The 140,314-nt window shown below is 34.0% G+C and overlaps 3 protein-coding genes across 3 annotated transcripts; all 3 read right to left on the bottom strand.

Annotated features, from left to right (window-relative positions):
• Positions 1-28,959: 28,959 nt before the first annotated feature.
• LOC147071286 (uncharacterized) lies at positions 28,960-61,209 on the bottom strand. The gene is made up of 22 exons (XM_085948563.1): positions 61,017-61,209; positions 58,575-58,782; positions 57,878-58,073; positions 55,346-55,465; positions 53,687-53,864; positions 52,311-52,451; positions 50,804-50,926; positions 49,502-49,585; positions 48,754-48,897; positions 46,992-47,157; positions 44,279-44,409; positions 40,653-40,787; positions 38,894-39,101; positions 37,539-37,734; positions 37,299-37,418; positions 36,621-36,798; positions 35,975-36,115; positions 33,544-33,666; positions 33,003-33,086; positions 31,081-31,224; positions 29,821-29,986; positions 28,960-29,216 (listed from the first exon to the last, which is right to left on the bottom strand). Exons 1-22 carry the CDS (start codon positions 61,125-61,127, stop codon positions 29,080-29,082), a joined length of 3,234 nt encoding a protein of 1,077 aa, XP_085804689.1. The 5' UTR covers positions 61,128-61,209; the 3' UTR covers positions 28,960-29,079.
• A 7,337-nt stretch (positions 61,210-68,546) lies between these two features.
• LOC147071285 (luciferin 4-monooxygenase-like) lies at positions 68,547-89,603 on the bottom strand. Its single transcript, XM_085947888.1, has 10 exons — positions 89,365-89,603; positions 87,344-87,551; positions 85,617-85,812; positions 84,306-84,425; positions 82,126-82,303; positions 80,557-80,697; positions 78,876-78,998; positions 78,250-78,333; positions 74,503-74,646; positions 68,547-68,792 (listed from the first exon to the last, which is right to left on the bottom strand). The coding sequence occupies exons 1-10, from the start codon at positions 89,473-89,475 to the stop codon at positions 68,697-68,699; spliced, it is 1,401 nt and encodes a 466-aa protein (XP_085804014.1). The 5' UTR covers positions 89,476-89,603; the 3' UTR covers positions 68,547-68,696.
• An 8,274-nt stretch (positions 89,604-97,877) lies between these two features.
• Positions 97,878-114,072, bottom strand: LOC147071284 (luciferin 4-monooxygenase-like). The gene is made up of 10 exons (XM_085947887.1): positions 113,803-114,072; positions 108,720-108,927; positions 107,660-107,855; positions 107,445-107,564; positions 106,221-106,398; positions 104,146-104,286; positions 102,285-102,497; positions 100,887-101,033; positions 99,841-100,006; positions 97,878-98,153 (listed from the first exon to the last, which is right to left on the bottom strand). The coding sequence occupies exons 1-10, from the start codon at positions 113,917-113,919 to the stop codon at positions 98,026-98,028; spliced, it is 1,614 nt and encodes a 537-aa protein (XP_085804013.1). The 5' UTR covers positions 113,920-114,072; the 3' UTR covers positions 97,878-98,025.
• Between the last annotated feature and the right edge of the window lie 26,242 nt (positions 114,073-140,314).

Here is a 140,314-nt window from a genome sequence, read left to right as displayed (position 1 = left end):
ATTAGAAAAGGCGTATAGCAAAATAAAGTGTCCGTAACGTTATTAAAATGAATAAAAAAATCATGTTTGAAGTTAGTCATAAAACATACAGAATAGCTGCTGTAATGTAAATAAAACGACTTTGCACTCAACTTCCGTTAAAATTATATTTAACTAACAAATGGAACTAGATTTGAGATTTTATGAATACACACACGATGGAAAAGTACTTAATGAATCAGAATCACGAAAAATAACAAAAAAAAATAGTAAAAATGGAGGTAACTGACTATGAAGTTAATCGCGTCAAATGACGTTACATGATTTTTGGTATTTTTGATCGCCCATCCTCAGTGTTGTAGGGGAGGGGAGCATCGAGCCTGGTAGGGACTTTTATCTAGACTGGATCACGTTCCGGCACTTATTCAATTAGTTCTCGTAAATTTTATATTACAATATAATAACTTCTAATTACATGAATATAATATACCTATTATGTTTCTATTCGATTCTTGGCTTTTTCATCATGGGATCTTACGAAGGAGCAACATTATACTGAGTTTCGAGAACACAATATGTTTACGGATACTGGGTGTGCGATGGGGTGGTATGACTTCAGGAGTAACGAGAAGATAAGCGAACGCACCAAGCAGCCTCTCACCATGCTAATAGTGAAGAGGCAACATTAGTCCTGACTCGGCGACGAGCTGCGGATGGCAGAAGAGAACTTCAACCTGGCTTGCATGTTCTTCAACCGGTTTCCGGCGTCCTGGAAGGCCACTAAATTCTATCTAGAGTGTATACGGTGGAGCTACGGGATGCTGGGATGACCTGAAACGATGCAAGAAGACTGGCTAGCGACAAGGATTCTTTGAGGTGTTGTGTGGCATCAATATACTCCAATTAAGGGGCGGATACAGTGCATGGTATATTAAAATTAAAAGAACAGCGAACCGGCACTATTTTATTTAGCACTACATTACTGCTCATCCTACGAATGGCAAACAAAATCAGCTGTCTGAATTACGTTATATTATTGAACTTCAAGATTCGTTAAAAAAATCTTTGAAAGTTATCGATTTATTAAAACACGTTCGTCTCACTGATCATCTTCATAATGTATGGGTTCATAAAGATGGTAGGTATCTGTATCTACTTTTCGATGATGTGGTTGGTTAAAATGGATTTGACGCCGTTTGAAAATAACCTGACTGGATTTCCCCATTATTGAAAATTAGTTTTTTGTTGCATTTGGCGAGTTATAAAAATCACATAATGTCAAGCACTAACAAGAAAGTGATCTAGCATTGCCAGTTGTATTTTTTTGAGTTAAACACTTTTGAAAACTACCTCCTGATATGTGAGTTAATAGGTTGTTAGAAATATACGTTCCATATTATGATTGAATCGGAGTTGTGGGTGCAATAATACACTTAAAAAAATAACATGAAGCTAATAAAAAAAATCGTTTAAAATTTATTCTTTTGATGTGACGGTAAACGGTTTATTTTCAGTGCGGATATATTGAGAGGAAGACTATCTGACCTCTTTTAAAATGAGTGTAATTTAATAGAAAGTGATTCTCAAACTTTAGTATGAAAACAATATCAGTAGATTATTTAGAATGTTTAATTTGTAATAACTTGGCTTGAACTATTTGTATGCACATATTATTATTGCATGATTAAGTAGAGCCCTTAAACAAAAACTATAAATTTACTAAGCCGACCCTAATTAAGCTTTTACTACATCTCGATATTTTTTTTCTTTTCCATAGCAGTAAATTATTGTTTTATTAATCAATCTGTAATTTACAGGTGTAGTACCTGACTGAAATGGACCATTTACGTGTAAATATCATGAGTTATCTAAGGATTTTGGAATATCTTTTAACGTTTAGTTAGTCACAGATCATTAACAACAGTAAACTGAATTTATTAAACTAACAAATCATATCTGGCGATTATTTATTTTTAATTTACCACCCCTATGCGGCGCATAGTATGCCTGCCCCTGTCGGATATCAGTGATTTTAAATGCCGTATCACTAAAGCCCTTACGCACTGTCGATTGGTCTCTGGCAACCATGGTTGCCAGCAACCAGAAAGTATGACTGCTCGCCGCAACCACGTGCGAAAACACCGGTTTCCGTTCTTATGCCTCGTGGTTTATGTTCACTTGGTTGCCGGAGACTGGTGGACAGTGGATAAGGGGACTAATGCAATCCTCATCTACGGCGATGACTTATTTACGATGGGTTTATCATTGTTTTACATTTCAGATGTATGTATCTTTCTCTTGATTTAATTTATTGTGTCAGTTTTAGCGTATCACGTTTAAAATTATACCTACTTCAAGTATTGTGTAGCGCAATAAGGCATGGAAAGATACATGTTGGGCATAACGCGAAAAGGCCACGAAAATGGAGCAGATGAACTAATAATGGACTGGACTTATCGTTCGGCGAGTGGCGGATGCCTTCATATAATAATCACCAAAAACTACATTTACGCTCTAAAATCCTTCAAATAGACGTACTCATAAAGTTCGGTGGGTGTACGAGGCAGCGAATAACTAGTAATCAAGAACAGTGGAAAGAGCTAAGGAAGGCCTTCATCCAAAAGTGGATCGACCCCGGCTGATGATAATGATAGTATAATCCTTTTTATGGAAACCATTGCACATTACAGTGGGTAACAGTTTTGAGATTATTACGTGAATGACAATGACACGAACAAAATTATTAAGATAAAATAAATATTTGATAAATTAACATACATGACTTTCTTGTTTTAAAAATGATAGTCTATATTGAATTAAAATATTAATACTAAGCATGACTTGCCAGAAAAGTACATACTTGTTTATTGTTGAAGTATTAATTATTTATTATCATTTTTTGTTTATAAGCCCCCTTTTTTGCTAGAGACTTGATTAGGATATCTAAGGATACTTACATGCTATAGAGAAAGTTGGATTTATTGCAAGGTTACTACACTTATTGCGTAGGGCTATCAAATGAGAGATATATATTACGAGGGTGGGTCAATAATTCATTAGAAAAAAGCATTAAAACAGTTTTTATTTTTGTATTTTTTTTTTATTTCTCAACATAATCTCCTTGGAGCTCAATACACTTGGTTAGACGTTTCTCAATTTTTTTTAAACCGTCAGAAAAATAAGTTTTCGGAAGGTCCTCAAAATAAGCATTTGTCCGATCGATGACTTCTTCATTTGAAAAAAACGTTGTCCACTTAGCCATTTTTTTAAGCTTGGGAAAAGGAAAAAGTCACTGGGGGCTAAATCTGGCGAATACGGTGGGTGTTCGACCAATTCGAACTTCAATTCTTCAATTTTAGCCATTGATCGTAAACATGTGTGAACACGGGCATCGTCCTGATGAAAGAGGATTTTTTTCCTGTTTAAATGAGGCCGTTTTTCTTCAATTTTGTTTTTTAGCTGGTCCAATAAAGATGCATAATAATCCCCTGTTATTGTTTTTCCTTTTTCCAAATAGTCAACGAAAATAATTTCACGTGCATCCCAAAATACAGTAGCCATAACCTTACCAGCTGATTTTACGGTTTTCGCCTTCTTTGGACATGGTTTGCCTTCGCAATCCACTGCTTTGACTGTTCTTTCGTCTCGGGAGTATAGTGGTGTATCCATGTTTCATCTACAGTCACAAACCGACGAAAAAATTTATCCGGATTGCGTTGCATGAGCGACAACAGGGCTATAGAGGCCACCACTCTATTGCGTTTATTGTCGACTGTGAGCAAACGCGGCACCGATCTTGCAGAAATATTTTTCATGCCCAATTTGTCATGTAAAATAGAAATGACGCTACCTTTTGAGATCCCTGTAACCTCAATTATCTCACTCAACTTTAATCTTCGGTCACTTAACACCATATCGTGGATTTTATTGATCATTTCTGGTGTAGTCACCTCTACAGGACGTCCTGAGCGTGGTTCATCCTTTGTTGATGTACGACCACGTTTAAATTCATTTAACCAGTTATAAATAGTTGCAAGTGAAGGAGCAGATATGCCGTGAACTAAATCCAACTCATTTTTTATTTCCTTTGCTGTTAACCCTTTTATATTAAAATGTTTAATAACAGCTCTAAACTCAATTTTCTCCATTTTCCATTTTTCCATTTTCCACAAGCAAATTTTTTTTTAAATGTACGAGAAACACACAACAACCCGACCAATCTGATTGAAACTTCGCAGCATACTGAATCGGTAGTGCCGCTGCATGAAAACAAACCGCTTACAGTACTAGTCGCGCCACCTGTCGGCTTTTCTAAGGACTTATTGACCCACCCTCGTATATGTATATTAATTTAACTCTTAATAAGTTGATTGTGTCACGAGCTGTATAACATGTTGCGCCATCTTATTGGAACTACATAGTGTCAAGATAAAAATCATCCAATTTATGCCAGTCTTCTGATATCAGTCTAGCTGCTAGGGTATCTGCTTCTAAGACATCGCCTGGCGTAAACAACTGCTGATGCTTCACATCCAAACGTAGAGCCTTATGATACACTCAATTAAGACCGAGTGATATGGAATTTTCGATGAAAGATTTATTTATTAGATGTTTCTGAAGTATGTATTTCATTCATTATTTGCTAAGGTATCGAATCGTAACTTTCTAAAGCTAAACAATTGGGAATAAAACATAAAACATCACTAAAAACTTAGCATTCTCTGCCTATACATATAAATATACATATCTATTATGAACCTAATAGCTATGTTTTAATATAAGCTTTAAGTGCATTCTAAATAATTACATATTACAATATTAATGTCAAACAGTGTTTACATCACTTATCAACGTAAGATAAGATGTCTGAATATTTTTTTTATTAATATTTGTCTGCCTAAAATGATAATTTTATTTTTTGACGAATCATATTATATAATTCCTCAATTATAAGAGTCATTGAGAAAACATCAATAGGTACGTATTTAATTATCTTGTCAGCATTATGATAAATTGTACGTAATGTACTTATGTAAAAATATATTTATTGTTTGAAATATTACAATCAATGCAAACAAATAAATTTAATGATTTTTCTTATCAATCTTAAGAAATATTATAGGTACCTACCTACCTGTGGTTGCATACATCGTTTATAAAAATAGTAATGATTATAAAAATGATGTGTGCTGTAGTGACATCTCTGTAATATTTTCTAAAGCTTTTTGATGAATAAAAATCGACTATAAAGAAATCTACAATTGAAAAAAGTCTAATTATTATCTATAAAAAAGCATTAATTATTTTAAGATCAGAGTTGTTTTGTGGTTCGTGTTTATTCTGCATAAAGAGATGTGGAATATATAATTTTTTCTAATAGATGGATTTTCAGCTCTGCTTTTCTATGTTTTGACACATCCATGGATCCATGACATTGCACTCTTAGCCATGATGTTCCGTTTTCTTCTTCTCATGCTCCATGATTGTTGATGCGAGATTCCAGATATTCATATACACTCAAGGTGTGAGATGTTATTTTGTAATATTATATTGTTTCAGTACATATAAATACTATATATATTTTAAGAAATAAATAAGATAATACAATAAATTAGTTGCTGAGAATATTTATTTATTACAACTTAAAGGAAACTAACATATTGATGTTTATCTATTGATAATACAATATTAAGTACGTATATTGACATTTTATTATGTTATTCTTATGTTGGATTATGACAACGTTTAGTTTATAATTGTGTCTCTTAGTCTTTTAGATGGTTTCTCTGTTGCACTATGTTTTTACATTGCTATACCAAAAATGAATGAACATTATCATGGAGAGCCTTTCTGTTGATTTTACCTGAATGGGTGGCAGGAAATTTGTCCAAAAATTTAACACCTGCTGTTAAATGTTTATGCACTGGCATGTTACCTGAAAGAATAAACAATTAATATTTAAATATGACGTAGTTGAATGAGAAGTAGTTGTTGGCAATGTCCTTCTATGCGGACGAAGCCTTTTTATATCATTATTAAACTGTGTGAATTAAGTACCTGCTTCTTATATGATTACTCTATTTTATGTTATAAATCGTCAGGTTAAGCAACAGCTCTTTTGGCTGAGTCTAACAAAGACAAAAATACGACTGTCTGTCACCTAATTATACCTTTAATAATATTTTGAATATCTTCTTCAGTCAAGTGTGATCCTGGAATACGTTGCACAAAAGCACCGGGATGCTCTCTACCTTCAGGATGTGGTACACCGACGACGCACACAGAATATACTCCAGGAATTTTTACGATCTCTTGCTCTAGTTCGGCTGGTGCCACCTTTAAAACAAAACATAAATAATTATACGTCATCGTCATATGTGATGGCGTTTTCTTTACTCATTGCGATAGTATTGACTTAGTGTGATATTAAGTTTCGACATTTTTGATAAATTCAAAATAAGTCATAATATACCTACTATGCCACATCATAACAAATAATAACCCTTATATATTATGGCGATGACGTATTTAAGATGTATTTATTTTATCGACACGTTTCTTAATCTTGATTTAATGTATTTTAAGAGTAAGAATATCTCTTTGCATTATACACTTTTAACTTTTTTTTAAATTTACGAACATTTTTTGAAAACTTATTTAAAAACAAAAAAATGCTTCCCTGTATGTATACTTAAAAATAATGATTATTGTCAATTGGCTTTGAAACCTCCAAATCTACGAGTATAATGAGAATTACAAGATAATTATTGTCATCGAATTTGTGTTTTTTATTTATCTTTTAGCGTGTAAATAATTCTTATACATATATCAGAGTTTCCAAATCATTTTTGGATTACCATCCTTCTCTATAGCATTTATTTTATGAGCGGCCCACATAAATCCAATCAAAATTTATACACCGAACGTTTTTATTTCAACTAACCAAAAAAAACCACTTTGGTTGCGTAGCGATTTCAAAGTTGACTTGGAAAATTTACAACTATTTTTTACACCAAAGTTACCACCCAAATTGTTTATGACAACTTCCAGCGACTGCCGATCATTGCGACAAAAATCGCTCGTAAATTGTCCGTGTGAAAAGGCTAAGGTTTGCGATTACTAATTTCCGATAAGTAGGGTTTGAAGCTGTATTCTGTATGGGCGACGTTGAAAAGCGATCGCCAAAAGCTACAATGATGTAGGAGCAAAAATTGCCATGATTTGAACGACCAAATAGGGTTTGGCAAGACACGACCCGTTGCATTCCGGTTCTACCACTCCACTGGTTGTGGGTATTGAAGCAGCTACACAACACAATACTAACATGTAGTTTATAATTATTTTATAGAGGTGTTAGTATCTTACCTGTGTGCCATGGTTGTGGATGATTTCTTCAATTCTGTCAACGACGAAGAAGTCCCCTTCGTCATCGTAATATACCATGTCTCCTGTTTTGTACCAATCTCCATCAAATGCCTTCGCTGTTGCTTCATGATTATGGTAATATCCCTTTTAAATTAAAACACACAATTATCGTATTAATGATATAACAGTGTGAGTAAATGAATGAAGTTAAAAGTGGCCAGATTCATAGGTTATGTAATAAAATAATAAATTCATTCTCCAAATAATTTTACATATTAACTTATTGGTCTTTCATCACACGAACTATCTTGTACGGTTGATATGACTACAAAATGCAGTTGTCTTTCGGTGAAGTGCTGGTACTTATTATACAAATATCTCAAAATACTCTTTACGTTCACAACTTACAGCCTTCTATATAGGGACAAAAGTTACGACCCCACTGTGTATTGCAGGGGTTTTCAGATAAATGGTGCAGTGGTTTCCTAAATACAGACATTGTCATTGTTAAATTGACCCTAACCTAACACGAGTGTCAGACTTGAAAAATGCACGCGTCATCTATCAAAATGGCCAAGTAAGTAGATCTACATAGAATTAAAGCAAATAATATAATGTTGTAATTTAAAATTCAAACGAAATATAATAATACATTTGATTGGATTTTCAGTATGATACGTTTGCTTATTTCTCAATTCTGCCACAATTCTGCTGTCTTTAAATAGCCGAATTCGGCCGCCTAGCGTTAAGCGGCAGATAAGTATGAGTAGGCATTTCATCCTTAGTGGACTATATAAGTTTTATTATATAAATTTAACATACTTTAAAAAGTGCCCAAGGGGATTTGATGTAAAGCTCTCCTGCTTTCTTTGGTCCAAGTGACTCTTTTGTTTTTAAATCTACCACCTAGAAAAAAATTTTAAATACAGTCATGAAATAAATATTGTTTTTGTGATATTGCTGTTTTTCAGTAAATATTAAGTCTCATGTACGTTCCTCGCATACATTCCCCATGCATAGACACTTTGCTTTTAACGATGAACACCTAATTTCAGTTACAACCACTGGTAGAATTCTCACTACGTGTCACGCATAAGCGTCAATGACATTGAGCTACTTTACGAGCTGCTTGTTGGCGAATTTACAATCTGCCTGTAAAGTCACCCAGTGTCATCATCGAGCAAGCTAACATGCAGATTGTAAACAATCTACCGAAAAAAGTTGAAAGCCGGTCAACTTTACACGCTACACGCCGGCGTGTGGGCCTACTGCGTCTGCGCAGTAGAGCGTAGTAGCGACCTCCCGGTAAAAAAACGAACTACGTTCTGTCAAAATAGTCGCTAGCTTGTTGGCTTCTCAGCGAATGGAAAGTTTTGTGTGTCATCAATCATCATCACAATCGCAGTAGCTGAATCGCCCACTTTTAAATTCGCCAACAAACAGCTTGTAAAGTAGCTCAATGTCATTGACGCATTACAAGTGGTTAGCGTGTCCGCAATACACGTAAAGTTAATTTTTAACTACATAGACACTTCCTATATTAAGTATGTATTTTTACAATAAGATTTTTGCAGATAACTGTTTTATAACAATGCTGTAAAGTGTAAATACATGAACTCAAATTTGCAATATTGACCATTATAGTATATAATGTATTATAGCTAGAATTCATTTTTCAAGAACTATCTGTATTTTTATATATTTACGAAAAAATAAAAGATCTATGAGCGGATCCTGGTCGACCCAGATTTCCATAAGAAGGGTCACATGCTGCGTTTATCTAATATAAATATTGTATTAATTTGTATTAAGAAAGAAAGTGTTTAATTTACCTTCCATTGAAACCAGGGCATTGGTTGACCACAGGACCCTCTTTTATATTTTATAGGTCTGAAAACAGCACCACCAGCTTCCGTCATTCCATAAAAATTACCAGAGGTTCCATTGGGAAGATATTTCTGTAATAGGTATTACATTTTTTTCAATCAACAACATCTCAATTCGTTGAACAATAAAAATGATGATGTTGAAACTAAGTTATATATTTTGTTAATTCTATTTTAATTATAGTAGTATAAATAAAAATAACTTTGTTTCGAAACCACTCTAGGAGTTCTACTACAACTACATAAGCGCCGGTTCAATTTATGAACAGTAAAATTATTGATTTTCCTCACCAATTAGCGCGAACTGAGGTCGAATTTGATGGGTTAAAATTCGGTGGTCGTCATATTTTAGTGGCATTTTGATTTCTATAGAACAACCGCTATTGGACATTATTTTTGAAATTTAATATAATATAACAATAGAACGAATATATAATTATAATATAAACTATACATCATCATCATCAGCCGGGGTTAATCCGCTGCTGGATGAAGGCCTCCCCAAGCTTTCTCCAACTCTCTTGGTCCTGTGTCGTTCGCTGCCACGTATTTCCGCCGAACTTTACCAGTTCGTCAATCCAGCGGCTTTTAGGGCGACCCTGTGACCGTTTCGTACCCCTTGGGTACCATTGGATGACGGCATTTGTCCAGCGGCCGTCCTTTCGGCGAGCAATGTGCCCCGCCCATCTCCATTTCAGCTGTTTGGCAACGTCTATTACATCACGTACTCTTGTCTGCTTCCTAACCCATTCGTTTCTCTATACTAACTATTAATACTATACTAACTTTACTAACTATTAATACTAAACTATACATACGAATCAACAATGGTAGAATAATTTTTCAATTGTTAATTGGGTAATCGTTTTTAATTTTAATAATGATTTTACTGAAAAAAATAATAGTGCGCACCTTGAAAGTCATATAAATGTGCGACAATTATATCGGGAAGCTGTTGAGCTTATTTTTGATATTATTATCACAGAGAATTTTTTGAATATTTATTATTTCATTGCAGTGCGGTGCTAGTGATTTTTATAAAATTTTAGCAAAAATTGTTTGAAAAAAAAAATATACTTACATACCTTATTACTCTTTAGTATTACAACACTACAATCATTGCTATATTCTCGTGTTGATTTTTCACTTGAAGATGTAAGAATAAAACATTTTACATTATTCGTACACGTTTAAAAATAGTGAATTAAAATTTTAAATTAATATATTTTGAATAATTATATATGATTACATTAAATAGTAATAAGGGTTCTCACTTGGAGTTCTTCCATTTTCTGGTATGTGATGTTGCCCCCGGCACAGGCAAAAATTTTGATACTTGAAAAATCACTCTCGTCGATTTTTGGATTTTCCAATAGTGACAATATTCCAGTGGGCGGTAGAAATACTCTGTGGGGCTAAAAATCAGTAATATAATATTATTATTATATGCATATTATGCAAACGTTATATGAATATTTGTCACAGTCTTCTAAAAGTTACCACAATAATCGTGTCTGTAATATTTGAGAGGGCGTGTTCTTCTAGAAAAATATATCGTATATTTTATGACACTTATCTATAACAATACTAAATAATGCATGAGACTTTCTCTGTAATATGAGCTTTTGTTTATAATGAATATTTTTTTTGTTTTTAAACTGGCAGTCTTTTGCGTGACCTTGGGATCCGCATGAACACTGCGGAGTCTTCAATCAACCAACTCAGAGAACTCATGGAGTTTGCCGCTGTTTTAGTGAAGACCGAAATATGCTAGCTGTTAAACGTTCAATGTTGTTATTATGTTTAATCGGATACTCGAATGAATGCTCGTGGTGCAGTGCGTAATGCGCTGGCCTTCCATCCCGGAGTTCTGGGTTCGATTCCGAGTGAGGTCAAAATATATTTACATAAGATTCGAATATATAAATTCCTCAAGCCTGGGAGTTTTACCACTATTATTGGGCTTCGCGGCCTGTTGTGGTGTTTAATAAAGAAATAAATAAAAAATAAAAATGTAAAAAAGAAAAAAGTTTACAAGCAAGCATTGGAGATAGGTACTGAGACTGGTACTAGTGAGTATGAGTGAGTGTTGAAAATAGTACCCTCCTCGTAGTGAAATCCTTTCAAGATCAATAAACTGTAATGTGATGGTATTGAGTTTGAGTGCGTATTGCCATACATACTACCTGTAATTATATGGCTGTGAGACGAGCATGACCCCACATTCTGGAACGGCCCCCAGTCCAGGATCTTTGGCACTACCTATCGCTAAAGTTAAAGGCAGCATGATGCTACACAGTAGCGTTTCCCAAATTCTATACATGCATTATCAATTAATACACCGATCATCATATCACACCAAAGTCCATCGCACAAACATATATTTAAAATGTTGTTATCACTCGTTAAGTGAAATAGCGCCTTATATTTTTTTTACTATAGAGCAAATTTGTGATGTGTGTTTATCTCCCTTAGTTGGTCGACCCGCCACGCTAGGCACTGACGGTCTATCCCTCGTGGGATGCATAGAGACGAGTATCTGGCCACCGCTCTGGTGTGCACTATAATTACAGTGTCACAGATTAATAAGGTGATACATCACATTGTGCTTGAACGTGACAGGATGTAATAAGTGGTAAGCACCTCAGTACTTTCTTAAAACTAGAAGAAAGTATTTTAGGAATATTTCTATTAAGCGCATAAATAATTTCAAATATTATAATATTATGCAATTATATTTCATCCCCATAGTTAGAAACACCACAGCTGTGCCTTACTCTATAATTAAAAGTCAGAAATTACCCACCCTGTATTTGCGTATGGCGTTGAGGGCTAATTCTGGTGTGAATTGCAGGGGAGTTTGAACTCTGACGCTTCCGAAAAGATCTGATATCACGGTTATCATTATACCAGAGAGCCAAACCAAAGAAGAAAATGACACAACACGGAAGTCAAAGTTCATCGCGAATTTATTTACCAATAATCTGCAACAAATGATACAAAATGTACGCGATTAATTCGTGCAATCTTTCAGTCCAAAATTATATATTCTTGGAGCATCTTTCTCACTAAGTGCCACTTAACTTTGGACGGCCGAAGTGAGACACTACTAATTATTAGTGGCAGAATTGACAAACACAAATGACAATTGGCATAATGACGTACTCAAGTATATCAAACAAAGAATTCAAATACATATTTTATGTATTATATTTTGATTATCTTATTTAATTCTGTTTGCAGTATTTTAGTATATAAAAACGCCATAATTGTTTCTCAAGTTTGCCATTATTTAGTGACGGGGCCGTTTGTGATGGTTAGGTAAAATTAACGGCGACATCTCTATATTAATCATAGTGATATAATCGATATAATTCATCCCTAACAATTGATTTGACAACTAAATTTAAATACATTACATGGAAAGCTTCATTTTTAGTTTTACCGCAGGCACCTTGAAAGCATAAGCCCATAAAAAGAATTATCATATTAATGTTCTTCGTGATATTTTAAACAAATTTGGTCACTTATTTGATTTCATTGCATTAATAATACATTTTGTACATGGTGATGGTTAGTTTTTAAAATATAATTAAACCCTGTCGACAAAAATAGTGCACACTTTCTCAGTCATATTTTTTTTTTGTCGAATTAAGAATATATACTATTAGAGATTGTTTAAAATTCTTTAAGCCCTGACTAACCAAATCGTAATCGATAAAAGATATTCTTCTATCTGTAAAATATCTAAAATTAGGCATGTTTTAATACCATAATTTTAGATGTTTGGCTTGCCTTAGGGAGGGTGTAATTGAATTAAACTAACAAACTCTATATACGCATTATAGTCTTAGTTCACTGAAAACAAATACGTTTGACTGACACATTTTAGAGTGAAAAATTTATGTCGGATCTTAACAGCATACCCTCCACCCTTCGCTACGGGTGTATTATAATATTTCCTTAACGGCCCACATGCTCAGCGTAGGTCAAAATGGAGCTATTATGCTATTTTCAGAGCAAAACCCTGGACATTCCTTAAACGTTGTAGATAATCTGTTTATATAATTTTGAAGCCTTATTATCCTTTATGTTTATTTTAAACAGTTGATGACTGCATAAAGTATTTTTATTACATAAAATAGTATTCGATTAAACCTCTCGCTCTATAGTTTTAGAATATAGTCATATTTCAGTACATCCATGTGCAGTGGTGTTAAGATTTTTTATATTTATTATTTTTTAAAAGCATTTATAAAACCATTAGTAAAATTTATGTCGACTTTATTATAGTGAAATATTTACGATAAAAAATTATATTGATAATCTCTGTGATCCCAAATTTGACAAGAATTAGGCATTTCATTATTCAAAAAATGGGCAAGATTTACAATTTAAAGATAATTCTAACGATACTGATTATAAGCTATGTCTTTGACCATTCAAATGTGATAAACATTCTACGAATAATGTTTGCTTTATAATAATTATTGACCTAAGAATAAGGTAGTATTTTTTTGAAATACGCCATTTCTATTGGCATTTCCCAGTGGCTAAGCTACAACATATGGCCGTAGCACATAACTTGACAAACGATAAATGAAGTAGGGAGAAAGATCATGTTAACGCGCGTGTTTGAACATGTCATCAAATGTTTAAAATAAATATAAAGGACAATAAGGCTTCAAAATTATATAAATAGATTATCTACAACGTTTAAGGAATGTCCAAGGTTATGCTCTGAAAATAGCATAAAAGCTCCATTTTGACCTATGCAGCGCACGTCCCCCTTACGAGAAATCGTTGTTTCATTAGGTTAGGTTAGATTCAAACTTGCGATATACAGTATCAGACGCAAATATTCTGCCACTTATTCGACGTGGGCTTGCGTTATGTTATATTAACAGTAAACAGGTAAGTACTCAAAAGTTTTATCCATTTTTACTAAGTTTAACATAATCGGATATGTTATTTTTTAAATTAATAATACATTAGTACTTACGGTAAGTATAGTGGAACAATTACATTTTGATGGGTAAGACAAACTCCTTTCGATAATCCTGTTGTCCCACTTGTCAGAACTATGAAAGCTGTGGTTGTGGCAGGATCAAAGTCTGTGGCTCTATAAGATTTAAATATCATAATATTATTCTTTAATTCATTTCTACTACCAAATGGAGCATATCACAACTACATAGAATATGCATAGAAATGTAGTGAAGGTTTTTATCATGGTTGATCGATTCAGCCACACAGGAGTACTTGACTGCAATTAAAAGTTGTATATACGGGCTCCCGCTGATGTGATCCGACTGAGCGACGCTGTTTACCTAAGCCGGCTCTCACATCTAAACTCCCCTCACCTGCCACACAACCATAAATCAAACCTTATACGAACTTCGCTCTGATGTTGCATATGAAGACCGAGCACATGTACCTAGCGACAGTTACGCGTAACCTCTCGAAACGTATATATTTGGATGCGGCAATGATCAATTCGTAGGCGTGCGTATGCGTTCTTGCGTCTTCTACTCGCAGCCCGAGACGCATGCGATTTGTTGATAGCAACACTAGATGTTGTTTTCAAACTAAAAGGTTGCTTTCGGCCATGTGCGAAGCTCCTTTTGGTGCAACGTGTGTTTTGTGAACAACGATGACGTCACATCGAGGTATTCGACACGTTGCAGACGAGACGAGTTTTGTTGTGCGAGCCGACTTAAGCTTGTGAAGGGTCACAAGCTTAAGGTGAACGTCAAAAAAGTGGTATCAATACTTTCTTTCGATATGACGTACCTACCTAAACACATGGGCCCAATAATTGGCCACTCCGACTTGATATCAACCAACGGGTATACGTATTTACGTATGCAGTTTATCGTATCACACTTCACCGTGAGATGCTGTATCGGAAATAGATGACCGTATAGTATTCACATCGAATTTAATTTAATTTAATTAATTAATGTCTTAATAAAAGGAAATCCAGAAGAAAATAGGTAGGTAAATAAATTAGAAAATCAATCAAATCATTTAATTCATATCTATAAAAAAATCTGGTAGGACCTTGTAAATATCAAATTAATGTTCATATTGAATCTAATAGAATTGGAACATTACTGATCTCAATGCTATACGGCGATATCTCTCCCGCAAGACAGTGAACTGTGCTAGCGAAACGTAATATGTAAAATTTACATGTAACCGTGGAAACATCGAATAATAAAACTAAGTGTGGTGAACCACTAGCGTGATAGTCAAATGATATCACAAATATATTTGATATCTATAATGAGCAGTGGATGGGAATCATCAGATTAGAAAAGAATTGTCTTACCGAAATTGGTTTTCTTTTCCTGTAGGTTCTAGAAAATCAGAAAACGGGGTGAATTTTCCTTCTGGGACATCTCCAAAAACAACTATTTCCGTTGAAATATCTAGAGCAGCGTTCGCTTTTTGAAAATCTGCAGCTTTTGCTGAGTCACAAAATATTATATCTGGTTTTCCAAGAGTCAACATGTGCATTAGTTCACCTAAAAATATTTAATTGTTATATTAAAAAGAAAAGAAATAATCGAAACACGTAAACCACGAAATGATGAAGCCAGCTATTGTGAATTTGATAATAAAATTAGATTCAATACAGTAGAAAGGCACATAAGGTCGTTCTTTTTCATATGCCATATTTCGTCAAAGATCCGCCACAATTTTTGTTCTTAACTTTATTGTCTGGTCATAGGAACAGTTTTATGGAGCACATACCTACCTACGTAGAGCTCACGTCAAACAAAGAATTTTCGTAAATTCGAGAAATTTTGAGAATGTGAATAAAATGATAAAGGCTTAAGAAATTTACCCATGAATAGTCTCTCAAATAATATTTAGTCATATTGATCTGTTTTCATAGAAAATATTTCAATTTCATTTTTTTTTTAACATATTGTGGAAATTACAAATTATAAGTTTAAGACGTTCACAACATGCCATTTAGAAACAAAGAAATATAAAACAGTATTACATAAAAAAAGAGATAGATCAGTATATAGAGATAGATAGTAAGTTATTAAACAGTAGAAATATGTACATACAAAAATATTAATTAGATAGGTACAAGGAAGTACACCGGATGAGTTAAGCAGACCCTATTTTAAGAATTTATAAAACAACGTCCACCTATACACATCCTCACGTAGGTGGAATATATCGACACCCGAAGCAATTTCGTTGAACATAGTTATCGCCCTCCCAATTGGCATTACCAATGGCAGGTTGGTTCTGCACCTTGGGAGAATAAACAACTGAGGTCCTCTATTTCTAAGATAGTTATCAGGGACACACAGGTCAACACTGCCCATAATGGCAGAGTTCTCATTTATACCTCGTATAAGTCGAAAAAAATACGTAGCTAAATAAAGATTTATTCTAAATTGCAGACTGCAGTATATAAGCATGCCTAAGAGAAAGTCAGTTGGATAGAGCCACGGATAGTATCCGTACAACCTCAAGTAAAGGAGTCTCAAGAATTTCTTCTAAACCCTCTCCACCATAAGGCCATACTTTAACTGTTGCGGTGCTCAAACAATAGACCCACTCTCAAGTCTGCTTCGAACTAAAGAATTAAATAAAAGTTTTAATACCGTAACATCCGAAAAGACCCGGGAAGTACGCATGACGAAGCCCAACATTTTAAGCGCCTTGTTACAAATGGTAACTATATGGCTAATAAATGTCAATTTACTCTCAAACGTAATGCCAAGACCCCTTACAGATGATATTCGTGACAGAACTCTGCCATGCATCGAGTATTGGAAAAACAACACTCTTGAGGCTCTGATAAACGACAAAAGATTGATGCCGATGATGAGATATATAGGTATACCTAATACATTCTCAGTCATTCAAAAATTAAGTTATTGTATATACCAGGAAACACAGAATTAATGGGAACTGAAATACCTTACGGGTGAGGAGTAACAGGCAACCGATCTTGAGTGTGGACTAATATGAGATAAACTTAAACATGTGCCAAGATGACGTCATTCGTTCTGACAACTGCCCTAGGTTTATGCACTGACGCTCATTCAATATTGGTATATTGGAAGATCGCAATGCACACTATAGCACGTCTATAATGTGTATTTAATTTTCGTAGGACACTCACACATTCAAAACCCTACATCAAATCTATCTGAATTCTATTCATTAATCTATTCTGTGGATTATACCTTGTAATAAATCTTAGGTCAATTAATTAATTTTGGACTCTAGTTTGTTGTCTTGCGGTATTATGTGAATATACCTATCGTATATTATATAACATAATATATGAATATGTATATTTATTATGCTGTTTCTGTAATTGAATCAATGTATATTTTAAAGATTAAAATACAATTATGATATAATATATCATTTATTCATTGGCATAGTATTAATTATCTGATGGCATAAATTCAATGATATCATACGTATGATCTTGAGAGAATCGAAAATTCCTGACAATGATACGAATGGGTAACATCAATTAGTCTTGTAAGATGTTAATCAAAAACATGAAAAACTGATAACGAATTTTTTAAATTAAATATTGGTTTCACGAGTATCAATTTGTATGCATTTTTGTAATATAATATTGTTATTGAAGTTATTACAAATTAACTTATAGGTATATCTCACAGCTTACCTCAAATTGATTATTTTATTACAAATGAAATAAAATAATAATTAAGGATCGATTGATATCATTTTTCATTCCTTGTTAGCAACATAATTGTTAAATCTGTAATGGAACAGTGTCATTTTGTATGCATAATATAGCTACACTAGCTGACCCGGCAAACGTTGTTCTGCCATATAAATTATTTCTAGTGAATATTTTGGTTGTTAAATAAAAAATAACGTATGTATCGTAAGTGTGTGGATGGGATATATGACAGAAAGAGGAATAGAGCGCTGTAGACGATGACCGCCGATAAAAACAAAAAAACATCAACCATTCATTTTCTCAATTCAAAATGAGTAATGATGTTCGTAATGAATGAATTACCTGTGACATGATCTCGTTGTTTAATGTTTATGCAATATCCGTCTTGTCCCTTCCAGAAAATTAGCGGATATTGGAGAGCGTCGAATGAACGGTGTATGTCAGCGATGAACTCCAGATTATTGTTTCTTCTTCGAATCACGATTTCTCGCGTCGATGTGCGGTCGCCAACCATGATTCCAGCAATGTCGTCAACAACAGGCGCATTGAATCGAAGCACGTGCTCTCCAGCTGGTGTTTTATCAGGATTTATGACAATAGCGTGATTGTCACTTTGCAATTCGTTCATGTGTGCTTTGAAGAATTTCAATAATTCATTGTGCTCATTCAACAGGGCGTCCAGTTCGCCGACGATGCGCCTGGCATTAGGCGAATTGAGGCTATTGTAGCCGCAACGTGCATCCACATGATTGATGTCCTCACCGCCCATGAAGTAGATTTGTAAAAATTTATGTGGTTCGTTTGGCATTGGCAGCAATGAGCCTACTTTGTGGTATACTTGGCCTTTGATTTTGAACGTAGAATGGAATTGTTGACCATTTGCCGCAGTATTGTGAACTATTTCTGTTGCTCCGAACGAAGTCTTTTGGAAGCATAAATTGAATGTGCGAATGGACTTCAGGAACAGGTTTGAATCTGGAACCGTGCCGATGAGCAAGCCGTTCAATGGTTCTGGTGGTATCTCAATTTCTGGTAGTTGCACTTTTCCTGATGCGCAACACATCCCGGCTGACTCATGTTTGAATTTGAGCGCATGACAATGGGGACATTCTTTGTCCATAGCACCAATCAGTACTTTCGGATGAGCGGAATATTCAATATCTGGCTCGTACTCGAATGCGAGACGAAGGAACGAAGCGGATGTAAATGTTCGATGTACTTGTTGGCGTTGTCGGTCATTTGCTCTGCGTGTGTTAACTACGAACCGGCGCGCTTGGCTCCGTTCCAATTGTCGTTGTTGATTTCGTTCAGCTCGTGCCTCTTGTGATTGGGATGCACGCAATTGCGACATGCTTACACGCACGTTTTTGTTATCTTATTGGATTTGTTCGTCTGTTCTTTCTGCTCTACTATTTTGAATGTTTGTTGCTTTATTCGTTCGACGGCCCAAATGGCCCCCCTTGCGTCTTGATGGCATTGTGCACTGTAATACTCGCACATAAAAATAGATAAACTAAAATAAATCGTACAAAATTTTGCACGCACTGCGTTGTGATATGCCGAATGAAATGTCAAAATGACGCGACGTTTCTCTTGAATTCTTCTCGGACGTAGCGCCATCTGTCATTCAACAACATAAATAATTTCGTTCTGTTTGAAATACGAACGACGGTTAAATTTGTTCATACAAAAATAATAAAATCGCGATTAAAAAATGGGAGGGTGGGGATAGGAGAGTGAAAATTTGGGGTTATAGGTATTTTTTGATGCAAAATAATAAAAAAAAATACAAAAAGAAATTTTCAAAAAAATAAAAGAAAAAATTTTCTGGATAGAGATACCCTAACTACCTAGCGGTATGAAATATACTTGTTGACCTATTCTCATACCTAACAAATATACATAAAAAAAATCATAAAAATCGGTAGTGCCATTTCGGAGGAGTTCGACCACAAACATCGTGACACGAGATTTTTATATATATAGAGATTATCATTTTAAAAACAGAAATCGATTTCATTTATTTCAGTCGCCATTTTAAAAAAGACCGCAGATATTTTTTAAACGTCAAAAATCAGAAGATTGTTTTTCAGCAATAAATAAAATACGCTATTTCATCAGATTTTCTTGTTTTTTTTTTAAAGTAAGCAGATGTCTATATAACATTTCTGAACCAAAGACAATGGAAAAATTTAAAAATCAGTTAAATTACCACAGTAATCAAAATACATATCATGTATTATCGTAAATTAGAAAGAATTACAAGATAAAAAGAACTTTTTAAATACAACGTTTTTAAATTTTCTGTTGAATCATGTAAACTTGACTTTATACTTGATAGATATAATACAGAAATGTCATATTGATTTCCATAGTAATGCACGTATATATTAATAATTTAGTTGCTAGGACCCCAGACCTCAATAATGGTGTCGAAATAACTTTTCATACAAAACAGAATTAACTGAATATAATGAATTCAATTATACTTAAAGATGGCTAAAAGTATTAAAAAAATGCATTAGCACCGTGTTCTGATATATTCTAAAAGTTTCAAATGTCTAGCTAGTCGGGAAGTTAGTTAAAAATCGATTGCAAGATTTGTACTGGACAAAGAACTACCGGACAAATAAGAATACGAGCTAAGAAAAACGTTGTAAATTAACGAATCGAATCGACGCCGATGAATTATTCAACACGCATGCAGACATACATAATAGTTTTTTTTATTTCCATGATGAATAATGATACCGTTTGTCACTTTACCCTACAGATTATTGTGTCTCACAACTTGTCTAGGCATTTCAATACAAAAACACGTACTTGTACCAGTAATTGTACATTGTATAAAAAATAAACTATACGTCAAGTCACTGCCTTTGTAATAGGTCATTCCAACTGTAGCGTTTAAAAAAGTTAACGTATATTATAGCAGTGACGTCCCTAGACAAATTTCCGCCCTGAAGTAGACTTACAATCGTCGTCTTTCATTTTTAGTTTAAAATTGTCTGCAAATTGATTAGGTACTCGTACCTACATACTTATTTATTTATTTATTTAAAACATACACGTTGAGTACATAACAAATTATTGATTCAGGACGTTCACAACATGACATTTAGAATAAAAAGTACAAGTAATCAGTTAGAGAAAAAACTAGGTAGAAAAAAAACAAAGCAAAATAATTACAAGATAAAAAGAACTTTTTATATACAACCTTTTTAAATTTTCTGTTGAATCACATAAACTTGACTTGACTAGCTTAAACGATCAAAAAAATTGTATTTGATAGAAATAAAACTGAAATGTCATTTTGACACTCATATTGATTTCCATAGTAACGCACGTATATATTAATAATTTAGTTGTTAGGACCCTAGCAACCAATAATAGTGGATTGGATTACGGATTTCTTCCGAAATAACTTTTCATACAAAACAGAATTAACTGAAAATGAATTTAATTCTACTTAAACATGGCTAAAAGTATTAAAAAATGCATTGGCATCGTGTTCTGATATATTCTAAAAGTTTCAAATGTCTAGCTAGTCGGGAAGTTAGTTAAAAATCGATTGCAAGATTTGTACCGGACAAATAAGAATACGACCTAATAAAAACGTTTTAAAATAGTTTTATACAAACGAAATAAAATAAAAAAACAACAATAATTCAAAAACAAATACAAATTAAACAATAAAATAGAATTTAAAAAACAGAATATTATATAATGCATCGCTGAAAATATCTATATCTCTAGGGAGTGCATTGACCAGCCGCACAGCCCTCGCTATTGGTTCCTGGTGAGCCTGACACGAGGAAACAGTTTTCACCCAAAATATGTCATGGGCATGTAATTGACGGGTGCATAAAAATTCAAATTTTCTAGAATATCGGGATTGGAAACTATACCACGTGAGAGCAGGGAAAAATGCTTTAAGAGCAGAAGTGACCTACGAGCTTCGAGACAATGAAAGGCGAGCATGCCTTGAAGAAAGTTAGTCGGAAAATACTCGTTTGAGAAGCTGTCAAAAGTAATATAATTATAAACTTTAAAATAAAGATGACGAAGATTTTTTTCTGAGCACGCTACATATTGTAGGTATTATTCATTTTCGGTTCTCTTAAACAGACATAAAAAATCTTAAATTTACATACATTGCATACTGAGAATTAGAGCATTTCCACGAAACCTACTCTCAAGCAGTGGTAGTTTTAGGTATGTGAGATGTTACGCTGACAGGTTTGGAGGCACCCTTATGAAAAATTTGTAAGTGCAATACACTAGTGTCTTTGGTCTGTATTATTTATCTAGTACTATTTTTTGACACATCTACAAAAGCGATTTCGTAAGCACGTCAATTTTAAAGCTTACTGTTATGATTTATCTAATTCTATTTCGACCACTGCAAGTTTTATGGTACCATCTTTGGAAAGTCGACGTTCTATATCTGATCAATAGTTTCTTTTTAAAATTATCAATGGTTTTGTTGACTCGCCAAACCTACTCGAAAGGGTGGGTTTCCATTGTCCATCAAGATTTACATGAAACCAAACTTTGTACCATATCAGTCGTAGCGGTTCTAATTATGCACAAAACTCTTTTATTCGGCGCTCTTGTTTAAATTATAATATGTATTTCTCCACCCTTGATCCTTTTAATAATTCACCTGTTTCATTTAAACGCGCTATCTCCAAAATTTTGTATAAATAGATATATATATATATTTATATTTTTTTATGTGACTTTTTTTGTATATAATTTAATTATTCATTATTCTTCCTCATTTTTCTCATGTAATTTTCTTTTATAATTTCTTTATATTTGTGTTATTCTTACTCTCTATCTTGTTAGGCTTAACTATATTATACTGTATACATGGAAACTTTGCTGGTTGCAATAACTTTTCATTATTATATTTTAAATTTTTGTAATCAATATATTATAACTGTTTGTTTCCTTAATAAATAAAATAATAAAAATAATCTATTTGACAGTATTCTAAATGAGAGTAGAATGTTGAACTCACCGTATGTCATCTCAACTGAAAGTGCCATGATTTTGGTGCCAATATACAACGCCGATGCAAACGGAATTCCGACATCATTATGGTTGGCCCCGCATAATATCAAGACTTTTCCAAGACCGATCCCCCTGGCGGCCAAGGCTTGTGCAACCCTGATACTACGGAGACGCACAGATCCATTGGTCTCCGATTCTTCAGTTGTCATGTTAATCTATGGAAAGTAATATGACTAACTAGCAGCGGCTTAGGGTGGGGGTAGGCTGTTAAGATCCGCCATAAATAGTGCATACTAAACTTTGTCAGTCATACGTATTTTGTTTTCATTTAAATTAAGACTACAATTTACAAGTGGTGTTGGTTAGTTTTTAAAATTCAATAAACCCTGCGAAAACCAAGCCATAATAGATCATATTATTCGTCTATTTATAAAATATCTAAAATTATGCAATTAAATCATACATAACTTTACACCCACGGTGGCCACGCGGCTTGAGCGTTGGACCATAATGCCGCGGGTCCCAGGTTCGAATCCTTGGTCTGACAAGTACACATATTGTTGTTCAATTTGTGTATGAGTCAGCGTATGGACCTAATAGGTTGAACAAGTGGCTGACATCCATTTCTCGTAAAAAACAAAATCTGTTAATACAAACCTCTACTCTGTGGAGGCCCATATGATTCTTTAGGATCGGACATGGTCGAATAATATTAATAAAAATAGCTTTGGATTTTATAGATAGAATAATATTTTTATCTATTATAGTTTGGTTTAGGCAGGGCTTAATGAATTGAAAAAAAATAACCAACAATAGGTATGTGTAATAATAATATGTATCCTTAATCCAACGAAAACAAATACCTAAGTATGAATGAAAAAGTGTGCACAATTTTGTCGTATCGCCCAAAATATACCAAAACTATTATGTTTAAAATATATATATATATGGCTCTTATGGATCTTAACAGCCTACCTCCATCTTTCGCTATTGCTAAGTAGTAATATGAAGTAACTGATCTATTTTATTTTAAATCCTGTAGGGCAGTATTTCTAAAATAAATTTATTCGCTAAATCAATCATAAGGTTGTTTTATCTGAACACACCATTAGCAATTGGTAGGAGGAGCTGCCAAAGATCATGGTCTGAAGGCCGTGTCAGGGTGTTGGGGGCCATGCCTTTCGTAATCGACATAAATCGAAAGACACTGTAGTCAAACATTGTTAAAACATAACATAAACTCAAGAATGTTGCAATCAAAATGTTATGATGAAATGTCAGAAGGAAAATTCAATGCGAGTACCTACTTAACATAATTTAATTATATAAAAATGGTCTTATTTTTTAATTACCTGATTAATTTGATCAGCATTCCTTTTTAAATTCTTCAGTATTTGCCTGCCTAGATGGTTATCAAAGGAATCTACCATGCTTTGTATACTTTCAAAAGATGGCGACATTTCTAAGCCGTTAGTATTTTTCTTTTGTTTTTAAATTCAAATAAAAATAATCGTCATCGAATTTTAAACGGCACTTAAAATTAACACTTATTGAGTAAATAAATAAATGAAGCTATCTTGACCGTTTTACATGTTGATCTTAATACTGTTGATAAAAAAGTGACAATCATGATATTTTTTATATACTATTATCAATTTCTTATAATGTTATTATAATTATCGCATTAATATCGGTCGCTATCAAATATGTCATTGCCAGGGATTAAAGTTTCGAGTTTAAAATGTTTTGAGTATGTTTCCGGGTATCCCGGTATTGAGTTGATCTATGAATTAATAGATTCCCGACATTTTTTTTTAAATATTATTCATAGCGAAACTAAACTAAATATACTTTGTTTTAGTATTTATGAAAAGATTGCTTATAAGACGAATTGCAAGATGCCAATCAGATCATCTGGGAGTGTCCTCATATGTCAGTTGAAGGGGAAGAGCTTCTCAAGTTGGTCCGACCCTCAGTTGGACCGTTTGGCCATTGCGACTTGGGATCTACGAGGGAAAATTCTTTAAGAAGTTTGCGGCATTTTAGGGCGAGCGAGAAGGTTTTTTCTCACCAAGAATTATTGACCGAAATCCATAATATTAAAGTAGGAATCACGCACACTAGTGCACGTCAACCACGGTCTTGGGAAGTGGCTTCTGGGACACTTTCGCCACGACTTTAAAGAGCGCCTGTTACGTCACGGTATATGCCTGCATAACGGATGTGGAAACGTGGCGGGTGGTGGAGGAAAAAGCAAGTTATGAAAAGACATACGACTATAAAAAATCATTATATTTTTGTCCAGTGTGCTTTGTTCGAGTTTAATATTGCGTTTTTGGTATTCCGTGAATTTAATTATCTATGAATTAACTATTCTTTATTTCATTACAAAACTAAACTACATACAAAAACAACTACTAAATAAACTTTGTTTCGTAATTATGACAAGATGTCTATAAAAATCAATAGAGTTGATCCAATGTACTTTGCAACGTGTGCCAAAAATTAAGAGATTTTTTCAAGATGTCAAAATTACTAGTTAATTCAGTCGTAATTATATAGTGTGGGTTAATTGATAAAGCACGTGGCGCAAATCCAGTGTATACAGGACCAAGTCCCGTCGGGTATCGTATTTTTTTCTAGTGGGGATATTAAATCTGAGGTGTTTTTAAATAAATTATGTATGTTCAATATAATCTTGATATCCCGAAATAACGGTATAAAAAACTGAAATCCCGGAATCGCAAACATTAGTACGCATATAATAGAACAGTTTTAATATATTATGCAAGATAAAGATAATATTATTTTTTGGTCTGTTCGGATAAATAAATGTTATTTATCTATGACAGATAATAAATGGAGAAATTTGAGTACAGTGATTTTGAATATTAAGTGCTAGAAGTGGAATACAGTACGAATCGGTAAGATTTTTTTTGGAACGTGATTCTTGAGACCCATTTAGTTGTTCCTCACATATAAATCTCAATATTTAAGTGGAGACATTTGCAAAATATGTCATATAAATTAACAAATCTATCGCCCATGTTGCAAATATTGTTACAATATTTATTAAACATAATATGGGGATACATATAGCTACGTAAACAGTAAAGACGTGAACGCAGATTTGCAACTAGTGGGTCTTAATTCAATAAAGATAAGAGTTCATTTTCGAATAGTACTCATTTATATTTACTCGTAAATCAATGTCTACATTCACAATCGGAATATATGTAGGTATATTTAAAAGCCGAGGTACTTCCAATAGGTTAACCCACCTAAAATTCGAAATATGTGTTAAAATACCTACCTACCAATAATCATTCTGTTCAAACATAATAATATGTTGATGTTGAAAACCTCCTTCTACAGAGATAGAACCAAAATGTATGAAATTGAAGCAAAAAAGGATCACCAGTCCATGTATGAAAATAGCTTCAAGTGAGAAGAAAACTTCACACTTCTACTGTGGCATTTATTTGCCAATTTGCAGAGCGCATAAAAAGACAATCCGCCACGATGAATAGATAAACAGCTGATAATAATACACTTCGTCATTATTATTTAGTTGAAAAATCCTATAAAACACGTGTGAAACTGTTTACAACTGCACTAGAGTAAAAGTAATCACAATGAATATAAAAATATTGCGTAAATCATAAAATCGAAAAGCCAACTGAGCGATGTTAAAATTTATGGAGTTTAACAACTTAACCATGCTTCACACGCTTGCTAAATTATTTAAAATGTCATGGTATAAAATAACGTACATATAAGGTTTCGATTTATGGTCCAAATTCTTTGATATCATAGTCTCGATTTTCTTTGACGCAAATGAGGCAACCGATTTGTCATAAAATTTAAAAGGGGGTCTCCAAACAGATTATTAAATTATTCCAAAATTTATAAAATATCCGTATTTCTCACAAATTGATGATATTATTTTTTGATATCATAGAACAAACGGTCGCGTAAAAGTAGTCGTAGGTCGTGCATTGCTAAGAGATAATAAATTAAAACAAAAATTTAGAATATGAGAAAATTGAGAATAACATGGTGGCCGCGCGGGTAAAGCGTTGGACTATAACGGCGTGGGTCCCAGGTTCGAATCCTGGGTCTGGCAAGTACACATATTGTTTTTCAATTTGTGTGTGAGTCAGGGTGTAGACCTAATAGGTTGAGCAAGTGGCTGACATCCATTTCTAGTAAAAAAACAAAATCTGTTAACACAAACCTATACTCTGTGGAGGTCCATATGATCCTACTAGGATCGGACATGGTCGAAGATATAATCTTTTATAATAGGTAGATTTCGTGACCGTAGAAGATTGTTATTTTTATCGTAGGGCGGCTTCAAAGCGGCCATTGCTTCTGGCCTCTATGTTACTAAATACTTAAAAAAATGAAGTAAGTAAGCATTGAATATTGCTTTTAGATTGTGGAATAAAATCGAAAAATTTTGACTAAGTAAATATTTAATAACATTGTGTTGAAATCACATTTATTTTGTTTGATATTTCAATGTCAGAATAATTGTGTCAACACTGTCAACACTCAGAGGAACCTTCTTATCAAGACCGCTGATATTATGTTGTGCAAACATTATATAAATTATAAACATTGTATGAGAAAACAATGATTTGCATTTTTGATGATAACAATGTGTCAAAATTTATGAACACTGGATTAATTCTTCTTAAAATATTACGATTTATTTTATTTATAATAATATTTAATCCAGAGCTCGAAATGGAAAACGTCAAACTGGAATACTAATTTAAAAATCATGAATGTAACAGTATATTAATTATTTGTAGGATATTAATTGTGAGATACCTGTATCATTTTATATGCATGTGTTATGCTTTTGTTACGTTTAGCGCCTATTTCCTGAACCACGTGTTCGACTTCCACGGCGAGATTTGGAATGTCGATTTTCAATTTCAGTAAAAATTGTGATAGGTTACATTTTAGTGATCATATTAATATTATATTTCCGTAAGCGTCAATAGCATAGAACAGATTAATAAATATAATACAGATAGGCTAAAAATACACTACATTATGAAACAGGGTTTTGTATGAGTGTCCTACGAAAACGAAACATACATTATAGAATTGCAATAGTGTGAGATAGAATCTTCAAATACACCAATATTGAATGAGCGTCAATGCATAAACCGATAGGAGTTGTCAGAACGAAGGACAAGCTTATAATGATGCATTTTTGATACGTGTCAACTATTATAATATTAAAACTACCCGAGATAGCCGCCGATAGCAACCTTGTGTATATAATAGATGCGCTGGGACCCACGAAATTATACGTCGATGCCGCTCGGCCATCATGGGCGTATAGTATTACACTGCGTAAGATATTTTAATCAAAGAATGGACAACGAAAGTATGTTAACTTATACGTTTACGATTCCAGTTTTTTTTTTAATTTCTATTGCTTTGAAATGGTTGTTTTATAGTAAGTACACACACACGTTCTTGCTCGATGGTTTTACGCTGATTCCAACATGTCTCAACGTGTATACCATCTGGCTCGATGGTTTTTTGTTCGACATCGAACAAATTGCGCTATCCGAAAAAGATTGACGGTCTGTAATTCTTGTGCGATGGAATTTGAGTGAAGGAGTGAGGACGCACCGGCAAGGCTAGTATCGCCTCGCTCTCACTCGTGGTCGAAGTCGTGGCGGTGCGACGGTAGCCTCACAGCGCCTTGTGTCAAGTTGCCCGACTGTGTGGACGCAACGACGAGCATGCTTCCAAGTCAACATGCTCGATCGAGCAAAACCGTCGAGCAAGAACGTGCGTGGGTACTAGGCTTTAGATTTTTAAAGGTACAGTGAGACTTTAGAGCAAATTGCTTTAGTCGTACGGGTATAATTTATTTTATGTGTATGACAGCAGTGTACGACAGGCGATGTAGAGGAGACACACGAATGGGTAGTTATGTCATAGTAAAATACCAGGTATTATGTTATATTAAAATAAATATTTGGACTATTCCATACACTATAGCTATATTTAAATAATAATAATCTATATGTATTAGATAGATGGCAGAATATAGTAATATAATAATTATAGTAGTAGTTATGGTATAGTTTACACAATTTACATAAACGTTGGGTTAAAAAAAGACATCTTGATATTGTTAAGAGCTTTTCGATTGATTTTTCCGGAATAAGTTGTAGGGAACTGGTCCAAAAAAGCAACCCCTCCTCGCAGATGTTTATAGTCGGACAAATTTTCTGTAAAAAACAACAAAAACAGATTTATCAAAATCGTTTTTTTTATTTATTTATGTTCATGTAGAGTCGAGGGTCCCAGGTTCGAATCCTGGGTCTGGCAAGTACACATATTGTTTTTCAATTTGTGTATGAGTCAGAGTATGGAAATAATAGGTTGAGCAAGTGGCTGACATACATTTCTCGTAAAAACAAAAATCTGTCAATACAAACCTCCACTATGTGGAGGTCCAAATGATCCTATTAGGATCGGACATGGCAGAAAGAATATTTGGAAGTTATATTATTAAAAAATGTTTTTTTTTATTATGAAAAATAGCTGTTCGCCGTTTGCCTAATTTTTTGAATCGTTATACATTTAAAAAAAAAGTGATTTTTGATAAATGGACTTTTCCTGCCCGCCCCCACGGCTTCAGAGATGCCCATTTTGCACTACTCCGCCGTGGGGTTACACTATTTATAAACAGAGACTAAATTAATATCTCGCTAAAGTTCATAGCACAAGACTGAACAACTTTAAACGTTATGACTGAATAAATAGTATTATAAATGACAGGCGTCTTCTCAGGTATTTTGGAATTATGTATGATCAATGATATTAGCCTACCTTTGACAGCATTCTGGACATCTTCGGCAGTTACATCCGATCCTGGCAATAATTGAACGAACGCAGCTGGGTGGAATCCATCAACTGGGTGTGATAAACCGACTACGCAGACGGTATATACTCCTGGAATCTTGGCTATCTCTTGCTCCAATTCTGCCGGAGGTACCTTTAATAATAATTAAAAAAAACTGTAATTTAGTTGTTGAGGAAGATAATTCGATTGTCATGAGTTTATACGTGGAATAAATCTTTTTGTTAATGAACATCAAATTCTGAGAGCAAAGAAAGTTTTTTATGGACTCGGAAGACTTCGACAATCTTGTCTCTTGTCTCCAATATTACTACTTCATATCCTTCATATCATATACTGAGTATGTAAACAATGAAATTACAAAAAATGTTGTCAAAAAACTCTCTTCTTTTAAAAGTGTAATGGGTATTTTTCGATGTTACCGTTCCGAATTCAAAACGCATCATTCTGATGTCACTTATTTTAAACAAGATTTAAAAAAAAAAAAAAAAAACAAAAGAACATTCCATCTGTCACTTTCATATAATTTACGTTTAAATGACATTTTTTATCGATAATTAGAAAGTGTAATTTTTAAGAGGATTTAAAAAATTGTTATCTATTTATTGCTATGAATTTAAAAACCTATCGATCGTAGATAGTGGTGTTATTGGATCAGCAGAATAATTTTTCTCCATCAGAATTTAAAAACTGTATTTTCTCTGTCGACATTGATACATACGAGATACGAGTATATTATGAATTGCTCATCTAAGAAAATTGCGTGTGAAATGGACAAGGTAAAAAAAAACAAATTATTTACAAATTCATTATTAATAAGTACTGATATAATATATCATATTATGATTATAAAATTCTTCTTTTACGTAGTATTAAAACCAAAATTGTATCCTACACCAATTCTATTTTTCACTATCAAGAAATGGTAAATTAATTATTCGATTTATGATCAATTTTCATTCAGTCTTTTACCGTATTACAGATAATCAATAAATTGTTGATCATCTATCAATATTGTGAGTGAATTCGTTGTGAAAAGTAAAGTGTTATGAATTATTTTTTAATAAATAAATACATATTATTTAATTTTTATGTAATATTAAACTAATGTTATTTATCACTACTAAAGAAAGGAATCCACATCACACCAAATTTATTTTGTTATCATAGGGAGAGGTATTCCAGGCAGCTAGTATCTCTCATACGTGCTGGATTGTGTTTTATTTTACCTGGTAATTGCGGAATTTAATCATTGCTTTGATGCGGTCTACCATGTAGAAATCTCCCTCTTCATCGTAATACAACAAATCTCCAGTTCTACACCAATCTCCGTCAAATATTTTTGCAGTTGCTTCAGGATTATTATAATAGCCCTGGAAGAATAAACGTTTTATAGTTTACACAAGTAACTTGGGAAGAGAAATACTAAAACATTTAAACGTCATTATTATAACCCAAAAGAAGTAAGCACTTTCTTTTTATAGTCAACACTGAATATAAATTATATTTAAGAATGTTGGGATCTATTTATAGGAAAAAAACAATCAGTTAAAATGTAGTTACAAGAAATAATTAGCATGAGTCATGAAGAGAACTCACCGGGAAAATAATGATGTAAGTTCGAATCCCATTCAGTCTATTTATAGGATTTTTTTTTTCTAAAATGTGTTTTAAAAAGTAATTATTTTCATTTCCAAGTTTTCCGACTATATCTATTCGCTTACCCCTAATATAAGGCGATTTTTATAAATATCTGTGTTTCGATGCAGAAAAATATATCGATTAATAACGACGTCATGTTTATTCATTTTCATCTACGCAACTAGATTTGAGACACGGAGATTTGTACCAACAGCGCTTCGCTCTACATTTGGGAAACGGTGGGTGGTTAATTGTTCACCTGATAAATCTTAATTTACTAAGGTTTAATTGCTTCAGCATAAAAAAATTGCCATTTAACGTATATAATTTGAACACAGTGGTGCCAACCGTACTATAATTATAGTACAATACTATAATTTTAATTCTGCGAAATATGTAAAATACTATAATTTTACGCCAAATATACCAAAATACTATAGTTTTAAAGGATTCAAGACGAAAAGTGTTCCTGTACTATATATTTTTTACGCCTTTGTACTATAATCAGCATAGAAAAATATGGCAACACTCTTTGAACACACTACACACAACAGTCAGATGTACCGTGCATAGAATTCTAGTAAATATAGTATTTGATTTCGTTTGAATTTCAATTGAAATTCATGTTCATTTTATATTGCGTACAAATAATATACTTAAATACAATACGGTATTTGTTAATTTGACTATTTTGACAGATACCATCAGGCGCTTTATTATTTTGACACTACTTGCCAACGACACCACGTATGATAGTTATATTAAGAGCATAACTTCAGTGAAACGGCAAATAATTTTCAACAATATGTGGGACGAAATTTCGGACTCATTGCCAATCGGAGAGCGATAGTCGAGCTGTGAGCACGTCAATTTGTTTTGTGATGGCGTCGGAGGAATATATTCTTAAATCGTGTAAAGATGACTAAAAAACGTTACACATCTACTCGAAAAAGAACACATGTCAATGAATATAATATTATTATTACTAATATAACAATAAACATAACATTACATGGACGCATGTTGAATTTTTATGACAAATTATGTTTTGTTCTGCAGGCGTCGTTTGTACAATCTGCGCGTCGCGTAGTCACGATCTTTTTAGACCATGCGTCAGCTGAAGTATAAGCCTTAACGTATCGGAGACATTTTTGCATCTCAGTATTAAAATAGTTTTGAATTAATTTTGTGCTGTGTGTGAAAATGAATAAAATATTAAATTCTTTATTAATCATATTTACGAAAATCAGATACACAATTGTAGAATCATTAGACACACTTTAACAGTGAATTTTATTCATGAAATATTATTATAATGTGTACATATCGATTAAATATTTTTTTTAATACGAATTTTGGCTAACAATGTAAAAACTACGATTTGATTGCCTAGTTAATACATTTTGGAAATCTTTTAGATAAAGAAGTTTTTATATCGTCTGACGTATTTCAATAAAAATGATATCTGGTACGTTCGTGTGTTTGAATTTAGATACAAAATATCACTTACTTTAAAAACAGCCCAAGGGGATTTAACCATCAGCTCACCGACTTTATTAGGGCCTAGTTCTGTTCTAGTTTCCGGATCAACAATCTTTAAAAAAAACATTATAATTATTTGGTTAACATTCTCTTGGAACAGGCGAACACAGAAGGGAGGAGGGTTCGGGTTTTTAGCAACCTGTATTTGTATTATTTTTTATTATAATACTTTCACAAGGGGGCATCCAATCCCGTCAGCGCCTCAGACCTCCAAGTACATTAAAGCACCGCTGTTTGAGAGTATTTTTCGTTGAAATGTTCTAATCATCAGTAGATGATGTGTATGTATTTTAAAAGATTTTTATTGCACTGACCTGCTTAAGACAGCCGAAAATAAATTTAAAAAATAGCTCGGTAGGTACCTAAAAAATTGTATAGAATTTGAGACTGAAAATGAGAGGGAGCGGCATTCTAAGTCTGCCTATGGGAGGCACTTGTATAGGGACGCCACTGCTAATAATGTAGTATTTATACATACGTATATAATAATATGTATACATCGAATTTACCTTCCATTGATACCACGGCCTAGGCTGCCCACATGAACCTCTTTTGTACTTAAAAGTAGAAGTAAAAATGCCTGTTTCTGTCGAACCGTAAAAACTTCCAACGTGCGTATTTACAACATATTTCTGTTTAAAAATAAATGAATATTATTAATATATTAAAAATAGACACACACATATAATAACAAAAATATATATATTTAAATTATAAATATTCTAGTAAATTACCAGGTGGCAGTGCCACCTGTCAATTCTTCGCGTGTGTCTTCTCCCTCTGCACTGTAACGTGTATGTTTTCTCTCAATTTACTCCTTTCATTCTAGTTTTTCAGATTTAAGTCATTATCTGTGAGATGCTGCAGCAGCCTGGCGGAGTCTTTGTAGATATTATATTCTCATGACTTTGCCGAGCACGCCACTAATTAATTGTTAATTTGTCAAGTGGCGGCGCTTAGCTGAAGGTTCTTCCTTCTTCCTCACTCTGTGTTTGGATAACACGATGATTTCTTATCTAAACGCCATTTCGTTGATTTAATACTTCTACTTCCATCTATCCACTCCCGAAATTTCTTAAATTTGAACTGAGCATGTTCTTACAGAAATTGACATTTTCAGACATATTATATAATTTTCAAAATCGTGTTTTCTATCCAACACCATACTACTTTATACTTTTCCGTAAATCTGTCACAAATCAATTAAAATATCATTTAATACTTTATATATTATATGTATCTATTTAATTAAAAAATATATTTTGGACGTAATAAATCAGAATTCACGACGTTCACAACATGATTGAGATAATATACTCGATATGCTATAGTACCTACTGCATTGTAAGCATCTGTCAAACATATCATTAGTTTTCTTTCACGGTCCGATTAATATAAACGATTCCTTTATTTTCGTGTCAGTTTATTTTTCAAATTTTCCCCATTTAATACCACTTTTCCCTGCCTCGCTCTCTCTTACAAATTCTCATTTTTTTGTCTCAGACATTACAGAAAAATTGAGACAAATATATCGATGGTAATTTGAAATCAATAATATCTTGCGTGTGTAAATGTATTATTTCCACAATTAATAATCAATTAATGAAGTCATCAGAATGGTCTGAATGTGTTAAACCTAAAATCTTTGCAAAATATTCCCTATTATTTTAAGGAACCACCCATTGACATACTAACCACCACAATATAATGTATAATAATAATATGCACATTTAATTATCAACTATTTCTTCGGTGCATAATGCGAATGACTGAAACGTTATTTTTATTTATTTTATTCTATCATTATATGCCATCGACTTTAAAATTACATTTTGAAAATTGCACATTTCAGGTTCAATTTTTTTGAAAATGTAAAATTATATCTAGGTCATTGGTTCCCAAAGTTGACTGGGCTCCGACCCATCTAACAAAAATTTCCAATCTTGGGACCCACCTATTAGCTGTCTTCCCTAGTGGCGAGTCGTGGAACTATTTAATACTGTCTTATTTGTTCTAATTGAAATAAAAAAAATATTTTTTATAAGTGTCACCAATATGAATGAAAAACTGTTGAAATAAGAAACACAACTTAAATAAAAAAAATTATTACTTAAATACCTACACCTGCAAGGTTTTTTTACAAAGTTATTTCAATGGGAAAGGATGTATTTGTTTCTTATTTTTCTTCATTACAGTTTTAGCATCAACTTCAACTTTAGTTACTTTTAATCGCAGTGTGTTTGATATATCCAATTTATTTCGGTATTTAGTCTTAATGTTAACCATAGCCGAAAATCCGACCCCACATAGATATGAGGTAGTAAAGAGGAGGAGGACTTTCATAGCTTCATCGAACAGGCAAGGATAATTATCAGCAACTGAGAGCCAGAATTTCGTTAACTGTTTACGATTGAAACTATTTTTCAGTGACGTATCTTCTGATAAATCAATGAGTTCTTCACTTGCTTTTGTTGACATACTAGTTGGTAAGTCGGCTTGAAATGGGTTACAAATCCAACGCAACGAATCAAACTTTTTCATCTCTTCCCCAAAATAGTCGTCAAAGTTATTTATAAACAGTGATAAATGACTGGAAATTTCAGACAGTATGTTCATCTTAGGCTGCATTTGGTTTTCAATAATAAAAGTATTATTTTTTTATTATTATTTTTTATAATTCATGTATACAGTGGCGAGGGCCTACTCAATATTTGCTCGTGACCCACTGGTGGGTCGCGACCCATAGTTTGGGAAACCATGATCTAGGTATATAAATAAGTCTTAAATAAAGACAGAGAAATGTGCATTATTTTTTCGGGTCCCCATGACATACCTCCTGTCAATCCAAATCACTCTTTCATCTTTGACACTGACCTACATCACTGAAATTTGGCCGCTTGGCCTATTGTAGTAGTAAATAATTAATATAAATAAAAATACCTGCATTTCTTCAACTTTTTCATACGTAGAACTGCTACCTCCATAAAAGAAGTTGTGGAAACATGAAAAATCGCAATCCTTAATTTTCGGACTCTTTAATATTTCTGCCATTATGGTAGGAGTTACAAACGTTGAATATGGCTGCAACATACGGGAAAAAAATAACTATTTTACTAAGTCTTGTTAATAAATAATTCCAGATACTCTCGTGGCGATGGTTTGAAGATCTGTACCGCCCCTAGGTCAGTGTTTCTTTTGTGGAACAAACATAAATAAAATGGTTATCGATCGGGTTAACCTTCTACAAGCAGCAAGAATACTTCAAAACCTAGCAGCACTGGACGAGTTAGTATATTATATGGAATCGACCATTAGTGAAAAAGGCGGATGTGAAGCATAGATACGAAGGCGCACACAGATTGCAAAGAATGCGATGACACGTTTAATTTCCAGAACAGAAACAGAGAGAAAAAATATGGACAACATTATCGCCGACGTTTTAAATACAGAAAATATGGAATCAATGTTTATATATTATAAAAAACCCCAATATTATTGATATATAAGAAAGAGGAAGGATAGCCAAAATCAAGATCTGTAATGGTTCTTTTTACAGAACGGAATTCATTTATCTCAAAAAAAATACCTTGTATTTATTGATGGCATCGATCGCTATCTCAGCTGTAAACGGAAGATGCGTTTGGATACGAGTGGTTCCAAGTATTGTAGAAATGAGACACATTAATATGCCAGATAACCAAACATATGAAGAAAATGTCAATAATGTGTCGTCCAAATTCAAAGAGTACTTTCCCAAAATCTTCCTGAAAAAAAAACTTTATTAATGATTATCCATCGAATTGATATTTATGTGGTAAAACATTACTATAATAGTAAGAAATAAACATAATATATTCCTTTACAGTTGGTAGCGTTTAGAACCCTTACAAACTAGACCAATTCGTTAATTCATTCCATGATTTTTATTTAAATTTACAAAGTTGGTTGTATTGCAATCAATAATTTGCACAAACAGATCGACGTACGTATATCGTACTGTTTCGTGTCATATTTTATGGAGGAATTTTTTCAAATATAGAGTTGTGGTTAACTTTCATTCATACGCCATGGAGGTTTACGGTAAAAAGTTTTGATATGTAGGGATACGTGCTATTGCTACGGAAGATTTACATGTGTTATATTTTATATTTTTAGGGATACGAGTGATGTGACGCATTCGCAGCATCTATAGACCGCCTGTCGTTGCATGCGACTAGACGACTATACATGTAGAATAAGCCTTAGGAAGTATAACCATACTTACGGTAGTAACAATGGAATCGCCAAATTTTGATGAGTCAGACAAACCCCCTTTGACATACCAGTCGTTCCACTTGACATAATTATAAAAGCGATGAATGTTTTTGTATCTAAATCAGTAACCCTATTGAAAAAAAATGAATATATTAGAGTCTAATATAATTAGACACGTTAACTGTAAATAATTGAAATATTATCATAGATAAGAGGAAGAATTCTGATGGTAAGTAATTTTGAAACATACCGAAATTTCGCTTCAGTTCCAGTTGGCTTCAGAAACTCTTCGAATGGCGTAAAAGAATCGTCTGGGACTTTACCAAATACCACAATTTCTGGTGAAATTTTCAATTCTGTTATTACTTTTTGAAACTTTAATGCTACTTCTGCGTCGCAAAAGATTATGTCTGGTTTAGCCAATTCGACGTTGAATTTTATTTCCACTGAAACATCATACCAACACAAATATGCACATACTCATGAACTTTTTTTCATTCTATTATAAATATACGCAAATTGACACACGTACATTTTGATTGTAACATTCTCTATTTAAAATGCATAATTTAGGTAACCTCAAAATTTAAGTAGATACATATTATTATAATAAAAATTCGGTTCTTGTCGGTTTACGGGGAGCCAGCGGCAAACAAATTTTGAACATAGCTGATGTACTAGAAGCCCAAACTTTTTCTGCCATGGAACACTGCGCAAACCCAGAAATTTTACACTTAGCTTATTTTCTAGGTTGGATTATTCCTACTAGTAAAATTTAAAAAAAAATGTTAATAAAACATATTGTTTATTTAGTAATTATTTTAAAATATAAAACTATAATATAATATAAACATAAAAATATTAATAGGTAAATAAAGCACTTGTGTAATGACTTTAATGATTTTGTGTCGTTGAATTGCATATCTTCTTGATATCAGGCACAATATTGGTAAGTTGCATTCTAATATCTGGTGTGGCGTCGAGCCTGTTTCTGCACATTGACTTCGTTGCAGCATGCGCACGCTGTGAGAGAAGATGGTCCTCCGCCTGTACCTAGATACTTGACATCATAAACATCAGTGGAGATATATCATCACTAGCCTTTCAATATGAAGTAGATTCTTTACTTATTTTAGTTTAACTTTTTTTACTTCTACTTAGTAGAAGATCTTTAAATATGTTGCATTGTATAAAACCTTTCCAAATTGTTGCGGAACACCTATTCAGGTTCGGCGGAACATAGTTTGGGAAATCTAGTAACTAGATTATTAATTGTTAGGTTAGGTTAGGTTTTCATTCTTGAATAATTCATGAATTTTGCCAAAATCGTTTATGAAAATTAGCGTGGTCCCGCCTGGCTTCCCGTAAACCGACATGTACCATTTTTTTATCATACACTAGTGCGATCTCTGCGCTGTGTGATGGCGAGAAATGCAGAACACGATGCTGGACATAAGAAAATGGCGCGGTCTTGTGCTTGGCTTAAGTTTAAGTTTTGAGACAGGAGTGTGACTCGATTAAGTACGTAGCACCGTTGGAAAATCATAATGTCAAAATACTACAAAGCTTTCAGTAGGCACATCGCTGATGAAAGATATCACTTACTGTGTGTCATGTTTACTGAAAGTGGCAGAACCGATGTTCCGATATAGAGTGAAGATATTACAGGAATCGTCAGATCGTTGTGATTGGTTCCGCATAGCATCAGGACATTTTCCAAACCAATTCCTCGAGAGGTTAAGGCTTGGGCGACTCTTATACTGCGCAGTCTTACAGATCCATGGCTCTCTGATTCTCCAGTAGTCATGTTTATCTAGAAATGTGGGATACAATTATCAAGAATAAACTGATTGATCAGGTAAAAGTATGCAAATTGAGAAAACAATGGCTGGCAAATCTTTGTATAAACAATGCCCATCCATGACCAAGGTTGGTTATATCTTCTCCGATAGTTTTTAAAGTGAGAAAGGGGCGAGACATAGGTACAGCTAAGACCTTCATATCGAAAGAAAGTGTGTCTATACTAAGGTAACGAAACTTTTATTATTGCAAATATGCAGTTTTTTTTTGGAAAATAATAACCTAATAGTATCTACTAAATTTATCTACGTAGTCATGACTATTTAATAAATTTTGAGGCTTACGACATTAATTTGGTACAAAAAGTTTTGACAATAGCATTATTTGGTGTAATCTCACCCCATTTTACGGTATACGTATATTTATTTCGTTATGCATTAAAAATAGTTCGTGTTGCCGATCACCTTGCGGGGTTGGTTGTTTTTGACTCGTCGACTCATAACAACGTCAATTAAATAACTTAAAAAACAGTGGATTATTAATCTATATAATGTAATTTTCCTTAATATACCTAATGCATATTGGTGAACAACAACAAAAGAATATTTTCACTACCAAGCAAATTTTTCTACGTGGATACTTGTAGGCAGTGGCGAAGGGTGGAGGTAGGCTATTAAGTACCTTTATAAATAGTGTACATTAAATCTAGTCAGTCGTACGTATATGTTTTCATTGAACTAAGCATACAAATTGCAGATGGTGTTGGTTAGTTTTTTGTTAAGTTTGTGTACACTATTTATGTCGTATCTTAAGAGCCTACATCCACCGTTCGCCACTTCCTGTACTAAGGTCAGCTTGTTTTGGAATATAATAAATAACTTTAAATTACATATGAAAAACGCATGTTTTCAGTGAACAGTTTCCAACTAAAATTATAAAATATTGTTAATTTAGTCAGCATTTATATAATATTGTCTTGAAAATATTCTTAAATAGACAGAAAGTGATGGCCCGCCGATGTATAGATGGAAAAATATTTCAGAACTAATACAGAATAAAATAGATATTGATTTAGTTTTCATTGCGATTCTGGGCATTACGTGATAAGGAAAAGAAAATCCTCAACATATTCAAGACGTGATGCTGGCGACGACTGCTGAAGGTGTCTTGGATGGAACACAAAACCAATGCTTCAATAAGAGTTGAGAATCAGCAGAAGATTGTCCTCTGTGTTCATGTATTGTATTATATGAGTATGTCATTATTCATTGCGGTCCGGAAACCCTTGGAAAGTTAATTGTTTTGGGCAGTGTGCTAAGTAGGAAGACTAGAGGGCGAAAGCAGATAATGTGGAGTAACCTGGTGAATAAATTCACTGGGAAACTAATGGCATCTACCACAAAGCTTATATAAGATAACATAATAGAGAGAGCTAATCCAGAAGTCAGCATTATCTATTAAATCATGAGGGTCACATAGAGGTGTGTTATTATTTATAATTGTTATGTATTATTATGTAGCTATTAAGGGAATATAGTTGATTTAATAAAAATAGGTACTTCACCTGATTAATTTTCTCTGAGTTTTTCTTCAAATTAATCAAAATTTGTCGACCCAAATGTGTGTCCATAGATTTAATGATTTCTCCGATTTCATCAAAGGATATTTTAGACATTTTGATACTGTTGGAAACACAGGTCTAGATTTTAAATAATATATTGGAACACTAAAAAGATTTTTTAAGAATTTAAAGGGACACTTTTCAATGTTTCAAGTCAATGTTTTATGTAAGAATAAACAAGCTGAAAGTTAGTAGCTAAATACTATCAACGATCACATGAGAAATTTGATTTTAGCAAACATTGTAAATCATATGTAGAAGTACACATGACGAAAGTTAAGATAGTTTCACGATATAGGTATTCGTAAATATAAGAAGATTTAGTATCCAGTGCTAGAAATGAAAAATTAAATTGCGAAAGGTTTCTATGCTGTAATGTTTTTTATTACAAACATATAGTTTTGTGTTATACATGTTAATCCAACATTTCTCATTTTGTATATTTAAAGAATCAGTAATCGTATTTGACATTAAATAAAAATAAATCGTTGTTTAATATATGGGTACACAAAATCAGTAACTGATCATTATCCAGGATTCGTGAGTAGGTACAACTTGAAAAAAGGTTTAACATTATTTTTAATAGATATTATGGTTTAGCGTATTCCTTTTATATGAGTTCCTTTTTTTTTACTTTTTTTTTTTGACCATGTCCGATCCTCATAAGATCATATTATGGGCCTCTTCAGAGTGGAGGTTTGTACTAACATTTTTTTTTGTCTTTACGAGAAGTTAGGAGGATGTTAGCCGCTTGCTCACCTATTAGGTCAATACTCTGACTCCAAAAACAAATTGAAATTCAATGTGTATTTGACAGACCCAGGATTAAAACCCGTGACCACGACGTTATAAGCTGACGCTTAAGCCGCACGGCCATAGTGGGCGTAGTTTACTGTCACAAAATAGTGTTTTTGTCCTGCTAATATTACACAAAAATCTTTCATAAGAGTTACGGTTAAACTACCGTTAAATTTTCGGGGATATCACACATGGAAAGCAGCATAGGACCGGGAGATATATAGAATACACGGAAAGCGGAAGGTATAGTTATCCAAAAGAAAAAACCAGATTAAAATATTCTTTTTTATTATTTTTTAAAAACACTAAACATTGTGGACATAACAAATCAAAATTCAAGATGTTCACAACATGAGATTTACATTATAATACATATTGGTACCTACCCTGATGAGAGAAAAGAAGAAAAAATAAAAATAAAATAAAACATAATATATTTACAATTTTATACAGTAAAATAAAATTTCGAAAACAAAATACACATCACGTGTCTGAAAATGTCTATGTGATTGGGGATCGCATTGACTAGTCTTGCAGCCTTCGCTAATGGTGCCTGATAGGCTTGGCACGAGGAAACGGTTCCTACCCAGAATACATCATGGCTGCGCTGCGACCACGTAGGTAATTGACAGGCGCATGTAAATTCAAATTTTTAAGGACCCGATTATTAAGGATAATTGGAAACAGTTCCCCGCGATAACAGGCGAAAATGTCTCAACAGCAGAAGTGATCTACGAGATTCAATATAATGAAAAGTAAGCATGCCTTGCAGAAAGGCAGTCGGAAAATAATCATTTGACGAATTATTGAAAGGAAAATAGTTATATATCTTAAAATAAAGACATCGAAGAAATTTCTTCTGAACGGGCTCTAAAATATCTCATAACCTCATAAGGACACCAGATAATCGACCCATATTCAAGAATACTACGCACTAACGAGACCTAGATTGTACGTATGACATTTGGATTCTTGAATGGTTTGGTTTGTCGCATGATGCACCCATAGAAGCTTACTCGCACGTAGAGGTGTAGAAGCTATATGCAAGTGAAAAGATAATGAAGCGTCAAAACTTATCCCAAGATCTTTCGACTCAGATTAATGCTTTAATGTACTTTCTGACATTATATAATATTATAATTAATCGGTATTCTTGACATAGAAAAAGTAATACAGAAACACGTGCCAGTATTAAATTCTAGTTTATTCTTTATTGACCAACTTTCAAGTGAACAGATTTTGTTGCAATATGTAACAGTCCAACTTATTGCAAATTGACGCTTATAATTTTAAATCATCTGCAAAAATTAAAACTTAGATTCCATGAAACAAAGACATAAGGCACTTATATTAAATTAATATTAATATTAAAATAAATATTACATAATATATTAACCTTACGCTATAGTTATATTTAAAGTAGTAAATACCTACATGTATTACATACATACGACTGACAGTATAGTAATATGTTATGTCGTTAGACACGCACAATACTCGGGTATAGACCCCCGCAGGAAAATAAAAATACAAATTGTTTAGGTGAGTGTAATATAAACTGCGTCTTCTTCTTCGTAAGAATCTCATGACTGAAGATCATGGCCGAGACGTTTCAGCAGCATTCTCAACGAGTTGACCACTCTCTTCTTGCCATTCTAAGACACGCAATGCCTGTCAGTAAAAGACCCGCGGCACTCATGAAAAATGGTGCAACTATCTAACTTTTACTTTAATATTCTGACGTGGCATGTCTAAAAGATAAGACAGCGCGGACGACACAAACGGACGCTAACGATCCTAATAATTATGAGCATGACACGTTTATTCGATAACCGTTGTGAATGCGACCAGTCGCAATAACTCGTAGGTGAACAAGCATAGTTATAGCTGTAAGTCGGATGTTCATCGCTAGATTCGAAGTGTGTAGTGTCTACATGTGAGGAATGTATCTGGAGATAAGTGGAGGCCAGTAGTTTAAGCGGAGTAAATGCGGAAGTTGATGGTACTTGCTAGATTTTGATGGTTCCACGAATAAACAGAATATCATAAAAACAGAACATGAAGAAAAATAACAGTGACCAAACAACACAGGGATAATTAGAACCTTTCAGGAAAAATATAACATTTAATATTGAAATTGTCGTATCTCTATATTTTGTATAGATTTTTAATCACACAGGTTTTCAATACGCCGTAAAAATCAAATTATATAATTTCTGCATGCCTAATCGCTCAGTGTTGCCGGCAAGCTAGACATTATCTCGTTTTAATCAATCTAATTTGTACAAAATGTTTAGGTCACTAGGTACAACGAAATAATGAGTTTAATAATTCTGTGGAGTTGTGCATGATTATCAAAATCAAGCAGATAAATTGAGATTTTTGCGCCGAATGGCTAACATGCAGTGATTATTATATACAAAATAATTACAAGTATATATTTCGTTTATAAACTCTATAACGTTTACAGAGTTTGTGGCCCTGGCTGTTCTGTTTTGTCACTGTTCTATTTTTTCATGTTCAGTTTTGTCACCGTTTTGTTTCTTTATGTTCTGTTTATTCATGTTCTTTTATATCATGTATATCATGTTCTATTTTATCCGGTTATCATTTTGTAAACCCCGTCTCTCCGGCCTTCTTAAAAAATCAAAAAGAATATATTATATTATGGATATTTTTTCGAAATGGCCCCCTCCCATATCATTTTTCTTGTGCGCATCTATTTATAGCAACAGTTATAAGTAGTTGTGCTATAATCTACTAATCTACACAAACATTGGGTTAAAGAATGTGTGCTTAATATCGTTAAGAGCTTTCCGGTTAATTTTTCCGGAATATGTTTCGGGAAACTCGGCCAAGAAAGCAACCCCTCCTCGAAGATGTTTATTCTCGGACAAGTTTTCTGTAAAAAAAAAAAAGATGTATCCAAATCGGTTAATTATAAAACTTAACATAATTCTGTTATTAATATAACCAAATGTAGATGGAAATTTTATGCTATATATCATTTCAAATCATTACTACGCTTTATATTTTTTTTTTGTAAAAATGGGTACAGGCAAAGCCGACTTACGTATAAGCCGAAGCATTTGCAAACTTGCAGACAACGAGTGGTCCTACCCATGGCCCCCACCTCCTGAAGCGGGCCCTCAGGCTAGTATCTTTGGCGGCCCCCCTACCTATCTCTAAGCATACAAGCGGTGTTATGCTCTATTCTAGAGTAGCATTTTCCAAATGGTGATCGAGGTAATATATAATTAAGGGTATTCAGTGTATTTTTAGTGATTTTTGTGTTTTTAATACATAAACTTGAATTAATAATGAGTTGTGAAGTATCGACATACAATAATCAAACATTTTATAGCACGACCACATGCTTTAAAATGTCACTATGAAATAGCGCTTTTTTTGCTATTAAATGAAATTTATGATATTTGTTTATTTCACTTATCTGGTCGACTCGCCACGCCGGGCCCTTCTTGAGCCCGGGCTACCAGGCCAGAGCCCTGTCAGCCCCCCCCCCCCCTTGTAGGGGCCATGGTCCTACCTCTCCTGCTGCTGTCCATGTGTAACATATCATTGTTCTTTATAGTGCTTATTTTTATTGATTTCGTTAAACACTGATTATTTTAATGTGTTTTGGAGACCTCGGAATTCATGTGATTTTGTGGTTCTGTCTTATTATTAATAATTGGAAGTGACAATCAAAGTATGTAAACTTCATCTGTGTATAATACCCATGGTCCCCACAAAGGGGAGCTGACAGGGCTCTAGCCTGGGGGCCCGGGCTCAAGAAGGGCCCGGCGTGGAGAGTCGAACAGATAAGTGATATAAACAGATATCACAAAATCTCTCTAATAGTAAAAAAAAGTCACCTGTGGCGCTATTTTTCTTCAATATTGTTATTATTTAAAATTATGTGGTTGTACGATACAATTTTTAATTGTGTATCGATACTCGACAACTCCATAATTCAAATGGATGTACCTATTAAAATATACAAAAAAAACACTAAATATATACACATTAATTTTACCGCATACACCATTTGGAAAACGCTCTGTAGAGTGTCACACTGCCTTTATCTTTAGCGATAGGTAGGGGGGCCCGCTTCAGGATGTGGGGGCCATGATAATATCTATCATAATACAGTAGGACGCTTACTAAATTGACAGTCAGTTCAAAACGACAATAACTAATAACTTATTTATACTCTTCAGTCTACATTATAAAATATCAAACTGCGCTTGTAAGTACGTTATAAATAGTATGATAAACGGAATAGATAATATTATTTTCAAGTTAGTAGGTACTTTGTTACAAATAATAATACTATTTTATCGTGTTACTTTTCCAAATGACACACCTTGTCACGCAGATTTGATTGTCAAACAAACATTCAAGAAATATTTAAACGAGTTAAATACCTATACTACATTTTCAGTCATCATAATCATTAAATGATAAATTTATTTGAGCAATAAATATTATTTTATGCGAAGCCGTTCGCTTACGTCAGTTTGAGGTTATGTTTATTTCGCAAATATTACTCAATTCATCATGATACACATTGTTTATATAAAATATGTTGAAAGTTATGTAATATAATCTAATTTTGAAATCAGAACATTCTTATGTAATGAAATTGAATTTGAAAGTATGTTCGTTCCTATTCATATTTTATAGGTAACGTTTTTCTTAGCTCGTATTCTTTATCCGGTGGTTGTTTGTCCGGTACAAATCTTGCAATCGATTTTTAACTAACTTCCCGACTAGATAGACATTTGAAACTTTTGGAATATATCAGAACACGATGCCAATGCATTTTTAAATACTTTTAGCCATCTTTAAGTAGAATTTAATTCATTTTCAGTTAATTCTGTATTGTATGAAAAGTTATTTCGATACCATTATTGGTTGCTAGGGGGTATTAGCAACTAAATTATTAATATATACGTGCGTTACTATGGAAATCAATATGAAATGACATTTCATTATTCAGTATTTCTATCAAGTACAAATTTTTTTGATCGTTTAAGCTAGTCAAGTCAAGTTTATATGATTCAACAGAAAATTTAAAAACGTTTTATATAAAAAGTTTTTTTTTATCTTGTAATTATTTACAATAAGTTTATGTGATTTTCTCAAACTCTGGGTGTTTATGATTGTTTCTCTTCTATTACTAATTACACTAAAATTTAACTACACTATGTTATTGGGCCTCGTTGCCTGTTATAGTTATAATTAGAATATAATATATGTATAATATATTTACAAAATATAAAATAGACAAAAAATCAATGAATGCGTCATGATTTTTGAGAGATCCAAGAATCCACGAATGTCCGGTAAATTAACCGTGAACATTTACCCAAATTACAGATGGCAGAATAGCATTGAGACCGGATGACACGCTATTCTTGGAACATTTTAGCGAGCGGTAATTATATTTTTTATTAGATTATTTTAATAACATTGGCTCACCTTTGACAGCATTTTCAATATCTTCGGCAGTAACAGCCGATCCTGGAATTAATTGAACGAATGCAGCTGGATGGAACCCATCATCGGGGTGTGGTAAACCGACTACGCAGACGGCATTGACTCCTGGAATATTGGATATCTCTTGCTCCAGTTCCGCCGGAGCTACCTTTAAATAATAATTAAGACAAATGAAAAATACAAACTATAGTTTAGTGTATATTAAATATAAAATAGATTTAAGAATTTTAAATTCTTGTTATGGAAAATACATCATTTTGAAATATCTCAAATCTTAAAATAAAGTTAGGTCAACTGGGAATCGAACCTCACTTATTATTTTCTATATTTCTAGATTTCTATATCCCCTGAGCTACTGATCTAGGTGCGAATTTAATCTCATACATACGGTCTCCAAGGTTAATTAGATTAGATCGATTTAATTACAAAGCGGCCGCTCTAGCTTGGCGAAGATTGTCACCCGGACAGTGAAAAGATCTGAGGTTCGATGCCTACTTGGCATAAGTATTTTTCAGGATTTCTCCTACTATGTATGTTTTCTAAGGTATTTAAAATTTACCTATGTAAGCATTTATAATTTAGTGGTTCGGGGAAAATTCTTTGGAGCGACGAATTGATGTATGAAATAACTCTTATGCAGGCGCTTCACTGATGGATGAGTCAAATGTCCGAAAAGTCGTGCGATTTGTCAATTCTCTGCTACTGACTAACAGACGATCAACGAACGAGTAATAAAGGCGAGCTTTGACAGTTGTGATAGTTAAATTTTATCGTTATACCTACCCTCAGAGTAATGATATAATAGAGAGCGCTTATTTTTTTAGCAAAATGAAGCCGTGTTTCTTGCGTATAACGCAAAGTAGAACCTCGATTTTATTATTATCAACTTAACTATGAAACATTATACCATCGTGTTGCTTCGCAGTATGGCTACCAAATTTAAACACAACATAGTTAACAATGTGTTCTACTAAAATGACTAAAAAAATTACCACTAACTTTATATTTATCACAAAAACAATACATTTCAGTGCTCACAGTTTTTAAATGAATATAATCAGTCTAATCCATTTTTACGGGCAACGTTTTGAAAAAACATTTAATTCAGCCGTAGAAATTCTATCTTACTCTAACGCATAGTGCGGAGATATAAGCGTGCCGAATGCTTACTCACTCGCACTTTTGGTTCGTTTTTGTTCAGGCCTTGTGCCTACTGAGTGCTCCTGGTATTTTGTGTTATATACCCACATGTAGATTTTCATAAAATAATTTTGAAGTGAAAAAAACACAAATTTTTCGTTATCTTTTGTATTAAATAATAAATAATTTCTAAATCTGTCACTTTCTAATATGTAATTTAATCAACTAATCAATAAAAAAAATATTTATTGTATGTTTTATTCAATCCTAATTATTGCGTATCATTGTCAGTTCGAACTCACGTAGTGGTTAACGGACAAATTCTGACAACTCTGCAAGTAAAATATCAAACATGTTTTAAATCCAACGAACCTGGTCTGCGGACTTAAAAGTCTGCAGATTTGGAGTGCTCTATGCGAAAAAAAGAATATTAATCATTTGACTTTCATGCCAATAGAGCAGGGATATAAGATGTCATAGTATAAATTATACTCTAATGGAAAATCTTGGTAGGAAAGAAAGTTTTCTGTGAACCATAAAAACTTTCAATTAAATCTCGTCTCCTGTCTCTAATATTAGGCAACTTATTTATGTTTTATTTTACCTGATAGTTGCGGTATTTAATCATTAATTTGATGCGGTCGACAAAGAATAAATCTCCCTCTTCATCATAATGCATCAAGTCTCCAGTTCGATACCAATCTCCATCAAGTGCTTCCGTGGTAGCTTTTGGATTGTTGTAATAGGTCTGGAAAAATAATAGTTGTTTTAGACAACAAAATATTATACACACCAATGCAAGTCGGTGGTGAAGGATGCCTATTGAAGGTAGGCAGACTGTGGCAGGTAACAGGACTTGAATTTATAATTTGTTCATCATCAGTATTTTACTGAACAAAAAATAGTACCAATATTTTACCATTTTTTCACATTTCACAAAAAAAGACAATTGGCATTAAAATAGACATTTAAAAAAGACAGCAATTTGATCGTGGACAAGAAATTTCGGTACAAGTCTGTTTACTGGAAGCCAGGCGGGAGCATCGTAATTTTCATAGCTGATTTCGCCAAAATTCATGAATTCAAGAATGATAACATAACCTAACAAATAAATCAGTGTATTAGCTATTTTCAAAAATTTTTTGCCGCTGGTTTTCATTAAATAAATAAGAACCGAAAATTCTTCCGTTTTAAATTTTTATTAAATTAAATTTTACTTATATCTCATTGTACCTTTTGTACATTTTACGGTTTGAGACAGATACCAGGATAAAAAAAAGTTCTTTTCGTTTGAAATATTTGAATCAAAATCCATATTTTTTTGTATTTAAACATAAATAAAGAGTGTTTACTTTGAAACGAGCCCAAGGGGATGTAATCATCAGCTCGCCAACTTCATTGGGGCCCAGTTCTTTTTTATTTTCCGGGTCAACAATCTTTAAAAAAACATTACAATTAATAATATAACATGTCTTTGAAAAAACTTGCTTTAATTGGAAAAAAATCTTATACATGTCGAATTTACGAGCTGTTTCCATGGTGCAGATAAAGTAGTGAAGAATAGTTAAATTACTAAATTCGATTATAAGTGCAATATATGGGCCAGACAATGAATTTTGTATGAAAAGATTTTTGTTCTTACGTGAAATGTATGCATTCACTGGGGCCAAGCACACATTAAAAAAAAGATTTCTAGACTTGGGAATTGAACTCGAAACCGAGAGCGGGCGTCATAGTGCAGACAACTAGATATTTTCTCCACCAGCTCCCGGGTTTCTTTGGTGTGTTGGTGGTGTATGTGTTTCTTTATTAAACACTACAATAGGCCGTGACGCCCAATAATAGTGGTAAAACTCCCAGGCTTGAGGAATTTACATATTAGAATATGTAAATATATTTTGACCTCATCTGGGAATCGAACCCAGATCTCCTGAATGGAAGGCCAGCGCCTTACGCACTGCACCACGAGAGCCGCCGTTACGTTCTCAAATCATGTGAATTATTCGTTGAATAAAAGAAATAGTTTATTAAATTATTAGCGAGTGCAAGTACGTTATAACTAAAAATTTTAATCTGGATATTGGTTACTAATTAAGTCATTTATTCATACCTACCTTGATTTAATAAACAAAAACCGATAGTCAATATTATTAACGCAATTTTATAAGCATTTCATATAAGAACTACTAGTTAAATTCGTCACAATTTAGTAGAATGTCCGTCGCTGAAAAGCATCTTGGCGCAAATCCAGCGGTTACAGGTTGAAGTACCGTGGGGTGTCGTATTAAAAAAAAATCGTGTGGGTTTACATGAGATGTTTCCAAATTACGTATGTTTTATAGCTCGTCTACATACGAGTATTGTGTCAAATCGGATTGAGTTTTGTTCGAATGTTTCTATTAGGATCGGTCTCGAGCTATTTTTTTAATATAAATAAATAAATAGTATTCACATTTATTCGAATACTCATATCTGATAAACCATTTTATAAAAAAAAATATGTTTTAAAAACATTTTAAAGCTAGAGTCGTTATGAAAAAATGCTAGATTTAATGTCATATGCCAGATGCGATTTTGCAAGTATGTAGACGAATACACAAAATTGCTAGATCATATAGGAATAATACTTGGGACTGACAATAATTCGAGGTTACCTTCCATTTGTACCACGGCCTAGGCTGTCCACACGAACCTCGTTTATACTTAGTTGTAGCAGAAAAAACGCCTGTTTCCGACATACCGTAATAAGTCCCAAGGTGGCCATGTACAATATATTTCTGTTAAAAATAAAATTCACCATTATCAAATGATATAACATATAGATCAAATGTGTTAAACCCATGGCCCCCAAAAAGAAGGGGGGTGACATGGCTTTAACCTGGAGGCCAGAGCTCAGGAAGGGCCCGGCGTCGCGAGTCGACAAGACAAGTGAAATAAACACACATCACAAATTCTCCCTAATTGTAAAAAATAGTCGCCTGCGGCACTATTTTTCTTCAATAATATTATTATTTAAAATTTTGTGGTTGTGCGATGCAAATTTTAATTGTTTATCAATATTCACCAACTCCATTATTCAAATGGATGTATTAAAATATGCAAAAAAAAACACATTAATTTTACCGCGAAAACGCTACCTAACACACTGCCTTTATCGTTAGCGATAGGTAGAGGGCCCGCCAAAGATCCTATCTTGGGGGTCCGCTTCAGGATATGGGGGCCATGGTTAAACCTTCTTACATACAAAGCCTTCTGTGGTTTCCGTATAAAAATCGTTGAAGGCAATTTAAGTTTGACGTAGGTGTCATTTTTGTACAGTAGAAACAACACCAAACTGCATAATATATTGACAGATTGTATGAAAAGTAATGCAGTATTCCCAGCGGCGATTTTATTTGACGCATATGGTGCAATTTATAGATTTAGAAGGGGCCTCGAAACAGTTCAAACTAGTCACTCAATTATTAAACCACAAATTGAAACTAACATCAAACAGATATGTACTTGTATATAAAAATAAACATTAATGTTATTATGACGTGCAAACACCGTTATCTTCAGTTATGACAATTGGATAGGGTATAGACTATAGATACATTGTTATTTTTACGTACGTAGGTACGTCTGTAGTTAGAATATATGGTTTTTATCAGAGAACTCAGAAATAATGGGAACTGAAATACACAACGGGTAAGGCGATAGCAGGTAACCGACTCGAGTAAGGATGAATCCGGGTTAAGCTTACACACATGTCTAGAATACGTTTAACGTCGAATACTGAAAACTGCTCTCGGTTTATGCATTTACGCTCATTTAATGTTGATGTATTACACACACTATTGCACGTGCATAATGCGTGATTCATTTTCGTAGGACACTCACACATTCAAAAGCCTGCTCCACCATGCGGCGTATTGAATATAGCCTATTGGTATTCTATTTATTATCTGTTCTGTGGTTTTTATCTTAATTTTATCGTAGGGGCAAGGCTTAAAATCACCCAGTAACCAGTTGGTCTCCAAGTCTCTAAGCCGACCACTGAGTATTTCCAGAGTTCCTTTTTTACTTTCACTTGCATGTGTTTATGCTCCATCTTAATAGACGGTAAATATATTTGATAATGATATATTATCATGTCTGAGAATAATGGCTGATTATTACCTGCATTTCTTCAATTTTTTCATACGTACAAATGCTACCTGTACAGACAAAATTATGGAAGCACGAAAAGTCGCAATCCTTTATTTTCGGACTCCTTAACATATCACTGATGATGGCAGGACTTAAAAGGGTTGAGTGTGGCTAAAAGACACGAAACATATGATTATTTACTCTTGTAATAAATCAAATCAGATAAGCTCACATGGGCTGTCTGGGGGTCAGGACCGCCCTCAAGGTTAAATAAAAATTAATATAATTTTTGAGAAAATGTTTAAAAATTCCGTAATTTCTATAATAAGTGATCATGCAAGTCAAAAGCATTCTCCGTGATTTATATTATAATAAAATAATTCGGATCGCCTCGTATTTTTTTAAACTCAATTATTATGTTTTATGTAATTTCTGACTATTTTACTTTATCTCTTGATTCCAAAGAAACGAAAAACGTAGAAAAATACGCGTTGATTTTTTGACAGGTTTCCAAAATTAGGTACAAAAATTTCCTCAAAAATTTTTAAACTATGATATTATAGGTATATTATTTTATATAAACCACGAGAGCCGCCAAGTTTGTCATTGTGTTTATTTTGAAATTAATAAACTGCGAGAATTTAAATGAACATACATCGCGTATGTATAATTTGTCACAAGTACCTGCGTGTTTTTAAAAATATGTTTTCAAGTAGGTACCTGCCTACTGATATGAGTAAATTTAATTTTCAATCTACCATTATTAACTATCACGGTGGAGGGAAAAAGGGTGATAAGTCCGAAAATGGAAAAGAAATTATGATAATATACATAATATACATGCGGCACTACTACAACGAGATAAAGAAACTAATCGAATATCAAAAAAACTTAAACGGCGATAGTTAGATTTTATGCGATATTTTTTTCTAGGCGTGTGTAACCATTTATTTACTTCATAACTTCCTTATACATAAATAAAATAATTACAAGATTAAAAGAACTTTTTATATACAACGTTTTTAAATTTTCTATTGAACATATAAACTTGACTTGACTAGCTTAAACGATCAAAAAAAATTGTACTTGATAGAAATAATACTGAAATGTCATATTGATTTCCATACTAACGCACGTATATATTAATAATTTAGTTGCTAGGACCCCAGCCCCTAGCAACCAATAATGGTGTCGAAATAACTTTTCATACAAAACAAAATTAACTGAAAATGAATTCAATTCTACTTAAAGATGGCTAAAAGTATTAAAAAAATGCATTGGCATCTTGTTCTGATATATTCTAAAAGTTTCAAATGTATAGCTAGTCGGGAAAATAGTTAAAAATCGATTGCAAGATTTGTACCGGACAAATGAGAATACGAGCTAAGAAAAACGTTGTAGAATACCTTGTATTTATTGATGGCATCGAGCGCCATTTCAGCTGTAAATGGATGGTGCGTTTGGATGCGCGTGACACCGAGTAGTATAGAAATGAGACACGTTAATATGCCAGTATACCAAACATACGAAGAAAATGTCAACACGCTATTTTCCATATTATACGAGTAATTACCCAAAACTTTCCTGAAAATAAAATATATCGCTATTAATAATAATAGTTGTAATATCCATTCAACTGACATTTATAATATAGTTACCTAGTTGTCATGGAAAATGAGTCACTTAAATTTGAACGTGAATCTTTGTATCAATTACATTTCATATCTCGTTCTGATTGATTAGGTCATTAATAACAAAATTTGTCCTCGAACGCGTTCACAGACATCGCTTTGGCTCTCTCATGTTTTAAAAGCGTTCACAAAATGATATCCGCTAGATGGACATGTAACTTTTTTTTATCTATAAGCAGGTAGCCTTTGACTCTGACACACGTCTAGTACCTACCTAATTAAATTCATTTTAGAGTTAGGTATAGCTTACTTCGCCATTATATTTTAGCTGATATAGTCTCATACCATTTAAAAATATAGCAGTAGGCAATGAATTTGGCTCATTTGCCAAAATGCCGATTGATCAACTTTCCGAAAATCGTGTTCGCAAAAGCCGAAATCCTGAATGTAATAAAAAATAAATACAATAATAAATCTGCATTGTAATAAAAAGCGACTATAATTTTGGTAGATAAATGCAACAACCAAAATACTTAAATATTTTGATAAGTTCCCCGAGTTTTAAGCTTGCAAAAGTGACTCATGATGCAGTTTTATAAGTATCAAAATAATGTTTTCTCTTGTAGATGTATAAGTATCTTTTTATAATACCTAACCAATACGTATTGTTAAGTTCTCTGCGCAATTTGAGATTGTTTGCGATTATATATATATATATATTTGAATATCAGGTTTCGGAAAATGTTTGCGAGTTGATCATTCAAGACTTTGTTGATCATTCATGACTAGGGATCCCAAGCTATTTTCGATACCTATGAATCCCGGGATTTATAAACATAATCCCGGAACTATCGGGATTGATTTTTTATCAATTTTTATGTAAAATAAAATAAAAACGAAATAAAAATAGACATTAATAAAAATGAGAAAGATTAGAAAAAAACAATGCTTCGCACTATTAACAAAGTAATTCCACCATGATCTTATACGTTTTATGGCAGTTTCATATTTGGCTGACTAATTAGATTTATGAAGCGGAAAGGCTATACACTACGGCTAGTACACCATGATTTGCTTTACTATTTTAAATCTCGCTAACCCATTCATTAAGTCTTCACTATCAAAAACAGCAATATCATATTAAATTCACATTATTATTTATATTACAATATTATTTACTCCATTAAACTTATGTATTTCCAACAACAAATGTCTTAAATAGTATACATTATACTATATTTATTTTTGACCGATTTTATCAATGTTATTTGTAAATATAAAATTTTTATATTAGCAATGGAAAAAATGCCAATCCCGGGATTGTCAGATTGTAATCCCGAAATCCCGGGATCAGAATTTTGGCTCGGGATTGGATTCCCTATTCATGACTATTATAGATATGGTGGAAGCCATAGGCAATGTAAACATACTTACGGCAGCAAAATTGAAATAGCCATATTTAGATGAGTCAGACAAACCCCTTTTGGCAATCCAGTTGTCCCACTTGACATAACTATGAAGGCGATGACTGTTTTAGGGTCAAAATCTGTTGCCCTATTGAAAAAATGTAACATATTAAGTACATTTACTGTAAATATTTTTAAATATGTAGTATAACGACACTCTAATAATATATGTGTGATGCTCGATGTTAATTTTTTCGATTGAATAGCATTTTTATAAAAAAAATCGATAGTTTAGTAAGGTAACATAAATATAATTTCAGAATTATGACTAGAATGTAGATGTAGGTGTTTGACCCACTGGATAACCGCGATCTACTAGTTGTGTATCGCTGATTTATAGGATGATGAATATAATTAAACAAAATTTCCATTATAATTTTCCACAAAATCTTCCACTAAATAATAGTCAAAAACCGAAAATTATACTGAGTATCGATTCTCTGTGACATCTAATAAAAAATGTGACATATTAATAAAAAAATACGTATACCTATATTATAATATATCTTCCTAGGGAATAGGTATCCTGGATCCGTTAATTAATTCAGTAAACTATTGATAACGTGACAATTAATTATTTAAAGTTAGGTACCCCTTTTCTTTTACATATGCATGGATTCACTACTGGCAGTACGTATTATCACGGCCAATGTATTATCCTCCAATTGCAAGATTGCATACATGAATCAAAAAAGTTCGGAAGCTTCTGAATTTTCATGAGACATTTTTTTCGATCTGCGTCTGCGCAGTATAACGATAGTGGTGAACCTGCTGGCAAATAAACGAACTACCCCTCGGAAAGACTCATTTTGAGGTTAACCGATTTTTACGACCTGTCAAATAGTACCATAAAATGACAACATCGCATCTTTCTCACTCTTGAATAATGAGATTAGAGAGACAATCAACACGTTTACGTGTCGTGATAGTTTAAAGTACACACAGTTGCTGTATAAAGTATAAAGTAGTATTGTGTATATTTTAGTCATGGAAAAAATATAATAAAAAAGGCGAAAATAAATTAAATTCACTCTAAAGACAGTAAAATAGTATCAAAATCAATGGAATTTTAAATAAAACACGATAACAAACTATAAATTACACAAACAATGTAGAAATTATATAACTACTATTATAATGGTTTAATTCCAGATAGACTATCATCCGATTCTGTGTCACTCTTAGGACCATTTACAGTAAAAATAAAACCAGTCGAGGTCATATTATGGAATTCAAACTTGTAAATGTCAGTTTAATTAATACACTAAATTTCTTTATAAATCCGTTTACATACACAAATAATAAGTAAGTATTCATTTATATTGCTATCCGACATTAATTTTTATTTATATCATAACTTTGAACAAAACTTACAAAAATAAGAAATAACTTGCGTTGTAATATAAATGCAACTTGGTAATACTGAACAACTGTCATGGCGACTTGCCGTTGTATTCCATTATCGATATAAATAATCATTTCGTTTTGTCCTTTTTCGTCATCGCAGAATTGCACATACTTTTAGAATGATGTCTCTGACATTTCCACGAACTGTTTTAGAACTACTTGCCATTATGCACTATACTTATTTCTTCTGTATTTTCAAAAACAAAATATATACCCCGAATCCTGCATACTGACGTTTCAAAATGTAAACATTTGACTCAGTCTGGAATAAATTTGTCATAACGCCCAATCGCCCGGAGTTATTTTCGGATGTCTACACTAATTTCTTCGTGGAGACATAATTCGTTGTTGATTATATTAAAATATAGCTTACTTTAAATACTTACCAAATAATTGGTGCTAAGTAGCTATCGAATAATGTCAAATATTAAAAGGTCACATTCGTTTATTAATAATCTAAAATGCTCTTTATGTTTTCAAATGTACAAACAATTAGCAACAAACACTCATTCGATTATAAAATACTATTTAAAATATAAAATTATGTATTAGGTACATTCCTTATTTAAGGAAAAAGGTTTTTTCACTTGTTGATCTCTTTTTTTAATAGGTAGGTATATTTTATTTATCAACACTAAATATAATGTGATTTTGATATTTTGACGCCATGAGAGCTAAATAAACGCAAGCGCAATCCATAATTCGAGAAACATGTTGTAAAATTAAATGGCATTTGTGACAAATTTATCCTCGATAGACAATTTTAGTTTCAAATTCGACCGGCTGCCAATTTACGATGGTAGATCTATAGTAACTCCATGCACGTGTACATTCGCTATTATATTAACTATTAATTCATAAGATTACAATTTATATTGCGTCGTTTGCACAATTTAAATATTCTTAACAATTAATTAATAATTAAATGGCCACAACAATGATAACGGAATACGACGTGACTTCATGTTTACGAAAATAATGTCATTGTAATTTTTCAGTCTAACTAGAAATTCTATGCGCTTAGGAATAATGTTCTAAATAAAAGAAAATCTAATAATTTTAAGATAAATCAAGATAATTGTTTTAAACATACTTATATTTCTCTTCATTTCCAGTTGGCTTCAGAAACTCTTGAAATGGTGTGAAGGAACTCTGGCGAAATCCACCAAATACCACAATTTCTGGAGACACGTTCAGTTCGGTAATTGCTTTTTGAAATTTAAATGCTGCCTCTACATCGCAAAATATAATATCTGGTTTAACTAATTCGACGTTCTTTTTTATTTCCACTGAAAAAAACACAAAATCGTAAATAAATTCGAAACATCAATACGACCTAACAAAAAAATCATATACAATACCTACAAGCAAGGCCCCTACAAGGGGGAGGGGGTGATAGGGCTCTGAGGGGAGGGGGCGTAGCAAATCGACCAGATGACTGAGAAAAAATACCCATCACATAATATTCGCTTTAATAGTAAAAAAGTTGCTATTTTACTTCAATAATGTTGATATTTTAAAATATGCAGTTGTGCGATGCAAATTTTAATTATGTATCAATACTCGACAACACCATAATTTAAGTGGATGTAGGTATTAACAAATATACTAAATACCCTTACTTTTACCGTAAACATAATTTTACAAACGCTACTGTAGAGCGTATAAAAATGGATTTCATTAATTACATATTATTCATGTGTGTATACTGCATACGATACGACAAAAAACCAGCACAACAAATCACATATTCAAGGCTTTATTGGACACTGTAAATGTATATAACTTACTGTGTGTCATATCCACTGAAAGTGGCAAAACCGATGTACCAATATAGAGTGAAGATATCATAGGAATAATTAAATCATTGTGATTAGTTCCGCATAGCATCATGACATTCCCCAAACCAATTCCTCGAGATTTTAAGGCTTGGGCAACTCTTATACTGCGTAGTCTCACTGATCCATGGGTCTCAGTTTCTCCAGTGGACATATTTATCTGAAAATTAAGTAGAGTAGAGTAAATCGGTATTGGATCATTGCAATAATTTTGGAATAAGTACCTACCATAAAACTTATAATTAAACATTTTGAAGTGTTTATTATCTTTAAATATTATCACAACATGGGTACTGATATGGTATTATTATATTTGATTTTAATAATATATACATTACTATATTATGCTCATGTTAAAATATTATTATAATTAATATAACCGCTGAGAAAAGCAAAATGTATTTTTCATCGATACACCTATTCATTTTTTAGTGTTTATACCCGTTTACACGTGCATAGATTTACTGTGCACAGTAAGAAAATATATGGGGAAACATGTATTATCCTGCAGTTGGCAAGATTGCGTGCATGAGTCAAACCATTTTGGAAGGTTCCGAATTCAACGTGCAAGTAAGATTATTTTCGATCTGCACATGCGCAGTAGAGCGATGGGGCGAACATGCCGGTAAAAAAACGAACTACTCATTTTGAGCTTAACCGATTTTCAATACGACCTGTCAGATAGTACTATAAAATGACAACATCGCACCTCATTTATTCTTGAAGAATGAGTTTGGAGAAACAGTCAGCACTTTTACGTGTAAACAGTTATTGCCATGATAGCTTAAAATAAGCACTATTGCCGACAGTAATTCCATGCACATGTACAGGCGCTATTATGGATAATTAGTTATAATGATGTATTGACAAGCGAGAACTATTTTTCATTCTATAGTAAAAATCCACCATTTCGCAGTTGTCGCTCATTTGTGAAAACCATCCATTTCCGATGTGACTTTCATCTTTAACAATGTTGTTTATTTTGTACGAATATATTCCCCTTTTTATAATGACATTATTGGTTCCTCCCAGCATTATGAACAGCGAAAAAAACTTTTTTTGACGGTGTGGAAGGAATCATAGTGAAATCTTGTAGAGCATTACGGGTTAAGAAAAAGAAAATGTTCGACATATTTTCGGCGTGCTGCTAAGAACGGCTGCTGAGGATGTCCTGTATGGAAGGATGTAACACAAAACGAATATTTCGATAGAAGTTTTCTTCTGTGTGCCGTATTCCTGAAATTCACCGGGTGTGCTGTTCGCCAGGATTCGAAAAGTATTGAAAAGTTAATTGTTTTTGGCAGTAGGTAGACAAGAGGGCGAACTCCGATAAAGTTAAAAATTTCACTGGAAAACATATATAGTATTCACCGCAAGGCTAACATAATATGAGATGTTCACAAGCCAAGTGAACCAAGTCCATTCTGGTTAGTTTTGAGTAAACTAAGTTCAAACATAATAATTTGAGTATGTCTAATTCTGCAAGGGTATGATTGCTCGTAAAGAAAAACTTAAATGTACCTAGAAGAGTTGAACCTAGTTCACTCAAATATAACCAGAATATACTTGTTTCACCTGGCTTGTGAACCACTCATATGACAGTGGAAAATGGAAAAAGCTGATCCAGAGTTCAGCAATACCTATTATAGAGTGATCATTATCCTCAATCACGAGGATGACGTGGAGGAAGAAGACTACGCTGACATATACACTATCAATGGATCAAGTACAAACATCTAAAAATTGATCCATGGTCAGAACGTTTTAAAGTATGGGTAATAACTAAACTTCGTAAAAGTCAAAACATTTTAGACATAACAAATCTAAATTCGAGACGTACACAACATTAGATTTACATTATAACAAATATTACAATATAGAATATAATAATAATAATAACAGAAAAACAAATTAAATCAAAACATACTTAAGTACAGAAAAATAAAGAAGTACAGAAAAATAAAATTTTGAAAAAAAAGACATACAATTTTACACAGAAAAATAAAGTTTCAAAAACAAAACGCAAAGTACATCACTGAAAATGTCTATGTCTTTAGGGAGCGCATTTACTAATCTTGCACCCCTCGCTAATGATGCCTGATAGGCTTGATACGAGGAAACGGTTCCGATCCAGAATAAATCATGGCTGCGACCACGTAGGTAATTGGCAGGCGCATGTAAATTCAAATTTATTAGGACACTAGTATTGGAAACTATCCCTCGCGCTAACAAGCAAAAGTGTTTCAAGAGCCCTATGCTTCACAGTGATAATGATATTTGTTTTTTTTGCATGTTATATTGTTATTTTCTATTTTTCTATTAAATTTAGTAGGACCATACATGAATAGTATGCTGATAAAAGGAAGAGAGTGAATTACATAAGTAGTATCTCACCTGATTAATTTTCTCAGAGTTTTTCTTTAAACTAATCAAAATTTGTCGCCCCAAATGTGTGTCCATAGATTTCATGATTTCTTCGATTTCTTTAAAAGATATTTTTGACATTTTGATAGTTTAAAAAACACAGACCTGGAAATAGAATAAATAACACAAAAAAGATCTTGTGAGTAGTACTTTTATAAGTCAACGTTTTATGTAAGAATGAAGAAGCCGGAATCATGAGCTGATATTTAAAGAAAATACTATCAGTATCATGTGACAAATTTGTTTTTAGCAAACATTGTAAAAAATAAAGCCGTGTATTCACTAGGGGACAAATGGAACAACATGTCTCGTTAACAATGTCGCAGAATATTTTGCTGTGTATATATTTATTCCAACAAGTAGTTTATCGAAACGTAAGGCTTCGGCCATATAGGTAGGTGCTTCGCTAGTGCTAAGCTAGGTGCTTAGGTACAAATTCATTTGACATTAGTCCAGGTATTCTCTTACCCTCAGAGGTTGCGTACATAGTCCGCCTTGCTGGTTTATCCCCGACATTCTATTCACGTGGCTGATCCAGTGCAGTCTCTGCAATTTTATATGCCACGTGATCTTTTCGCCCCCTATAAAGTGTGTACAGCTCCTCATTTTAGCTTGACCTCCAAATGCCACTTTCTTGAACAGCCCCAACGATTCTTCTCAAAACTACTCTCAAAGATATCCATATTTCTCTCATCCTATTTGCTGAGTACCTAGCATTCTGATCCATATGTTAATACTGGGCGCAGGAAAGTTTTATATAAGGTTGTTTTAGTTTTCCTTGAGAGTGCCTTGTTCTTTAGAAGACCTCTTGGCGAGGGTGACTCAGCGATGTATTTCGTCGATAAACAATATATTGAAGGACTAAAATTTTAATATTTCACATGAATTGGGTCAATTTGTTAAGATCTCAGAACAGTTGATGAATAATATAGAAATGTGAAAGTCATTTGCCATGGACCTAGGTATTGAGAAGCTAGGATATCTTTCTTATTATTGTATAACCCAACTTAAAGAAAAATCGCGCCGATTGTCCTCACATATTGCATGCGCGTTTAGTTTCCGTGCCAAACATTAACTTTAATGCAAATACAGACGTAACTATCGAAATTAACGGTTCGGCGATTATATTACCTACTTCTTCCTTTGACCATGTCCGATCCTAATAGGATCATACGGACCTCCGCAGAGTGGAAGTTTGAATTAACAGAACATTATTAGAGCGATGGTGGCGGTAAAAACGAACTACTCATTTTGAAATTGACCGTTTTGACGTTAATGGAAACATTGTTCGGCAAGCATTTTTGCTAAACAAGTTTTAAATAACTACAAGCAGTTGAATACAATACATTACATACAGTATAATATAATTATTATATACAATCAGTAGTACCTATACAAAATGTCGACGGAAGTAATTCGCGCGGGAGTCGTTAATTTAGCTCATGCTATCAAAAAGGAATTAGAAAGGAAAGAAAAGCAGAAATTGAGGCACAGAAGATTGTGGGTAAAATCATGGACAAAAAGACGTGAGAAATATGGTGCATCGAGCAGTTTACTGAAAGAGTTGAAAGACGAAAATCATGTGGCTTATCGAAATATTTTGAGATTAAACTGTACTTATTTTGATGATTTACTGCAGATGCTAGATGGAATGCTCAAAAAACAAGATACGAAAATGAGAATGGCAATCCCAGTAGTCACAAAACTGGAAGTTACACTACGTTATTTAGCAACTGGTGATTCTTTCAAGTCTCTGGAATACCTGTTTCGAATTCCGGAACCAACAATATCAAAGTTTTTGCCCGAAGTGCTTACGGCGATTTCTCGCGCTCTTCAACCATTTATTGAGGTGAGTGAAAATTAATTTACTACGAATAATTATTAACAACAGTTTTTTTTTTGTAAGAATATATTTGATGAAAGTATAGTTATAAGTTAGTATAGTAATAGTTGTAATATAATATAGTATTACTGCATACTTGCCCCAAATGTATTAAACATAGCCTGTCTTAAAACGTCATTATCCTCGTTTGAAGAGACAGAATGCGAAGCAAGTGAATGGTTAGAAGATGGTGAAAATGCACTATCGATAACTTGTTGTGGGCTTAAATAAACGACATGCTCTGAAGAAGATAGCTTAGAACGAATGATAGAGTTTTGAAGTTCCCGCTGTAGTAGTTTGTCGCTGTGGTAGCTGACGAAGCTCAGATGCAACAAACTTTCCGAAAATGTCAAACGGTTTCTATTCAGATGCATTCTGTGTAATTTGGTCCAATTGGTGAATCGCTTCTGATATTTCAGAATGATATTTTTCGGATGCTGGTCGTTTTTTAACCGTTTTCATTGGCGTCGCTGGTGGTCTCATTTTTGCAGGCGTTGTTCTTGCAGCGTTTTTCTGGGCAGTTGTTGTCGTTGTCTGACTCAACAGATTCCCTACAGCTTTCACTGCCCTCATCTGGCACTGTTTCTTGGCTGTTTTGTGACAGATCCTAGAAGTAATACAAATCTGTTACTGATTTCAATTTATTTAAAATATTACTTTAATTTAATTTAATTTATCACTTTTATTGTTTGCAGGTACCTAAAACAGTTGATGAATGGAAAGAAATCGAAAAGAAATTCTTCCAGCGTTGGAATTTTCCTAGATGTTTTGGAGCCATCGACGGGAAACACGTCACCATTAAAAGACCTCCATGTTCCGGTTCAGCCTACTTCAATTACAAAAAAACTATAGTATCATATTATTTGCTATGGCCGAGCATGTGACAGTGCAATATTCAGAGATAGCACTCTGAACATTGCAATGGAAAGCAATATTCTTGGGATTCCTGAATACGGCGTTATTATTGGAGATGATGCTTTCCCTTTAAAAGCAAATCTTCTGAAACCGTACAGTAAAACTGATCTCAGTGATGTTGAAAAAATATTTAATTATCGTCTTTCCCGTGCCAGACGAGTTGTAGAGAATGCTGTTGGCATACTTGCATGGCGATTTAGAGTATTTTCAAGACCAATTGAGTTGAAACCCGAAACTATCGATAAAGTCATTTGGGCTGCTTGCAGTCTTCATAACTGGCTACGAAAGATTGCTCCAGACAACTACTTTCCATAACAAGCAGTGGATAGAGAGGACTTAAACACTGGGAATATAACACCTTGGCTCTGGAGGGAAAGTGCCAACATTCTGCAGCCTATTAATAATCTAGGCAGCAATAATTAAAGACGTGCTGCTGAGGAAGTCAGACGAACATATGCTACATACTTCACAAAAGAACATCCCCTGCCTGTGCAATGGGAGAAAGTTGGACTCTGATTAATAGTGCATTTATAATGATCTCTAAATAAATAGACATTAAAATAAATAATATTTTACTCATCAAATTTGATTGGCTGCTTCTTGTAGCCAAAACCTCATTCAAATAATTTCCATTGTTAAACCATGTCAGCTTTGGCGAATAAATTTCCTCGGTTGTTTAATACATGTCTATATACATTTTTAATAGATTTAATTTTTGCCTTCAATTGTTTCGCATCCATTCCCCCAATTAACTGCTTTTCATTAAGTTCACTAAAAAGATGTTTGAAAATTTCATCTTTTAATTTTGTGTTGCAATAGTTTTTGTCTTTTATATTCCATAGCACAGGGTACTGCTGGAAGACGTTAAGAAATTCCACAATGTTATTTACGTTCCACTTCATTTTTAGCGCTAGAGCCGGAGAAAATTAAACAACAACACAATAATATTGACATATTACGATATCAACTCGCTAGCTTGTGTATATTATTATCTAACAAGATCCAAAAAAATTGCCGGAGATTTGAAAGACGCAACTCGTGCAAAGGAGACTTCAGCGGGAAAGCGAGATGTCACGCCCAAGGCCTCAACGTCTCAGAAATTTGAGGGGACACCGGTATCAGGAAATGATGTATCTCTTGGAAACTCCACTACTGGTCAACGGTAGTGAAGAGGAAGAGGGCAGCCATTGCGATTCGTGGTAGCTTTGGTGGGGCGGTGAGGGGGGCGGAGGTGGTTAAAAATTACCACTTCTACCCCTTAAATCGCGACACCACAGTTGCAGATATGAACAATTATATTAAAAAAAATACTTATTGTACCGTTCATTTCACAATAGTTAAATTGAAGTCAAAAGGTGATTACGCTTCATTTAAGGTAGGGATCCCTACTAAGCTAAGCACGTTGGTTTTGAAGGCGGAAAATTGGCCCCGCCATTCATTTATTAAAGAATGGGTTGCCAGGATGGAAACACCACGGCTACCGAGTAGCTGACTTAATAATAACAATAAAAATAATAATTGCCCTAAGCAATTATTATTCTACTACCTGAATGTTCGGGGCTTGAAAACAAAATATGTCGATTTTTTGAGCAGTGTTTTAGCTGATGACTATGACATCATAGGGTTAACTGAAACATGGCTCAATGATAGTGTTTTTAGTCGTGAATATTTTGGAAGTGAGTACTCAGTCTTTAGGAGTGATCGAGACTCCGACATAGGCCACAGGCAGGGTGGGGATTTTCTTATGGGGGTTAGAAGTATGGAAAGGTTACAGGCCGAACGTTTCCGTGCTTTGGAGACTCAAAATGAGGACCTTTGGGTGAAACTGACCTGCGACGGAGACACTATTTACGTTTGCATCATTTATTTTCCACCAGCAAGTGACTTGGAGATGTATAAGTGTTTTATTGAGAATATGCTATCTAATATCAACTTGATTGGAGATAGAAAGATTATTGTAATGAGAGATTTTAATCTTAACTCAGCGCGTAGTGGTAAAAAGTCAGCGATGACATTGGATTTCTGTGTTCTGTTTTTGGATTTTCTCAGCATAATGATGTCTCTAACTCTAGCAATGGACTTTTGGATAGGGTATTTAGCAATGTCGATTTATCGCTTTCACGGTGCATGTCTCCTCTTGTACGCGAAGATGTGTATTATCCAACTTTAGTTTTTCTGCTCAGGTTTCGGTTGACTCGTCCGCTTCAGACTCCAATTCCCTTTTACAAAACCAACCAATTCGGCGGGTGGAGGTTTGAAGGCGGAAACTTCAAGCTACTTTACTCGTTGATGAGTGAAGTGGACTGGAGTGAGTTGCTCGAGATTTGTGATGTGAATGATGCGGTACAATTTTTTTTACAATATTGTATATAATATTTTTGATCAATGTTTTTCGAGGAAGTCGCCATATCGTGGTAGAAGGCGATACCCGAGGTGGTTTTCTCGGGAGATTATTGGGGACATTAAGGTCAAGCATAACTATCATACAGCATGGAAGGCTGGGAATGATCAGACTGACTATATCATGTTTAGCATCTATCGTTCGAAAGTGAGACAAGCTGTTCGACGGGCCTATTGAACATATATGGAAACGGTAAGAGATTGCATTCGCGAAAATCCTAAATTGTTTTGGAATTACGTAAAATCATTAAGAAGAGATGATGGGTTTACGGATAGGATGAGTTGGAAGGGCGAAGAAGTGACCGGACATGGAGTGGCGGAAGCATTTGCTGGTCATTTCAAGTCTGTCTACGCAAGTAGTATTCCAAATCTGGATGTTGCCTCAACGTCAGGAAAACCGTCATGTGGTGCCCAATCCGTCGATATTTTTTCAATTAATGAGGGCGATGTACTTAAGTTTATTAAAAATTTAAAGAATACTCGCACTTTGGGACCTGACTATGTTCCTACATTTTTTTTAAGGGATTGTATTGACTTTGTCAATGGCCCGCTTTTATATATATTGAATCTCGCAATGGAGACATGTATCTTTCCGGAAACGTTGAAGATTTCGAAGGTTACTCCAATCCATGAGAGTGGTACAGAGTCATCAGTGGAAAATTACAGGCTGGTAGCTGTTCTCTCTGCACCAGCAAAAGTTCTTGAGATGATCATGCACAACATGATTTCTCCAAAAATTGAGTAATTTATAATAAATGAACGGCATGGATTTAGAGCAGGCCGATCAACAGAAACTAACCTGATGGTATTTACCCATTATGTGTCATCGGTACTGGATAGAGGCCACCAGGTTGACTGTTTTTCGAGTCTTCGTTCTTTAAGTCGATCATGACATCCTGATGGAAAAACTCCAACTTATTGGATTGTCGGATCGATTTTTGAAGCTATTCGGGAGTTATTTTAGGAACCGTCAACAATGCGTATCGTACAGCCTTTATCAGTCACAGACCTTTTACACATTTTTGGTGTCCCCCAGGGCTCAAACTTAGGGCCGTTGCTGTTTACGATTTTTTTATAAATGACACAAACAATGATTACAAATGAAACTTTTATTTAATTCTTTAGTTCGAAGCAGACTTGAGAGTGGGTCCATTGTTTGGGCACCGCATCAGTTAAAGTATGGCCTTATGATGGAGAGGGTACAGAAAAAAATCTTGAGACTCATTTACTTGAGGTTGTATGGATACTATCCGTGGCTTTATCCAAGTGACTTTCTCTTAGGCATGCTTACATACTGCAGTCTGCAATTTAGAAGAAATCTTTATTTAGCTACGTATTTTTTTCGACTTATACGAGGTATAAATGAGAACTCTGCCATTCTGGGCAGTGTTGACCTGTGTGTCCCTGATAACTATCTTAGAAATAGAAACCATCAGTTGTTTATCCTCCCAAGGTGCATAACCAACCTGCCAATGGTAATGCCAATTGGGAAGGCGAAAACTATGTTCAACGAAATTGCTTCGGGTGTTGATATATTCCATCTACGTGAGAATGAGTTTAGGTGGACGTTATTTTATAAATTCTTAAAATAGGGTCTGCTTAACTCATCCAGTATACTTCCTTGTACCTATCTAGTTTATCTACTGATCTATCTCTTTTTTTATGTAATACTGTTATATTTATATATCTTTGTTTCTAAATGTCGTGTTGTGAACGTCTTAAACTTATAATTTGTAATGTCCACAATATGTTAAAAAAAATCTATGCTTTTTTACGTATCTATTGTCTACGTATCTAAAGTATATTAGTCTATGCTATTGTTTATGATCTGCGTCTGCGCAGTAGAGCGTAGCGAACTCCCGGTAAAAAACGAACTACGTTCTGTCAAAATAGTCGCTAGTTTGTTGGCTTCTCAGCGAATGGAAAGTTTTGTGTGTCATCATCAAATCGCGGTAGCTGAATCGCCCGCTTTTAAATTCGCCAACAAACAGCTCGTAAAGTAGCTCAATGTAATTGACGCTTAAAGAAGATCACTATAAGACATGTGTGTACTCACCTCATTTATTATTAATCTTATTAGGTACTTATTTTTAAATTTCAACCTCAGAAAAAATTAAAACATAGTAGTACATGGAAGTGTTCAAAAATAAAAATACACTTTTTTACATGAATTTAATTAATATATTTTCATGTAAATTGCGACTGCAATATACTACAAATAATAGACTTGTTACCTAAATATAAAAGATAAAAATATATATAGATATTAACATAAAAAAAATTATAGACATACGGGCTATACACCACTTTCTTTCCGGTAAGATAGCTCACGGTGAACTGTGAAATACGTATAATATTTATATGTAACCCACATTCGTTCGCGTAACTCTGTCTCATTCATTTTGTATTCCCTGGTTATGACGGTACTTTGAATAGAGACAGTTTAATATCGTTCAAGGCTTTTCTGTTGATTTTTCCGGAATATGTAGTTGGAAATTCGTCCAAGAAGACAACTCCTCCGCGTAGCTGTTTCGGTTCTGACAAGTTTTCTAAAATTAAAAGCAAACATTTGATATACTATGTAATTACCTAATTGGAAAAACTTACAATGTGGAATATAAGTATGAAATTTTGTTCATTTAAATTTCTGCAATCGTCTGGTTAATTCGAATTACATACTTAATTCAGTAAATATTACACTGTGGTTAGTGGTGCCAACGTGCCAATCTCTGATGCTATGGGTGAAAATTCATTCCCGCGTCTGACAAAAAACATATTATGTTGTGATCTAGATCAGTGTTCTTCAACCGGTGGTCCTTGGACCGGCGCCAGTCCGCAAGAGTTTATTACCGGTCCGCAAAAGCTTTGAGGCAAGGGATGGTGTGATGAGGGGTAGGTGATGAATAGAATCAGAAGGTTTTGATGCGTATAAAAGTAATTCCCCAAATTTATTATCCCTTAACACAAATTACAAATTCAATTTACAGCTTGTACAATATAAAGTTTATAACTAGATTTACGACGATAGTGTTTGTAATACAAATTATTTTAACGTTGAAGCGAGAAGCGTGTTATTAAGACGAGCGAATTTAAGATACTGATTTCTTGTTGGATTGCCACGTCTGTTTTTATATTGAAAGTAGACAAAGGAAATGCTATCCGTGGCGTGGGTAAGTTATTGCTGTTTTCGTTCCCACACTGCGGATCGCTTCCTGGAATTTTGTCTGCGAAATTTGATTAAGGTACAAACGTTATCAATCCAACAATGGATTTCTCACGACACAAAGACAGGAATGCACTGTTTACTCGTTCATTCCTGTGATGCGACAAATGACATCCGACACGTGAATATTTCTTCGGCCGGTGGAAGACGATCATATATCAGTTCGCACGGCCGCGTTTTGCTGATTATTAAAACATTAAATAAAATAAATTAAAATATTGTGATTATTAAAATGTTGTAATCTTTAGGTTTTCTTAACTGTCTTAACTGCTATTTACACATTTCACTGGTCTGCGGACTCCTTCCACCCTCACACCCCCCTTCCAGCGATATGCGGCACGTAGATCGCGATGAAAGTAGGTAGAGGTGGTCGCTTGAAGGTCCAATCAGATCTGTCTCGGTGGATGCTGCGGAGGTCTGCATCCCGGGACGTCTGCTCTCATGTCCTTGATGACTCTTTTGGTGATGTGCTTTTTGCAATTTGTCCATAGCAGGTAGCTGGAAACTGCGGCAATGATGACGATGATCAAGGCAAGCGTTGCCCACGACAGTTGGCCTGTCGACGTGTCGTTGGCAATTGCTCCGCCCGACGCAGTCTGTGCGACGATGATCTCTTCCTTTGTCTGTTGTGCACCCATTTTCGTATGCTGGTGTCTCCTGGTGATGATGATGGTAAAATACTGAATAATCCAGTTGAGTTATCCGTATTTATTACGAATAAATTGTTTATGCCTGCATTTTAAATATTGCGTACGCCACTGACCTACATTATAGGTCAATGTGTGTCCTTGCATTCGCTAACATAACTGTTTTGAAATCGGAAACTCCGCGTGCTGTTTTGAAACGCGACCCCGATTGCTTTGTTTGGCTCGTGCCTGATGTTGTTTAACCGATATTTGCTCTACTAGCCTAGAGACGGTCTGAAAAATGGACACGTCTGCCGTATCGGGTAACACGAGCTCTCACGGTGTCAGGATTTTTCTCAGGCTGTTCCATTGTTTTATTTTCCTTGAGAATGTACGCTGGTTTTCTTGCAGTGGTATTGAGTTGAAATTTGAAACTTGCTTCGGTTTGCTTTAGGTTTTTCCTTGTTTTGCGTTTTGTGTATACTGAATGAACATGTACATGGCACTTCAATGAATTGGGGCAAATGAATGTAGGTATGTACATTGCTGGTAGAATCAATGTTGAGACTTGTATTTGATATGGATCCGGGTAAACTTGAGGAGTCAATGGAAACATTTTGCGTTTGCGTTTTCCAACTTGCGATGTCCGCAGAAGTGAGGAAAAGAGCGTCTTAGCTGTGAGTGAGTTTCACAGGGCTAAGAGGGCTGCTCTGTTAGAACATATCTTCTGTATGTGTATAACAGAAAGCAGTGGGGGTAGTTCAAGAAAGAACAAAAATTGAACTACTGAGCGGTTTGCAAAAATGTTTGATTGAATGAGAAGTCTAGGGTTGTGGAAATATCAAAAGTCGCCTAAGCCAATTACTCATCGTCAGAAAACTATCTATTGTTTAGAATAGCTTCTTCGAGTAAAATTGCCTTAGGGATAAAAGTCGGGTTGGATTCTAGGTTTGCCAATGAATTTAAATGCGTGGGTTTGTACTATGTTAATTGCGTATGTACGTGTGTAGGAAAAAACCTTAAACTTGCCTGGGCAAAGTTAGCATCCCGTCTGCGCACACCAACCGGCGGGCGACGGTGGCCAAAGCGGGCTGCCTTGGGCTCTCCGTCGTGACGCTGGTGGTGTTTGGTCCAGCTGCTGGCGGCACCGGAACTGCCTCCTCCTGATTTGCTGAGGAGTCCACAGGGCTCCGGTGATTCGGCTGCGCTGGCGGCTGGATGAACGTGGCTGACGGGCGCAAGGATGTGGATCCTTGGCTGCTTGGTGTGTGTTGTCTAGTGCTGCTACACGTCGTAGTCCGGCAACCAGTCGTTCCAACCTGGCCATTATCACCTGGTGGAAGTTGACAGCTCCTGATGACGACCAGGTTGGGTTGTCGGAGTCATCAGGCGGGCTGGGTCTGATGATGCTGCAGTCAGGACTCTCCGGGGCTCCAAGTCTGATGGGGCCGCTGTCGGAACTGTCCTGTGACGTTGATGGGCAGCTGTCATCGGGCCAAGGTGATGGAATCGGTGATGCGACTGGTGAGTCTTGGTGCGCTGTCGTCGTCGATGCTTGGTACCCAGATGCGGTGTCCTCTTCCATGGTGCTGGATGTGGCAGTGGATGCCCTGGTACTGTACATCGTGACGTTGACAGGTCACGGAGTGATGTGGAGATCGAACTCGGTGACTGAACGCAAAGACGGCGTTGTAGTTGAACGCGGCGGGTTCTCGCTCCAACGAAAAGTAATTCTTTTCCGCCGGAGCGAGAAGCGTGTTACTCGTTGGACGATTTGAAGAGACTGATTTCTTGTTGGATTGCCACGTCTGTTTTTATATTGAAAGTAGACAAAGGAAATGCTATCCGTGGCGTGGGTAAGTTATTGCTGTTTTCGTTCCCACACTGCGGATCGCTTCCTGGAATTTTGTCTGCGAAATTTGATTAAGGTACAAACGTTATCAATCCAACAATGAATTTCTCACGACACAAAGACAGGAATGCACTGTTTACTCGTTCATTCCTGTGATGCGACAAATGACATCCGACACGTGAATATTTCTTCGGCCGGTGGAAGACGATCATATATCAGTTCGCACGGCCGCGTTTTGCTGATTATTAAAACATTAAATAAAATATATTAAAATATTGTGATTATTAAAATGTTGTAATCTTTAGGTTTTCTTAACTGTCTTAACTGCTATTTACACATTTCACTGGTCTGCGGACTCCTTCCACCCTCAGCTTTCACCATGCTATCAACCGACTATATCGCTACATGATTCCGGTAATTCGCACTAGAGGAAATGCTGGGAGAATTTTTAAGTCCTGCTGATATTAACCAGAAAGTCATATTCAACATTATAAGCCATTTAAAAGCGTTAGCTGAAAACTTTAATAAATATTTCTCTGAAAATACGTAAAGGCGGACCTCTAACCTCTGGATTAATAATCCCTTTTTGGAAGATTATTAAATCCTGCGCACTTGATCTTTGTGAGAAAGAAAAGCTGATCGAGCTATCTTCTGATGTCACTCTAGTGTCCAGACATAAAATGCAATAATTGTCTTAATTTAGGATATCCCTTGATAAAGAATATCCATCTCTGAATTATAAAGATCAGATTATTGGTAATTTTTTCGACTTCCTATTTATGTGAAAAGAATTTTTCATCTATGCCAGTAATAAAAACCAAACACAGAAATCGAATAGATGTTGATGCAACGCTTCATCTCTCGGAAACAATGTTGCAACCACGTATATCAAATTTGCTTACAAAGAAGCAACAGCATAATATGTGGCACTAACCAAAAGTTGTAATTTTAAAACATAAGATTTAATAAATAAAATTCCATCTATAATGGTTATTATTTCTGTCTAATAGGGCCGCGGGTGTTAAAAGGTTGAAGAACACTGATCTAGATCAAAGACACACTGAGTTAGGCGAAAGTTTTTAATAAGGCGCGTTGCACATCTAAACTCGTGTGACTGTAACACGTCAAATATGTGTATGTTTTTTGGGTATTCACATAAATTAAAATATACATAGAGGCCCACGGATTTACAATGGTTATCGACGTCAAAATCATGTTTTATAAACATGTGTTACCATATTGTTGGCCACATTAAAATATTCTTATTCTTTTCTAAAATATCAGATGGTTTTAAATTCAAGTGAAAAATAATATTTTTCGACATACTTTTCACTGCATTTTGAATATCTTCAGCAGAGACTTTTGCTCCTGGAAATAGTTGAACAAACGCTGCTGGATGCTGTCCATCAACGGGATGTGGTAAACCAACAATGCATACGGCGTAGACTTCTGGAATCTTGGCGATCTCTTTCTCTAATTCAGCTGGAGCAACCTTTAAAGAAAACATATATACCTGCGTATCAATAGTTATAGGTGCGTAACAGAAAAATAATTTGAGTGGGGGTCTAGTTAGAAAAAAAATATATATTAATATATTATTGATTTTTAAACGGCGGGAGGGGGCGGGGTCAACGAAATCCAATAGGTGTCACTTCCACATTTATCCATTTACTACTTTAAACTTCTCGTTGTTTCGACCATTGACACTGCACTTTTTCGGGTACATTATCCATACCCATACACTCTATACGTTGAGTCGAACAAAACAATGCTTTTTGAGACTTTTAATTAATTTTGTAATAATTAACGTGTTATTTTCATTTTCAAATCAATTAGCAAAAACACAATTTTGAGCACCCCGCAAACATTGAATTTTAATATTATAAAACATGAATGAAAGTCTATGCTAGTACTCAAAAAAGAAATCATTACAAGTAATAGCTGTTAGAGTATATGCTTCATAACTTTGCACTCCAGCTCTAGGATGAAAATTATTAATTATGTAATATATTCTAAAAATATTTTTTTATGTATTGTATGTATCTATTTATTTTTTTATTACTACATATATTATTAAAACAAGTGAATATCATTTGATCTAATTTTATGCGGTGTAATTAGGCAAAGAGGCGAATCAGTGTAGTAAAAAGTGTAAAACACCTTAGCACAAAATGACGATAAAAAGTATCTACCTACGTTTATTTTATATTTAGTATACCAAAAATTCTTCCGTGCTCCATCGACCATCCACTCCACATATCAATCGTATTAAGTCGCTTCGCATTGTGATTCAGAATGATCTATAATAATTATTCTATCATATTCAAAAAACATCAAATTATTCAAAGAAGAAACATACTCGATCAGTTATTTTTGTATTGCTTTGGTATCTTTCACGCAGCCAAAAGATCTTGGTTGATTTTTGACAGAAACTTTCAATTTTTCATTTATGATGGTCTAGTTTGCTATGATTCACTCATTAACTATAGATAACAATAGGTAGATAATAATATTAATTTGCATACAATTTGTCTAGGGACATCACTGGGTTTAGTTACCTGATAATTGCGAAATTTAAGCATTTCTTTGAGCCTGTCTACAATGAAGAAATCTTCTTCTTCATCGTAGTAAACCAAGTCTCCTGTCCGGAACCAATCTCCGTCAAAGGCCTCAACAGTTGCTGCAGGATTACCATAGTAGCACTGGAAGAATACTTCATGTTATTTAATAAATCAGTTTGGTGTGTTTATAAAAGACTAGGTGTTTGTACGCTTTTTTTTTCACCTGGTATTTATTTGTGTATTTATAGTCGTCTGTATCTCGCCTTCATTCTCAATAATTCATCCTCGTAGTTATAACTAGAGACCGGATTATATGCAACATAAAAGCTTGAAATATGCATGAAAAATGCTTAAAATATGCATGAAAAGTGTCAAAATATGCAACATTAAATAATATTAAAAAAACCGGCATATGTTAAATGCATCAGTAGCCTATTTTAGCGCTATTTTTGTCGGTAACGTTCATCGTGGGCGTAGCTCAAATGGTAGAGCGCTTGCTTAGCATATGAAAGGTAGCGTGAAACGGTAGCGTAGAAGACCCGGCGCCTCATTTTTTTTAATACTACACATTCATGAAACCACCAAATTTTACACACTAAAATTATGCATCAAACTAAAAATCCACAAAAGAAAGAACAATGTAATTATTATTGCGTTTGGAAAATAAAATGTAATTAAAATTAATTTGTCTGTTAACTTTCTCTTTGTAATACAATTGAGACGAAAAACATTAAAAATTCCCAAGCGGTACCCATCCAACCGGTGTCCACGCACAATGTTGTTTAACTTCAGTGATCGACGAAACCGTCAGCCACTCGGTCGGTAACATTCTGCGTTAACATTGCACAGCATTTTATTTTCATAGTCACGCCGAGCGGTAAAACATATACATGTTAAAATAGTATTTTATAGTTTTTATTTCAAAATCAGTATACAATTAGTAAGTATCGGCGATAATTATGAATTATTTAACATATTGTTACTCTTGTAAACGTTAACAATCAGCTACTGTTCCAAATGTTCGGTAGTAAACTCAAACTCGACAATATAAAACATTTCCGTCGTATGTAAATGTTCCAGGATAGTCAGCTATCCACGATGAGACACTTTTTTGCGTGAGGCATGGTACACATTAAACTTTGCACAAATAAATAAAAAAAAAATAAACTGTTGCAATGAGCGCGCGCGCGCGTAACATGCGTAATTTAATTGCCTAGTGGGAGGAGTGCTGCAGTAGGCGAGCGCGACGCAGAATGGTATCGTCCGTCCTTGTCTCGTGTGAGTCTGTGTTTTACTTGGTCTTATACGAGGGTAGCCGTTTATATTTCGGGAACAACTAACAAAAACGATTTTTTTATCAATGAAAACAGTTTTATTGTTTTTCAAAATATTCTCCACAATAATTTATACACTTTTCCATGCGTTTGAACCAATCTGAAAAGCATGTTTGCCACTTTACAGAAGGTAACTCCAAAACATGGTTTTGGAATGCATCAACCACCTCTTCTTGTGTAGAAAATCGTTGACCACGCAATTTATCTTTGACTGTCGGGAATAAAAAGAAATCATTTGGTGCCAAGTCGGAGCTGTACGGCGGATGACTTATAAATTTGATGTTTTGAGTACTCAAATAGGCGCTTGTTTGAGCCGATGTGTGAGAGTTCGTATTGTCTTGATGAAGGATGATTTGACGCCGGCGGTTGCTTTTCCTTATTTTATCAAAAACTTCTGGCAAAAAAATGGTTCTGTACCATTCAGAATTGACTGTTCTACGATTTTCTAAAGGCACAGTTGCGGCATGGTCCGTTTTTCCGAAAACAACAGGCGACCATTTGCTTCGAAGTGCTTGAGCGCGAGCAACTTTTGTTGGTTTAAGCTCATTTTGGAAGACCCATACGGTCGACTGCTGATTACTTTCGGGCTCATACGTATAGATCCAAGATTCGTCACCTGTAACAATCTTATAAACGTTTTTTGAAGCACCTCGATCGTATTTTTTTGATCATTTCATTGCATTAATCGACACGCGCCTTTTTTGTGCGATTGTCAAATTATGCGGGATCGATCGCAAACATAGCTTCTTCACGCCTAAATGTTCATGCAAGATCGTATACACGCTGGTGTTATTAATGCCCAGAGATGCCTCAATCTCACAGTATGTCACATGACGATCTTGCATTGTCAGTTCACGCACAGCATCGATGTTTTCTGGAGAAACAACCGATTTTGGACGACCTTCACGCGGTTCGTCTGTGAGCAAACGACGACCACGATAAAATTCGTTGAACCAGTGATATACCGTAGTTTTTGATGGTGCTTTGTCGCCATATAAACCACTAAGTTCAGTAATGCACTGTTCCCACTATAATCTACGTCGAAAGTTGTGAAAAATAATCGCACGAAAATTTTCACGAGTTAATTCCATTTTTGGCCAAGATAAATTATTCAAATGAATTTAAAAAAAATAAAAAGCGTCTGTTTGTTAAAACGTTCTAAGTACTTTTGCCGTTAAAAATGTCAAACTTCAAAATACAGAAGTCAAATTGCACCTAGCAACACCAGTGTTGCCAATTCCCGAAATATAAACGGCAACCTATGTATCCTACCAAAACAATATACGCGCGGCTGCTAAGTGCGCTCTAAAGTCCCGTCCAGGGTGAATTCGTTGGGCGGAGCGTTGAGCGGCGTGCGCAACTCAAACGTATAACCTTTCAACCGACATAATATGGGGACACTCCCAGAGTATGTGATTGGCATCCTACAATTCGCCACTTAACACGTTGATCGCCATGGGGGTCACCGGTGACCGGCAAAGAAGACCTGCCTTAGAGTTATTCTACAGCGCCGGCGGGCACGCGCGCAGTGCATTTTTCGATACGCGGTGACCGGCATGGCCCTTCTGTATATTACTGCCACTTGGCCTGAAAATATGTCTTCCCAGTCACAAAATATAGGCTCACTAATGTAAAGAATGTACATAATGAAAAAAAAAGTTTTCCTTTTGAATTGTAAATGTGTTTTTGTTAATATAAAAATAAAAATTAAATAGATTATAAAATATAAGTTATAAAAAATATGTAAATAATAAAAAAATAGAATAAAAAAATAGAATAAAAAAAATGATTATAAGGTATGTATACGTATATTTCCAGTTTATGTGTATCCAGATATTATGCTACCCAATTTGAAAACTTTTATTCCGTATTTGTGCCTTTTCTGTTTATTATACTATCTAAATCTAAATATAATTCGACCGCGAAATGGCACCATGCTCTCGTCAACACATATGGACAGGTGACTGGCGAAGTGGCCGGCCCGGCGCAATAGAATAAATTAACTTGTTGGCGCCGCGACGGACACATGTGGCCGGCACATCATAAAAACCAATATTTACGTAAAAAAATCATCAAAATGAAAAAAAACATTAAGTATATTCTTTCATTACCTATCAAATAATACCTTAGAGACAAATAATCATTTTTTAACTATTTTATGTAAAACTAGTTGGCGATCAATGTGATAAGCAAGTCGGAGATTCTATTAGGCCATGTGCCTACTATAGTTTATTCAGATATAGGTAATATATTTTTAAACTTCTGTAGGTACTACAATAATCATTTAAAAAAGATGGCAACATCGTAAAAATCAAAAACAAAAAAAAATCACATGGAATGTGATGAATTAACTTCCAAATTCAGCCAGTGGACAACCTATAATAGTGCTTCAAGAATAATGTGAACATACTTTGAAAAGAGTCCATGGAGAATAAAGCAGAAGCTCTCCAACTTTATGGGGACCTAATTCATCTCTGGTCTCTGCATCAACCACCTATAACATAAAATACTACAAATAACAATATATATTTTTTTAATTATTATTATTGACAGAGAGTACGTACGTACTCGATGTTATTTAATTGATATAAGTTTTGTAATGTTCTATTTGAAATGTTTCGTGTCTGGAATGTCAAGTTGATCTAATCATAGTTCACCGTGAACTGTTGTATATAAAACTGATGGGATTTGATTGAAATCATACTAATGTATAAATAAACACTTTTAAAAATATTTAATAAAACTCACCGTAATACAATGGAAACACATAAGAAAATATGAGGTAAGTAAATTAGAAATACCTACAGTCATATCATATACCTTTATTTATTTAAAATTCTAAATGAATGAAGTAGGTTAGCAAGTAGGTGCTTGTAAGTATCAAGTCGCACCTACCCATCAAATATCAAAGTAAGTTAACTAAAATTTACGAATAAATTTCTCAAATAAATACAAATAAAGAAAATTATAAAATATTTCTGGGGATGTTCCTCATCTACACCATCTATGAACGGCGCACCACTGGTTAACACTTACCTTCCACTTGTACCAAGGCATCAACTGTCCGCATGCACCTCTTTTGTACCTAAATGGACGGCATACAGGACCTGTTTCTGTAACTCCGTAGTAATTTTCGACCTGTCCATTTGTTAAATACTTCTGCAAAAATTAAAAAAACAAAATCAACAATATAATTTGTATTGGCAAACACAGTGGAGGCGGAGCGCGTGGGTGCAGCAAAAATTCTGAATCTTATAGACCTAAAAAGTCTTTGCCACCGTTTAGCCACTGTCAAATTAGAAAACACGCTACTCTATTTAAGACAATACTCTTGACGAACGATTAAAGCTTGTCCGGATGACGCGTGTCTCGCTGCGATTCGTCGCGAGTGCATGTGGACGGCTCACTGAGGTCACCTGTACCTGGAATGTGCGCGAGTTTTTACTCGCTAGTCAAATGGTGCCATGTGGACAAGGCCTTACAGAGCGTAATGCCATGCATCGACGACGACCTATGAAACTAATAATACATCAGTGGTGAAGGGTGACTTTTGGAAAGAGGTGGGCGATGGAGATCAGAGAAAAAGAACACACTTGTCAGGTATACTTACGGGAAATAAGAAGATAATACTACGATATTACTACTGATGAATAGGTGACATCAAATGACAGCGACACACTAATTCAACGAAATTTCAATAACTCATTGACGACACAAAATTGAGCGATGGGCTTATATTTTGTATTTTCCTAAACATATTATATAACTATAAACACATTAATAATCAAGAGATAAAATTATTTTTTATTTTTAAAAACGTCTAAGTATATTTATTTATATGTGATTGGATGCCATATAAATTATTTTTATAAATTATTAATTATTTAACGAATATAATAAATATTAAACGCAATGATTTTAGGCTAACGCATCAGAGCCTATCGTTTTCAATAAACTGGGATAAACATGCTGAGGTCACGTGAAATAAAGTCCATACAAAAAACTCTGCGCTTTGCGCCTCGCGGGGGGGTTCCGCCCCCTAGACCCTCAGATTATGGTTACTAAAACCCTGACGGTTAAAATTATTAAACATGGAACATGCTTTGCCTACTGATTCCCCGAATCTCTGGTTGTCCAAATTCGAAATAAAAATTATTTGTCAAAATAACCGAATCCAAAGGATTCAAACAAATTTACTTTTCTGTAAATTATGTAATTACAATAATAAAACTAAAGAAGTAATAATAACAGACGAACAATACGTCGCACAGAATGTAGGCTACTGAACGTAAAATTAAAATAATTGGCGCTCGTAAGTAATCGGGGCGGGGCGCGGGCTTCGCGGACGGGCTGCGCGTCTATAGTTATTCTACGTATATCTTTCGTAACGCTTTTGCGTCGGAGATCATGAGTAAAACATGTTCCATGTTAAAAATCATGACAATTCGCGGCAAATAATTTGATAAATTTGTTAAAGACAGATGTTGCGCTATGGCATATTTTTTAAAATCTTTAACAGATATGCTGTATTTCTTTATAATACATTCTTACCTTCCTACATATACGACAGATGTCGTTGGCAAATTAAATTATTTTTATACAAGTGATTATATTATACGTCAATATGCAACTGAAAATTATATTTATTAAGAAGGTAGGCTTTAAATAATCGCCTAGTATGGAATCTTCGCCACTGTAATACATTAATTATAATAACCTGCAATTCTTCGACGTTTTGGTGTGTTGCGTTGCTTCCTAAACAGGCAATTGCATGAACGCTGGAAAAGTCGCATTCCTTAATTTGTGGATGGTATAATAATGAAGATATTATGATAGGTGTGAGAAAAATAGAATTCGGCTGCAAGATAAAAACAGTTTACATTAATTAAAATACATTATTACAATTAAATACCGTTAACACTTTAACAGGTTTACATTATTTTCATTGGTCCAAATTAACACGGAAAGCATTCCATACGCAAAGCGGTAATCGACAGCCTTCTGCAAGAATAGGTACATTTGTAATAATATTATAAGGTACGGCAAAAATTTAGGTTGGCAGATTTGAATTTGACTGATTATGTTCATTTAAAAAGTGCGAGCATGTGTTGCTGAAATTTATTGTTTTTGTGGTAGTGGTAATTATTTTTAGTTATTTTAGTAGAACATATGGTTAACTACGTTGTGTTTAAATTTGGCAGACTTAATGAGAAGCAACACGATCGTATAGATAACGTTTCATAGTTAAGTTGATAATAATTAAATCGATATTCTACTGTGCGTTATACGCAAGAAACACGACTTCATTTTGCCGAACAATAGGCGCTCTCTATATATCATTACTCTAAGGTTGCATCAATTCATGAGTGCCACAGGCTTTGCGTGTCAAAGAATGCCGAGAGGAGTGTGGGCAATCCGTTGACAAAGCTGTTCGACTGCCAAATTATCCGAGTCACGATCCTAAGTCATGAGGTCCTGACGAAGAAGAAAAAATGTTGGTACTGGATTATTTGTTAGGTTAGGTTAGATTAAAATTCTTGAATTCATGAATTATTGTCTAAATTGTCTGAAATGAAAATTGTCGCTGTTGCCCATCGGCTCCTCCGACCTGGTTGCTACTAAGGCCAATTATCTTGTTTTCAAAAAAATTGCGGCGTCTTACTACGGGTGTGAAGATTTCTTCACATAAATTTTGCTGCCTGTCTGATTAGCTTCGTTCTTTGATTTAATAAACAAGTAGCTTCATTTTCTTTTTAGTAATTTCCATGTGCTTTTTCTCTCCCTGGCACTTAAACTCAGTAAACTCAGTCAGAGCTCACTTGGAGCGTAGCAACCTAAGTCTTGGGAATCTTCTCCCAGGACACTCCCAGACCAGTTCTTAGATGCTTCACATCACCAATTGACAGGTCCCGTGATACTCTCGATTAAGACTGAGGGTGGTACGGGGCGGGTTTGGTGGAGGGAATTTAACTTCAATGTCGCTCTTCCCGCCTGGCTTCTAGTAAACAGACTTGTACCAAAATGTTCCATTCACTTAAATAATTTGTATTCTTTCCGTTCTTGTTCGGACCCAAAAACCTTTCCTCTTGTGTGTGCGCATGTTGGCAATGAATCCACCTTGTTCAGTCAAAAAGTTGTAGTGGTCAGGAGTCCAATCACCATTGTACATTATAAAAATATAAATAAATATACATACCCAGTTAAATATAATTTAACATCCACTCGCACACTAAATACTGGCATGATATTCTTAAATATTATTTGATTGCATATATGGATCGGTCACCTTGTACTTATTGATAGCTTCCAAAGCTATTTCAGGTGTAAATGGCAGGTGGGTTTGAAAGCGCGTCATCCCTTTCAGTGCCGATGTCATGCATAGTAATATGGCGGACGTCCACGCGTATGATGAGAATGTCAGTACACTCTCAAACAAATTAACCGAGTATTTTTCGAAAATTTCTCTGAAAATGGTAGTAAATAGTAAATATTATACATTTGAGTGCATTCATTCTTTTTCATAAATGTAAACAACATTTGACATAGGTACTGTTACCCAGTTACGTCCCTAGAGAAAATGCCGCCCCTAGGCAGCGTCAAAATGCCACCCCATTACCTAATATTTTTTATTATCCTTTCATGACTTCAATATCTAAGAAATACATTATTAACAAAATATAATATACCACAAAAATTAATTTAAATGTAATCTCTACTTCAATAGACAATATTATGAGTCCACGGTTTCAGATACGTTTAAAAATACACCTGACAACTTTCAAAACTCGCGAATGACTGGCAAAAATATTTGGATAAATTAATTAGGTTCCTAAGTATAAACCTACCTATAATTCGCAAATCTGCTCGTGTCATTGCTGGTCATCAAGGAGTGATGTCCAAAGACAACGGAAGTAAACTAGACATCGCGAACCCAACGAAAAAAAAATACAGTCCTGTTAAACCGTTTATGCTAATTAATAGGTACATTTTGTTTCCCACCAGTGAGCTGAATTTTTTAATGGAAAGATATTTCCGTTATTACTAAGTTTAGGTACCTATTCCTATGTATATTTATTGATTCTCCTCGATTTGCCGCCTTTCGTGTAACTGCTGTCCCCAAGCGACGCTCAATCTGCCTACCCCCACGGGACGTCACTGCTTTTACCATTCTATTATTCCGATGCATTATTATCGTCTAACTAAACTCTCGTCATAAGAAGACTAAGGTTCATTTTAAACATACAAAATATCCGACCTTTCTTGAAAAAGCTCGTAAAGATATCTATAGATTGGTGATAACATTGCCCATCGACGATCCCCATAGGCGATTTTGGCAAAATTCGAGAATGAAAACCTGACCTAACCTAACAAATAATCCAGTATATAGGGTATTTTTTAAATTTGTTTGCCGCTGGCTTCCTGTAAACCGACAAGAACCGTGTTTTATTTAGACATGAATTTCTGTACCTTAGAGCTAAAAGTGCGGAAGTCACATTTTTATCATTTTTTAGTTAAGTACATATTATGCAGATTTAAATGTATACTTATCCAAATTCTCTTAATGCTGAAAACTTGGGAGTCCAATGTCACATGGTTTTCAAAATACTTCTAAAATTATGGTAGTCCAATTATTACACTTTAGAACTGAAAGAGTGGATCTCCATTCAAGTCATTTTTGCTTTAACCAATATCAAAAAGATTAATTGCAAAAGTGCTGAAATCCAATATACGGAGTTTTAGTCCGAACGCGAGTGAGTATTTTAACTAGATTAGATTAACTATGTTAAAACTGCTCTCCTGCGAAATATTGAATGTGACTTCCAGACTTTCAGCTCTTAGGTACAGATTTTATCTCAGTACTATACGACTCAAAGAGGTTGGAAGGTCTTTAATTACGACCATACATTTCCAATACAACATTTCGTATAATACGGCGAACTGCATACGTACAAATTCCCGGACACAGTTAAAATGCAATAGCTCGTTGCCATTTCAGCACTTTGGTGATTTACCTGTGATTCCTATTTTTTTTTAAATTCTTGAATTACTCAAGAATAATTTTTCTTGATAATTCGAAAGTGCTTTAAATATTGATTTCCCTTTAGAATCTTCGTTTGATCGTAGTTGGTTTATAATCATTAGTTATAGAATAATATAAAAAATAACTTTTAAAATCTTTAATAAAGTAATTAATTGAATATGTAGGTTCAAAACAAAAAGTCTTCCCTCCACCACTTACACATTGATTCGCATACAAATAATGATACAATTTTGTGCGGGCTTAGGGACATTATATTAAGTTTTATTATATTATCTCAATCGAGTGAACTGAGCTACTTTGACCATTTAAATTAAAAATAATAAAGTTACTTGGTATAATTTGAACATTTCAAAGAGCATTTAAAAAATGGAGAGAAGCCATTTTGCTTTCAACCTACTCAATTATAATAATTAAGTAAAACTTACGGCACGAGTATTGGAATCGCAAAATTTTCATGGGTCAAACAAACTCCCTTTGACATTCCGGTAGTACCGCTTGATAAGATTATAAATGCTGTGGTTGTTTTGGGATTGAAATCAGCTGATCTACTCAATAAAAATATAATTAATCAATTCACATAAACATGCCTTGAATAAGTAATTTGTAATGACCATAAATAAAATACTAAAAAATATTTAAAAAGTCAGTTGAAAAATGTCCGAAACAAACAAGAGTAGATGGTGTATCAATTAGAGTTTTAGATTGTTATCAGTAATGAAAATAACGAATTACATGAAATCACTTAATGGTAAGGGTGAACCGATATACTTGTAATATGAAGGGTCCATTTCTTAAGCGGGAAAAAATTTAAATCATGCAAGGATTTCAGACATAGAACAGATTAATATGATAGAAATGCGAAAGCCAGCTACTATAGACCAAGTTTATGAAGCCAGATTTAATGACTTAATAACAACCAGGCTGTAAAACGCAAAAAAGCTGCTCTGGGTGTCCTTTAATATTATCAAATATTAGAGGAGACATGTTTCAATTTTCTCATTAATTTATTTTATGGTCACGTATTATTTTCTTGTGCTTATGGTATTTAACATTTTTTTAAATGTTCTTATGTTTTTGTCCAATGCTAATGCAATTGCTGATGCAAACCTTTGCTTCACAAATTTAATATATGAATATAAAGAAAATATGAGATATTTTCAAATCTTTTTCACTTTTTAAATTTCCATAAAAAATATATTAAGGAGGGGTTGGCAGCCGAGCCGAGCCAGTTACTGATTTGCAATAAATAATGAAGATTTTCGATTGGATAATTTGTTCAAATTATTACCATTTATTTCGATATGCAATAATCATCAGTTTCTAAAAACAGTTTACCATATTTCATTCAAAGTATGAGCAATAACTATCATTACCATCGAAGTTTACAGTTTCGTGTCACAGCCTGAATATAGTGGGTCTTGCTTATAATCCAGTCGCTTAATGTTTCGGTATTAAAAATTAGCTCGGATTCCAGTCAATAGATATTGTGCAATGTTTATATTAGTATGATGATATTTATTAAAGATTCATAATATTTGTGATTGAATTATTGATACAAATGGATTAAATAAACAATTTTGAATTTAAATGTATTTAAGTTGTCTGAATTCTGTACTTTTTTTTTTCTTCAAAAAAATACTCTTCCCTCTCTAGAAGTAAAAATTTTGTAAGTAATAAAAAAGTTCCCCAAATTCAAAATTTTGTCTGTAAAATAAAATCTGTAGTGATGAACTTACTGAAATTGATTCTCATTACCAGTTGGTTTTGATAATTCTTCGAATGACGTGTAGTTTCCCCGTGGTTTTTCTCCAAATACCACAATTTCTGTCGAATAATTCAGTTCCATAAGCACTTTTTGAAACGTCAAAGCGACTTCTGCATCACAGAATATTATATCAGGTTTTCCCAATAAAATGTTGTTCTTTATCTCCACTGTAAAAAAATATTTGTGTACATTAATTCCACTCTAGACGGGTTCATTGGCAAACTTTCTGCACTGTATAAACGATAACGTGTCGGCTTATAATGTCAAGTGTCCTGTGTTCGAATGCCTGGTCTAACAAAATTCATAATATGAACATTATTATGTTGTTTAGGGTCAGAGTATGGACCTAATGGGTTGAAAAGTGGTTTACCTGGCCACCTATTAACATTCTTGAATGAGGCTTAGTTCTGCAACATAAATTCTTACTTGGAAATTCAATTTATCTATTTATATTTGAATCGAGCATATTCTTTTAGAAATTGACATTGTCAGAGATAAATCATTTTCAAAATCGTGTTTCCTATCCGACACTATCCGATACTTCTTTATAGCTTTCCACGAATCCGTACCTAACAAATTAATTGTAATGTCGTTTAATACTTTCTATATCCTCGATATGCTAGTGCTGCACTGGATACATCTATCAAACTATTATGAGAGTATTCTGTTATTTGTTTTATTTCACGACCCGATTGTCCGACAACAAGCAATTGACGATAACAGGAAGTCGCTGTGACTGTAACCGCATGTAGACGACTTCTAGTGACGTACCTGTCTTCTCTTTAGATACTACTCTCTCTTTTTAGATACTAATACTTTTCTTCTTCGCAATATGCCAAAAGTTTAGTAATAATATTCTAACATCACTCCTGATAGTTTTAGATCTTATATTTTTATTATAAGAAACTTCAAATTACATAAATTCATAGATCCGTACACCACGGAAGCACGAATTGAAATGATAAATTTGGGAGCGTTCCTCATTTGAAAACGGAAGTGTGATTAGTTGTGAGGGGATTGTTAGTTCACAGTAGACAAGAAAATCTTGTTCAACGGTATTTGCGTGTCAGATTATTTTTTAAATTTTGTTTTTACGTTTACGTGTATACGTCTTATCCCCGTCTCGCTTTCTCAAACACATTTACATAATATTATGTTTTCTCTCATATGTTACAGATAAATACGTTTATTCAATTCTAAACTATCCTAAACGCCAATTTTTCGAAATACGTTTTTTTACAACAATCGATTCTCTATGAAATTTCCAACATTCTGTATAAACCTAAATGCATAGGATTATACTGAATTTAAGAAACAATTATTTTCATGCCAATTCTTAAGTATCCTAAGTGACATTATTTGCCAATGTATTGAATTTTTCATAAATTTGAAATTGGAAAAAAACCCCCAAAATTTATTGTAATTTGAAACACAAAAAATGATTTTTTAATATTTTGATATTACAGAACTAAATCGAATTAAGTATAGAGTTCATAATTTCTAAATTTCCCTTTCCTGCACATTTTATGATTTGGCGTTTAGGATAGTTTAGAATTGAATAGACGAATAGATAAATCAAATCAAAACAAATATAAAATATGTATCATTTCTCATCAATTTAAAAATGTATGACCATTAAATGTATTAACCCTTTTTGTTATTATTTGCTGATTCGTAGTATTAGCATTAATGACTTACTATGTGTCATGTTCACTGCCAATGTCATGACTGCTGTTCCTACATATAACGAAGCTATGGCAGGAATCGCTAGATCAAGGTGATTATTTCCGCACAGCATCAGGATCTTTCCCAAACCGATTCCCCGAGAAGTCAAGGCTTGGGCAACTCTTATGCTCCGCAGTCTCACGGAACCATGGGTCTCTGATTCACCAGTCGAGATGTTAACCTTATGGCATAGAAAAAATAAAACATCAGCAGCCGTATGTTGTAACTTGTGACATGAAGTCACCCGGCGACATGACGTCATATGACATCATTGTGACGTACTACCGGAGTGAGTCAATAGTCTTCGAGAAATTAACGCTACTCTAATACTGGCGTTATTCATTGTCCCCATACACAAATAGGTGTTTCAGCATAATAATATCTATGGTGAGCCGTGTGCATTGAGCGGCTCACCTCGATGCGTGTATTAAGCATACGTCACGATTACGCCATGTCGTCAGGTAACTTCATGTCAGAAGTTACAATATAGGGCTGCAGATCTGCGACAACTCAATAAATGGCAGTAGCGGGTTTAGGGATTTTAAGGCCCCCTCGCGATAAAAAATAAAATACAAACCATAAATTGCAACTGCCAACGTAACTAGTATACATAAAGAAAGGTATCTTTTCCATATCCAAATAATATTATTGAAGTGATGACAGTGATGACTGATGGCAATAGCCCCCACAAGGGGGGGCTGACAGGGCTCTGGCCTGGGGGCCTGGGTTTATGAGCGGCTCGGCGTGATGGCTTGACCAAATAAGTGAGATAAACGCACATTAAAATTTTTCTCTAATACCAAAAAAGTCGCCTGCGGCTCTATTTTATTTAAAATATCTTAACATTTTAAAATAATATGTGGTTATGCAATACAATTTTTGATTATTGTGTGTACACGACAACTCCATAATTCAATTAGGTGTTTTCAAAAATACATAATTTACCTCGAACACTATTTGGAAAATGCTTGTAGAGTGTCAAACCTTAGCGATAGGTAGGGACCCATTTGAGGATGTGGAGGCCATGCTGACGACACATAATATTATTAGTGGTTTAGTTTTTTTTGTGAACAAGCGGGTACTTATCTGTTGTGTGGTTAAGTTATAATATGCCCTTTTCTTATTAGTTGCAGAGATTATGTTATGTTTTGAGTAATATTAATTTTATTCTATTATATTCAATTCAATTTCAATTTATTTATTTTTTTAACATATTGTGGACATTACAAATTATAAGTTTAAGAGGGAATGGGACGATTTGGCACCGCGAACTGGCCTCCGGCGATTGGCCTCCGGTAATTGGCCGCCGGTACAATCGGACGCCGGCCCAATTGGACGCCGACCCAATTCGACGCCGACCCAATTGGCCTCCGGGAGGATTGGACGCCGCACAGTTGAATTAAATGCGCAAAGGAATAGACGTACGTTTCGGTTTGTTGGAGTAAAAAAGCAAGTCAGTTTAATATGCTTCTATCTTCTCAGTAGTTGTACCTTATACATTTCGCGCTTGACACATTTTTAATATAGATTGAGAATAATTATTATGCCTTATGATGTTTATTAAACGAAAATAATTCTTCCCTCGTTAAAACTTAAAGATGTGCATAATCAATTAATTTATTGTCTATACATGGGTACTTATTTATATTTACAACAAATATTAAAAATAACGTTGGATGTTCGAATGAAAATAACATTATATTTCAGCGTTTTGTCCGTTGCATGCTTCTGTTTTCTCATGTTCTGTTTTGTCATGTTTGGTTTTGTCACTGTTCTGTTTTGTAATGGAACCGAACATACTATATTTGCGTATGACTTAAATTCATATCCTTTATGTGAGTGCGGAGAAATCCAAACCTTTGAGCACAGATTGAGGGTCTATCGGCGCCGCGCTAGTACTGTAGTCTTGACTATGTGATTTTGTGTTTGTGACTGATTTTGTTCGAGTATCACTACCCTGCTGCCATACGAGTGAATTAATGAAATATCCATACCTGATTTATTTTGACACCATTTCTCTCCAGCCTAATCAAGATTTGTCTTCCGAGATGTGTATCGATGGATTCCACAATTTCTTCAATCTTTTCGAATGAAATTTTTGACATTTTTAAACACTTACAACCATCAAAGGTGGATAATTATTTGGAAGAGATTAAACTATCGCCGTGTTTTGCAACGATAAACTATTTCCGCAAATATGGAAACTAACAAGTCACGCACGAAAAACTATTTCTTTTCTGATTCAGATGATGACAATGTTTTATACCAACATGCATTAATGAAAAACAAATACGAAAATTACACTAAAAATGAAAAGGTTTGTAAATTTTAATGATAACACGAATTTAACTGAAATTGTTATAAATAATATTTATTTAAAAAAAATCAAAATATAAATGTTTTATTCATTGCAAACAAACAGTTACATTGTATATTACATAGAGCAGAGTTGGCAAACCTTTTGACGTACGCGTGCCAAAATTTCCCAAATAATATTTTTCGACTGTCAAGCAGTTTTTCATGGCGAAAAAAAAAGTTTTTTCAAGTTTTCTAAAAAAATATTTTTAAGAATTCTATTAAAATAGCTTAAACTTATAATTGAGTTCTTAATATTCTATCTTTCATCGTATTTCTAGCCGAAGGCATATCTTTTATTCTTTGAATATTTGTTTTCAAATTTCTCAAAGAGGTCGTGGAAGCATTCAAACCACTCTTCATTCATATTATAATATTCTCGAGATAGTTCGTTGTTGTGTTCTCTCAATTCTTTTCTATGATATGAAAGTATGGACGCTCATCGAATAGATGTCACGGAGAGTTAAGGCTTTCGAGACGTGGCTGTATAGACTCATCCTCAAACTTCCTTGGACTGGGTGACAAAATATGTTGAAGTTCTCAATCGAATGGGAAAGGACCGAGGAGTTCTGCGTAGTATCAAAACTAAAAAACTACCGTACCTCGGCCACATTATGAGAGTACAAAAGTAAAACATTCCCTAACTTTTCATCAATGAAGGAAAGGCCAACGGTGAGCATAGCAGAGGACGACGCCGTATTTCGTGATTTAAGAACCTCCGTGATTGACACGAGTGTAGTTCCACTGAATTGTTCCAGTCCGTCCACACGGGGCCCGATTGGCCACGCCGAATTGATATCAACCGAGGCCAACTTTGAAGCATTTGAAAAATTTGCTGCGTCATATGGAGGACGGAATAATTCCGATCCTTCCTTAGATGTATCACTTTCAACTCCTGACTCCTTTGTTTCGGCAAAGTTTCAGTAGGCCACTTCATATCATTAAAGAAAATGACGGCAGAGCAAATCAAGATTCTTTTTTATTTCTAAAACTATTTCTTTAAGCACTAAGGTACATGGTTGCTACATCAGTCCCTTGCAGATTCGTTTCGGGACAAGGAAGTGTGGTACTAAAATCTTTTCATTCGGACACGTTTATAGCGTCATGGAAGGTGGCCGTGCACAATATACATAGCGGATGGATATGGAGTAACTCAAATCATGTACCGGGTAGTATATGATAAGGCAAACATCACCTGATGGTGGCCGACCTTCGCTAGGGGATGGCACGATAAGAAGTATCTGATCATTTCCAAAAGTGCAAGAATTTACTTTTACAAGTTTCTGTTGTAATTTTACTAATACAATTATTTCTATTAATGAACGTGTGAAAAAAATAACGACGTTTGTCAGTACAGACATAGTCAGATATCAGTATATCAACGTCATAGTCAGAAAGAACGAAAATGTGAGGGGTTTATGCGATTACATAACCAATTTAATAAAATCGCAGAATAATGCAAGAGTATTATCGATATTTATCGATATTAATCAAAAAACAAATTAATTGCTCCATCAATAGTTTATTATTTTCAAATTATATTACATTGTTAAATCTCGTGAATTATTCGTTGAGTAAAAAAATAGTTTATAATCTCTGAAGATCACATTAATTAACAAATATATATTTAAACAATAAAGAATATTCACTAAACATAATAGGTATCTATCTTTCGAAAGAATCATAATTTTTTGTGTCACACTAGAAGTGTTTGTAATGAAAATACCGGTCTCGTAAAATTATTTTTTTATGTTTCAATCGTGTTTCCTAGATTTTATAACTAGGCGTTACCTAATTTTGATTTATTATTAAACGTTGCCGATCACTGCTGATAGTTTAATAAGTAATTCGAGAAGTAGATTATATAATATAATAATATAAGTTATATAACACATCAAATGATAAAGAAATAATAAAATATAGATTTGAAGACATAATATGTTTATTTATGTACTGTTAAATACAATTGAGATAGGTATCTTATTTGTTTCGGTATTACTCTGTTTTCAACAATAGTATCAACTTTACATAATAATAATAATATACAGTATACACACATTGTACCTCGTTAGTGTTCCACATTAGTGGTCCTCGAGCCGCTCCATTATTTTATTGAAATATTAAGAGTAGCTACTCCTATTATAGTATGGTGTTGTATATCGCTATCACAGAGCAGATTAATAAATAGAATTCAGCCCCAATACACCACATTTTGAAGCAGTGTTTTGAATGTGTGAGTGTCCTACGAAAATAAAACACATATTATAGACGTGCAATAGCGTGCGTTACAACCTTCAAATACACGAATATTGAATAAGCACCAGTGCATGAACCGAAAGTAGTTTTCAGATCGAATATTCTTCGACACTCGAGATCGGTTGCCTGTAACTCCACACCCGTTAGGTATATCAGTTCCCATTATTTCTGAGTTCCCTGATGCACACCTATTTATGGGTTAAACATTTTTCAATCAATGTAACCATTGTAACTGTATGAAAAGATATAGATATTTAAGCATTTTATTCCCACCATAGTGTATGTATACAATGATATTCGATACAATATATTCTTATAAAAAATTTAGGCACCTATATAATTTGAATGTTTTTACTTGGCTTGCCATCATTCAAACATAATATAAATAAATATCAATGATTTTTCGTGTAATTCTAGAGATTGAAATAAATAGGTGTTCGTTACAATTTTATATAGAAAGTAGACAAGAAAATTTAATCAGTTTCTATCTACTACTTAGTAGTTTTAATTTATTTTGCTCTTAACAGAATGTTCTTTATTGCGGATTGAGAATAATTATCATGCGTCAGGCTTTTAAAAGTAAAAGAACTCCTTTCACCTTGGAACTTAAACACAAATTTACAATTAAATCATTATTTACATATTGTGCATATTCAAATTCTCACCAAGAAGTAGGTATCAAATAATAATATATTAATATTAAATATATATTTATAAAGTACCTCTAATTCACGAACGTCGTATTTAATTCAATTGCGTGGCGCCCTGTTATCCCGGCGCCGAATCGTCCTAGACCAGGGATCTCTGTGTTTTCACACTTTCCACGTACTCAGGGGTGCATTTAGTAGCGCGCTTGGTTGTCTGTCAAGCATATGGTTGGGGGGTTCTAAATTAACCATTTTTGTTTTATGTTGTGTTGTTTTGGTCATGACTAGGGAGCGGATTTATGTGCAACAAAAAACATGATTATATGCATGCACGTATGCACTGAAAATCATTAAAATATACACTATGCACCGAAGAAATATGCAGTTAAAAATTGTAAATATTCACTTCACGCAATATTACTGATATAAAATCGAATAAAAATTAATAAACTTAAGAAATATAATACAATAACAAAAAAACACAAATAATCAATATAAAGCTAATCAATTACAATTTTCAAAAAGTTTGTTTACAAGTAAAAATAATTGAATAAGAAATGCAATGTAAACTAAACACCACTTGAAAAAACAAAAACGACACATTTAACTATTCCTAAATATTAATTGCTGTTTTTTTTATCCGAAAAAATAAGTTCAATATTTTTTTTCAATGTGTTTAGACATTAAATTTTTCCGCAAATCGGTCTGTACTTTGTTTAAATGCGGAAAACAACCTCTCAACGTCCACAGAGGTGATTGGGCAAAATTTAAATAAAGGTGCCCGAGTTGACTTTTTGATGACTCCACAGTTCGGTTATGCCATTACAAAAAATGCAAGTGCATCTAAACTATCTACCTACCTAATTTAGTTATATTTCGATAAAATAATTAAAAAAAAACTAAAAGTATAAATGCGAAAGCCCTAAAATATGCAGTTATTTATGAAATTTGCACTAATGTCTCTAATACGCTCTAACGTCTCAAATATGCATGTATATGCACAATAAAATTTTATTTTTGGATTCTGTGTCTTTCAAAACGGATTTCTGCGCATCTCTGGTAACTGTGCATACACCCTAACAAAACATGCACTAGCATATAAATCTGGGCCCTAGTCATGACAGTTTTTCGCTACCTATCAGCATTAATATACTACTGGATGAATCATATATGCTTCTTAAAATGACGCCCGATTTTCAGTGACTCGGCCAGTGTTAAAACTTACTGTTTTAATATCAGCGGACTTAAACCGATATAAGCTCACTTAATATTTGTCTCGAAAACGACCTGGCAATAATTAGTAGTAAGCCCGATCTAGCTTGCATCTTACTCTAACTAATAGTCAGCGCATGACGACTTGCTCTGTCCGCTCAGACACCCTTGCAGACACCCTTAGGGTCACTATTCCAAGAACGCAAATTTAGTTTAACAGCCAGGGCAATACGGGTGAAATTCGAGAATCCATGTTAACGGTCTTAACGCATTATACCTACAAGGAAATATTATAAGAAGATATTCGTAATATCTTATTTTGTGGTACATTTTTAAAATGACACTTATATGGGAACTCCTCATATATTAGTATATCAATGCCTATCAGCCAGATTCACTTTGCCGGCAAAATTACTGCGCGAAAAAGGTTTTATATAAAGGAAACTAATACTTTCTAAACAGACACGGGAGTTGCTACCACTGTCAGAGAACATTATTATTATTTACCTAGTGGATGATTTTATTTAACTGGTGTTATAAGAAATTCAAGTAAGTACCATAAAGATAAGGAAAATAATATTTGCTTACGTGATATTATTATAACGTGATTACAATGTTGCTGAATTTGTAACAAGGGTTTGTAATTATATATAATAATATTTAATTCCGTGTCATGGATTACAAAGCAATTACATGGAAAACAGTACTACAATATCACGCCACGTATCCCCACCCGATGCAAACTGTCCACATCACATACACGTGACACTACGATAGGGATTGCAATACCGAATGAAAATACCAATACCGGTATTTCGGTATTTCCTATTGAATATTTTACCGGTATTAATACCGATATTCGTAAAATAACTGAAAAAAAAACAGAAATATCTAATAAATATACACATATAATATGTAAAAATCTCTTTAATATATTACTATTTTATAGCACGTGTCATTGCTGGCCACCAAGGATGCTGAAGAGCCACGGAAGTAAACCAGACATCGCGTAACCCGACAAAAAAAGTACAGTCCTGTTGAGCCTTTTATGTTTAATACGTCGTATTGTTTCCACTTTCAACACCGATTATAACGGTATTATCTGATTTTGATAACCGGTATTTCGGTATCGAAAAATACTGGGATACCGGTTTTGAAATACCCGTATTACAATCCCAGGTAATCGTATAAAATAGAAAAAAACTAAGATATCAATGAATCGACGATATTAAGTTTATGAAATAAATATATTTGGCGGATATCAACTAATTTTTAAAGACATGCAAAAGGTATTTAGATAAATCTCAGTATGAGAAGATACATGAATATAACGTACAAACATGATCCCCTCCATAACAACCGCCCCGCACCACACTTGGTCTTAATCGAGCGTATCACAAGGCCCTATGTTTGGACGTAAAGCATCAGCAGTTGTTTACTGCCTGGAAATATCTCAGGAGCAGATACCCAAGGCTGAGATCGCCACGCTCTCAATTGAGGTTTTACTGAGTTAATGACGCATGGGATCACGTGTTTTCCGCCACCACCGATAACACGCCGAAATAGTTTGATTGGATCGCGTGGCGTGTGAGCGCGTCGCGTCGGTTGTTTATGCATGTTTACTAGGGTGTTTCTGTTCGATAATACACAATCGAAAATGATGTTGTGTGTTTCAATTAGCTCATACCTTAACGCCTAGCGTCCTTTTGAAATTCACATGGCAGTCATATGGCACATATTGCACTAAAGCTTGAACATGTCCATTACTTCGCCAAAGTATTTTCCAAACCATAACTGCCGAGATGTGCATTTCTTAGCAATTCGAGAAACTTTCAGGCGTCTATCTGTTAAAGTTTTACCTTTAAATATCTTCGGATGTTATTTCCACAAGTCACCAATGATGTCGTCTTTACTTCTTTAGTAATAAACGGAGAAGAGTTTAGTTATAAATAAGGAGCTGAGGATTAAATTAGTCCAAGTGTGGTAACCAAGTTAATTTCAACGATAACTTTGCGATTGTAAATTATATGTAACCAAAGATGTTCTAAAAAACTTTCTTCTTTAACTCATTCAGTGCTAACAGCGCGACTGGCGCGTTTGGAGTAGTTGGCCATTAGATATAATTAACATGTTATTTAAATGTGGTAATTAAAAGGTAATTAAAAGGTAAGCAGTGATTGTGTTTAAGATCTAGAGCCTACCTAAATGTACGAAAAAAAAGCAAAAAAAGACACACGTAGTCTAGTGATTCTAGTATCGCGAAATTATGTAATGTCAATCTTGAAAATTGGTGACACAGATGTGCATTGTTAAAGGCGCTGGCCTTTTATCCGGGGGCTTCGAGTTCTACCTCGGTGAGGTCACAAAATATTTGTGTGATTTTCGAAAAGATTGAGTGTTTGTGATTGTTTCTCTTCTATTAGTTATTAAACTATTGTTACACTACACTACTAACTGTCATCGGGCCTCATGGCCCTGGAAGGAAACAATGGAAGTTTTAAAAATAATATATACAAACATAATATATCAATATATAAGAATATGTATTATATATAAATACCTATGACTTTTTAACGTCTTGCGAGCATTGAATTATTTTTTCTCAATAATTAGTATGTCAAAAAAAATATTCATTATGAGAAAACTAAGGTTGGAAATATGTATCTACATTACACTTTTGAATAGTATGGAAAGTTTATTTCTACAATATAGATGTCGTCCACAGCAAATAAGTGTATTAGGTATGAAAAAAAAGAAATTAATGATATATTTTTTAAAGATAATAAACTAATACTATCTCAGTTGGTGACCCCAGCTGATAATGATTATGAAAATGATGTAATAAGATAAAAATTGAAACCAAAATTTATTGTAATTTATATTCATTAATAACAGGCATAATAAAAATAGTATTACAATATCAATTGCCGTGGCTGCGCGGCGTAAGCGTTGGACTATCACGCCGTGGGTCCCAGGTTCGAATCCTGCGTCTGGCAAGTACACATATTGTTTTTCAATTTGTGTGTGAGTCAGGGTATGGTCCTATAGGGTATGGTCCATAGGTTGAGGAACTGACATCCATTTCTCGTAAAAAAAACAAAATCTGTTTATACAAACCTCTACTCTGTGGAGGCCCATATGATCATATTAGGATCGGACATGGTCTAAAAAAAAATTAATTTCAAAGGTTTAATAGAGATATATTTGATGAAAATTGGGGATGTTTAATGAATTGAAAAGTATGCGCAAACATCCGTTTTCATGCGGACCTTTTCCACTAAAATGGAAATTCGTGGTTGTCCTCCTACACATTGAGTAAAATGGTATTATTATCTTCAGCGAATTTCTGGAGCGATAGAGCGGCATGCACAATCTGAGATTTCGATCCTAAGGATAAGTCGCCGAAAAGTATGACTTAACTATAGACAATCCTAAGTATAGAGTTAAGGAATGCTTAACCATAGACTACTTTTGTTATTAACACGCCCCCTTCTGTATTACCATTTACCACTGACAGCTGCTGTCAAAATAAATTCGCATGTCTATAAGACAGTCCATACACTCAAATTCATTTAACAATGTATCTCAATATGGATATTGATAGTGTTAATTCGTTTGGCATGTACTTGCAGAATATTATTTTACTTTTATACGTCAGCCCGCAGAAATATAAGATTCCAGGTGATAGAATGACACTTGACGCTAGTGTTACCATGTTAAAAAAATATCTTGCGGTGTCTGTGGAATCACGTATAATGACTTATAACGGAAACATAAGAGTATTATAATTAAATATTAATATGTATTTATAGTTATTGCATTTATAAAATACAGATTTTTGTCATCGTTTAACAATTATAAAATAATTTACCTAAACTATAGGAAAGAGAATTTTTAAATATGGTGTTATTTCCAATAGAAATGATCTTAACAAAGGACAATGTTTCTGCATAGTGTTTTCTGCTAAGAAAATTTTAGTTATGACAAATGTTTCTGCATTCCGCTCTTAGCCTGAATCAATGAGAAGACACAAAAATAAGAAAATGCGATGATTAAACGATCTGTTTACTTTTATTTTACCTATATTTATTACATTTTACTACATGGGTACTATCTTTATTTTAATTACTACAACTAACTTTACATAGTATTCTTTGTTAGTGGATTGAGAAAAACTATTCTATTTTACTCTGGGTTTATTGAACTTTTTATGGTGTTCAAGAATTTTCTATCAATCTTTCCGGAATAAGTCAGCGGTAAAGGGTCCAGGAAAAATACGCCTCCTCTCAATTGTTTCCATTCTGACAACGAATCTAAAAAAAACAGACAATAATATTATAAGTGTCGGCATATAGCGTCGTGATACTTTGTTCTCTTTATCAGTCGCCGGTTTACGGACTTGAAAACCCGAAGCAACTCACTAATTTTGAGGCCCTCACGATAAAAAATAAAATAAAAACCATAAATTCCATCTACCAAAACGTACCTACTAAAAAATCGTATTATTGAAGATGACATTGATGACACATATTAGTATTGAGTGGTTATGTTATAGGCCCATTTGATGTTGGCTTTATGGATATTGTTATGATTCGGGTAATATTTTAATTAGTCCTGAATTTGGAAGAAATATGCACCCTTTCAAGATTTTGGTTTAGTTAACTCATACAATGCTGACGACACGGCTGCCGTGTCGGCATTAAATGACTATTAGATATAATTACCATGTTATTTAAATGTGTAATTAAATATGAACGATAGCCGCGTGGCTTAAGCGTTGGCCTTTGGCGTCGTGGGTCCCACGTTCGAATCCTGGGTCTGGCAAGTACCTACACATATTATTTTTTAATTTGTGTATGAGTCAGAGTATGTACCTAATAGGTTGAGCAAGTGGCTGACATCCTGACATTCTGACATTAAAAAAAACCTCCACTCTGTGGACGCCCATATGATTTTATTAAGATCGGACATGGTCGGAAAATGTAGGTACTTAAGTATATGGAAAGTTAAATAAATCTTTATATGTTTACATGGTAAAGCTAGGTTGTCAGCAGCTTTTCTCTATTTTAGCAGCATGTTGATAGTTTTAAATACCTTTTTTAAAAAAAATAGCATTCGTAAAGAAAATAAAATATGGTGTGTTTTTTTTAATAACCATGACCTTGCTTTTTGTACAAGATGGTTGATACAGTTAATTACATATTATTTGCATTTATGGTGATATTAAAAAAAATCGATTACTATTAATTAATCCGTGTATGTTTTTAATTTTCTTTATGGCCAGAATTAAATATGTTGTGTAGGGCTCTTGTGTTGTTTTGTTGTTTAGTATTTTGTGGGGTGTTTAGAGGTCAATTTCATGTTTATGTTGTCTACACAAAGTTTCGAGAGTCGATCGCTCTTTTTTTTGATATGATGATATGTCACACAGTTTGAGATGTGTTGTAGCCGTCACATGGACAGCAGTAATTGTCCGTCAATTTAAACCATCTTAGATGGGCTCTGAGTGCTCCGTGACCTGATAATATTATTTGTGTGAGTGAACCTAAACTAACCAGCACCATCTGCAATTTGTATTATTAGTTCAATGAAAGCAAATCAATATGACTGACCAAGTTTAGTGTGCACTATGTATATCGGATTTCCATAACCTACCTCCACCCTTTGCCACTGGACTATGTATACATACATAATTTGAAAACACACCAGGAATATAATATCTACCAGAAAAAAATGACGCCGGGCAGGACTCGAACCCGCATCCATCGAATTTAGGCTAATGTTTTTTACCAATTAAGCCACCTGCATTATATCTAATTACGACTAAATTAAAAGGTACCTAGTCATACAACTGAAGCACTTTTCAATAAAACATGTTACGTTCTCAAATTTGTGAATAATTCGTTGAATAAAAAATAGTTTATTATATGGGTTATTATAACACCGAGTGAATGGGTAAAATTTATTTTCTTCACCTGTAAAAGGAAAAAAACATAATACCTCTGACAGCATCCTTGATTTTCTGAGCAGTCACTTCAGAGCCAGCACTCTTCTGTACGAAAGCCAGTGGAAGGTCTCCAACTATTTCCATTGGTAATCCGACCACGCATACTGCAGCCACACCTTCGATTTTTCCAATGACATGCTCAATTTCAGCGGGAGCAATCTACAATTCACAATGCAACTAAAGTATTTTAGTTTTATTGATTGTAATCTTGAATGTAAAAACAGGTACCTATTGTCGGCCCACATGCTCAGCGTAGGTCAAAATGGAGCTTTTATGCTATTTTCAAAGCATGATCCTGGACATTCCTTAAACGTTGTAGATAATCTATTTATATAATTTTGAAGCCTTATTATCCTTTTATTTAGTTCAAACATTTGATGACTGCATAAAGTATTTTTATTACTTACATAAAATAGTATTCTTTTAAACATCTCGCTCTAATGTCTTAGAATATAGGTAGTCATATTTCGGTACATCCATGTGCAGTGGTGTTAATATTTTTTAGATTTATTAATTTTTAAACCCATTTATAAAACCATTAGTAAAATTTATGTTGACATTATTATAGTGAAATATTTGCGATAAAAAATTATATTGATAATCTCTGTGATCCCAAATTTGACAAAAATTAGGCATTTTATTATTAAAAAATGGGCACGATTAACACATTTGAAGATAATTCTAAAGATACTGATTATAATTCATGTCTTTGACCTTTCAAATGAGATAAATATTCTACGAATAATGATTGCTTTATAATAATTATTCACCTAAGAATAAGGTAGTATTTTTTTGAAATACGCCATTTCTATTGGTATTCCCCAGTAGTTAAGCTACAACATACGGCCTTAGCCATAAATTGACAACCGATAAATGAAGTAGGGAGTAAGATCATGTGAACGCGCGTGTTTGAACATGTATCTAACCGAAAATTTTTTATTTTTTTTAAATGTCCAGGTTAATGCTCTGAAAATAGCATATAATCTCCATTTTATGCTATTTTCAGAGCATCTGGGTCGTTAAGTGGAAAGTATTTTACCTGGTTGCCATAGTATTTTATAATCTCTTTGATACGATCCACAGGAAAAATGAATTTGTCTTCATCGAAATATACCAAGTCTCCCGTCCTATACCATTTGTCAGATGTGAATGCTTCCTCTGTGGCCACAGGGTTTTTGTAATATTCCTTAAAACAAGGAAAATAATTAATTATAAATATGTAAGGCTTTGGTCATTGCACCAATAGAGTAGTACATGCACGTCCAACTTCAAGTAGGCTAGTATGCTCTACTTCCATTCGTCGTAAAAATTTGTATTCTTTTGGGCATTGTCAAACTATTACCTTACTGTATAAAGAGCTTATTGCGTGACGGTAAGTGAATCTACGCTTCAGTTTAAAGCATGGTGATTCACATATTCTCTTTCTCTTACTACTGCGATATTCTTTTAAATGATATGAGATCACGCGGGACTTCTCACAGTTAATTTGAAATCGACTTTTATATTGTAGAATGATTAAAGAAATATAAATAGGAATGACTAATTAAATGCTTCCCATTTAAATGAATATTATAAGTATTACAAATAAGTGTAGGCATGTATATTATGTATTTTATATTTACAAGACTCAATTTCTATGGGCCTATGGCTAGTGACGTCCTGTGTGGGTAGGCAGATTGAGCGTCGCTTGGAGGCGGCAGCTACTCAAAGCGCGGCAAATCGAGGAGAATCATTTGGTATATATGTATAGAAATAACTACATAAACTTAGTAATAACGAAAATATCTCTCCACTAAAAAAATCAGCTCACTGGTTGGAAACAAAATGAATTAATTAACATAAAAGGTTTAACAGCCCTGTTAATTTTTTGTCGGGTTCGTGATATCTAGTTTACTTCCATTGCGATATGTGCAAATTTGCGAATAATCACAGTCTGACTTATTATCTGTAGTGGTATATAAGTATGTTGTTAGTAATGTATCCATATAACACATTTCTTAGATATTGGAGTCATGAAAGGATGATAAAAAATACTGTATAAAAAAATGGGGCGGCATATTGGCGCTGCCTAGGGGCGGAAATGTATCTGGGGACGTCACTGCCTATGGCACGATCAATCAAAATTCATCCCTTGATCGACGCGTTGGACATGCCTGGTGTAGTAGATAATTATGCTCTTTGAATGATCATAAACAGTTTACTTAAAAAGTATAACAATGATATAATAATTATTGTCATCTCTGAGGGCTTTTTGGTAATATGCATTTAGTAGTAGTATGCATTAGTATCTGTTGACTAAATATGAATATAATTTTTGGTAAATCTAAATTTGGACTTATATTTAAATAGATTAATGGAATAGTATGGATTACCTTGGCCATTCGCTATTTTTGAATGAAGAATTGTAGAATAGCTGAATAAAGAAGAAAGTTATTACTTTGAAAATAGTGTCTCCAAATGTCTGCAGCTCTCCCACTTCATGAGGTCCTAAAGCTTCGCCAGTGTCGATATTGATCACTCTCCACTGTATCCAAGGTAACATCAGCCCTATAGTCTTTAGCTTCCTCCTCTTTAGCGGAAGTACGCACATTGGCCCAGCGCATTCTGTCATCCCATAGTTGTTGTTGACTTGCCCATTTGGTATTTGTCTCTGTTTAATAAATATTTCACTATATTATTTAAACGCTTTAATCTGAAGTTAAACTTAAGTTTAACTAAAAGTTACTGTACTCATAAATTTGTATTTTCTCTTTGATAAATATGTGTATGCTGTAAATCAGTGTTTCCCAACCATTTTATACCTGCGGACCGATGAAAAATATTTCGCGGACCGCTAACTCAGAAATTAAAACTATTATTTTTTATGTAGTACTACATATTAAGTTTTAAAACATATATTAGACATAACAGTCTGATTACGAATTTAAAAAATATAAAATGAAAATTCTATTGATAATTGAAATAATCGCAAACTGATCAGTATTTATATTTACTTTCAAAAAATTAATGCTAAATCTGCTGTTACATCTCTGTTAGAAGAGTTGATAACCATCGCTACAGTATTGTTTCGGAGAGACGAAGCGCTGCATTGACATCAATTCGGTTGTTCTGTTTCGTTTTTTTACTGACATGGACGAATAAGACTTCAAACATGAAGAGATAGGTGAAAATGTAAATAATTATTATTTAATGGCTTTGAAAACTAGAGATGGATATTCTTATTCTTTTTAAAATGGGCGACAACTACTTTAGGACCGGCAGAAAAATCTGCGGGCCGACAGCGGTCCACGGACTGGCGGTTGGGAAACTGCTTTAAATCATTTATATATATAATAAAACACGAGGAGGCATATTACACAGCGTACAATATTTTTGGACAACGAATGTAATATTGGCAACTATACATTAATTAGTAAATTTTCTAACTCCCAAAATGTAAACTTTACAGGACGGACAAAAAAGGACATATTTATACTAAATTCAGTTTCATTATTATGTATTTTATACTAAAATAGCGTTTTTAAAGTGTTTTCCATAATTTTAGAGTTGTCAAATTTTAATAGCATATTGTGTATTAATTGAATGCCGAAAACAAAATCGACAAAATTGTAGTTAGTAAATTTACAAATTATAAGTTTATATTTTCAGTCTTATAATATTTATTTAATTTAATATTTATTATTTTATACTATTGAAATCTGGGTATCAGTTATCATTATAGGTACCTACAAGTGGCGAAGGTGGAGGTGGACGGTTAAAATCCCACATAAATAGTGCACATTAAACTTTGTCAGTCATTCGTATTTATTTTTATTGAATTGAATTTATTGAGTACAATTTACAGATAGTGTTGGTTAGTTTTTAAAAATCAATTAAACCTTGCCTGAACCAAGCCATAATAGTTTTGGTATGTTATGGGCGATTCGACAAAATCACACTTTTTCATTCATACTTATTTGTTTTCGTTGAATTAAGAATGCATACCTATTACACGAGTTGTTCGTTAGTTTTTTTTAGATTCATTAACCACTGGCTTTTACTAAACCAAACCATAGTAGATAAAAATATTATACTATGATCTATTATGGCTAACAAATACGTATGACTGACATAGATGTCGGATCTTAACAGCCCACCTCCACCCTTCGCCACTGGTCCCTACTACCATTTCTACTACAGTTTCATATTTTTCGTGTTCATAATTTATTGATTTCAGATCACATTTGCATGATTTTTCAAAAGATACTTGTGGCAGTATAACAACAGCACGCTTTGAACGCCACTAACCTATTTTGTACCTGTAATTCATTGCGTAGGTCATCTGATATAGCTGATCCTAGAACGAGAATCATTTTTATGCACGAAAGATCAGTTTTTTGAAAGTCTGGATGGGCAGCTAACTTGCTAGCAGTCATAGCAGTTAAAACTATTAAATTTGGCTGAAATAATAAAACAAATATATTATATTATGTTACTTATAGCATACACTTTTTATATATTGAATCAATTTACACATCCTCTCTCTTATTTTATTGTTGATAATGGGGGTGTCCTTGTATTATATCGGTTGAAATGAAAGAGTTACTCAAATTTGTTCAATATTCAATTGGGCCGATCGGGTATTCCGATCTGGTATTTACGATTACGCGGTGAGATTATTTATCTTTTAGTAAAATTGCAGCCCACGATGGCCGAGAGGATTTCGCGTCGGCTTATAATGTCGTGGGTCCCGGTTTGGAATCCTGTGTCTGGCAAATATACATACTGTTTTTCAATTTTGACTCATATTATGGACCTAAAATCTTAACCTTTTCTATGCCTCTCGATATTACTATAGTAGTATCTGATTTTTGAACGCAGATTTTTAACGATACACGTTAAATGTAGACCGAAACTCTTACTATAATACCGATAATTTGTGGTTTAGTATTTCATAATAATTATTCAAACAGATATCACTGTGCGTTAAACATTTTAGATTATGCAAATCAATCAGCAGTGGCTAGTAATTTGAGTTTAAAGACGGACGAAATATTTGTATGTGCAGCTTGTGATCATGGCCTCATAGAGGGAAATAACTCGCTGAAGACATAGGGCCGTATGTATGAGATTCCGAAATTCTGTATAAGCTAGATAACAGATTTTCCACCATATAGCGTATAGCACTGTTTTTGACGTAGGCAATCTGACGTCACACGTCATTCAAAGTGGCTGCTTTATATGTCACTTTCAAATGTAATTTTAATAATGCATTGATTACAACAAACGTTTGCTTGAGGCTCTCTATTTGTAGACTCTGTAAAACATTAGCGAACTTTAAAAACAGTTCCTAGTCGTGCTGTTTATTCATTTCATACATTCATTTATTCTTATTCCGTTTTGACATCTCATAATAGAAGTGAAGTTCATAATGTCATAATATAACTGTATGTATTACCACCAAATGGAAATGTATACTGGGAATACTCTATCCTTTCGTACAGTAGAATTTTAAAATAAATGTGATAAAATAACTAATAAATTATTTATAGTTCATAATAATTATTTATTTATAATTATTAAATTTATATGGTACCGTTCGCACACTTTCAGACACATTTACAATTTCAAATTTTTAAATTAGTGAACGGGAAATGAAATTTTATAAGTTTGCCATTATATGGACGCCATGACACATTATGACGTCACATCGTGACGTCGCTTACCAACGGATTACATTTACACTTATGCATACAAATGAGCAGTATTTAGCCTATAAAATATTTGGGAATCTCATACATACGACCCATAGAACCGGTTTTAAGCAAGTGGCTAACATCCATTTCTCGTAAAAACAAAAATCTGTTAACACAAACGTCCATTTGTGGAGACCCATATGATCATATTAGGATCACACATGGTAAAAAAAATGCGGCATCATACACCTATAGAGAAGGTCCCGAAGGAAGGAAGGTTTTTGTGATTATTCATTTAAATTTAAATATTATTGTGAACGATAATTATGACTTGTTAAATGCTTGTAGCACCAATGCAAGCCCTTTTTATGCCCATGCAGAGCTGGGAAATTAAAATACCGAGCACTAAAGTGTAATGTTTGCTATAGATGAATCTGTTATAAAAAAATATTTGTAGGTAACTTTATTTTTATATATTTAGGCTTCGTCTCTATAGACAGAAGATTTCCGTTATAAATTTAGATCTCAAAGTACTATACATGCAATCTCAATCTAGTGCAAGGTTAATTCCCTAAAGCAGCAAAAAGTAATTTAATCCTAGTATATTTACAATCTAAAAAGACTAATCTAAGATACCAAAGACCAAATTCACCCATAAGGTTACCGAAAAATGAAAATAAATAAACTATGTATATTACCTTAGTTTTTCTAATGCCTTCAAGCGCTAAATCTGACGTAAATTCTAAGGGAGTTTGTACTCGAGTCTGTCCCAATACACAAGACATTAACACTATCATTGACCCAGAAATCCAGAATTGATTCGCAAAATGTAGAATTTTTTCACTGGCTACAGAATCTGGGTCGAATGGAGCAGTCCTGAAAAGTACAATAGGTCCATAAGATATACTGGAAGTATATTTTCCTAAAGAATGAGAGATAGTTACTTAAATAAGGTTTTCGTATTAAGGATCAAACTATAAATGATGATAGAATAGAGATTTATATGGAGCTGGTGAAGTCACTTCATACGATTGACTCGAGTATCGACGTTATTTTGAAATCAACATTTTCCTTGGTAAATTACAGTAAAAGAATATACGTAAATTGTACGTATTACATTTCACCATAGCACAGTTCGCCGTATACTATACGGCCATCTCTATAGCACCGAGATGAAAAAAATACGCGCTGTTCGTGGAGCATTGCAGACAATAATGTTCTTTCAAGAATTAAAACCGAACCTAACCTAACAAATAATCCAGTATATCGGCTATTTTCAACATTTTTTTCCGCTGGCTTCTTGTAAAGCTTGTAAAGATGTAAAGTGTAAACCGAAAAGAACCGTGTTTTATTTAGACACGAATTTTATCTCAATACTATACGAACCAAAAAGGTTGGATGGTCTTTAATATACGACCATATATTTCCGATACCTCATTTCACGGTGAAGTGTGATACGGCGAACTGTATACGCACAAATTTCCGGACACGAATAATGATACGTATGCGCGCATACAGAAACATGTTTTGGGGCGAGGATCCTTTTCTCCATAATAAGGCGGCGGGAAGGGACGGAGTTGTCACTGACTTCCACATTTACACCGTCTAATATTTAAAATGTTCGTTACTTCAACCGCGGAACTAAATCATCCGGGTCACGATCTTCAGTCATGAGGTCCAGACAAAGAGTGACAGGTGTGGTCACTGGCTGCGTTAAAAAAAGGGAGTTTGCGATAGCAGGCGCCTTTCAGATGGAATGACATCATAAAGAAAACGACTGGACTAACAATGGTTGAAAAAACCAAATCTGCACATGGACAGAGATTTAGAGAGATTCTCTATAACCCAAAAACTAATCAAAGAATACGTGTAAGAATAATAATATAAAAAGCAAATAAAATAAAATATAATGGGTACTAAACGGTAAAAGTAAGACAAGGGCCAATTGTTTATGACATAGGCAGGTTCCTTTAGGAAGCCCAGTTGTCCCACTGGAGTTGCATATCAATGCAATTGTAGTTACTGGATCAAATTCTACAACGCTGAAATGATAAAATAAACGATGTTAGCATATGCTATTAGATTGAAAGTTTCTATTCTATTTGAAGATCATTTTTAAAATCAATACCACTCTTACTTGAAGGTATCTTCGGTTCCAGTTGGCTTGGAAAATTCTGAGAATGACAAATATTTTTCAATTGGGTTATCTCCAAATACAATTATCTCCAGATTTAAATCTATTTCTTTTGCTGCTTCGGCTATGGCCTGGGCTTGTGTATCTTGACAGAAGGCGATTTTTGGTGATCCCAATCTTAACAAATGAAGAAGTTCGGCTGAAATTGTAAAAAAATTAAGGCTTAATTTATGACTGTCAGTGACTCTCTCTTTATAAGTAGGTACTAGTTTTCATTTCATAAGCTGATCTGCAGTTTTTGTAACAATAATTTCTCATACGATTTTTTGACTATCTGTTGAATCCATTTCTTGTAGGGAAAGGGAGAGAAAGTAGTGATATCAAGATGACAAGGTAATTGAAAAAAAAAGTTTTTGAAGCCACCATCCTGTCGCAATTCTCTGTCAGTGGTTGTTTGTAGAACGTGAAAGTCCTGGGGCAATTATGGCCAACTCAGTAAATAGCTTACTGCAATTATACTTTTCGTAATATCCATTTTTCTACATAGTCAGCCATACCCAATGACGTAAACTCCATATAGAATAGCTGACTCAATTATAATAATTATTTCCTAAAAATTATTTTCAAGATATTATTTTAATTGTGAGTACGTTAATAAATAGCGGATCATAATTCATTGGGTATGTCACTCGAATATAAGTTCCCAGTCTCTGTATCGCTCCGCACAACATCACATTCTACCCAGACTCGGACTTCGGAACAGTATCATTAGTTTTGTAACATAACTACTGTAACATACTCTTGTACCAACTGTTTACACTGCAAATAAAACTCGCTCCTCCATCCATCGGAGCAACCGCGAAATCTCGACTTTCTCATCCACAACATCTTGACCCCCCCCACACAGCTGTACATAATATTTGATCTAATTTAATTAAATTTATTATGTTTTTTGTGTCCGCCTGTTATTGGTACTATCAAATATTTTTTTTCTATATTATCTGTGAGTGATCCTGGTGGTTGACCTAAATAAATAAAATAAAATAAAATATAACACAAATACCTTTGGTTTGAATTCCAGGAATAGGAAAAGTCGCCGCGCCTATGTACAACGAAGCTATGAGAGGGATAGAGACGTCTTTGTGGTTTGGCCCACTCAGCATGATGACGTCATTTGGTTCAACTCCTCGGGCTATCAAGGCCTGAGCCACTCGAATGCTACGTAGACGAACAGACCCATGGGTTTCCGATATATCGTCTGTGAAATTATGCTGGAAAGATGAAAACAAAAAATAATAATTAGATCATAGTGCTTTAAATTTTTGCTATAATGCCGTTTATACTTCAAAATTCGCCCACTATTCAAATTGAACTCTTCTTCTTCTTTCTGGTAGGCCCTATGTGAGGGCATCCTCCAGCACCTGCCTCCATCCAGCTCTGTCCAAAACCGCTTCTCTCCAGTTTGGGACGCCCAAACATCTACTATCTCTCTATCTTGTATGAGTTCAATTTGTTTGCCAACCGACTTCCCGAATGTCAGATTCTTTGTCATGCGTGATTCATCTATCCAGAGCACATGGCCCAGCCATCTATCTAATACAGCCCAATGCGAAGGACTCCAAGTTCTGTGCGTGGGCTTCCCTCAAAGAGTTCAGTTCGTTATTGTATTGGCGTTTCCAACCCTACCGTGTGTCATTGATGAATCCAAAGATACCGTGCAGCAATATCCACTCAGATGAGACCAACACTCTTTCCACGTGTTTGGACATGCACCAGATTTCCAAGCCACACATGGAAACTGTTTTTATTAGTGTCTTGTACGATATGTATTTCAAATTTTGGTTTAATGCTTTGGAATGATGCCATATGATGCGTATATTGAATTAATCATCTTAGAGGTGTTAGAGCTGTGTCGATGATGACGAGGTCCCCCTCCCACTATATGTTATTTAGATAAATCAATTAAAAAAAAAAAATCATTTTTACGTTTTTTTTGGGTTTCCAGCATGTCATATCGGAGGTTTTAACAGCTCAACCACGGAGATACTTATTCATGCGGATATATATATTTGATAAGAAAAAATGGAAGTGGATAAGAATTATCACATGATTTAAAACGGAAATAAAAATGATTAGGTAATTACCTATTCATACTATGATAATGGCTGGATGAGTATGACAAACATTGGCTAAGTCCATGATGTCAAATAAACTAAATTTAAATACTCATAAATGTTTAAAAAAAGCCCGGTCGCACATTAAAATTGTTTCAACTGGACATTGACGTCACACGGCTAGCCGAAATGAATGAAAATTCAGCGCATGCACCGATGTCACATTTTACTGTTATGCCCTGCTCTCACATAACTGATAAAATCAGTGGGGAAGGGTGACTTTTGGAAAGAGGTAGGCTGTGGAGCAGGGACGGCTCTTGTATAGGAGCAAAGGTGCACTGATCTCCCAAATTATTACGTAACTATGTAATAATAAGTACGTATTCAAATACCTACATATTGTATGAATTAATTATTGTAAAATATCTTTAATTTGTCGCCCGTCTGCACGCATAAAATGCGCGTAATTTCTGGCGGCCTGCATGTATGCGTAGGTACGTCCTTCGTAGTATTAATTGTGCAGGAGAGAAATCGAACCGCCTGGCGATGATTTTTTTTTCACGCTGCCGATAATGTGGGCTCAGTTGTGATCATAGACTATAGATACATCGTTGTGATCTTTTTTTATTTCCGAACGTGCAATATTTACCTCACTTGGGACACTGTGCCTCCCAATCTGAGCTTACGAGCGCAGACGACATTTCACGACAATGCTGTGTTTGACTGGCGCGAATAATAACAACTCACAAACGCTTTTGAAGTCGGTACAAGATTCCCGCGTAATATTTCAAATTATTATATTATTATTTCGTGCGTTATGAGGTAAATGCTACGTTGTTTGCCATATAATATTGAATCGATCAAAATATCGATTAGAGTGATATTGTGTTCATTAAGTTAGGTGTAGCAATCTCAACATACAAATACCAATTTTATAATTATTTTACCTTTAAAAATTAAATAATTTTATTATGCCTAGAGCAAAGTAAACTTGTAAGTATGTAATTGATAAACTATTAATAACCTTTACATAATATAATATACATACTACAATTTTTTACGTACCTACTTATACTACTCTAAGAGAAGTAGTTATTTAACAAAAGCGTTACATTGTAACAATTTCTACAATATTAGGTATTTCAATAGTGTATGTGGAGTATGAGCGTTATTTTTAACGTAAAAGAGGATAAAATATTTTTTAAGAAGATGAACAAAGCAATTTTCCAATGTCAATTATTGAAGAAAAGAAATATAAATTATTCTATCAAATACAATATTCGTGTTACCGAAGTATTTTTCATTTTGAATACGTCTTTCAAATCAGTTCTGGAGTTGAGGTGTACTTGTTACGTTGAAAAATCACCGATCCATAGTATTTATCAAAATGATACAGCGCGTAGGTATATGCGGAGAATGTGGGATGCAAATAACCGAAAGGGGAGTATAAGATATGCCCGAATTGCGTCAGTATGTGAACTTGAACCGACCATAACCCGCGTACTACCTATCGGAGCTACACAAATGAGGAGTTTACGGCTTTGTACCAATGACATATTGTCTAAAATACTTGCATCAGTTATAATTTATGGAAGTTAGGAGTGTCAAACGTGGAAACTACGTTGGCACATATAAAATGTATTACAATAAAAATCGAAAAGAGTTTGTATGCCTTTTGCATCATACCTATCATATCCAGAAGCTTGGACTTTATAACTTTGACAATAAATAAATGCTGTCGGTGAATGTGAGCGTCGTTTCGTTTCTCAACCCCCCCCCCCCCCAAGATGTATTATATATTTAAGCATAAGCCTACCTCCACTCTGAAGGCTATTGCCGATTTTTTTCAATACCACAAAAAGGAAAATGCATGTCTTTGCATGCACTCCCTAATTTTATGATCACCGGCCGCCACTGCTGTGGAGATCTGATAAAAGGAACACACTTGTCAGGCATACTTACGAGAAATAAGAAGATAATACGATATTACTACGAATGACAACGACACACTGATTTAATGAAACTTCAAAAACTCACTGACGACATATAATTAAGCGATTAGATGAAATTACGTATTTTTTCAAAACATTTATACGCATCAAAAATCATTAGATAAAAGTTCTTTTTATTTTTAAAAACGGTCTATATTTATTAACATTCGATTAAACACCATATAAATTATTTTTTTTAAATTATCTAATTATTAGTTATTTAGTTTTAGGCTCTGCGATCGGAGCTTACCTTAGTTCATACAATTCGATAGACTGGGCGGGGCTACATGACGTAAAGTCCATATGAGACTAAATTCAAAAAAAATTGAGAATTATTTGAAACATAATCTGACCTATATTTACTTCAAGACAGATGGCGCGCTGTGGTATATTTTTTAAAACCTTTGCAGATTGTTTTGTAATTATCTGTGTGATACATTTCTACACATACGGCATCTCTCGTTGCAAAATAAATTATTTTATAGAATATATTATAATCAAGTGATTATATAAATAAGTCAATATGCAATTGAAAAATATTTTTCTTAAGAAGGTAGGCTTCAAAGAATCGCCTAGTATGGAGTCTTCGCCACTGTAAAATATACATAAAAACGCCATCGTCATGGACTAAGGGCACTTTTAGACAGTCAGGCCATAAAATCCAATTAAAACAATGTGCGCTGACTGCCTTTAAATATTGAATGCTCGTTATATTAAGTTTTACAGTTATAGTTATAGTTACAGTTATACAGTTTAACTATTGAAAGTAACACATTAAGTTTAATACGTGTTGAAGTTTATATGCCGTTTTACTCCACACTGGAGATTTAAATCTAGTTACAGCCTTACTCGAGATCCGTAGCCTGTTATACCACACCCAGTAGGGTAAGTCAGTTCCCATTTACACAATCACTGCCGACTTGCTAATTAATATTTAATTACCACATTTAAAAAACATGTTAATTATATCTAATGGTCAGCTAATGCAAAGATGCCAGTCGCGTTGTCATCATTCTTACGCCATTCAAGTTTGCCACTAGATATAATTAGCATGATATTTAAATGTGGCTGCTCCCTGGGTGGCAGTAGCGAAGGGTGGAGGTAGGCTGTTAAGATCCGCCATAAATAATCCACATTAAGCTTTGGTAGTCATACTTATTTATTATTATTGAACTAAGACTACAATTTACAGATGTTGTTGGTTATTTTTTTTAAAATCAATTAAACACTGCCTAACCAAACCATAATAGTTTTGGTATATTTTGGGCAATACTAAATTGTGCACACTTTATTATTCATACTTTTTTCTCATTGGATTAGGAATACATAAACTACACGTCATATTGTCGGTTCATTTTTTTTAAATTACCCTGCCTAACCAAACTATAATAGATAAAAAATATTATTCTATCTATAAAATATCCAAAGTTATGTATGATTTAATTGCATTATTTTAGACATTTTATTAGTATTTTTGACTATTATCTATTGCGGTTTGGTTTCGCATGGTTTAATTGAATTTTAAAAATTAACCAACACCATCTGCAAATTGTAGTCTTATTTCAATGTAAACAATTAATGCGTATTACTGACAAAGTTTAATGTACACTATACACTATTTATGGCGGATCTTAACTGCCTACCTCCACCCTTCGCCACTGCTGGGTGGAGCATATGGATACCATGTGGCCCGACCAAAAATCTCTGTCGCACGTCGGGTTAAAGATCTAGTCTATGTCTAGGATAAAAGTCTAGAGTTTAGACGCACATTTCTCTGCAAGTGCGTCTCCTGATATTGTTGCAAATGCGTAATTTTCGGCAAGTTTCTATTGAGATATCGAGACAGTACATTGGTAATAATAATTACGTTTATGTTTATACGTAGTGCAAGTTTCATTAATATTGGTTCAGTAGTTTTTGAGTTATAGCTTATAGCCTTATATAATACTAGTGACCGAGCAAACGGACACATAAACATAACTACCTAATTCAATGTTATAGATATTATGTGTTATTGTTATTATAAAAGGTGTGTAGTTACCTGATGTATTCTATCGGAATACTTATTCATGGTTTGTAAGCATTTTTTCCCCAAGTGATATTCAAAATCATCTCGCACTTTATATTCCACTTCTTCGTTAAAAGTACAAATGGACATTTTATAAATACTTAATAATAAATGTTTATTAAAATTATAATGTAGAAATTAACTAATACGTTTGTTATCATCAGTGTTATCACTTATCAAAGACAAACTGGCGGCAGTGTCGTGTTAACCGGTCAAAATCAACATGCCGACTGACCAGTGTCCAGTGCTACCATATTTCCAAAGTGGAATTATAGTACCGAGCCTCCAAAATTATAGTATTTCGGCAAAAAGTATAGTACGCGTTGAATGATTAATACTTTTCTGCATTTTTAAAAAAATATGCGTTAGTTTATTAACGTCACCTTTTTTTTAGACCACAAATTCAAATGTAAAGTAATTAACGTCTCGTTTTTTTAAGTAAAAGTTCAATGTAAGGTGATTAACGTCTCGTTTTTTAGACAAAATTTCAGATGTAAGGTGGTTGAAAATTGAAATTGAAATTTGAAAAGGTAGACGTATTTTAGTTCTCCGGACCAGTTTTAGAGGTATTTATTTTATATTGCCAACTTTATTCAGAATTTTGAAAAGTATAGTATTTTGGGCGTACTATACCTGTTTTATATCGTACATAGTACGCATACGAAAATTATAATACAGATACTATAATTATAGTACGGTTGGCAACACTGCGGACTGACGCTACTTGCTTTTATTATATTATTTTGTTTATGTAAAAGTGGTGCACGGTCGTGTTTAATTAAGCCTAGTACCCATGCACGTTCTTGCTCGATCGACCATGTTGACTTGGAAGCATGCTCGTCGTTGCGTCCACACGGACCACACGTTCGAGCAGCTTGACACAAGTCAGACGTCTCAACTCTCGAGCTTCTCGAGCCAGTGTTGCCATCTTTTCAAAGTGGAATCATAGTATAGAGCAGGGGAGGGCAAACTGCGGCCCGCCGGGTATTTTTTTGCGGCCCGCCATCACTAATTGTACTTCTGATTACGAATAACTTTTTTATATTTTTTTAAAAAATATTGACAATAGATTAAAATTTGAAGAATTTGTTGTTTTGTAAATGTATTATCTCAGTACGTCTTCCTTGCATCTCGTCTATACTATGTAACCACTATTTTCTACGTTGAACATCGTGACACATTTAAATACTTTTAACTCCGCGTTGGAAGGAAACAAAATATATGCCCATGATATGGTAAAAAGTTTGAATGGATTTCAATTAAAACTCACGTTATTCCTTCGACAAATATCGAATAACAACGTGGACCACTTTCCAACTTTGAAGTTGCTGAATATACCAGAATATAAATTTGAAGAATATGGTAAAATTATTAAAGCTCTGAATGGCAATTTTTCACAAAGATTTTTTGGTAAGCTTCAACTTGAAATTATTGATCTGCAGTGTGACACTGATTTAAGAGAATTGCATCGTCGTGAAGAAATCTCCAAATTTTATAATACCCTTAATTCAGACAAATTCGACCAACTTAAAGATTATGCAAGAAAAATGTTCGTTATTTTTGGATCAACCTATATATTATTATGTGAACAAACATTTTCGATCATGGACCTCAATAAAAATCCTTTACGGTCAAATATCTCCGATGCCCATTTACAAGCAGTTTTGAGAATATCAACTACAAAATTAACACCTGAATTAAAAAAAAATATTTTTTCTTCTCATTAATTTCATTACAACATTTTCACAACAACATTAAAACAGTTTCATTCTTCTCATTAATTTTTTGTAATGTTTATTTTTCGTGATAATAAATAGTGTATATCTAAAAATGATATTTTACTTGCGGCCCGCCGCTCATTTTGAATTCTTGAATTTGGCCCTCCATCCAAAAAGTTTTCCCCCCCCCCCTGGTATAGAGCCTCCAAAATTACAGTATTTGGGGTAAAAACATAGTACGCGTTGTCATCTGGTTGAAAATGTATAGGTTTTTTGATTCTCAGAAAAAAAAATAACGGAGAATTTGAAAATCCGAGACCCCTTTTTATTTAGGTACCTCTTCCGACCAAAAATGCTTATCGAAGAATACAAGAAATTCAATTTTAAATCGTGTATATATTAAGTCAAGGGATTTTTTTACGTTTTCGAGCAATTTTTTTTCAGTTCTCCAAATCTTCCTATATTGCGAAATTATAGTACTTTGCACCAATTTATCGAACGGAAATATCGAAATTTTAGTACTTTTTACATATTTTTTCCGATATTAAAAATTATAGTATTTTGGGCGTACTATACCTGTTTTATATCGTACATAGTACGCGGACCAAAATTATAGTACAAGTACTATAATTATAGTACGGTTGGCAACACTGTCTCGAGCCATGGATGACGAATTGTTGTTGTGTTTAGCGGGTATCACCACCAAAATTCTATAATACAATAATAATATTATAAAAGTCAATAAGTAATGTGACTGGTGAACAAAATCTTATTGTAGGTACATAATATGTACCTAATGTAATAGATGCATGAAAGGGTCATCTGAATATTTTCATAACAATATAGGTTTTTTTCTACTAAAGAAACATACCTATATAGCAATTCAATCTTTATATCCGAAGCTGGACTGCGTTATGCATTCAATTTTAAAGGCTTTCAAGTTATACACATTTATATTTTTATAAAACTCGGCGTTTTTTAAAATAAATATAAAAAATATTAAAACGATTAATTAGTCAAAAATCTACACGAGAAAAAATAGAAAACTCAATAAACTAATTTTAATAATAAATATGTATGACCATAAAAATAATGTATTAATAAAGTAAATTATGAATCTTAAGGTTCAAATAGACTATAATGACGATCGGACACATTGCTAAGAGTGATTTACTGTCTATGATCATATCTATGCCATTCCGACATAATATTATACATACATATTGTATGACAGCTATGACAACGTATTTACACTCTGTGACACCCTGTGACACAGGACGCCAACATAAGAAACGGGTTTTTCGGCATTTATATGACTGATCGTCATAGAGTCTATTTGAGCCATAATATGTAACAAATTCAATTTTTTTACAATAATTGTAAGTTTATCTTTGACTTAAAAAGAATCTTTTTATTGTTTTCAGATACATATTAATTAATACAGTTTAAATCAGGGGAGGGCAAACTTTTTGGATGGAGGGCCAAATTCAAGAATTCAAAATGAGCGGCGGGCCGCAAGTAAAACACCATTTTTAGATATACCTACACTATTTATTATGACGAAAAATAAACATTACAAAAAAAATAATGAGAAGAATGAAACTGTTGTAAATTTTTTAAAATTCAGGTGTTAATTTTGTAGTTGATATTCTCAAAATTGCTTCTAAATGGGCATCGGATATATTTGATCGTAAAGAATTTTTATTGAGGTTCATGATCGAAAATGTTTGTTCACATAATATGTGGGTATATAGGTTGATCCAAAAATAACGAACATTTTTCTAGCATAATCTTTAAGTTGATCGAATTTGTCTGAATTAAGGGCATTGTAAAATTTGGAGATTTCTTCACGACGATGCAATTCTCTTAAATCAGTGTCACACTGCAGATCAATAATCTCAAGTTGTAGCTCTGTCGGTACACAATCAATATCTATTGATCTACATACAATATCTACATCCAGAGCGAGATTATAATCCAAAATTTATTTCCATTCATTCCCAATCGATGTTCAACGTAGAAAATAGTGGTTACATAGTGTGAGATAAGACGCAAGGAAGACGTACTGAGATAATACATTTACGAAACAAAAATTCTTCAAATTTTAATCTATTGTCAATATTTTTTATAAAAACTATAAAAAAGTTTTGCGTAATCAGAAGTACATTAATAATGGCGGGCCGCAAAAAAATACCCGGCGGGCCACATGCCGCCCGCGGGCAGCAGTTTGCCCACCCCTGGTTTAAATTGTAAATTATCAAAAAAAAATCTCAAATTGCAAGCTTCGTATTTTCCCGCTAGGTTATCTGTTGGTATATTAATATGTATCTGAATACACTAAAAATTAAAATATTTTTTTATTTTAAGTCAAAGATATATTTTAAATGTGAATTTGCAAAGGACCCCATCTTGTTATTACTTAAATATATGTTATGTTCATATTTATTATTAAAATTTAGTTTATTAAGTTTTCTATGCTGTACCTACCTAAGAAATTTTTGACTAACTCATAGTTTTAATATTTATAAAAACAGCGATTAAGTATAGAGTTCATAATTTCTAAATTTCCCTTTCCTGCACATTTTATGATTTGGCGTTTAGGATAGTTTAGAATTGAATAGACGAATAGATAAATCAAATCAAAACAAATATAAAATATGTATTATTTCTCATCAATTTAAAAATGTATGACCATTAAATGTATTAACCCTTTTTGTTATTATTTGCTGATTCGTAGTATTAACATTAATGACTTACTATGTGTCATGTTCACTGCCAATGTCATGACTGCTGTTCCTACATATAACGAAGCTATGGCAGGAATCGCTAGATCAAGGTGATTATTTCCGCACAGCATCAGGATCTTTCCCAAACCGATTCCCCGAGAAGTCAAGGCTTGGGCAACTCTTATGCTCCGCAGTCTCACGGAACCATGGGTCTCTGATTCACCAGTCGAGATGTTAACCTTATGGCATAGAAAAAATAAAACATCAGCAGCCGTATGTTGTAACTTGTGACATGAAGTCACCCGGCGACATGACGTCATATGACATCATTGTGACGTACTACCGGAGTGAGTCGATAGTCTTCGAGAAATTAACGCTACTCTAATACTGGCGTTATTCATTGTCCCCATACACAAATAGGTGTTTCAGCATATTAATATCTATGGTGAGCCGTGTGCATTAAGCGGCTCGCCTCGATGCGTGTATTAAGCATACGTCACGATTACGCCATGTCGTCGGGTAACTTTATGTCAGAAGTTACAATATAGGGCTGCAGATCTGCGACAACTCAATAAATGGCAGTAGCGGGTTTAGGGATTTTAAGGCCCCCTCACGATAAAAAATAAAATACAAACCATAAATTGCAACTGCCAACGTAACTAGTATACATAAAGAAAGGTATCTTTTCCATATCCAAATAATATTATTGAAGTGATGACAGTGATGACTGATGGCATTAGCCCCCACAAGGGGCCTGGGTTTATGAGCGGCCCGGCGTGATGGCTTGACCAAATAAGTGAGATAAACGCACATAAAATTTTTTCTCTAATACCAAATTTTTATTGAGGTTCATGATCGAAAATGTTTGTTCACATAATATGTGGGTATATAGGTTGATCCAAAAATAACGAACATTTTTCTAGCATAATCTTTAAGTTGATCGAATTTGTCTGAATTAAGGGCATTGTAAAATTTGGAGATTTCTTCACGACGATGCAATTCTCTTAAATCAGTGTCACACTGCAGATCAATAATCTCAAGTTGTAGCTCTGTCGGTACACAATCAATATCTATTGATCTACATACAATATCTACATCCAGAGCGAGATTATAATCCAAAATTTATTTCCATTCATTCCCAATCGATGTTCAACGTAGAAAATAGTGGTTACATAGTGTGAGATAAGACGCAAGGAAGACGTACTGAGATAATACATTTACGAAACAAAAATTCTTCAAATTTTAATCTATTGTCAATATTTTTTATAAAAACTATAAAAAAGTTTTGCGTAATCAGAAGTACATTAATAATGGCGGGCCGCAAAAAAATACCCGGCGGGCCACATGCCGCCCGCGGGCAGCAGTTTGCCCACCCCTGGTTTAAATTGTAAATTATCAAAAAAAAATCTCAAATTGCAAGCTTCGTATTTTCCCGCTAGGTTATCTGTTGGTATATTAATATGTATCTGAATACACTAAAAATTAAAATATTTTTTTATTTTAAGTCAAAGATATATTTTAAATGTGAATTTGCAAAGGACCCCATCTTGTTATTACTTAAATATATGTTATGTTCATATTTATTATTAAAATTTAGTTTATTAAGTTTTCTATGCTGTACCTACCTAAGAAATTTTTGACTAACTCATAGTTTTAATATTTATAAAAACAGCGATTTTTACAAAAAAATATAAATGTGTATAACTTGAAATCTGTCGCCATATTTATGATACTGAATAGTGGTGCGTACTTCATTTTTTTCGACATTATGTAATTAAATTTTGTAAAATGCAATATTATACAATAATAATATTTATCTGAGTAAACCTAAATATTGTCAAAACGTTTAGAGACACCTCTGAACTGACTGTATAAACTTTTGTGATGTTTAAAGTAAATATACATCTTCATATATTTAAAAATAGATGTCACTAGATTTAAAAAAAAAGGTTTAATCAAATGCATTTATTAGGTAACTAAAATAGAACAAACATTGTTACGGAATAAAACAATGTGTATTGACTATAAATAATTATTAATTAATATTTAAAATATAAACATATTGTTTTTAAATCAAACACAATCTTACAATTAAAAAAAGCTGTAAAAAACAGACATTGTTTCAAAAAATTACGTAAACAGCAGGTAGGTACATAAAAATAGATAATTTTGAACTATCGATCAACGGTAGGTACGATATAAACAAGGGTAGGTACTATAGTAGTACATAAATTGATAACATTTTTACTAGACTTCTAAAATTAAATTCTCTGACCCCCTCGGTTTCGCCTATCACGGGAACTATGGGGTCTAAAATAAAAGGGGAATCAAAAGCTTTGACTAAAGTAGGTACGGAATCGAACCCTAAAACATAATACGCAATGAAAAAATAATCTCTTTTTTAAATCCACGCACAAAATGTTCAATTTATAAGCGGCGCAATAGGCCCCAGAGTAAAAACTCTTTGTTTGAATTATTTCTCAAACGTTTCAAGAGTGAAGGTATTCATTCATCTTTGATGTCAGGTTGAAATCCCGTTTTACTCCTCTGGTTTCTTTAAATACTGAGCAAAGTCTTTCACCCTCTTTTTTTATATAAATCTTTCAAGCATGTGAAACAGAGTTCTCAGCACATAATATTATAATGTGGGACATTTTGATAATAGATCCGGTTATCGCGAATCGTATTCAGAAGACCGTGATATTTTAAATGGGTCCGTAGATCAAAAGGATTCAAACAATTGAGTGGAAACCCTCGTTTCTAAAATAGATATCCCATTCCATTTTTATCACACCTACATAATATAAATATGAAACCATCATGAATAGTTTATTAAGACCGAATATGTTGGACAAAGTATGTTACGTATTGATTACTGAATCTGAGGCATGGTCTAAAAAGATTGTGACTACGCGACGCGCAGATTGTGCAAACGACGCATGACGAACAAAACATAATTTGTCATAAAAATTCCACATCCGTCCATTTAATGTTATGTTTATTGTTATATTAGTAATAATAATTATTATAATATATTCATTGACATGTTTTCTTTTTCGAGTAAATGAGTAACGTTTTTTAGTCATCTTTACACGATTTAAGAATATATTCCTCCGACACCGTCACAAAACAAATTGACATGCTGACAGCTCGACTATCGCTCTACAATTGCTAACTAGTCCGAAATTACGTCCTACCTTATTGTTGAAAATTATTTGCCGTTTCACTGAAGTATGCTCTTAATAGATAATTAAAAATAGTATATCATCAGCCGGGGTCAATCCACTGCTGGATGAAGGCCTCCCAAAGCTTCTTCCAACTCTCTCGGTCCTGTGTCGTTTGCTGCCACGTATTTCCACCGAACTTTACCAATTCGTCAATCCAGCGGCTTTAAGGGCGACCCTGTGGCCTTATCGTGCCCCTTGCGTACCACTGGATGACGGCATTTGTTCAGCTGCCGTCCTTTCGGCGCGCAATGTGCCCCGGAAACTTGATGCTTACAAAAGATATATTTATGGAGAAATTGGAATAAAACTCAGATTTTTTGACAATGCAATCAATATTTATTTATTGTGTGGTATTTTTGCCAGCATGATCCTTTGTGAAGACGCACATTGCATTCTTGACAAAGGTATCTGGTCTCTCCTCGCCTCTTATGCGCAGCACATACTTGGCAGACTCGCGATGGATACTGTTTTTTTGCAATCTGTGGAATGACCTTCAGAGTATGTCTGGATATTATTCCAGAAAATCTATTATTGCCGGTGAATTCATTTAATTCGGGATTCGGAGCATCCGAACTGTCTCCAATTGTCTCCAACTCTCGCCAACTGTCTCCAACTGTCTGCAACTATCTCCAACTGTCGCCAACTGTCTTCAACTCTCGCCAAATGTCTCCAACTGACTAAAACTGTCTTCAACTGTCTCCAACTCTCGTCAACTGTCTCCAACTGTCTTCAACTCTCTCCAACTTTTGTCACCTGTCTCCAACTGTCCCCAACTCTCGCCAACTGTATCCAAATGTTTTCAACTGTCTTCAAATGTCTCCAACTGTCTAAAACTGTTTCCAACTATCTTCAACTGTCTCCAACTGTCCCCAACTCTCGCCAACTGTCTCCAAATGTTTCCAACTGTCTTCAACTGTCTCCAACTCTCGTCAACTGTCTTTAACTCTCGCCAACTGTCTACAACTATCTCCAACTGTCTGCAACTGTCTCCAACTCTCGCCAACTATCTTCAACTGTCCCAACTCTCGCCAACTGTATCCAAATGTTTCCAACTGTCTGCAATTGTCTAAAACTGTCTCCAACTCTCGTCAACTGTCTCCAACTCTTGCCAACTGTCTCCGACTGTACCCAACTCTCGTCAACTGTCTTTAACTCTCGCCAACTATCTCCAACTGTCTCCAACTCTCGCCAACTGTCTTCAACTGTCCCCAACTCTAGCCAACTGTATCCAAATGTTTTCAACTGTCTTCAACTGTCTGCAATTGTCTAAAACTGTCTCCAACTGTCTTCAACTCTCGTCAACTGTCTCCAACTCTTGCCAACTGTCTCCGACTGTCCCCAACTCTCGCCAACTGTCTCCAACTGTCTGCAACTGTCTCCAACTGTCTTCAACTGTCTCCAACTGTCCCCAACTCTCGCCAACTATCTCCAAATGTTTCCAACTGTCTTCAACTGTCTCCAATTGTCTAAAACTGTCTCCAGCTGTCTTCAACTCTTGTCAACTGTCTCCAACTCACTTCAACTGTCTCCAACTCTTGCCAACTGTCTCCAACTGTCCCCAACTGTCGCCAGCTGTCTCCAACTGTCCCCAACTGTCGCCAGCTGTCTCCAACTTTCGCCAACTGTCTCCAATATCTCCGATTCGGAATTTTCCGTATTTTTCAGAAAACAAAATTTTTCGAAAAATTCTATAGATAGCTGAAAATATTAAATTAATTACGGCCAGGAACAAAACCGGAAATTTCCGGGTCGGGTATTAAAAGGAATAAACATTAATCACGGAAATTTCCGGGTCCGGTATGATAAGGGTTAACCCTTATAGTCACACAATTAGGATTAATATTAGGAACCTATCTCATAATCCAGGTATATCCAATACTCTAGGCTGTAATCCAATATCAAAACTGACAGTGATCTACTACTAACTACACTCACCCATTGTCATTCTTCATCTTTTACTAATCAAATGTATTATATTTGACTGAGTACATTGAGACGTTAAAAAATAAATAACCGCACTTGCCTTGGTGTTATTTTGGTATTATTTTGAGCGCTCATCGGCAGAGACTACTGCGCGACGGTAAGGGGAAACTACGCCTTAACTGAATGTACCTATTTATACACTTTTTAGATCTATCACAGCCTTAGACTATAGATATATATAGATGATATGGCAATCGACCAAAATCCATCCAGCGATGGACGCGTTGGACGTGCTTGCCATAATCGATACAGTTCCTCTATTTTTTAGAACTTTTTTTTGTATTACAACACTGATAGCCATTTCAGAATTATTTAATGTGGTTGAATTGGTATCTATGTTAAAAATGCCTTGTTAGCATTCAATTATTGTTTGTAAATACTTACGTACTTTTTTCACACTTGTAACACGGTGCACGGAAATTGAATGTCTTGGACAATTAACCGCAAATGAAAAGTATTTTAATTCAATGATTATTTTACAATTTCATTGCATATCTTATGACATATTATGTAAGTACTTACCTACTTATATAAATTGTGTTTACGAGTCTGGGTTGACGTTTAATATTCGCTTAGTATCGGGTCTTCCCCATTAGTAGACATAGCCTAACTACTATATACCTACCTAAAAGTGAAGCATAAAAATGGTTTGTAAATTATGTTATAAGTTATAACATAACCCTTCATAGGTAGGTTAATAATAATACAATCGAGGTTCTAGGTGCCTGCTGTGCGTCATATGCAAATAAAACGGCTTCATAAACCTCCTCTCTCTGGTTTTATTGCTCTGAGTTGGAATCTAATAAAATGTAGAATATTACGTACGTAATTTTAACTTCCATAAAAATTATTAAACTCAGTGTCCTCCCGTGGGTGTAGGCCGATTGAGCGTCGCTTGGGGGCGGCAGTTGCTCGAAGGGCGGCAAATCGAGGGGAATCATTTGAAATACATCGAAATACCTACCTAAACTTAGTAATAATGAAAACACCTTTCCATTAAAAACTTCAGCTCACTGGTTTTATCGAGTTCGCGATATCTAGTTTACTTCCGTTGCCTTTCGACATCCTTGGTGATTAGAAACGACACGTGCAGATTTGCGAATAATTACAGTCTGATATTTTGTTAGTAATGTGATATACAACACATTTCTTAGAATCTTAGATATTGGACTCATGAAAGGATGATAAAAATTCTGTATAAAAAATGGGACGGCATTTTGTCGCTGCCTAGGGGCGGCATTTTATCTAGGGACGTCACTGATTAAACTTCATAATATATTGATACGTATCTCTACCGAATCTCATTATAATATATGGAGGTACTTTTGCTATCGCATCTTGTCATTAATTTGTACGTTTAAAGTCGCAATCCTAGGATATCCTAAATAAACGATTTGATCAAGTGTATGGCTCGATAAACATTCTTTCCCATTCCCACAGTAGAAAATAATGACTCGATTACATCGTATAAACTATAAAGCTTACTTACTATATAGTAAAGTAAGTGGTTACAATGGATATTATGTGTGCTCTTTCATAGAGCACTTTCACTGGCTATATCCTGTCGCTACACCTCTATAAAGTATCCAATTTATTTTATTAATATAGGACGTGAACCATTCATGGAGTAGGTATGGAATATCCAAAGAGAATGGGTGGATCAACGCTGTTATTATCAATACTTATACGGGACGGTATGTATTATAACTAGTTTAAAATAAATAAAACGTAGAGGGACAATCATGGCCGAATCCGGCATGAGGAATCCAATACCGAGCCAAAATTTTGATGCCGGGATTGACATTTTTGCTATAGTTATTATAATTTTTTATATATACAAATAGCATTGATAAGGTCGGTCAAAAATGTCTATTATAATTTATACTATTTAAGACATTTTTTTGTTAATCAATTTACAAATAATATCTCAATTAAAAATCGTTCCTCGCATAATGTGTTTGTCCGCAATATACATAAAACTACCAAAATAATAAAGCCATACGTAGGTACTATCATATAATATGAAAATAGATATGAAACAATAAACAACCATAAAAACAGTTCTAGTGTTTGTAGTTTCTACTAGTTTACTCTCTAATTTCTAATTCGTAATCACTGTTATTTTTGTATGAAGCTACTTAGCCTTATTCGCTTGAAAACAATCGACCTCAATCGGTTTATTCCCAGTATTAGAAGTTATTATTATAAAGGCATACTATTGTCAAGTAGGTATGGTATGGCTTAATAATATTCTTCTTGGTCCTACCTAGTTAATCCATAAACTGCCTTTTAATCTTTATTATCGTTATCTAATTTTGTGGTGGGAGCCCACGGATTAGACGAGGCTTATTGATGGGGCCATTAAGGCCCCGAAGGCATATCTATAGAGAGCTAAACATAGTAAATGTATAGAGATGGAGTAAAATAGAGACAGTGTAGGTATTGATCGGATTTATGCATTGGTATTATTTTTTCGTAAACTCATAATAATTAGTCCGGTGTGTTTATCAACAGTTAGAACCCGACAAAAAAATACAGTCCTATTAAACCTTTTATAGTAATTAATACACTTTATTTCCAACCAGTGAGCTGATTTTTTTTTAAATTTCCGTTACTAAGTTTAGGTAGGTATTTCTATATATAAGGTACCTAATGATTATCCTCGATTTGCCGATTGCTTCGGGTAACTGCCGCCCCCAAGCGACGCTCACTCTGCCTACCCCCACGTCACTGCTTACAGAACGTATATTCCCGATAATAGGTCCCCGAAGGCACAATGGTGAAATTGGGGATTCTCTGATCAGCTTGCAACTTTGATGAGATAAAAACATCTGTTTTAATGCAAGTTTTAATACAATAGAATGCTGTCATTCATGATAATTTGATGAAAATATTTAGGTAAGTAAGCAAATTAGAAATACAATCTTATTATCGTAAAATATATTATTTATATATAAGTAGGTATGGTAAGTGCTCGTAACTATCTAGTCATAGCTATCAAATGTCTGATAATAATGACAGTGTTATTGTCAAATATTGGATACTAATTAATTACAAAATAATTACAAGATAAAAAGAACTTTTTATATATCTACTTACTTACCACGTTTTTAAATTTTCTGTAGAATCATATAAACTTGACAATTCTATGTACTTATTAATAAATATAGAATACTGAAATGTCATTTTGACATTTCATATTGATTTCCATAGTAACGCACGTATATATTAATGTTGCTAGGACCCACTTAGCAACCAATAATAGTGAGTAGTAAATATTGCAAAACAGAATTAACTGAAAATGAAATCAATTCTACTTAAAGATGGCTAAAAGTATTGAAAAAAATGCATTGGCATCGTGTTCTGATAATATATTCTAAAGCAGGGGAGGGCAAACTTTTTGGACGGAGGGCCAAATTCAAGAATTCAAAATGACCGGCGGGCCGCAAGTAAAATACCATTTTTAGATATACACTATTTATTATCACGAAAAATAAACATTTCAAAAAAAAATGGGCATCGGCGATATTTGATCGTATAGAATTTTTATTGAGGTTCATGATCGAAAATGTTTGTTCACATATATAAATTGATCCAAAAATAACGAACATTTTTCTTGCATAATCTTTAAGTTGGTCGAATTTGTCTGAATTAAGGGCATTGTAAAATTTGGAGATTTCTTCACGACGATGCAATTCTCTTAAATCAGTGTCACACTGCAGATCAATAATCTCAAGTTGTAGTTTTGTCGGTACACTATCAATATCTATTGAAATCAATGTTCAACGTAGAAAATAGTGGTTACATAGTGTGAGACGAGACGCAAGGAAGACGTACTGAGATAATACATTTACGAAATAACAAATTCTTCAAATTTTCCATCTATTGTCAATATTTTTTAAAAAAATATAAAAAAAGTTATTCGTAATCAGAAGTACAATTAATGATGGCGGGCCGCAAAAAAATACCCGGCGGGCCACATGCGGCCCGCGGGCCGCAGTTTGCCCACCCCTGTTCTAAAGGTTTCAAATGTCTAGTTAGAAATTAGTTAAAAATCGATTGCAAGATTTGTACCGGACAAACAACCACCGGATAAATAATAATAAGAGCTAAGAAAAATGTTGTAATAAAATAAAAACGTTGTAATAAAATAATGTTCTTATTGAATTTAATTAAATTGGAACATTACTGTCTGCAATGCTGCACGAACAACGCGTATTTATTTTATTCAAATTCAAATTTATTTAATATTTTTTATATACTTACATATGTGAACTTTACAAATTATAAATTTGAGACGTTCACAACATGACACTTAAAAATAAAAAAAAAGTATACCTAAAGAGTAAATACAAAAATTATAAAGTAGATGCATTAGAGTACACCGAATGACCTAGCTAGTAGACCTGTAAAATTTGGAGGGTAAATTGAATCAATATTGTTACGATTAATTATATTATCTTATCATAATAATATTGAGTGGCCCACACTCTGACGGTTAAAACTCAAAAGGAAGTAAAATAGACATAGATGAATGATGAACCCAAAATGAATATTTGTATAGGATTGTCGATGGCTAGCTTGTTTCTCAGAATCAGAAACTGTTCAAATTGAGTTTCAAATAATAATAAAAGATAAGCACGTACCTAATAGGGGTTCTTAAAATCCTGAAAATGCTCGCTCGATTTGTGCACTTACAAAATTGATTGCGTCTAGGAATCCTAGCAGTAAACAGAATAATAAAAAATAAATCCCAGACGTATTATAAATAACATTTTTTCACGGACGAGAATATTATTATTGTTCACAAATTCTTATTTCGAAAAACCGTAGTTATGATAATAAAGGCGGCAGTTTTATTTGTACAAGGGGAACTGATTTTAATGGGCTTTTCAGTTTCACGCACCCCTAAAAATAAATATTAAATATATTTTTTTGGTATTGTTAAAATCACATAATATGACCTTTTAATGTAGTGTCGAACGAGCTGTTAAAATATTAGAGCAACATAATGTTATAATGTAATGCCACCCTGTATTTTGTATCTAAAATGAGTTTTTAGAATAATTAATAGTCGTCACAATTCATTTATATTTACTAATAGGTTTACAGTCTCTACTAGGTACCAATTGCGAGTGAATATGTAAGAAGATAACTGATTGGATAGGTATTTACATATTTTATTTATCATGCGAGCGAGCGGAATTTAATAGGTATTCATTTGTCTATAATCCGAAGTGAATCTTTTGTGGACTTAGAGGAGAAAACACTCACCCGGAAAGCGAATTCTAATCCCACTACGTCCAAAAAAATATGTTTATTTATCTATAACAATTAATCTAACATTTTTAAACCTTCAGTATAATATTATTCAGTATTGAATCAAAAAAATAATATTCTTTTGTACCTGTGTGAAGAACCAAGCAGCCTCTCATCAAGCTGAGACTGAAGAGGCGACCTTTTTTCCTAGATGCCTGTATGGATAACTTGCATAGACAATCGAGATACCTAGTAATCTTTAAAAACTTTGGCAAATAGACACTCTACTAACACTTGATGCTAAGTCAAAGTAAATTTGTGCAGGTTGAAAAAATGCCTTATTGAAAACAAATTCGTCTACCCACATCGGGTATTGCTAAATTGAATTCGCTATGAAAGCACCTTAGATCGAAAACCATGGAAAATTCTTTATAGCGCAAGGCGGTATAGATTCTGATGAATGCGACAGGGATTCTTGGAGGCGCTATGTGATGTACATAATTATGCTCCAGCAAACGGGGGGACATGGCTGAAATAAGAAAATATAACAATATAAGTAACAGTCAGTGACAGCTTTATTCAATTTTATTTTTCTGGATTTCTCCCTGCTATGGCCCCTTTAGCCATGTGATTAATTCCACCCCGAGATTGGGTATTCTAAAAGTTCATAATACAGGAATATAAAGAATAATAAATTAGAGGTCTCTGTTATTTTTTTAAATTTCCAACGTTTCAGAACTGAACGACAGTTGAATCGACCACAGAATAATGTACCATTGATAAAATTCTTTTGTTTTTCGTCCGAAGGCTGCGTTTATGAAATCGAAGCATTGATCGATCGTTCTATTGAGCGCAAGGGTAAAATTATAACATACAAAAATTCACTACCTACTATGTGGGTGCTGTCAATTCTGTATCTCTACATTATGGCAATATTTATTATTACTTAAAGCCGTCTATAATAATGATTATATACAAGATAAAGCATTGGTAATTATCGTTATTACCCTCATTACCCATAATAATTTAACTACCATTACGATTACTTAGTAAGTTAATCCATGTAGATATATTATGTACATACAATTTAGTTGAATAAGTCTAAACGAAATAATTGTAAAGCGAATGACTGATGAGTGATGACTGATGAGTGATGACTGATGACGGTGAACCAGTTGATTAAACGTGGTATTTAAATAGTAATTAAATGTTCCGCGGTGAAGCGATTAAACGTAATAATTAACTCAAATCATATAATTTTGCACTTGTGGCGGTTTAGTTGTGATGGTGCGATATGAATTCAGTGGCTGCCATAGCCACTGCAGTGTAGAGTGGCTGGATTCTTCGGTGGCTCGACACCGGAATCCCGTCTGTGAGAGCCCTAAGAAGCAAGACACACGACTCATTAAAGCCCGTTTCAGACGGGACACCGGTGTCGCACTCGATATAATATAGAAGGCATTTGTATTCGAATAAAGGGGCCCGTTGTATTATGTTTATGAACGCCCCAGAGCCAATGAGTCAACGCATAATTTCGCGTTATAAAATAGAACATAAAACTAGCTGCGGTAATGAAAACAGGTGTATCAGCGGCATGAGAATGTAGCGACCGATGGAAAAGTGTACCGGACACGCCTTGACTCATTAGCTCTGGGGCGTTCATAAAAATAATACAAAGGCCTCCTTATTATATACGAGCGCGACACCGGTGTCCCGTCTGAAACGGGCCTTAGAGACAGATAGTCTTGCTCACTGCTCCCAGGGAATACAAAAATAACGAAGTGGGTTACCCACTTTCTGGGTGAAGCTGAAACAAGTTTTAAATCTCGAGTATGGATAATTATGGGATAAACTTAGCACGTGTTAAAAACTTTGTACTTATGTAATTTTCATAATATGCAGGCGCGAACGCAGAAAAATGGATTAAAAAAAATACTTATACATAGGTAATATTTTGTTTGTTAGAGGGGGCGGGGTTACCAAAATCTAGTAAGTGATATTTGAGGACATGAGGGCTTTGTATTTGTTGCGTTTAATGGCAGTACGGCTCTATTGATTACAGTGATTAGACCACAGAACCCATTTATAAAATATAAATGCGAAAGCCAGTCGCCATAATATTATACCGAAACATAAAGGGCGGACGTGCTCAGCGTGGGTCAAAATGGAGATTTTTTTCTATTTTCAAAGCATGATCCTGGACATTCTTTAAACGTTGTAGATAATCTATTTATATAATTTTGAAGCCTTATTATCCATTATAATTATTTTAAACATTTGATGACTGCATAAAGTATTTTTATTAAATAAAATATTATTCTTTTAAACCTCTCGCTCTAATGTTTTAGAATATAGTCATATTTCAGTACATAAATGTACAGTGGTGTTACGATTTTTTACATTTATTAATTTTCAAACGCATTTATAAAACCATCAGTATAATTTATGTCGACATTATTATAGTAAAATATTTACGATAAAAAATTATATTGATAATCTCTGTGATCCCAAATTTGACAAGAATTAGGCATTTTATTATTTAAAAAATGGGCAAGATTAACACATTTGAAGATAATTATAAATATACTAATTATAAGCTACGTCTTTGACCATTCAAGTGTGATAAACATTCTACGAATAATGATTGCTTTATAATAATTATTGACCTAACAATAAGGTAGTGTTTTTTTGAAATACGCCATTTCTTTTGGCATTCCCCAGTGGTTAAGCTAAACATACGGCCGTAGCCATAAATTGACAAACTATAATTGAAGTAGGGAGTAAAATGATGTTAACGCGCGTGTTTGAACATGTACCGTTAAAAAAAATCGGTTAGGTAATAATGGAATTTTTGATCTACGTATGAATTAATGAGGGGCAATCCAATAAACGTACCTACATATCCGATTGAGTGGTTATGTGATGGGGCTCATTGATATGGGTTACAGGGATTTTATTATTCACTGTGTAATATTTGAAACTTAATTTTTGAGAAATTCCCATATTTCATGAATTTGGTATAATTAATAATTGTATGACTGGTTTTAACTGTTTCTAGGCTCCCTTTTGAATCTTTGGACGGATCGATTGCGTCATCCGCGTCAAATAAAATTTCCGAATAATAATAATAATAAATTTAATTTCGGGTATTTTTCCATATCGTGTTTGGAATCTTGAAGAGTTGTTTATTATTGAATAAATATACATTCTTGCGAGTTTCATGTGAATTTTATGGCTGATGGCAACTTATAATAGGCAGTTGTGTCTGGGTGCTAGATTTGATCGAAATCCCGTAAGCCCCTATCTATAGCACGTCCACATAATAGAAGCGGAATTATTGTGAACGGCGCATAAAATGTCATTCTCGCAAACTCGTCTCTCCGGCTGGGAATTTGCTTTTAAGGTTTCGCTACCGTATCGGCTTTTTATGACCATTAAGACACATCCACAACACAGTATAGATAAAAAAATATATTAATTGATTTTTATTTAATTAATAATATACAAGATTTATAAATGATACATTCTTTATGTCCAATACATAATTTGGAACAACAATACAATTCGCAACTCGAGAGCAACAGTGAGATAAAGTGAAAAACGTCGATTTTTAGACAATATGTATGCCAATCAATTGTTGAAAGCTATACCCACAATATAATGAATCACTAAGATTAAAAAAAATGTAATACTTACCCCATTTAAAAGAAAAATACCAATGTTGTATTTATTAAAAAAATTCCTCTAACTTCAAAGAAATATTGAGATAACTCAAACCGTCTCTGTTCTGGCAGAACACACTAACTGGAGAATACTAGTTTTGAGTAATTTGACTTTTAAGTTGTTAAAATGTTTGAAATGGTCTATCATGTGAGTTTATTAAGTAATCGTAAAAAGGATGACTTTAAAAAAATACTGTTTATTTATTAAGAAAGTTTCCAGACGGTTAAGTTTGAAATAAGCAACATTTTGGTATAACTAACTCAATATGTATTTTTTTCGAATTAGTGTCTTCTGCCAGAACAGTGGCGAAATAATAATCCACTATTAATAATGTTATTCAAAAAATCTTACCATTTTTAACTATTATAAACCGCAGAAAAAAACCATAATTAGTTAAAGATTTGATTTATATGAAATATACATTAATACTAGTATTCTTTGACTCATCCCACTGTTGTTTTATATTAGAAATAATTACCAAGTCACAAGTACAATAAAATTAAAATTAGAAGAAGTTTTATTACCGTCTAGGAATCGAAGGCAGTATTTTAAATTCAATTGCTAGAATTAAAATGACAAAAGATGGTTACCAATAAGTTTCAACGGATTTTGAAATAACACTTAAAATTGCATCAGTATTGGGCTCAAGCCCTCTTTGTTATATTTTTTTCTAATATATAAAATAATGATTCTGATGTTTTTCTAAAATATGTAGGTAGCCATTTAATCGATATGTGTAAAGGTCTCCTTTTAAATACGGGATTACAATTACAAATAATACAGCCAATTTATTGAGATGTGGTTTTAAAGACAAATGTGATTACCAGGTTTGCGAGGTATTAAACCGGAATTCCATGAACAGCCTCGATGACTTACATAAGTAATGATTCAGATACCAATTGGATTGTATTGATGTCTGTTTTGATTGCTTTATATCGTATTATATATGATTGTGATGTTAGTGTTAAAATATTATAAATATGTTAACAATAAATTATTATATTTGTCTACACTCTACATTGTTATAACATTAAATACTCTCATATTTTATTATTGAAAATTTAATCGTGAACTGTTGGAAAGTGTATTTATACTTTTGGATATTGTATGAAAAGTTTCTAATTAATTGTTTTTACCCTTTTACTTAATTAAATGTATGTTTATAATATTATAAATGCAAGTATCAACATGACGGGTTCTGTAGTGGTGACATCGTGGGAATCGTTGACCATAGTCGTCGTGTCTGGTCTGGCAAGAATAGATTTTTTTCAGTACAGTTCAAACATATTTAAAGTAGGTACTTAAAGTTTTATGAGATAAACGTCATAAACGATTTGCTATCGCATATTTTTTGTAGTCAAGGTTAATTAATAATTATTGAGAATTTACTAGAAAATTCTATGGTGTAGACGTGCCTTAGCTGGCGACATTATTATTATACGGAACGTGGAACATACGGAGGCTTTTAATCTCATCCCATTATGGGCATTACAAAGCATTCAACACGCCGAATCCTGTTATGGGCTCAGTCCATACCTATTCCGGCACTGGTCAATCAGCCATCTCCTATATACCCATATCATATATTATGTACCTACCGTATCGACTCAGTTTATTTCTGTCCGAAGACAACAAACACTACTGTATATTTTTTTGCAAATTAATGCCCTTTTTGATTCGCCTCCATCCATTGCTGGGTGAAGGTTTCTCCCATCGTGCACGATTAATCATTTATGGGCCTGTCTGTTGATTATCGCGCATTTCACATAGTCCCGTGGGGTAGGCAGGTCATGCGTTGCATAGGGGCGCACATTATAAATGGCGACAAATGAAGGAAGAAAATAAATACAAATATTACAACTTTTGAGAGCAATGCCGGTTTTCCGTGAAACAGACGCTACGGTCGCTTTATTAGAAAGTATTTTAGTTTAAAAAATAGTCGAAGCCTGTCGAAGCATAAGAAACCCTGACGACATAACTATTATTGTATTGTAATAGATATATAATACAGGCAGAATTTTTACAAGGGTCTCCAAACCTGTCATTAACAGTTGCCACCGACCTACACATAGGATCTAAATCTAAAAATATCACTGTTTGAGAGTAGGTTTCATGGAAATGCTGCAATGTTTGAGATTGCCGAAAAGAAATAATACAATACGTACCTAAGTAGCCATGAAACAAACTTGCAAGACAATTTGAAACTAGAAATACAAGGGAACAGCATTTTAAGTCTCCTTGTCGAGGTACGTCACTGCCGACAAAAACAGAGTTTCTCAACAATGCGATCGTCAAGTCTGAACCATACAAATACTATCAATAATATTTTTACTAGTAGCTGGGTATATATTATTTAAGACTTCAAAAAGTAAATGTTCATTTAAACTTCCCGTCGACTTCACCCATCGGGGTTGTTGATCACACGCCGTTTAGCCGTTTGGGCACGTATTCTGAGCACTTTTAGCAAAACTGCTAACTGCACGTTTCTTAGCAATTAGCGAGAAAAGAAATACAGCCGACCGGTTGCGCGCGAATAATTAATTTTAATGAATCACGAAAAACGAGATCGACTCCTTTCCACGGTGCTTGACTTTTGCATGGACAAATTGCGCACGTAACAATAAGGTTTAATTAAATGTATTTTTTTTAATATAAAGATTTTGAAATCACTTACCTTGTAAAGTTGTAAACGGACCAAAATAGGAAGATGTCGAAATGAGTAACCATTACTCAGTGAATCACCAGGTACAGTAAGTTATTTCATTGTATTAACTGTCAATTCTTGATGGAAATACATTGTATTGATATATATAAAACAAAATACTTATGTAGTAGCTACCTACTAGTTTATTTTATTTTAATATTAGTCATGATCACTTTTGTCCGCTTCAAAGGGACATGCAACGAACAAAACTGGACCTGACTTATAGTAAAATAAGTACATACATAGCAGTGGCGAATGGTGACTTTTAGAAAGAGGTAGGCTATGGAGATCTCAGATCTGATAAAAAGAACACACTTATGTATACCTACTTACGAGAAATAAGAAGATAATACGATATTACTACTAATGCATAGGTACAACGACACACTAATTTAACGAAACTTCAAAAACTCACTGACGACATAAAATTAAGTGATCATTTTAAATTAAGTAGGTATTTTTTCAAAACATTTATACACACCAAAAATCATTAGATAAAAGTTCTTTTTATTTTTAAAAACAGTCTATATTTATTAATATTCGATTAAACACCATAGAAATTATTTTTTTTAAATTATCTAATTATTAATTATTTAGTTTTAGGCTCTGCGATCGGAGCTTACCTTAGTTCATACAATTCGATAGACTGGGCGGGGCTACATGACGTAAAGTCCATATGAAAAAAATTGAGAATTATCTGAAACATACTCCGACCTTTATTTAAGTCAAGACAGATGGCGCGCTGTGGTATATTTTTTAAAACCTTTGCAGATTTTATTGTACATATCTGTGTAATACATTCCTACACATACGGCATCTCTCGTTGGCAAAATAAATTATTTTATAGAATATATAATCAAGTGATTATATAAATAAGTCAATATGCAATTAAAAAATATTTTTATTAAGAAGGTAGGCTTCAAAGAATCGCCTAGTTTGGAGTCTTCGCCTCTGATACATATGTACATACTTAATTTAAAAACATCCCATGATTAGTTGATACTTATAATATATTAGAAAAAATCTTTTTTAGAAAAAAATACGATAGGTACCCATGATAAGCATTTCATGTAAGAACAACTAGTTAAATTCGTTGTAATTAAGAAGGATGCCTGTAGCTTAATTGGAAAAGCACACTAGCGCGAATTCAGCGGATACAGGTTCAAGTCTCGTCGAATGTCGTATTTAGATTTAGTGGTATATATTTTGTTCGTAATGTAGGTACATACAATATTTTCTTAGAAATTGGAGTTATGTAAGGATGATAAAAAATACTGTATTAAAAATGGGTCGGTATTTTGGCGCTGCCTAAAGCCGCATTTTGTCTAGGGACGTCACTGCTCAAATCTTCTGAATTATTCGATGAATAAAAGAAATAGTTTATTAAATAAAATAAGTGTTACCAGTGCTAACCTAATGTGATTTATTTTCTTATGTAGGTACAGTTATGATCACAGAATATGTTGAATATAAATTATTATAATATCAGGGAATACAAAAATAATGGGATGTGGGTTACCTTCTGGGCGAGCTATCTATAATAACTAATAAGGTTTAATTCGCGAGTACCTATAGAGAAATATGGGATAAAATTAAACACGCGTTACCGTTACAGGATATGTTTAATCGCATCTGGCCAAGGTTAACTATTACTCAGCCCGTGGGACTGAATTGCTAATTAATAATATGATAGTTCTAGTTATTGATTCCCTTCCTAACCTGTAACCTGTTCTCAATAAATACAGATTTTCGATTGTTTATTTCGTTCTAATTATTACCATTTATTTCAATATGCAACAATCACTATTTTCTACAAATAATTTACCATATTGCATTGGAATCGTGTTACCGTCTGACAATTAATAGTGGGCCGTGGCATCTGGCATATTATGACGTTAAATCTAACATTTTTTCACAACGCGTCTCGCCAAAAACTAAAATAAATAGACCAGATAGGTACGTGTTGTGGAATAAATTTGAAACATATTATGAGGTTTTTATCAATTGTCTTAAAAAATTAGCTCGCGACCGATTCTAATAGGAACTTTTGAAGACAATACCCAATTTGATAGACAATTTTTCACTGGACGATCTAAAAACCTTCCGTCAGACTTGGTATGGAGATGGCTGCTTAAGTTATACTTCTTTAGGCGCGTTTGGAAAATCAGATCAGTGTATTTTTGGCATGTGACATGTAACACATAATTTATTTTTTCACACGAAAAAATCGCACTCGATTGGATTCGAACCATGATTGTTCGGTTATCAGCCGAACGCACTGCATTTACGCCTCAGTATAATAATACAATCGTGAGGATTATACAGTATAATATTATAGTTTAGAATTGTTCCCAGGGAACTCAGAAATAATTATATTATCTGTTCTGTGATTGTTCCATTACCTAGGCAGCGAATTTATTATTAAGTATATGTACGAAGAATTGTTCCTTTGCCTAGGAAACGAATTTATTAATGTTGGCCAAAATAAAATAAAAACAAAGAGAAATAATTACTTAAATAATTTATTTAGTGATATAAGTTAAAGTGTTTAGAAATAAAGCAGGCGGCACTCCAATAAGCGGCCCTCGTTTATTCTAGTTTTTATTGATATGGGGCTGTTAAAACGTCAATTCTATCTTATATCATACTTTATTATTTGACAGATCTGAAACATGACGTCTCGCGCAATAATGTGACCACAGTGACCATAGAATAAGGAGTAAGGGTTATTTTGCTTGGTAAAAAATATTCTTTCGCGTTGTGAATTATACCTACTCCTTTTTATGTGTGATTAGCTGTGAAAACTAAGCTTAATATTTTTAACTGTGATATGTACGTTACTTTTGTTTGGTAATACATATTTAGTTTATGTGAAAACTATTTTCTAACTGTTTGAATATTTTTGATTGATGTGAATTTTGACTAACGCGGTGTGCGATTATTTTATTCTGTTACGCCAAAGAAGTATAACTTCTAACGCGCATACATAAGTACACACACCGATTTTTTTTTTCATGAAATTTTCAATTTAGTTTTCAGATTCCGGTGGCCCTGGGCTATAGTGTCTTTAGCGGTTTAGCCCTAGTATGGTTAGTCTTACCGTGTACTGACTGTAAACTGTGGAGAAATATAAAATATTGTCTGTACATTTAAGGTTTTTTGGGTTCATACATAGATTTAATATAACTGGTACATAATCATCATCAGCCGGGGTCAATCCACTGCTGGATGAAGGCCTCCCCAAGCTTCTTCCAACTTTCTCGGTCCTGTGTCATTCGCTGCCACGTATTTCCCCCGAACTTTACCAGTTCGTCAATCCAGCGGCCTTTAGGGCGACCCTGTGGCCGTTTCGTGCCCCTTGGGTACCACTGGATGACAGCATTTGTCTCCCATCTCCATTTCAGCTGTTTGGCAACGTCTATTACATCGCGTACTCCTGTCTGCTTCCTAACCCATTCGTTTCTCTTACGGTCCTTTCGCGTGATGTCCAACATACACCTCTCCATGCCTCGCTGTGCGACTCTTAGCCTTTGGACATCTCTCGTGTTGAGGGTCCACGTCTCGCAGCCATACGTGACCACAGGTAGCACACATTGGTTGAACACCCTACGCTTAAGACATAATGGTAGGGCACTCTTGAAGATACCATTCAGACGTCCAAAAACGTGTCTTAAAGACAAAAGCGATGAGGAACTGTTTTTCGGACCCTGCGATTATCTGTATTAATGGCACCCAACTCGAACAAGTCAGCAGCTACGTCTATCTCGGACAGCAGGTACCCATAGACGGAAACATGCACGATGAAATTGCTCGAAGAACAAAGCTGGGATGGAGTACTTTCGGACGTCTGAATGGTACATAGTAGTGTGACAGAATAGAAATACATAATATGAGATGACGATACCAATATCCTATTCCATATCATTATTGGTTATATTAGGTACCTTCCATTTTCTTCTTTCTTTTACCATCATCCATCATGAATTTGCTTTGTATTTTTTATCCCCAGATTTGTATAAGCCGTCATTAATAATTTTGCGTTGCAATAATACAAAGTGCAAGTTGCTTCAGTGTGCATAAAAATACGACAATAAACAAACTTTGACAGCGGAATTGAATAACAAGAAACGAAAATGAAAAAAATAATTATTATTGTCATCGTAAGCAAGAGAGAGGGACTTAATCTTTTTCTTTCAATTGTGAATCCGTGGGGGTCTTTACAAGAATATTTCAAAGGGAATTTCACAATCTTTGCACATTAACCTGATTACGCTTGAGCGAATTGTAAACGAACACACATCCATTACAATAGTAAGTTTATGTTTGAATAAATACAATAGTGCTCGGAAAAAGAGATTATAAACTACATTATTCCTATTTTGGTTCTATAGTTTATCTATACCTACTAATAATAAAAAAAATCGGTGTGTGTACTTATGTACGCGCGGTAGAAGTTATACTTCTTTGACGTAACAAAAGAAAAACAAAACTTGTGATAACCTAGATTCTTCGACTAGCTCTTAATTATCTTGTTAAATTACACACTCAAGAAAAACGACCGCTTATTGGAACGCCGTTGGTTTATTTCTATACACTTTAACTTATATTAGATACTAAATTATATAATTATTTGTCGTTGTTTTTGTTTTTAAAGTAACAACTGCCAATATGACGTTTAATAGTGTGTTTACGCAAGGAATTGCAAATGGCCGACAATAATAAATTTGCTGCCTAGGCAACGGAACAATTCTAAACTATAATATTATACTGTATAATCGTCACGATTGGAGTATCATACTGTGGCGTAATGGTATTGCGTTCGGCTGATAGCCAAACAATCGGTGGTTCGAATCCAATCGAGTGCGATTTTTTTCGTGTGAAAAAATAAATTATGTCCCACGCCAAAAATACACTCTGATCTGATTTTCCAAACGCGCCTGAAGAAGTATAACTTCAAAAACTTTAAGATAAAGAAAGCAGCCACATCCATACCAAGTCTGACAGAAGGTTTTTTGTCATTCATAAAAATATACATGTAACTGCACTGCTGTGTTCTGCTGCATCCGCCTATTATATGAATAATTGCGATTTGATTCCACAATGAGAATTCATTTGACAATTCGGTTTCACATATTCAATTGCCAT

Source organism: Rhyacophila brunnea, unplaced genomic scaffold, assembly GCF_057557595.1.
Source record: "Rhyacophila brunnea isolate RB1 unplaced genomic scaffold, BYU_Rbru_1.0 scaffold_20, whole genome shotgun sequence".
NCBI classification, from domain to species: Eukaryota; Metazoa; Arthropoda; class Insecta; order Trichoptera; family Rhyacophilidae; genus Rhyacophila; species Rhyacophila brunnea.
This window is presented reverse-complemented; position numbering and strand designations above follow the sequence as displayed.

Excerpts from the sequence above, each read along its gene's own strand:
- LOC147071286 (XM_085948563.1), bottom strand. The coding sequence starts at position 61,127 with ATGTCAAAAATATCTTTTAAAGAAATCGAAGAAATCATGAAATCTATG. Across the intron at positions 52,452-53,686 it reads ATGCCATCAATAAATACAAG|CCACACTCAACCCTTTTAAG; the intron begins GTATTCTACAAC and ends CGTGTCTTTTAG. Across the intron at positions 33,087-33,543 it reads GGCCGTGGTATCAATGGAAG|ATTGTTGATCCGGAAACTAG; the intron begins GTAAATTCGATG and ends TTTTTTTTAAAG.
- LOC147071285 (XM_085947888.1), bottom strand. The coding sequence starts at position 89,475 with ATGTCAAAAATTTCATTCGAAAAGATTGAAGAAATTGTGGAATCCATC. Across the intron at positions 78,999-80,556 it reads AAAACGTCGAAGAATTGCAG|AAGTATTTAACAAATGGACA; the intron begins GTTATTATAATT and ends TAATTTTTGCAG. Across the intron at positions 74,647-78,249 it reads CTCCATGGACTCTTTTCAAA|TGCTACTATGGTAATCCTGC; the intron begins GTATGTTCACAT and ends GTATTCTTCCAG.
- LOC147071284 (XM_085947887.1), bottom strand. The coding sequence starts at position 113,919 with ATGTCCATTTGTACTTTTAACGAAGAAGTGGAATATAAAGTGCGAGAT. Across the intron at positions 107,565-107,659 it reads GGAACCGAAGATACCTTCAA|CGTTGTAGAATTTGATCCAG; the intron begins GTAAGAGTGGTA and ends TTATCATTTCAG. Across the intron at positions 104,287-106,220 it reads AAGGCATTAGAAAAACTAAG|CCAAATTTAATAGTTTTAAC; the intron begins GTAATATACATA and ends TTATTATTTCAG.